The 115,934-nt window shown below is 40.5% G+C and overlaps 6 protein-coding genes across 11 annotated transcripts; 2 read left to right on the forward strand and 4 right to left on the reverse strand.

Annotated features, from left to right (window-relative positions):
• The first annotated feature begins 6,549 nt into the window (after window positions 1-6,549).
• LOC311503440 (polyhomeotic homolog 3) lies at window positions 6,550-24,959 on the forward strand. The gene is made up of 11 exons (XM_084566155.1): window positions 6,550-7,239; window positions 9,662-10,304; window positions 13,037-13,189; window positions 15,156-15,363; window positions 18,586-19,698; window positions 19,986-20,326; window positions 20,491-20,656; window positions 21,373-21,484; window positions 21,758-21,878; window positions 23,090-23,393; window positions 24,507-24,959. The coding sequence occupies exons 2-11, from the start codon at window positions 9,681-9,683 to the stop codon at window positions 24,659-24,661; spliced, it is 3,297 nt and encodes a 1,098-aa protein (XP_084422281.1). The 5' UTR covers window positions 6,550-7,239; window positions 9,662-9,680; the 3' UTR covers window positions 24,662-24,959.
• A 398-nt stretch (window positions 24,960-25,357) lies between these two features.
• On the forward strand, window positions 25,358-30,931 carry cldn11b (claudin 11b). The gene is made up of 3 exons (XM_084565649.1): window positions 25,358-26,310; window positions 26,901-27,065; window positions 28,628-30,931. Exons 1-3 carry the CDS (start codon window positions 26,085-26,087, stop codon window positions 28,885-28,887), a joined length of 651 nt encoding a protein of 216 aa, XP_084421775.1. The 5' UTR covers window positions 25,358-26,084; the 3' UTR covers window positions 28,888-30,931.
• An 823-nt stretch (window positions 30,932-31,754) lies between these two features.
• On the reverse strand, window positions 31,755-39,629 carry slc7a14b (solute carrier family 7 member 14b). The gene is made up of 7 exons (XM_084565953.1): window positions 39,309-39,629; window positions 36,902-37,138; window positions 36,580-36,797; window positions 36,276-36,422; window positions 34,505-34,713; window positions 33,634-34,418; window positions 31,755-32,436 (listed from the first exon to the last, which is right to left on the reverse strand). The coding sequence occupies exons 1-7, from the start codon at window positions 39,604-39,606 to the stop codon at window positions 32,042-32,044; spliced, it is 2,289 nt and encodes a 762-aa protein (XP_084422079.1). The 5' UTR covers window positions 39,607-39,629; the 3' UTR covers window positions 31,755-32,041.
• Window positions 39,630-43,287: 3,658 nt separating this feature from the next.
• rpl22l1 (ribosomal protein L22-like 1) lies at window positions 43,288-45,042 on the reverse strand. Its single transcript, XM_084566448.1, has 4 exons — window positions 44,998-45,042; window positions 43,952-44,065; window positions 43,662-43,783; window positions 43,288-43,497 (listed from the first exon to the last, which is right to left on the reverse strand). The coding sequence occupies exons 1-4, from the start codon at window positions 45,004-45,006 to the stop codon at window positions 43,353-43,355; spliced, it is 390 nt and encodes a 129-aa protein (XP_084422574.1). The 5' UTR covers window positions 45,007-45,042; the 3' UTR covers window positions 43,288-43,352.
• Window positions 45,043-46,767: 1,725 nt separating this feature from the next.
• On the reverse strand, window positions 46,768-52,483 carry eif5a (eukaryotic translation initiation factor 5A). The gene is made up of 5 exons (XM_084566021.1): window positions 52,465-52,483; window positions 50,852-51,039; window positions 50,019-50,123; window positions 48,119-48,250; window positions 46,768-47,918 (listed from the first exon to the last, which is right to left on the reverse strand). Exons 2-5 carry the CDS (start codon window positions 51,017-51,019, stop codon window positions 47,853-47,855), a joined length of 471 nt encoding a protein of 156 aa, XP_084422147.1. The 5' UTR covers window positions 51,020-51,039; window positions 52,465-52,483; the 3' UTR covers window positions 46,768-47,852.
• A 932-nt stretch (window positions 52,484-53,415) lies between these two features.
• Window positions 53,416-114,145, reverse strand: tnikb (TRAF2 and NCK interacting kinase b). 6 transcript variants are annotated; one of them, XM_084565628.1, is made up of 31 exons: window positions 113,551-114,145; window positions 108,884-108,949; window positions 93,650-93,706; window positions 93,436-93,561; window positions 93,065-93,175; window positions 92,819-92,909; window positions 92,533-92,663; window positions 90,283-90,337; window positions 89,976-90,054; window positions 89,490-89,665; window positions 89,295-89,361; window positions 88,635-88,833; window positions 87,805-87,921; window positions 86,500-86,586; window positions 82,225-82,422; window positions 80,832-81,119; window positions 78,046-78,210; window positions 76,253-76,359; window positions 76,009-76,124; window positions 75,646-75,737; window positions 69,134-69,315; window positions 68,249-68,360; window positions 66,085-66,196; window positions 65,328-65,504; window positions 65,093-65,236; window positions 64,043-64,177; window positions 63,671-63,771; window positions 62,600-62,749; window positions 61,904-62,063; window positions 59,451-59,590; window positions 53,416-58,103 (listed from the first exon to the last, which is right to left on the reverse strand). In XM_084565628.1, exons 1-31 carry the CDS (start codon window positions 113,656-113,658, stop codon window positions 58,020-58,022), a joined length of 3,933 nt encoding a protein of 1,310 aa, XP_084421754.1. In that variant the 5' UTR covers window positions 113,659-114,145; the 3' UTR covers window positions 53,416-58,019. The 6 variants fall into 6 exon arrangements, with proteins under 6 accessions (XP_084421754.1, XP_084421751.1, XP_084421752.1 ...); XM_084565625.1 differs by lacking the exon at window positions 86,500-86,586 and having other exon boundaries at window positions 66,085-66,199; window positions 78,046-78,162; XM_084565624.1 differs by lacking the exon at window positions 86,500-86,586 and having other exon boundaries at window positions 53,417-58,103.
• Between the last annotated feature and the right edge of the window lie 1,789 nt (window positions 114,146-115,934).

The following is a 115,934-nucleotide window of genomic DNA, read 5'->3' on the forward strand; positions in this document are numbered from 1 at the left end:
CTTCATCTGAAATGACAAACAAGCAAAGGCCAAGGTTAATCTTTTTTTTTCCTCTATAATTATGAATGATGCACACGTGCTGAGTTGTTGGTTCAAAGAAAACGTTTTTGTCAAGATAAACATGTAATTTATATTCTTTTATTCTTTTTGTTTCAGTATCCATGACAGAACCTGACTGTTTTATAACAGTGCCAGCTATTTCACATGGTAAAGTCATGAAATATTAACTAATGAACAAATGTCAACTAGAATTTGTCAGACCGGCTTCTGTTTCCTCTTGGCTTGCATCATTTCCTGCTGCTGCCTCAAGCGTACTTCCTCCAGACTCAAACAGCCACCTGTTAGCACACAAACACACACAGTCAGAGAAATAACAGCAGTAAACAGTATACTCAACTGTATGTTTCCTTGGCAGGTTTGTGTGTGTCTCACCAACACTGCTGGGGTTAATGGATACATAAGCCATTGCTCTGCTTAGTCGAAGCTCCTCTAAAGCGGCGAGCTCCGCCTCTGCCTCTGCTCAGCCAATCAGAATATCACATATTAATTAAGAAGAACAATCACTGAAATCCAACCAACTTAAGGCATTTTCAGACCTTACATTAATATCCATTCTGCGCAATCCAATCACAACTGACTGGCGTAAAAATAAGATGTGAACACACCCAAGACACATTGAGCACGTACACTTCCTGACCAAAACAAAGAGGCCACCAAAACAAAAAAGGTTACACACTCTAATATTTCATTGGACCGCCGTTATCTTTGATTACAGCACTGGCTGTGGCATTGTTTCAATAAGCTTCTGCAGTGTCACAAGATCTATTTCCATCTAGCGTTGCATTCATTTTTCATCAAGATCTTGTATTGATGATGGGAGGGTCTGACCACTGCGTATAGCCTTCTCCAACACATCTCAAAGATTCTCAATGGGATTAAGGTATGGAATCTGTGGTGGGCAACCCATGTGTGAAAATTATGTCTCATGCTCCCAAAACTACTCTTTCACAATTAGAGCCTGATGAATCCTGGCATTGTCATCTTGAAATATACCTGTGCCATCAGGAAAGAAAAAATCCATTGGTGGAATAACCTGGTCATTCAGTATTCAGGTAGTCAGTATATTCTTTGGGCACATAATGTTGCTGAACCTAGCCCTCAGGCTTGTACAGTAGCCACTAGGCATGATGGGTGCTGGATCAGGGTAAATCTGGACTCATCAGACCACATGACCTTCTTCCATTGCTCCAGAGTCCAATATTTATACTCCCTATCAAATTTAAGCCTTTTTTTCCTGCTTCTCGCAGGGCTCTAAATGAGTAATACAAGGGTGGAGATCAATAAATAATAGTTTTCAATGAGAGAAAGGCTTTAGTTTTACTTTTAGATTTTTAGATTACTCCAAAATTTGTATAATCTCCCCTAAGTCATGACGCACACACAACGAACAGCTGTTTATGGTCCGATCCAACAGCAGGTAGCGATCCATTAGAGACAGCAGCTTTTACATATAAAGAAACTTAGAGCAGATCTCAAGTGCTGGCTAAGGACCTGGTGTAAACACAGGTACATAAACCTGGCCACATGGATGTTAATGCGAGGTTTGAACAGGGCCAAAGACAACACTGACGAGCATGAAGACTCACTTCTCTGGATCTCTCTTCTTTTCTTGGGATTTGGTGGAATGACGGTGAAAGCTTTGTGACTGAAAGAGACAGTGGCATATATTTATTTTTAATACACACAGGACTGAAAAATATCTGTCAACAAACAACAAATGCTGCAATGCTCAAAAACGATAATATAGTTTAGTTTACAGGTTGTTACACATTCGGTGAAGATCCCTCCTGGTATCACTGGGACTTAGATGGATGCAGTATTGTTGTGCAGCAGTTGAGTATTTTTAGTACAATTTGATTAACATCAGTCTCACTGATTGATTTTGCAGATATAAAAATGTCAAAATTTTGTGTCACTCAACAGTGATGAAGATGAGAAGATTGTATGTTAAAGAGCCCAGACTTGATCTTATTGCCCTCACAGCTGTGTAGCAGTTTCTGACTGAATCTGGAAATCTGGGGTCGAGAGCTTGATGAGTTATGACCAGGTTCAGTTTCATTTGAGGAGGACGGGTTTGCATCTACAGATCTCTCCTTTATTCCTGCTTTTATTCCAGTAGAAGTCAATGAGCAGATGACGTTTTGTGCAGCATGGGACGGTGTCTTGTCCTGCAAAATTATTATTTTATTCCAGAATTTATTTTTATGATGGTCAGTGAAACTCCACACATTTGTGGAGAAGATTTTACAGGGCAAAACAAACCCACAGAATCAAGGAACATCACATCTCTCAACATTTTCCAGTCACTGTATAATTAGACATCATGTTTTAGTCTGGAGTAGTGGCCAGAAAAGTAGTGTTATATGTTTTCCTGTTTATTTTACTATTTGAATGTACTTTTTAGGCTTTCACATGCCTCAAGCTTCCTGGAGATTGAAACGAGGAGAGGCAGATAAAGAAAAGGCGTCAACAGGGGCCTGACATGCAGCATCATGCACAGATGTGATGCCGTGTCATAAAAGTACTCCTGGAGCTGAGGGGCATGAAACCTCTCTGAAAATAAACATTTAAAACAATAGACATCTTTGTTAAACAAAAAAATGAAACGTGATCAAATAAAAAGTTACTGGTGTGGTTGTAGTGTGCAGGTTTGCAGCAGTTCACCTGCAGGTCTGGAATCCCAGTGGGTGGTTAAACATGTGCGGATTAACCCGCTGGAACAGATGGCTACTTCAGGACTATACTCGTCTTTTACTGCAAGTAGCACCTGATTGCTTTCACCTCCAAATAGTCAAAAACATACACACGTGCACAGAAATAAATGTGAATCAGTGGGGTCACTCTTCATTGCTAAAATAAAATGCTATGATAAAAACCATGATTGTGAGACGGGATGTTTTTGGCATCCCGAGGAACAATCTGCTAATAAATATATTTTTTTAAATTATGAAATTTAAATTTCCAGAACCATTTTGATGTTGTGTATCAAGACACAAAGGAGCAGAAAATGCAAACTCACGCTGTGCATCCAAACTTTGCTCTGGTTCCCAATGTTCCCAAAGATTGCAGATATACCAGGCTCAGTGCCTCATTAGGAATAAAGAAAGCTTGTGTTTATTGTTTTCCGTGTAAAGGCATTTAAAGGTAATTCCAAACTAGCTGATACCAGCAGTCAGGTTAGTTTAACAATATTAAAATGAGGAAACAGAATGTTTTACTAGTAACTCTTCAGCACAGAGACCTGTTCTAAGACTATATTAAACACTGATGGTTTCAGTACTTGTCAGAGGCTTGTCAGAGGTTTACCTTACGCAAACATGTTTCTGTGTACAGATAGTTGGTTTAGTCTTTCCCCACAGCAAAAACAGACTTCATTTAAATTACGATTTTCTTTGGCATTTTCTGTAAAATATCCACCAAAACCTATAGTTTTCCTCTCAGGACTTCAGTGAGGTCCATCTGATCTGTCTCACCTCTGATTTGCAAACTTTCCCTCAGCTCTGACGCCCCCCTGCTCCCTCTGACAGGTGGTCATCTCTCGGCATTTTGGTGGGACAGCGGCATGTTTCACGGAGGTGGTGGTTTGGGGCCAGTTCTCGGCAGGTTTTGAGGCGGCGCATGTGGAGCGGGCTCTCCTCTCACAGCTCGTTTTGGAGGCTGATCCCTGCACCCTAGTGTTGGTGGTGTTGGTGGTCCTCTCACACCTGCCCCTCGGACAGCTTGACGCGCGGCTTTTACGCACAGCTGGCACTCTGAGTTCACTTTCTGCGCCGTTGGCCGCTCTTGTCTTTGCCGGCTGGAGGGATTTCCTCGTTGACTCTGCTGGTTTAGGTTTGACAACTTTAGTTGCAGGCATTTTAACTTCAAGAAGATGCTTCTATTTCCGGTCTCGATTTAAGGAAGAGAACTGTCATTTTCTGTTCTGAATGAAAAGGAAACATATAAACAGTCTGTTGCTATGGAGTTTGCGTCCAAGCAAGTCCACATTCAAGACAAACAGACTCTCGGAACACTTCTAGTTCAGACTTTCAAAATAAAAGCATTCATTGTTGACATAAGACATAAGACATGTTTATTAATCCCACATATGGGAAATTACCTTGTCACAGGAATTTGGCAACAAATATATACAAAAACAATAACGACTTCGACTTCGACAGGAGAATTTACCAAAACAAAAACAAACAAAAGAAAAACAAACACAAATACTAATTTGAAAAATATATACAAAAAATAACAACACTTTGAAAAATATATAGAGAAATATAAAGACATTCTGTATATACAGTGTGGTGGTGGAAAAAAACTTTACAAATAAATAATTGCTAAAAACTTTAAAAACTATAAGATGGTGAGGTAGTGGATTGTGCAAAATAAGGCAGTGCAAAAAAAGCAGATTTATTTGTGCAAAATGACGGTTATTATTGACTATTGGCTGGTGTTGTACAGCCTGATGGCAGCTGGAATGAAGGACCCGCGGTAGTGTTCTTTCTTGCAGCGTGGATGCAGCAGTCTGCTGCTGAAGGAGCTGCTTAGGTCTCCTACAGTCTGATGCAGTGGGTGAGAGGGGTTGTCCATGATTGATGTCAGCTTGTCTAACATCCTCCTTTCACCCCCCTCCTTGATGGAGTCCAGAGAGCAGTCCAGGACAGAGCGAGCCCGTCCGACCAGCTTTGAGTAAATGTTCTGTACATTAGTTTTAATTTTCTTTTTTTCAAGGGTATTTAAGGGCCAAGATTTAAGATTTTCAGGTTAAATTTCACAATAAACATAAGACTTCGTGAAGGAAGTTACTCCCAGTCAGCTTCTGTACCTTTTCGTGTATAATTTTATTTAATTTTATCAACCGCTGCAAGTTCGCATTTTATTTTGAAGGACCCCACCCTTGTTTCCGGTGTAATGTATGCAGTTTGATGCAGCTGCAGATTACAGTAAGTGACGCAGCAGAGTGTCTCTTGTCAGTGGATGTTCGAGGCGCACAACCAGCCTGTCCAATGACGAGGCTCATCCGATTACTGACACGCGAATCTAACATAGGTCACATGACCACATCCTGTTAGATTACAGAACACGGAATAAGATGCAAACACAAACAACTTGTATATACCGGCCCGGAGGATGGAAACAATATGACCAGTTCTGAAAAAGTGAGACCAAGATAACCGTATTAAGTGAAAAAATAGTAATAATATTTCTACAGAATGGTGAGAGTGGGACATTCACAAAACCGTTTTAATTGTTTAGAGAATAGAAAAAGAGCTTTTTAGCTAAATGTTGTGTATCTGAGATGCCAGGAAGCTGCAAATAACTCAAGAATATTGTTGGTCGTTCCAAAAGTTGTTCCATAGACAATGTTGTTTCATCATTACTTTATCTACACTGCAGAATCTAAAAAAGCATGCAAACTCATTAATCACTAATCCAGATTCACATAATTATATTGCATGCCAACATTTGTTTTCCTTAAATATTTACTATCACTTAAAACACAACAGATTAGGAGTGAAAAATAAACCAGCGGGATATTACAATTAAATACATAGATGGCTCCAAAATCAATACAGTGGAGAGAGGTACAACCACTCTATAATGGTGTAAGGTCATCTTCTTTAAGTAGCCATGGGAGGTCCGGCTCCTTTCAAAGACTCTGTTCTTTTGGCTCAGTTCCCTGAGAAGAGCTGCCCCTTAATGGGAGAAATACCAGATGCATCACCTTGGACACATCTTAGTCCATATTCTAATTTGCTGACTTTGTATTTTTGGTGCAATTCTTGCTGTTTTTCTTCTGTAACTGCACATGTAGCTTTTGAATTTAACAAGTACAAGTTTGCCTATGGAAACACGTGTTCAAAGGGACTCTCATTGCAAGTGATACTGGTCACCCTTAGGCTATAAAACAAAACTAATCCATCAACAGGTCTGCATGTCCCAAGATGAAAATGATGGTAGATGATACCAAAAATGATTATCCTACTGTAAGAAGACGTCACAGAGTTTACCACATGGTGCAAAGCATTTGTAAAACTCAAGAGCAAAAAGACCAGATTAGACTTTCGGGTTTGAATAGGAACACCTGTGTGTGGGGTCCATCTGAAAATCACTTTACTAGGCTCTGTAAACAACCAGCTACTACCCTGTAGTTGGAGAAATCTGTTTTGAACTTGTTTTCTTTCCCTTCCTTTGAACTTGTTTTTTGGCGATAAAGCAAAGAAAACCGTCTTCTTTGGTGATGCCCATGGGTTCCAAACTTCAGGCAGTCATTGTCGGCAAAGGATTCTGGAGCGGGTAATAAAAATGAACATTTTATTTATAGTTATTTTATTTTGCTTAATTACTTTTGAGCCCCTGAAAGTAGACAACTGTGTATAAAAATGTTGCCACTTCCCTTTGAAAAATAATATCAATTTACATTTATAAGCATTTTTAGTAGGAAAACCTTAAAAAAACATTAAAATATCTTATCAAGTTTAAGTAATAATTTGTGAACTGAATATAACACCTGCATTTTTAAGTTAGTCAGGCGTTAACAGTGCGCATGGCGCAGCCTGTCTGTGCATCCGAGTCTCTGCGGTCCTCCTGAGCTCTGAGTGGTGCTGTCTCGCCTCTGTCGCTGTGCAAGAACTGACTTCCATTGCACTTCTCCGCCAGCGGAATAACCAGGCCCCTAGCAGCCGCTACACGGTGGCCCCTAGCCGGGCTGATTCCCGCCACAGACCCGGCAGGTGAGACGGTGGTGGCACACTAGAAAACAAACGGGCTACATAACCCCTCTGGATGCAGGATTTACGGACTGCTGCGCAGGAAAAAGCCCTGGATGTGGTGAAATCCTAAACAAAGTGCGACACATACACACACTCACAAGCCCATGCATATCATAAACGGGCCTGTGTTGCATTGCAACTTTACGTTTTTGCCTGTGTGCCGCGGCTAAAGGCGGATAATCACAGGTGAGGCTGGTGAAATTATTGTCTGGGGAAGAGTGACGCGCTCTTCACAGCAGCCCTTGCGCTGTCAGACGAGGAAGTGAGGCTTCATACACGCCCATTTCAGCCTGTCGACCCTGCTAAAAAAGCCCAGGACCGATCATCAGATAACACTGCAACACTCTTTACAAACATGCGCTCAATTTCGGATGGACGACTCCCGGAATAACCTGCAGGACGAAACCGATTTCAGCAGGTAGGTGACCTGAACGCTTTACGCTTAACGTGGACATGACAGTTTCCCAAAATGTTATTATCGTGAGACTTCTCCACTGTGAAGGCCTGTCTCCATCTTTTTTTTTTCTTCAGTTTGATAGTCACATGTGTGATCTCTGGCCTAACTGTCACCGACGTGCAATATGACTCATTCCTATCATTAAATGAAAGTCAGGCTGAGGCGGTCATTTGCAGGCTGCGGGCCAGATGTCAGCATCTACCCGCTGTACGTGGAGTGGCACCTGCTTGCGGGGTGATGTGGCGTTAATTTAGCCGAGTCCAGGCTGCGGCTCGAACACACATCTAAACTAGAAATCCTGTTTTGATGAGATCTCGGACCAGATTTGCACCGATCTCCACATGTCTGGAGCCGAACTGTTGAGGGAACTTAGAACGGAGTAATCCTCATTTTGCAGATAGATGCTAGGCTGCACAATGCTCCTCAGTGTATTACAACTGCATACAATCCTCACATGTTTATTCTCGATTGGAATTAATCAATGCCCAAAACAGTGCACTTAATTAAATATTTAAATAATATTTGTGGCAAAAGTAGAATATTCCCAGATTCTCAAATGCAAATTGTGTGGTCTTCTTCATCTTGTCTGGTAGTAAACTCAGTTTTTATATTGCTGGTTTGATGAAACAATGAATTCAGGGACTTATGATGCACATTTTGTAATATTTATTGACATTTTATGAGCTAAATCAAACCACAATTGTGAAATACTGTAAGAGTCCAATAGAATATCTGAATAAAAATATTTGTAATCCTTCTCTACAATTTAGATAAAGTTATTTGCAGATATGCTGATAAAGTCATGGGTACTAAAAAGCAGTCAACTTCACTACACTTTGATCCATAAAGTGTTCTCTTCTCTCTTTTCTGTCTCTACCCGGCTGGCCTTAGGCAGATGGGTCCCTCCATATGAGCTGGGTTCTGCTCAAGGTTTCTTCCTGTTAAAAGAGAGTTTTTCCTTGCCACCGTCGCCTTCTGGCTTGCTCTGGGGGTTGTAAAGTTTCTTAAGACGATTTGTATTTTTACTGACGCTATATAAATAAAATTGAATTGAACTGTTTCATACTGATCCTTGTAGAAAGAAGTTTTTTCTGGAGAACCTCTTGGTGCCTCACTGGGGCCCCTGTGGATCCACAAATGCCTGTAAAACAAAATCACATAACATGTTTGCTGTAATTACCCTCATGCATGCTTGAGAGTAAGAATTCTTGTAGTTGTAATATGAAAATGGGGGGGGGGGGTTTACGATGTTAAGCCTGTAAGTGGCTCATAAGAGTGGCCTGGGTCGTTAGGGTACCACTAATTGGGAAAAACAGGACACCATCCCAGGTTAATTTGAACAAATTCCTCTCAGAACAGGTGAGCATTTGCATCATTAAGAGACTCTAGTAGTGTGTTTCAGGTGGACACCAGCGTCAGATGCTCCCCAATAGTCATGTAGAACTGAAGAAGCCACTTAATTAATGGTGAAACGTCTTTGAAGAAAAGTTGTCCATAGTTTTAGCTTTGTTTTTTAGATATCTGATGACAGAGAATCTTCACAGACACACTATTTTATTATGTCTTCAGATTTATTCTTTTTGTCTTTTGGTGGTCATGATACAAAGTCCTCGAATAATCAAACAAAAATGAAAATGTTAATAGAACTTTTATTATCAGTTCATCAAATGTTCAGCTAGTTTCATGTCAGTTGAGCAGAAACTACTTACAAAGTCATTTCTATAAATGTACTGTAATAACTGTCCGAATAGTTTTATTAATTTATTTTTATTATAAATAGTACCAGACTGTGCATAAAATTAGTTAGCCGACATGTTACAGTTCACGATAAAATTAGTTGTTTGCATGAAACAAAAGAAAATGCTACATGCCTTGTGTCTTTTCAACCAGATAAAAGTCCACAACAGAAATATTGCATATTATAGTGCGTTAACACCAGTACTGAGAGAACGACAAGCTACAACACATTTTCAGTAGAAGCTGGTTATGTGAAGTAACAAGCTGACGTCTGACTCTAACATGAAAGTTGGACTTGCTTTAACCTTTTTGCCGCTTCACTGACATGGTGACACTTCAACCAATCATATGCGTTTGCACTCGTTTTATATATATATACAGTCAGTACAGACTCAGTGACCAAGTTGTAGCTTTTGTTGCTCATGTTTAATGGTGCCTTCTAACACCATTCAACATGAGATTCACTGAGCTGATGTACGTTGATTGTCTTGGTGAAATTAGATTAGCCTTACGTGTCCTTCTGTTGCCTGTTTTTAATGATGTTAATATAATCTTGGAGTACAGTTCCTTTGGGAGAGCTTTTTTCTGAATCATTCATCCTCTCATAAGTTTTGCATTGGACATAACTCAGTCTTGTTTGTTTCAGTGTGCTCCAGTCTTGAAGGATGGACAGGGAGCTCGTTCGTCAGAGCCAGTCAGAACATGGGGAGGCTACCAATGGAACCAGCCCTCAGGCCAGCGCCACAAACACTGACCCCTCCACCCCTACGACCCCCAACCCCCCTCGGCTCACCCCTAACCCTATGCTCCTGGACTCCCCAGCACCCACACTAACTCCTACCACCTCCTCTCCTCCTCCTCCTCTCACCCCTGCTCCCTCCGTCTCAGCAACCCATGGGCCGAAAGTGGTGGCGGCGGCCGGTACTCCGTCTCCTCACGTCCTCGTCCCTGCTCCGCCTAAACTCACCACCACCGCAACCCCAGCCCTCCGCACGTACTCTCGCCCGATCCTTCCCTCCCCGTCGGGCACCTCCAAAACATCTCCTACCGTGCAAACCTCCTCTTCTCTTCTCCCTTCTTCCTCTTCCTTTTCTTCCTCTACCGTTGTAGCCAACACATCTTCGCCTCTACTCTCTTCTTCCCCATCTTCTTCTGCAACGCACAGCAACACCACCATGTCAACCAAGACCTCCACCAGCCTCACCAACGGGAACACCAGACCTGTATCCACACCGACCTCCACACCAATCACACCCTTTCACACACCAGCCAGTCCACCTGGCAGACAGGTAACACACACACACAAATACTCATACACTGTTCTTTACAAATCCACATGTCACTTTCAAGGATGAGTTTGACACAAGAACATTAATATCACATTCGTGTCTGGAAACAGTTGCCCTGGATTTAGGCTTTCAGGCTACTTACAAGGTTTACTGCCTTACTAGTGAAGATTGTTGTTGTTGTATGCAGCTAAGAGGAAGACCTATAGTGGTTTCTGGGGGATGAAAAAAGCATTTTCCCTGCAATATTCTTACTTACAGCAGACATTTTCAGAAAAAGATATAGAGATATTTGGAAAGAATCATTATTATTATACTTGCAGGTAAATGCCTACTAGTATGTGGCTGTTCATACTACAGTATATGACATCTGTAATAGCGAAGCTGGAATGCAGACAGTGCTTTTCATTATGCCTCTGCATGTCCTATATTAAGGTACCCGGTTGTTAGCTAGCTAATCGTTAGCCTCAATCGTTAGTTTTGAGATTAAAAACAACTCACCATTGCACTAAAATGTACTTGTCGTCTGATTCAGAAAAAGAGGAGTGAGTAATCCAAATATCGCAATGAGGTATGTAATGTTAGTTGATAGACAAAAGGACACACCAGTTCCTGTTAAATGCTGCACATGAGCTTGTATCTCGAGCTGGCTTACACCTTACAGCCCTCCGTAGTTACTGCTGTCTAGGTCAGTGTTTGCAGCTGACTGCTTGAGGTTACAGTTTCCTCTCCATTTGCTTTCATGTGAGTACGTTTCACATCCTCAGACTACTAGCTTTGTTTATTTTCTGAATAAACATACTGTATAGCAAACCACGACACATATATTTGCATACAATCTGAGATGTACGGGACTCACTGCGTTCATTGTAATCTCTACTGAACAGATCAATACTATGTAAATCAAGAGTTGTATCCTCGGGACTATCCATTGTACTGTAAATGTTTTTTTTATATGTTGTTTAATTTCATATTTTCTTTACTATTTTAACATTGTTATGTCATTAAATGAGTACTCCATGGAAGTCTTTTACATTTAAAACCCTGAAATCGCTTTCAGTTACAATGGTGACCAAGATTTATGGTTGAAAATGAAATCAGTTTTGAACAGACCCATAATCAAGATCTCTGCTATTCACCCCTATGACAGTGTCACAAATAAATGGTTCATAACTCAACTGAAGCGTAGGGACTAGCAATAACAAGGCAGAGATCTAATGCATTAAGCACTCTTTAAGGCACCCACATTTTGTGATCTGACCCTCTGCCCTTTTAGTTTGAACTCAGAAAGCAAGGCAGCAGAACAAAACCTCCTTGAGATGAAATGGGTAAAGAAAATGTTCAGCCTCAAAGTCCTGACAGATGCTTCTCTCGACAGGAACAAAGTTATATTTTCAATGTGAACTGGGTTCCCGCCGGGTTATGTCCAGTCTCTGTTAGCACTTGTTGGCCAAGCACACAGCTGATACAGAGAGCCTTCCTCCTCCCCAACAAAGACTGAGCATGCTGAATAGTTTGCAGCATAAACACAGCTTATTTTTTGTTTGCATGTTCTCCCTGTGTCTGCGTGGGTTCTCTCCGGGTACTCCAGCTTCCTCCCACTGTCCAAAGACATGCTGGTTAGGTTAATTGGTGATTCTAAATTGGCCGTAGGTGTGCATGTGAGTGTGAATGGTTGGTGGTCTCTGTGTTAGCCCTGTGATAGACTGGAGACCTGTCCAGGGTGTACCCCGCCCCTCACCCGATGACGGCTGGGATAGGCTCCAGCAGACCTTGCAACCCTTAACAGGAATAAGCGGTTACAGAAGAGGAATGAATGAATGAATGTATTGTACCGCCATTATTTTGGACTACTAAATTATTTATAAAAATAAACAATATATTTGCCCACTGGCCGGAAGCTGAGAACCACAGACAGAATAGAGAAATTACTGACTAGTGATGTTTTGGTCTTTTTATGATTTTTGTTGGCAAATAAAAGAAAAACAACATCAAAACACCACGTCATAAAGTTCTTGTACTGTCAGTTGGATTGACGATAGTTATGACATGCATTTACATGAAGCCCTTTAAAGTACATTTAGAACAAATTAAAAAGTGCAATTAATTTGTGATTAATTGTGCAATTTGACAATTGTGTAATTAAACGACAGGCTTAATTGTAACACGCTTCTTCCCTCAGTGGCCAGTGGGAATGGTTGTAGCTACTACAATTCTAAGGTTCTCTAGCTGAAGTTTGATAATTACTACTCATCTAATCAACAGAATCTGTCAAATAAGCAAACATTCACTGGATTTAGTGTCTTGCTCTTTTGTTGTGTGTTCTGAAAGTAAACTGATTCTTCTAAATACATTTATCAAAATTGTCGTTGATCCTGTATGTATTTCCATAGATGAGCCATTCTTCAAGAACTACAGGAGAATTTACTGGTTTTCTTTTTTTGTCTGATATAATAGCAGTCCAGATATTTGGACCAAAATGATTCGTCAGTGTTTTAAGAAATATATAATAAATTAATTCTAAAAATTTGACATTGAATTACACATTTAGCTGCAGAGGAACCAGTTGTGGAACCACGACTGTTTGATTCCATTAAAGTTATGAGTTATTCATTTTCTTTGTTTGCTCTTTTAGTTTTACATACACAGGCAACTGTCTTTTTAAGAAATTTTAATAAAGAGAAAAAAAATGCAAAAAGCTGCTTCTTAATTCCTGTCTGTCTTCTTTGTTCCAGGTATCTCAGGCTCATCCCATGGGCACACCTGGTCTTGTGCGAGCCAATCAGAGCCCCTCCCCCATCAGGCAGAGGGTATCCCAGCAGACATTGCTCCTAGGGAAAGGTCTCAAAGGGTCTGGCCAAGACCAGGTGCTGCTTAGAGCTCAGATGGTAAACATAGATACACACTAACCCACATTTACATAGATTTCCACATGTAATACGTTTCCCGTCCGGCAATGCAGCGAGCAGCGAGTGCAGCTGCAGAGGAGATGACCAGTATTAAAATGAGCCAGTTGAACCATACTATGTTCAGTTAGCCAGTAAATACAGAGGCAATGAAACCATAAAAATTCTAAACACACTGAACACATATGACTTATACAAAATAAAAGTACTGAGAATATATATATAAAAAAGAAGAAAATACACTTTGTTCTTAATATAAATATGCAAAAGTGCTTCAGGAAACTGGATAAAAAAAATTAAGGATAAATATGATTTGTTTTTAATAAACTAAAGCTTAATTTAATGTTTGTGTAAAGGGTAAAATCACAGTTTAATTGTGTGTTGCATTATTGATGTACTTTGTAAAGCAGGTGGCATTTTTTTGGAAAAAAAAATCAGTGAAGAAATGACTAAATATGTAAAAGGTTTTATGTTTTAAATCATATTTTAATCATTTTAAACATCATCATCAGAAAACAGTGGACTTCACTTGAGAAGAATATGAAGTCACACCATCCATTTAAACTTTTGCTGGCTTTAGTTATCGTTTAACAGTCTTAAAATAAATTTGACTCTCTGAAAAGTAAATGCAAAGATGTCTGAATAATGCAAATGTCAAAATAGAGGAAAAGAAAGTTGTTTTCATGACAACAGCAGATCAGACTAGATCTACAGGCATGTACATTCACTTTCTCGGCCTGAATCTCTCCTCTGTTTATATCCTCCTCTTCTTTCCTGTTTCTCCTTGTCTGCCTGCAGCTGATTCTTACGTCTGCTATGCGACCTGCCCTGTCAGCCTCTTCCTCTTCCTCCTCTTCCTCCTCTCCTCCTTCCTCTAACCCTGCTTCCACTCAGGTGAGCTGCTGAGCAAATACAACTTTTTATGTCTGCATGCAGATTTCCCTGCCTCTGCTTAGGTACTGCATAGCTTAGGAGTTTTACACTGCACACATGATGCTTTTATTGCTTCATCTGTGTGACAACTAATGTCTCAAGATGTAACATCTGCACTGCGTACGACTATGTACCATCTAAAACCCTGTTGCTGTAGAGCGATAACTTGCTAACTAGTTTCAGCTGCTGCCTTTAGCTGGAAAGACAGACCAACGTCCCCGCCTTCAGAATTTTTGTGGCAGAAAGTTGGTCTGGAGTCCCTCCGTTGGGAGCCGGTTATGCAGTGCAGAGATCTGCTGGGCCAGTCAAATCGTTTGGGCGGGCTTTCTGTGGTGATGGACGGAAGAATAACAGCAACGTAGTTATACATCTCACCTGAGTTCAAATTTGTTTTCAACTAAATGGCTGCCATTGGAGAAATGGGCTGTTCAGTTACCATCATGTATGTTTTAAAAGGTCTGACAGCAAAATAACTGTAAAGGGTCAACAATTAACAGTGATTAAGGCTAAACAACAGACACACTTTAATTTAATCCAGTTTAACAGTACAGCAAACTACACCATCCTAAATGATCATCCAGTTTAATTACCACCTTCCTGATGCTGTTTCAACATCAACTGAATCTTAGAACATTCATGAAGGAGGATTTAGTGTAGGACATTAGAATGCATTTGTATTCACCAGTAGGCCCATACCTAATGTTTTGGCAAGTGATTGTATATTGCTGCTATTAAAAAAATAAATAAATTGCATAATGAAACATTTGCCACTGAATTTTGCTGGTAGTGTAGTTTAATACTCATGAGTAAATCTACTTTTCTTTATTCTTACTGCAGTCTCTCACACATTGCTTCATCAAACTGTACCTGTACTGCCTAGTAACAGTTGCTAAGCTATGATTGGTCAATCATTAACTGGGGGAGTGGTTTAGTAAACACCTCCTTAAAGAGAAATGTTTGAGTTAACATCTCTAACTTAACATCTCCCTCTCTCTGCCTCCCTTCTCCTGTCCAGCTCCAAAGTCTCACCTTAAGGCCACCTCCCCCCGGGGCCCTCACCATCCCCCCTTCCCTCCGTCTCAAGCCCCCCTCCTCAGCACCGCCTCCCCTCTCTCGCCCTCATGGCACTCTCTTCCCCCCTCTGAGGCCACGGCCGCAGCCCACCACCACGGCAACAGAGAGCCCGACCACACCAAGCCGCCACCTCTCCGTCCCTCCTCCAAGTAGGTCCCTGAAGGATCTCTGACACTGTGGGAATCTCAGCAACAATTAGTTTAATTGGTGTTTAAATGTGGACAAGGTGGGGTGTAGGTTTGATTTTAGAAATGGGTTTTGGTATTAGATAGCAATTGACACATTGTGATAAAGTTGTTATTTTATAAATGAGATATGATGCTTTATTTGTAATTTACTGAAAAATAATCTTTACTGTTTTATCTCAATTAGGAGAATATAAGAGAACTGTTGTAGTAATAGAGTAATAGAGTGTAATAATATTTGGCAACTCTTAATTTTACTGTCTCATATTCTGGAAATTATAAGTTTAGCTGTCTTGCCTTTAGCTATAAGATATTTCCAAGTCTTACACAATGTGCTTCTAATTAGAAGGAAAACGGAGAATGTGTTAATTACTACAACTTTTAACTTTTTTAAACTCAAGCTAATGGAAAGCTTTTTTTGTTGCTCCATTTTTCAGCTACATCACATCACACATCCTCTTAGAAATAAGTTCAGAGTCTGATGATCAAAAAAGGAGAAACAACTTCCACAATTACATCTTCAGACCATCATTGTCTCTTAAACAGAATTCACTGATCACTGCAAAAATAAAATAATCCTTTAGTGTTAAACAGAATCATCCATATTAGCTTCTTTACCAGTCGTTGGAGAATCAGATTAGTAGAATTTGATCACGTGAATAGCAGAATATTTTAGAGTTTTAGTTTTCTTTTACACACAGTGTAAACAGTGTAAAAGTTCTTTTCCAACTGTTTACTTCTCTGAAGTAAATAAAAAATAAAAAAAGAGAAAGCCTCTGAAGGGCAAGGAGAATGAAGCAACAAGCATGAAATGAATGATTTAGAGAAAGCAGCCTCAGGTGTGTCTGTGTTGGTCTCAGAGCAGCGTCCGCTGGGGGTTTAATCATCTCAGCTCTCACATGAGCTTTGTTCAGATGCAAAAGACTTTACTTAAAAACCGAGGTCTGTGAGGATATGGTGGCTTTTCTGTGGTTTTATAGCATAATATATAAACGTAATATCTGTGTTTTGGACATAAATAGATAAATGATAGAATGATTAACTGAATAACCTTAAAATGAATGGAAATAAAAATGATTATAAGCTCAGAACCAGTTCTACTAAGTAGGCACAGGACCAATACATCTAAATAGCTTTATACACCAATCAGCCACAACATTAAAACCACTGTGAAGTAGAAGTAAATAACACTAACCATCTTGTGACAATTCAATGTTCTGCTGAGAAACCTTTGGACCTGGCATTCATGTGGATGTTACTTAGACATGTAGTACCCACCTAGACCAGACCAGGCACCCCCACCCCATAGCAATGACACTCCTTGATGGCAGCAGCCATCCCCAGCAGGATGCAGCCTGACACAGGCACATACACAAAAACGGTTTAGGAACAACTCAAAAACGGTGCAAGGTATTGACCTGGCTTCCAATTTTACTAGATCCAAACTGATCAAGCATCTATGGGATGATTCACAGAGGCCCCTCCCCTCAACCCAAAGGACCCAAAGGCCCCCACTAACATTCATGCCCACGTCAATTCTCTGATGAGTCAGAACTGTTCTGGCAGTAAAAGGGAAACCTACACAATATTAGAAAGGTGTTCATAATGTTATGCCTGATCATTGTATTTGTCTGTTGTTTTGACAACAACTAAATGTATTTACCATAGGTATAATATGACATAGGGAATTTAGGGAAAGTACAAGAACTTTAGAGTCTGATGTTGTTGTTTTTTATTGCTAACAAAAAATCATAAAAACACCAAAACATCACTAGTCAGTAGTTTCTCTGTTCTGACAGGAAGAAATTGTGGTTTTGTCAGGGGCCATTTTCGGACAAATCCACATTTGAGGTTGTAAGTATAAGTGAACAGGTGTCTTTCAATGACAACAGTGGAGCGCAGACGTGCTTTGTAGTACATATAGTCAATGCTAGCTTTAGTCTGTCTGTTTTTAGTTGGTTGTTAGAAAATCTGTAGTAACAAGTGTTATAGTAAAGCTTTACAGATGTATTGTATGCCAAATTTTAGCTCATCATAGATGTATCCAAATGTGGCTCAGTGAATAATTAACAACTTGAAGTCAACGCTGAAGCGCTAAAAGCTGCAGTTCCTATAATGTCCACTAGAGGCTAGATCCGAAAGCCAATCAATTCCCATAGACCTCCATGTTAAGAACTTAACAGCAGAAATAAACAGGTTTGGTCTAAGAGCTAATTTCTCTATTCATCATGACAATTGTACAAACAGAATGTTTATAGAATTCACCTGTTTAAGGAATTAAGGGCGTGGCTGCTTCGAGTGGCGGGTATCTGTCCTCATAGGTTTCTAGTCGTCTTTAGCCTCAGCTCCACTCATGCACCACTTTTTGACCACTGCTGAATTAGCAAGGAGTTAGATGGAGTCAGGAATTGCCAAGATGATGATAGCTGGTGACGCCACAATAAGCTTCAAAACCAGACTAGGACTTCTATTACATTATTATTTTTTTTTTTTTTTTATGGTTTAAAGGCTGGAGTCTCTCCATTGGGAACTGATTATGCGCCCCCAATCAAATCATTTGGGTGGGCTTTATGCAATGATGGACAGAAGAGTAAGAGTAAGAGTGATGTAGTCATTTGAGCGCCACAAAGTTGAATTTGTTTAAAACAAATGCTTGCCGTCTGAGAAATGAGCTGTTTAGAGTCCACTGTAACGTTTGTTGTGAAAGATATTAACAGCAAAATCGCTTTAAAGGATGAACAGTTTGTACTTTGTTGCTCCGATTGGTTGTGGAACTATCCAATTACATGCAAAGCTATTTTTTCTTAGTATCGGTTGAAACACAAATCCAAGTGGAGTGTTACCAGACTAATATACTGATAAGATTTCAGTCTGGCTACTCCAGGCTACTTTCAAAACTGCTCTTTAGGAAGCTATGTGTGAGGTCTCGTCCATTCTTTTATACTGTCAAGCGACTGTTATTCTCTAAAACGTGAAACATCTCAGTACATATCTTACTCATGAGTCTTTAAAAAAAAATGTAAGGCAATCTGGTCAAAGATTTTCTCAGTGTCATTTAAAAAAAGTAAAAAACAATCAGCAGGACCTAACGGATTAACTCATGGGATTTAAATCAGCAGCCAAAACACTTCTGTTTAAATTCAGTGTTTCTGTTCTTGTTAATGTTTTCATCCTCTACTCTCACAGCTCTCTACTCTCCAGTCCGAGCCGTCCCTCTGAGACCCAGACTTCTTTCTCCTAATGGTCACAGAGCGGCCTCACCTCGACAAGCCTCCACCCTACAGCCGATTGCTGGGGCACCCACGAGTCAGGCTTCTCCAGTCAGCAGGCCGCTGGGTCCATCCTCTCCTCCCAATCTCCCTCTGGGTGGACTAAAGAGCTGTCCGTTAACCCAAACTATGCTCGGTTCCAGCCAGTCCCAGCACAGCCCGCTATCCATCGCCAACGCCTTGTCAACAACGACGCATTTTGAGCGCTCGCCGTCTGCAGCCAGACAGCTCCAGATCATTGCCCTCTCTTCGGGTCGACAGCCACAGTCGAGCACATACACTTCGGTGCCTCCAGCTGTGGAGTCACCAGAGCGATCCAGCCAGTCAAAGAGGACTTTGAGCAGCGAAGACGCACTTCCTCTTCCTCTAAACCCCTCTCTGCCAAAAGCCACCTCTCCCCTGCCCTCGCCTCCATCTCTCCTGGGTTCAGCCTCTCCTCCCAGTCAAACCGTCCCTCAAACACAAACTCTGACCCAGAAAGCAGGGGCGAAGGAGAGCGAAGAGCAGAAAGAGAGGGGCCGAGTGGTAAGACAAGGAATCAGAGATGAAGGGAGCATCGGAAAAGAGCTACGGGCGGAGAAAGATGACCAAAGAGGGAAAGTGAAGGAGGAGAAGCCGACTGAAAAGGAAATCTGTCCAAAGGAAAAGGAAGTTGGAACAGGAAGAGAGGAAGAACAAATGGAAGTGATAGAGGAAGGCCAAGTTGACAGAGAGACGAGAGAAATGGAGGAGGAAGAGGAAGGAGAGACGCCAGTGAAGCAATCGGAGAACCCAGTCAGCCACATTCTCCATCAGCACCAGAACACAGATCTTATCCAAGCAGCTGATACTATTAAAGACTCCAGCGGGGAATTGAAATCCATCCCCAGCTTCATTTCAGCTCCACTTCCACTTCGGGCTCCGGTCCCATTCCCGGTCCCAGAGGCCTCCATCCATAGTCAGAAGCTGCTAGAGCCTCATCGAGACCTGCAGCCCGTCAGCCAGGAGGACTTCTGTGAGAACATGTCGACCCAATCTGACAATCAGTCAGGTACCCTGGACTACACAACACAATGCTGCCTGGAGCCTCACATTTTTCATTTGTGTTTATTGTTCCTTAACATTTTTATAGTGATATCCTACTTCCCAGTCTGACACTGATCTGAGATGTAGTGAAATCCATCAGTGTGAACTTTTCATGCCAAAGTAACCTCAGAATTTAGTATACATGTTGTAAACTTTATTTAAAATAATAGTTACAGCTATTTAATTGTAACAAAAGATCAAACACGTATTTCTTTTAACAGCTGATTTGTGTCATTTCTCCTGTCTCTTCAGCGCTTTCCAGTCTCTCCTCCCAGTCTCCCCCGTCCTCACCATTCATGACACCCTCAGCAGAAAACCCTCCTTCCCTCCCCGTGGTTCAGACCGCCCACCCGACTGACCTCAGCCTTCCGCAACACGAGTTGGAAAAAGACGAGAAGATGGTCAGCGAGTCGCAGCACCTGGCTGTGACGGAACACAAGACCGAGACCCTCGGTCAATCGGGAGATGAGTCAGAGAGCTTCGGCCAATCGTTGAGCAACCCCTGGGAGCCCAAGGCATGGCCTGAGGGACGACAGGTTCTAACTCACCTGGTGGAGGGATTTGTCATCCAGGAGGGCCTCCAACCTTTTCCTGTACGGGCACACACAGACCAAAGCTAGATAAGCATAATGAGTTATGGGTCAGAAGAGATTATCTTACTTCACTTAGATGTTGTGTTACCAATGAACAGCTTTCTCATTCTCTTAATGTAGCCTTGTATTGTTGCCGTGTATTTATGCACCACTTTGTCATCCAGGTGAACCGCTCATCCCTATTGGTTCCAGAGCAGGTGACCAAACCACAGGAGGTGAATGGGACCAATGGGAGAGCGCCGTTGCCAGTGACTGACACAATAAAACAAACCGAGCACTCCACGGATTCAGACGAAGACGAGGGAGGAGACACAGACGACACGGGGACCAGTAAGAATTCAAGTTTCTAATCTTTTTTTCTTTGAGTGAGTTTTCTTTTCAGTTATGGTCAGTCATTTGACATTTATGACGTTCAGTGGTGCATTCAAGGGCTGTCCAAGTAGCCAAACAATCACTAATAGATTTAAATAAAAAAATCTTGACATTTTTGCAGTTTTAGAACTAGTTGTGTGGTTTATGTTATGAGAAAACAATATGCAGTGACAAACAAAATTATTACAATGATTGTATTATCTATTAATTGTTTTCTCTAATTATTCACCTGATGTTCTGACAATAAAATGTCAAAAAAAACATGCACATTTGAATTTAGTCAACAGTCTAACCAAAGAACCAAAGATATGCAAATATTTTTTCTAAATTTGAAATGGCCAACCAACGACTGAATATTGAATATTGTTACATTGTCTCTTCAACACAAGACACAAACACGAGTTTCATTTAAACATATCAAGAGGAACTGAGACATTGTTTATTTACTGAGTACTTATGTATATAGGACAGGGAACCCTTTATTGTAACAGTGTTGTGGATCTGGTTAATACGAGCATGGATAAATGTAATAAGGGAAAGGAAACCACTTCTTATCCAGGACCTTGCAGCTCCACTTAATGTGTTTTCAGATAAACAGCGGAGATCGTGTGCAGCTTTACCTGTTCTCAGGTGTAACCTGGTTGAGTATGAATGTGTTTTTGTCACATGTACAGGGTCTGGCCACCGGGACCGAACAGTGCTGCACTGCCAGTTCTGTGGGAAGCGAGGCCACGCGCACAACTTCATGCGTTCCAAGCGCTTCTGCTCCACTTCCTGTGCACGCGGGTGAGACCTGATTTCACTGGCTTGAAAACAAAAGAAAATGGAGGAAGAGGGCAGCTGCGATGCCATGTGACCTTCAGACAGTGTTTTCGTGTGTTGCTGTTGCAGCAGCAGCGCTGACAGGATGTGGTGTATGTGGCCTGTGTACGCACACACAGGTGTCACATGCAGATATGTGTGTGAATCAAAGCAGCAGAACAAGGAAATACCGCTACATCTCTCACTGCATCTCCCTCTCTTTACCCTTCTCCTGCCTCTCTGGGTTTTCTCTGTCAGGTTTAACGTTCGTCTGACGAAGCGTCTGCGGGCTCTGAGCGCAGGCAGCCGATCAGAGAGGCCTCGTCCAGCCCTGAACCGGGCAGAGTCAGTCCCTGGGAAACCTCTGCTCCTGAGGCTGGTAGGGACACTTAAATAACCCCCACTTCAAAACCAGCAGCAATCCAAGTTTTCAGAGTTTAGAAGGAGGAGTAGAATATGGACAATTTCAGCATTTAATATCCCACTTCAGTAAAAGCACAACAGTGTCAGTTACAAGTAGTTAAAGCAATACATTAGCATTGTGGTTTACAGTTTAGTTTTCTAAACAAGCATCTGGCCCGTAAAAATGTGATAAATTTGCAAGATGATTAATTGGAAACAACTTTTTTTTTTGAAAAATACTGGCTAAATCCACCTTTCTGGTCCTCAGATAGAAATCATACGAGAAATTAGGGGAAATTTTTCCTTGGTGGTACAGGTTTGGTACAGGTGGTACATACACTCTGCACCTGGGAGGAAGTAACTCTTCCTACCAGCAGGTGGCAGTAGTCTGTATTCATCATTCAAAAGGAGAAACAGGAAGACCTATTATTAAATGAGAAGCTAGGAAGAGCTGCTATTTTCTTTTTCAATTTGTATTCAGTATTTAGTTTATGTTGAACCCCTTGACAGAAAATATACCTGAATGATTGATTGAACAAAGGAAATGTTCAAAATAGCTGACTGAATCTGCTCGCCACAGTGTGTCTCTGAGTCATCTCAGTGGAGACAGATTTAATCTGTGGTGAAAACAAGCTAAACCCATTCACTCAAGGATTTAAGTCCTTTTTCCATTTTATGCTATTTCATATCTCTACTCGACCACATTTCAGAGGACTGAGAACATTTTAATTGCTTTTTAATTCCACTACATTAAAATGGCAGCTCAGTTTCAGGTTAAGATTTTACATAAAACACACAAGACAATCTTATAAATGAACACATTGTCTTGTTGGAGATCTTATCGTGCTTTAGATGTCACATTTCCCCTCTAATCCGCTCATATGGTTTCATTTCAATAACTGTTTAAACAGAAGCAACAATTAGAGAAAAGTGTGATCAGTGATTTCAACTCTATTTTTCATTTTCCGTGACCTCAAGTTTGGGAACATCTGAATAGCAGCTGCCAGTATAGCAGCTACAATAGTAAAATACTGCTTATTCATTGATGTGTCAGTGATAACAATTTGATTTGACATATCTGTCACAGTATGTTTTTGTTCTTGACTATTATAAAGCAAACATTTCAGGAAGTTTCAGAATAGCAAAGGATGAACTGACCTGCCAACTTCACTTCTTGTCTCCCTCTAGCCCCGAGACCTCTGGAGTGCTGGTCGGCGTGAAAAGGAGGGAAAGGAGAAGGTGGTGGCGGCAGCAGAAGAGGAGGAGGAGGAAGAGGGGGACCTGGGGAGAGGTGGGGAGGAGGAAGACGACAATGGTGGAGAGGAGGATCCTGCTGTTGCCATGGCAGCCAGAATGGAGCGTCGAGCGGCACGGAGGGCGCGGAGGGCGTCTGCGCCTGCTGTGACCACCTCCACACCCACCACCACGTTCAAGCCCGCCCCCTCCCACTGGAGTGTGGAGGAAGTGACCGCCTTCATACACACACTGCCAGGTGAGCAGATATTAAATGAACGCCCCACATGTGGAGCTCCTCCTGGGACGCCTCTCTCTTCGGATTAAACTGTCACTCTGATTTGCAGCTCTTAATCGGCAGCAGATGATGAATGGCTTCTCTCTCTCCCTCATCCAATTAAACGTTTCGCAAAATGAACCGCAGGGTGAGGTAACGTGAATACTCTCAACTGCCAACTGTCAATCTCAGTGAGATCACCATGAAGCATCTGGAAACACATCACACGTCAAGCCTGAATCTAATCTGTGAATAGCTATATGTGATCTGGCACCTTTGCAATCATTCTAATATAACAGTCCTGTACTAAATCTTTTTCTTCGTGAAGGTTCTGGTATTCAGATTTAGTTTTAAATAACAGAGCACAGTTCATTCAACTGTGTTTTCAGTCTGAAGACTGTGGTTTCCTAGGCTGGTGTTACCAGACTCCGTTCTTATCAGAATATGAGTCTGGTAACATTTGGTTTCAATATGGGGTGTGTATCAACTGATACAAAGACAGAAAAACATCCGTATCAATTGGATAGTCCTCCAACCAATCAAAACCTTTCAGCTGTAAACTAATTCAACTCCACAGCACTCAGATGATGTGTTGATTGGCCCAGCAGATCTGTGCTAGAGCATAATCAGTTCCTGACAGAGGGTGTTTATGAGTATGCATTTTGTGTTGTTGTGGAACATCGGTTTCTTTCCAAGTACTGTTCCAATTCAAAGTACCATCTGACCTAGTATATTTTTCAACATCAACTGAACATTAGAACAGTCATGAAGGACGATTTAATGCAGGACTGTTATACTAGAATACTGAGTGTGACTCTACTGTGAACATTGTTGAGGTGTTTTTTGTGAGGCTTCTTAATTCAATCATTTGTGTGCTATTTTATTTTTGTACCAGATCGAGATCGCTGCTCATCTATTAATAATCATCAATAATCTTTTTTAGATACAGATAACATATGTAATTTCTTTTATGATTAGTCCTGTTTTATTTCTAATAAATCAACTAACCAATGAATTTAATCTTAGTAAATAGTGTTGCTGAAAGACCAAAAAGGAGAGATGTTTTTTTACACTCCCTGCATTGTTGTGCTTCAGGCTGCAGTGATGTGGCGGAGGCCTTCCGGCTGCAGGAGATCGACGGTCAGGCTCTGCTTCTGCTGACCGAGGACCATCTGATGACCAGCATGAACATCAAACTGGGACCTGCTCTCAAGATCTGCGCTCACATCAATGCACTGAAAAACCAATGAGAGTTCAAAAAAGAAAAACAGACAGAAAGAAATAAAGAAAAGGTCGGGGTTAATTGTGGAAGGAATAAAGGCAATAAAGACAAACCAGAAATCAGTGCAAGACAAAAGCTTACACCAAGGATGACAGAACAAAGTCACAAAAAGAGATTCAATTTATAGTTTATGAGATTATAAATCGAGGTGTGGCCTTAGTAGACGGTAACAGGGGAGGTGTGCTGAAGCACCAATATGCCAGAGTCCATTCGAAATGTCATCATTTTTGGACACTCGGGACTGTAGCAGGAGATGCGCGCGTGGACGGGCAGGGCGGGTGGGTGGGAGCGATTTTTGTAACTTTGTGAATATTTTACATGCCGCTGGAGAGTGTACATTTGAAGCTATTTCATGAAGGATTTCGAACATTTAATATATGAAATTTGTCTATTTAGTTTTTTTAGAACGTGACGTCAATGACAAATCTATCCAGTAGCTTAACATAACCAGTGTGTGTGAAAGAAAAAAACCCCAATAACAATACGTAGACTTTGTAAGTGATTAATGAAAGCTTAATGTTTTATATCACTATATTCTGGACAAAAACCTGTCTGTGGATTAAAAAACAAAAAGTCACTATCAGGGTAGAGGCTGGTGTCTTTAATTGTTACATTTTTATGGTATCCTGCTTGAAATTATTTAATAAATGAATAATTAATCAAAAGGATTGAATTATCTTGTTTGAAGTCAAATGTCAAAATGTTGGGAGCACCAGCAGAGGGCCACAGTGAGGCAGGCGAGTGATGTATGAAGAAAAAATCTGTATTTTATAAACCAAAGATGCACCAAAGTTCCTTCCTGATACTTTCAGAAATGCAAAGCTGATGTAAATCCGGGCAGGCCTCTGCCAAATACTCCGGGTCCCTCTGTATCTGCTGCTCATATGATGGATTCAGGTTTTTGTTTTTCTGTCTGAGGCCGTCTCATCTCTCATATTTGGTTTAGGTTAGGGCCTCACATGTGTTCCGATTGGCTTTGGATGGAGGGGTATGTTTTGTTCACCACACCCTGCGATAAATCTTGTTCTAGGCATTTTTTCTGCGAATCAATCTGGAGCACACCAACGGAACAGCAAAACTGCTTTTCATTTTCGGATTTTAAAAAACTTTACTCTAAAAGTTGCATTTCTATAGTTATTTCTGCATCTGTTTTTCGTTATATTACGCTACTCAGCAATTTATTTTATTTACTAGGCAGAGAAGAAAAGACGCATATTTATCAGCTTCTCTGTTTTGAAACTTTTCAAGACGTCTTGTGTTTAAGTATTACCTTTTAAACTAGGAATTCCCTTATAATTTCTGTAGTCACAAAGTGCGCCTTCCCGAAGTTGTTTTTTTTTTTTTTTTTTTTTTTTTTTTTTGGAACGCGTAAAAACGCACGGCGACTCTCCATGGCGCACATGTGCAGGCAGATTGCAGGCAGTGTGGCGAGCTGCGCGGGCTGGGTCGGAGTCATCGTAGCTACAGCCACCAACGACTGGGTCCGGACCTGCGACTACACAGTGGCTACCTGCGTCCGTATGGACGAGCTGGGGTCCCGGGGCCTCTGGGCGGAGTGCGTCATCTCCCCGGCGCTTTACCACTGTGTGGCCCTCAACCAGATCCTCACGCTGCCCGGTGAGAGAAACGGAAGGATGAGTTGAAGATATGTTTGTCTGTGAAGGTTTTCAGTCATAGCATATTTTTGGGGGATATTCGTAGACTGTTTGGATGTTCTAAATCTAGCGTTTCTGTTCAAATGGCTGTTCAAAATGGAAACCTTTTTTAGAAGTTATTTTTGACCCTTTTAAGCGATAGTGTGCTAATTGCGTTGTCTGTGTGTGGTCATGTTTTATTATTAAGCTGTGAGGTTTTTCGTGGAAGACTTGGATAAGAGTTAGGGAATGCATTAGGTAAATTGTAGGTCCTCCAAAGACCCACAAAAATAGCTTTAAATGTATAGTGTGACCCATACCAAATAACCCACATAGAATTTCAATCCAAACCTTTTACCACTCATCCCAGTGGCTTCTTCTGAAGATGAAACATCTTCAACAAAAAGTCTGTTCTGTTTTACTTAGCTTTGTTTTTATAGATCCACCATGGCCTGGATGACAGAGAACCTTCACAGACCTTTCATGAAATATATTCTGGTGTTGTCTTTTGGACCAGGCAACACATTAATGTGCAATTCTCTCTCTCTCTCTCTCTCTCTCTCTCTCTCAAAGCCTACGTCCAAACGTCTCGTGCTTTGATGATCTGCGCATGCCTGATGGGTCTTCCCGCGATGCTGCTTGTCCTCACTTCGATGCCCTGCGTCCGGCTGCAGAACGATATCTCGACCATCAAGCAGCGCCGCGCCCGGGTGGGAGGCGTCCTCTTCATCCTTATGGGTAAGGGTTCATGTCAGAGGGCATCACATTGGTTATAGATTAAAGTTATGTTAGAGCCCCAAGGAAATAAATGGGAGTCAAAGTCCTCATACTAAAATGTACCGCTTTACTTCATGGGGATTCCCGATGTGCCCCAAAAAGAAAGGTATCCCTACAATGTTCTGTGTAAAGAAAAATGCCCCCATTACATCGCCCACAGCTGTTTTCATCACTTTAGAGGGTATTGCACCAACTTTTTATTTTCTAGAGACACCTTGAACCTTAACCAAGTCTTCCTGTTTAAAAGTATTATTTTGCATTCTTGAAAGGTTGTTGCCCCTGAAGACCATACTCCTGCAGCAGCAGCAATTTTCTAATGAATCGTTTAGTGATGGTTAGATAACAGTGCATGTAGGCTTTTATGGAACCATATCAAGGCTTACTAACCCATCAGTAAATGCAGTGACAGGGTCAGCATGCTGTTTCCTGGTAGTAATTTAACTGAAAACAAAGAAATGCACCTGGTATAAATATATAAATGCAAGGATGCACGTTTTACAGTGATGCTTTACTCAAAATGAAAAAGAAGCAATGTCACTGAAAATTGAAACAGACAAAATAGTCCATTGCATAAAAGTAGAAAATACATTACCATTAGACGAGCTGCAGTCTGCTACAGGAGCTAAAGAATTTGCGCAAACCCTTAGTCGTCCTTTGAACCGAAGAATCTAATCGGATAAAAAGCAAAATGTCTTTATGAAAACTTCTTTAAAGACGAAGTCCAGTTGACTTTGTCATCTTGGTATGTTTTTTGGCTATACCATGACCTGTATTACTGAGAATCTGCACAAACATATTGTTCTTTAATGGTGATGATGATGATAATGATGACAAAGAAAACAGTGACATGCTTCAGGCCCTCTTGTGGTGCCTACTCTGAATAAATACCACTAGAATCTCTTCAACCCCTTCTTGAAGTTGAATCACAAAAACCCAGTACAATAATATATATTTATTAATATTCAAAACATTTAACATAAAGAGTAGTAACTGGTAGATGATGCAGTTCAAGATGTCGATAGTTATATAAATGTAATTAGGAATATGCTTTTAGCTGCAGTACCACAGTTGGCCACGTCGATAGGTGGGCGCTTTTCAGCTCTGTTGGAGGCTCCTTTATCTACAAACAAAAATTTGGAGCATTATAATGATTTCTACAAATGTTACAATGTGGCATGTTTTTTTTTTTTTACATGGACCAGCTAGAAAAATGTGTGTGTTTTGGAGGTGAGTTGTAAATGAAGTTTTCAGGTTATACCTTTAGTTTTAGAAAAGGATGGTCTCAGGATTTACAGTACTTTCCCAGCGGCTGCAGCAGGGATGTTGGATGGAAGGTGGGGGTCAGGGTCTGGCAGCTTCATCCTGACCAGGTTCATCTGTCAGACTGTCCTGCTTCCTGTGGCATGAGACCGGTAGTTCCTTTCCATAGCCTCAGGGTCAGGCAGCCTGATTAGTTACACCAAACACAAGCTCATGTGAAGAAGACTTTAGACAAAATGGAATGCTTTTTTTCTGTTTAACAGCTTTGTGTGGCATCATATCGACTGTGTGGTTCCCCATCGGTGCTCATAAAGAGGAAGGCTTGATGTCTTTTGGCTTCTCACTGTACGCCGGCTGGGTCGGCTCTGGTCTCTGCCTCCTGGGCGGCTCAGTGATCTTGTGTTGCCAGGGTACGGACCCTGGCATCCCGAGCAGGGAGAACAGCTTCTACTATTCCAGACAGAGGGGCACGGCCATGCCACTGGACCCTCCTGCCAACCATGCCAAGAGTGCAAACGTGTGAAGGACTGCCTCTCTGTCTTTAATTGAATCTGTTCATTTTTATTTCAGCACATGCATTGATTGTGAAGTTAGTGATTTTTTTAGCCCGCTTCAGCTGCAGTTTTACACTTTTCTCAGACAGATAGCAATGTTTGCCAAGAGTGAAGATTTTCTCTCTCTTTTTTTTGGCTCTCTGCCTGTTAACTGTCCATGACCTCAACTGTACATGACTCAAGTTAGGAGGATTGGCTCAGATCAGCAGCATCTATAGATTCAACAGTGTTTTGTCGCCTGTACTGAATGTGTTGACAAGTCATTTTATTTGAATGATTACTATTGTTTGAAATGCATGAACACATTTCTATATATAAAATACACAAGGTCTGCTTAAGCTTATTTTTAATCCCCAAAAAATGTTGTTTTACCAATAACCGCAGTTTACAGCTCAGCATAATTAATATCAATTATCTGTGTGCCTGTATTGATGTCTGTCCACTGCTACATATAATAAAAGCTTTAAAATCTTCCTTCTTTTTTTTGCTGGAAAATGAGTTTCAGGTTCAATTATTTCACTCAAAAGGAGACATTTATTTCTCAAACAAACATCCATTCTCATTTACACACATCAACACTGCAGACACTAAATAAATACCATTCATCCAAACAAAAGCATAAAATAAAGACTGTAGAGAAAGCCCAAACAAAACCCAAAGGAAAAGCAAAATCGTGTGCCATTCACTGTCCACTGTCTCCAGTAGAAATGAGATGTAGGAGAACAGTCACAGGAAGCAGAGAGGAAGCCGCTGAAAAACATGTTTGCTTAGTCTGCAAAATAAAATTCAAGCAGTGGCAGCTGTGTCACAGTTGTGTTCTAGAGACTAATCAAGTGAAAGCTTAAAGTAAGGGATTGTGTTTTACAAGAAAGAGATTTCCCCACCTACAATTTTTTTAGTGTCAGAAAGCCTCTCAGTTTGGAGCTGATTATGCTCCAGCAAAAAACTGCTAGGCCAATCAGATCGTTTGGGTGGGCTTGATGTGGTGATAGAGAGAAGAGTAACAGTGACATAGTCATACACGTCATCTGAGCACCATGGAGCTAAATTAGTTTACAACAAAATGGCTGCCGTCGGAGAAGCGAGCTGTTTACAGTCTGCTATTGTGTCTGTTGTAAAAGATATTGACAGTCCAATAGAGTAAGGGTAACTTTAAAGGATGAACAAGCAATGAAGGCATTTGTCAAGAATGTTATAATCCCCTAAGGTCCCATAATGAAATCCAAAATGAGGGCTACCAGATTTAAATTCTGATAAAAACTGAGTCTAGATACTCCAGGACAGAAACAACAACATGAAATGTTCCCTGGAGACCCCATAGTGTGATGAAGCTGCTGGGACACACTAGTTATTCAAAGTTTTATGACTTTTGGAGTTGCTGATATTTGCTGCCTATCATTGGTGTTGGACCTAATTTTTTATTTTTTTTAACGCCTTGATCACGTGATTCCTTTTCTTTCTTTTTTATTGTTTGTCAGTTCAAATAATATGATAAAACACACAGTTCATTCGCAGATTGACGGCATTAGTATTCTTCTATATCTACTTATACAAAAGTAAGTCATGGAGTTCCTCAGGCTTCTGTGTTATAACCAATACTCTTCACATTGTACATGCTTCCCTTAGGCAATGTTATTAGGAAACACGGCATAAACGTCCATTGCCGTACAGCACCCAGCTATATTTATCCATGAAATCAGATGAAACGAATCAGCTGGTTAATCTCCAAGCATGCCTTAAAGACATAAAGGCTTGGATGACCTGTAATTTCCTACTCTTAAACTCAGACAAAACAGAAGTCATTGTATTTGGCCCTAAACATCTCAGAGACTCATTATCTAATCACTAAGTTTCTCTGGATGACATTACCTTGGCCTCCAGTACTACTATGAGAAACCTCTGTGTTATATTTGACGAGGATATGTCCTTTAATTCGCACATAAAGCAAGTGACCAGGACTGCCTTCTTTCACCTGCGTAATATCGTTAAAATTAGGAACATCCTGTCTCAGAGTGATGCTGAAAAACTAGTTTGTGTCCTACAGGCTGGATTACTGTAATTCATTACTGTCTGTCTGTCCAAATAGCTCTTTAAAAAGCCTCCAATTGATTCAAAATGCCGCAGCAAGAGCACTGACAGGAATTAGCAAGAGAGATAATTTTACTCCAGTTTTAGCTTCTCTTCATTGGCTCCCTTTAAAGTCTAGAATAGAATTTAAAATCCTCCTACTTACATACACGGCCCTTAAAGGCCTAGCTCCATCATATCTCATTGTTATATCCTCACTGTACCATATCATCCAAACACATCTCTTCGATGTCAAAGTGCAGGCCTACTTGTGGTTCCTAGAATTTTAAAAGTAGAATGGGAGAGCCTTCAGCTATTCGGCTCCTCTCCTGTGGAACCAGCTCCCAGTTTGGTTTTGGGAGGCAGACAACCTCTCAACTTTTATGGTTGGGCTAAAGACTTTCCTTTTTGATAATGCTTATAGTTAGGGCTGGACTGAACCATCTCTTAGTTATGCTGCTATAGGCCTAGGCAGCTGGGAGACAATGCACCAAGCACAATTCTCTAATTTCTTATCTATTACTACTCATGCAATTCTGTGGTACTATTTGTATAACATAACTAACTGCTGCGTGTCCCTATCTTCAGGCCCGGTTTTAGATCGGATTTTGTTCTTGAGACATCTTGAGACTTGTTATTGATGCTATATAAATAAAACTGAATTGAACTGAATAGTAATATTTAATAATTTATTCATGATTTTTGGGGGTCCCCTGGAAACATTTCTATTTCTGTATTTGTTAGTGTTGTAGTGTGCATATCATAACGAAGGTCATGCCCCTTTGATACGAAGCAATTGTCCCCTTACAGTGGGAATGTCAGAATTATAAATGAGTTTTCAGACAAATATGCAACCTATAGGTTTCTGTCACTGTCAGGTTGTTGGTATGTGGGTGCTGGGGGGAAGTACCAAACCTCCTTCTGCTATTATCCAATTCCACTTTTCACAAAATCCTCCATGCTGAGCAGACCACGGGATGTGTTCACTGTTATATAAGTTGTATTCAGGATTCAGGATTAATTCAGTTTTTGAGAGCTGCAAAACATTAAACCTATTCAGTCTTCATCTTCATCATCAAAGCCATAATTGGTCTTTCCTCTGGACCTACTGCCTCTGCTAAAATACTGGGTTCCTGCTCCAGACTGATATCCATTCTGGTCACCATCATCCTCGTACTGGCTTTGCTGCTGTTCTCCGTCTTGGTCCTCGTACTGGTCCTGCAGTTGGTTCTGGTTTTGCTGCTGCTGCTGGTGTCCCCTCTCCTCTGGTGCAGACCAACCCTGGTAGGGTCTCTCGTCCTGTTCCTGGGGGTAGAGGTCATCATCGGGGGAGAAGGTGTCATCCAGGTGGTCATTGTACCCCTGGTAGGAGCTGGCGTGGGCCTGCTGCTCTCGGGCATTCAGCTCCAGCGTGCTGTGCCACACTCCATAAAATCCGTAGATCAGCAGACCTGAGAACGGACACACACTGATAAAAGACTGCCCAGAGAGCTATCAGCCTTCATGAGTTTCAGATGAAGGAAAACATCTGCCAACCAGCTGCAGATATAAGTCCAACCAGGGCTCTAACATAAAGTTTGTCAGTCTGTGGTTTGTTTCAAGGGAAACCTGGTGACTCAAACTAAATTGACTCACTATATTACAAACTAAATATAAACCTGGTACAAAAAAAGCTACTGAAACCATGTGTAAAAACCAGATGTGCATTTAAAGGATTGACTCATAAAATGTTTTTTCTTTTCTCTTTTTTCAGAAAACTACAATAAATCATGACTAATACTGATATTATAACCATTTCCACATATGATTTTAGTTTTTATCATATCTGATTAGGCAATAATGGCAATTTAATTACCACAATTTTCAATGTTTTAGAACAAATATTCATTGTATTTGGAACATTTCAAACATTTCTGTTATTTTGGTTTTATTTTCCCCATGCAGGACTTTTTTCATTATGTTTTTATTTTGCCTTGTGGAGGGAAAAGCATTTCTGTCCTGGCTCAGGCAAAGAAAGACGTATTTTTAAGTTTAAAAATATTAATCAGATTAGACTGAGATTAATTAAATTTGAAAAGTGTGCAATGTATATGTGCATCGTGAAATGTATTACAGTAACGACTGAAGTAAATTACAATATACTGCTGTATCATATTTGATCTACAACTTTCATCACAATTTTACTACAAACATAAGTATTAAGCAATTGTAGATTGCTTAAATAAAGTGAATATTTATACTGAAATATCAGTAACAACGTATGACATTCTTAAATATCCCTCTCAAAATTAGCACAGCAGGGGGCAGTTTTTTGGGAAGTATTGGTTCTGTGGGTCGTGCATAGGTCTCAGAAACTTGGTGTTGGCATTACAGGTTTAACAATGGGTTAAAAATGAACTTACTGTTGAAAAGTGATGTTAAAATGCAGGCTGACACAGTGAAAATGCCTACTGGTGCTAAATAAATAAAGGTTACATTGAATAAACTCCTTAATTAGTGACCATGGTATAATAGTTATAAAGCACTCTGAGATGTTACAATATAGAAAAAGAACTCCTCCTTGGTGATCCATTATTTTTATATCAAGATATTTTTTAGTAATGCGGCATTTCAAACTATAATCGATAAACATGATGGTGTGAACTCACCTATGAGGCACCAGATGGTGAACCTGGCCCAGGTGAGTGGAGACAATTTAAGCATGAGGTAGCTGTTGACCAGTATGGCTGCTGCAGGGACAAATGGTACACATGGTGCCATGTAGGGCAGGCTGCGTGTGCTCTCTGGCTGTTGTATTATCATAATCAAAAGCTTCACCATGGACCCCACCATAAGAGTAGCCATCAGGCCTGAAAACACCGCCCCGGCTCCTGTGCCCTGCTCCACGCCAAATATGACTGTAGACCAGAGGAGGAAGGACATGAGGAAGAGGAGGAGGGTGCATCTGGTCACTATGCGGCCAGTGGCAGGGGTGGGCCGTGCTGACGCATTAGGCATTCCCAACCTCAGCCGCAGGGTGTAGTAATGACCTCCCAGAAGCCTTTTCAGCAGTGAGGCGTCGCCTATGTGGAAATCAGAGTCATCCCCCTCTCCCTCCATCCTGCCAGCATGGTAAGAAGATGACCCATCAGTGTCTGAGCCTCCGATCAGGATCTGGTCATCTTTGGTGGGGATATCTCCACTGTCCTGATGCTTCAGGCTGTCCAAGTCCCCCTCACTGTTAAAATGGTGTGTGTCGGTCTGTTCGTCAGGCTGGTAGCGTAGTAAGAGCACACACACACTGACCAGGGTATAAGCCAGCAGCGTGCCAATGGACATCATTTCTATTAGGTCCCTGAGGCTCACCAGCAGAGCCAGGATACCTGCCAGGCACCCAGACACCAAACACGCCACTGCCGGAGTGTGTGTGAGTGCAGACACGTGTGACAGGAACCTTCAAATACAGATGCAAAAATTAAGAATGATCACTTGCTAAAAGTCCTTGCTGTGTGTGTGTTTGTGTGCCTCAGGCCTCCTCACCTGAACAGCAGTCCATCCTGGGCCATGGCATAGATGATCCTGGGCATCGGAAAGAGGGATCCCAGCAGAGAAACAGTAAGTCCGGCTATAGAGCCAACAGCCACAGTGTACTTCCCCCACGTGAAGCCATGCACGGCGAACATCTCCATGAGAGGAGCCGAGCCATCGATCAGGTTGTAGGGAACCATGAGAGTCAGGATTATGCTCACCTGCAGAGAGGAAAGATGTGGAGGGACTATTATTGTTTAGCAGTTTCCATGCTCCTGGACTCAAAGGCAACACCGACCACTTAAAAGTAGGAAAACGCTTGAGTCTTATCTCCTTCTATGCACAAATTCACAGGTGCTACATATCTGCTCCTATTTGTTATGTTTTGATGCATTTTGTAAAGCATTAAATAATAATGTGGCTGAGGGTCAAGCTACACTGCCTGGCCAAAAAAAAGTCGCCACCTGGATTTAACTAAGCAAATAGGTATGGGCCTCCTATTGGATAATTACTGCATGGGTGATTATCTTTCAGCTGGCAACAAGTTATTTTACCCCAACAGATGCAATGAGTAGCTTCTCATCTCTTAAACAATCATGTCTAAAGACACATCCCGTGGTCGTGGAAAAGATGGTAGTCTGTTTGAGAAGAGTCAAATCAGTGGCATGCATCAAGCAGAGAAAACATCTAAGGAGATTGTAGAAACTACTAAAATTGTGTTAAGAACTGTCCAACACATTATTAAAAACTGGAAGGATAGTGGGGAACCATCGTCTTTGAAGAAGAAATGTGGCCGGAAAAAATCCTGATTGATCGTGATCGGAGATCACTTAAACGTTTGGTGAAATCAAATCAAAGAAAAACAACAGTAGAACTCAGGGCTATGTTTAATAGTGAAAGTAAGAGCATTTCCACATATACAGTGTGAAAGGAACTCAAGGGATTGGGACTGAACAGCTGTGTAGCCTTAAGAAAACCACTAATCAGTGAGGCTAACTGGAAAAAAAAGGCTTCACTTTGCTAGTGAGCATAAAGATTGGACTCTGGAGCAATGGAAGAAGGTCATGTGGTCTGATGTGTCCAGATTTACCCTGTTCCAGAGTGATGGGGGCATCAGGATAAGAAGAGAGGCAGATGAAGTGATGCACCCATCATGCCTAGTGTCTACTGTACAAGCCTGTGGGTGCAGTGCTATGATCTGGGGTTGCTGCAGTTGGTCAGGTCTAGAGTGTGTGACCTTTTTTTTTTTTTTTTGGTGGCAACTTTCTTTTTGGCCAGGAAGTGTATATTTGAAGCTCTGTGAGGTGAATAGGTTGACAGGAAAGCCTCCCTAGGTTATGCAGTTAGCAAAAGGGACATCCCAGACAGCTAATTTCTGTGTTCCCTTCCACTCAGAATGAAACAAACGTTTTACCTTTGTGTCCCTGCATTTCTTCAACTGAGGAGAAGAGTGCAAAGTTAACATGACCCTTAAAACAGCTACTGGCTCAGTAGGTAGAGCGGGTTGTCCACGAACCAGAGGGTTAGGGGTTTGATGGTATGTGACATGCCCAAGCAATACTCAAGTCCTTGTGTGAGTGAATCGGCATATGCGTCTGTGACTGCAAAGCACATTGAGTACCAATAGGTAGAAAAGTGCTATATAAAAACAAGGCCACTTACTATTTACCATTTATTCCATATCTGCTGGAAAATATATGTTCAGCAGAATAAGCATTTTTCTGTTTAGGTAAAAGGCTTAACTTTGCTTTGAATAAAAGCATAAACATACACATGTACTGACCGATACGTAGGCAGTGAGGCAGGTGACCAGTGAGGCAGTGATGGCGTAAGGGATGGAGGTTTTGGGGTTTTTCGCCTCCTCTCCTGTCGTTGCGATAATGTCGAAGCCTATGAAGGCGTAGAAACAAGTCGCTGCACCTTGCATCACCTGAACATGAACAACAAGTTACTGAAGATTTACAATATATTTGAGATTATCTAATGCTTTTTTGCACATGGACCTAAGGAACTGTTGTCACCCTCTTATTATTTCATATCAGTTTGAAGATTTGAACAAGTGACTGTTGAGTATTATAATATCTCACCCCTGACCAGCCGTATGGCAGGAATTTGCCACCACCCCAGTTGCTGGCAGAGAGGAAGAAGAGTCCGGCAATAATCATGAAGATCCAAACGACCAGGTTGACGACGTTCAGGATGTTGTTGAAGCCCACAGAGTTTCGCACACCAAGGGCGATAATCACCGTGACCAGAAGGGCAATGAACAGGGCCAGCAGGTCGGGGTACGTGTCCTCACCTTTACCTGAGACAAACAGAGACACAGCAGTTCAAAGACATACCAACTCTGAAGCCAGAAATCATTTCATGTAAACATTTCAGAACTTTGAGTGAAGAAGATGGTCTGACCGAGTCCTCTGAGCGTGCCCAGGTGTGTTATCATGTAGTTACTGATGCTGTGATTGGCCAGAGAGTCGAACATGCTGCTGAGAGCTGAAGCCCCGGCTGCAGTGCCGATCAGGTATTCCAGGATCAGGTTCCAACCGATGAAAAACGCCACGAACTCCCCAACTGTCACATAACTGTAAGTGTAGGCCGAGCCCGTTGTTTTGGGGACGCGGACACCAAACTCAGCATAACACACCCCTACAAGGAAAACACACACACACATTAATTATATTTCCAGAAGTATTTGCTCATCTGCCTTTACACGCATATGAACTTAAGTGACATCCCATTCTTAATCCATAGGGTTTAATATGACGTCGGCCCACCCTTTGCAGTTATAACAGCTTCAACTCTTCTGGGAAGGCTTTCCACAAGGTTAAGGAGTGTGTTTATGGGAATTTTTGACCATTCTTCCAGAAGTGCATTTGTGAGGTCAGACACTGATGTTGGACGAGAAGGCCTGGCTCGCAGTCTGCTCTGTTTCATCCCCAAGGTGTCGGGTTGAGGTCAGGACTCTGTGCAGGCCAGTCTTCCACACCAAACTTGCTCATCCATGTCTTTATGGACCTTGCTTTGTGCACTGGTGGGCAGTCATGTTGGAACAGGAAGGGGCCATCTCTAAACTCTGCCCACAAAGTTGGGAGCATGGAATTGTCCAAAACCTCTTGATATGCTGAAGCTTTCAGAGTTCCTTCCACTGGAACTATGGGGCCAAGCCCAGCTCCTGAAAAACAACCCCACACCATAATCCCCCCTGCACCAAACTTGGCACAGTACAATCAGACAAGTACCGTTCTCCTGGCAACTGCCAAACCCAGATTCGCCCATCAAGTTGCCTGATGGTGAAGCGTGATTCGTCACTCCAGAGGACGTGTCTCCACTGCTCTAGAGTCCAGTAACGGTGTGATTTACACCACTGCATCCAACGCTTTGCATTGCACTTGGTGATGTATGTCTTGGATGCAGCTGCTTGGCCATGGAAACCCATTACTTGAAGCTCTCTACACACTGTTCTTGAGCTAATCTGAAGGCCACATGAAGTTTGGAGGTCTGTAGCCATTGACTCTGCAGAAAGTTGGCGACCTCTGTGCACTATGCACCTCAACATCCGCTGACCCCGCTCTGTCATTTAACGTGGCCTGCCACTTCATGGCTGAGTTGCTGTCGTTCCCAATCACTTCCACTTTGTTATAATCCCATAAAAGTGATTGGAACACATGAATTCAATTATTTGGATGGGTGAGCGAATACTTTTGGCAATATAGTGTATACATGTACTGTATAGTCACTGTAAAATGTGGCCATGATTGTGTAGCTGGATATGAAACTTTTCATAAGGTGCATTTTGATTTGCTTTGGAAAAAATGAGTGAGGGGACTTGTAGTCAAACCTCAAGTTTTGGGTATTTTCATGCTTTCAGAGGCATTCAGGGGTGGTTGATAAAGTCTGAGATGTGGACATCAAATGTGCTAGTAAGATGCTATAGAGTAAGAATGTACAATATATAAAATGTTGTAAAGAAAGAGAAGGAAGACTCCAAAAAGTCTGATGTTTCTTCATCCATCCACCTACCCCGACCATCATCCTTGTATTCTTGTGAAGTCCTCCTTTGTTTTTGTGACTGTGTCCATGAATATGCATATGGTTTTGAGGTATTTATGGACACATTTAATGGTGAACGTAACTAAGAGTTAGTAAAGGCATTTTCTATCAGAGTCAGTAAAGCCATAATGCTTTTATTCATGCTGCCTTTATCAGAAGGCTGCAGCATATTTTTGATCATGTCAGAGAAAGAACATACTGTAAGTACAGTATTTGAGTAAACGTGCTTTCCTTGTGTTGGCAAATAAATAAATAAGTAAATAAAACCTTTCCTCTGGGACTGCGTGAAAGGGAATGAATCCTCTGGAAGAAGCGAGTAAGTATACCTTCTATATTTGTTGAAGCGGTTAATGATGTCTCATATGATAACTACAGGTCATTAAATTTAGAAAACATATACAGTATGGGGCTGCTGTTTTTTTTTAATATTATTGTAAAGCCCTTTATTGAATTATGTCATCTATAACTACAGTTTTAATTATTAACAAACAGGTATTCTAAGCTTTTACCTGATCGGTAAAGCATTACTAACTTATTTATTGACACTTAGTGAAGCCTTTCATTCAAGTTAATGTGTTAATGGTGAGTGAATCACAAAATAACATTACACTCAATCATGAAATGAAGGGACACAAGAAAGAGAAAGAGAAAAATAATTGTGCTATCTAGGTGTGATAGAGTAAGGATCAACAATATAAAAAATGCTTTAAAGGAAGCATGGAAAGTTAATGAGTGCATTACTTGAGTTACTCTCTTGAGCTCTTACCTGACAATATGGATGCAACTGCTGCAATAATGAACGACAGGATTACTCCTGGCCCAGCCATCGCCTTCGCAACCAAGCCAGCAACCACGTACATGCCCGTGCCGACGCAGCTGCCCACCCCGAGTGACACCAGGTCCACGGTGGTCAGCACCTTAGCCAGCCCAACTGTAGACCCCTCTGCCAGCTCGGTGAGGTCGGAGTTGTGAACCATGGACCCCACGGGTTTGGTCCGCAGGAGGCGGGAGTACATGTTATACCAGGTGTCGCCGAGAGACAACCGACCCAGCCACGCCGCCATCACTACACCTGAATATGACCTGCTATATGTCCTTTCTGCTGCCACTGCCTCTATAATTTCTTCATCATGCGCCTCCTATAGAACCTGCCTTCTCAGGTTTGTCCCATGAAACTGAAATCCACACAGCAAGCCAAGACTGTGGAAAAAGGAGGAACAAAAATTAGGATACGTTACTGAAGTACTTCTGTCTGAATGATAGGGTAGACGGCTCTCTGATGTGACATGTAAAAGGCCCTCTGCCCTCCTAGAGACTCCCAGACACTGTTTGTAATCATTTTAAGTCTCTTAGTGGCAATTTTCTATCACTTAGTGTCTTTCTTAGGTCATTTGGTGTCTATTTCACTGTATGTTATGTCTGTTTGCAGTGATTTTTATGATCTTGCATTTTGTAGATGTTTCTTCTGTTGCATCTCTTTAAGGCTGTTTTAAGAGTCTCTGACCCAGGAGCCTAAGTTGTTTGGAGCCCCTGAGTCAGAGCTCGTTCAGTGATGTATGCCATCTGCTGTTCTCCTCACTCACTAGAGCAAGACTCCCTCTTTGAAAGTTTAATGAAGCCCAAGGATCCACTTTCACCATGGAAAAGTTCGACCATGGAAGCTAACTGAATCTTTTACCTGAATCTTTAACCTGTTACTTCACACACAACAGTCAATGTCAACAGTCAACATGTGTATTGAGAACAACTCCTGACCAACATCATCAGATTGAAATTAAGAGATTGAAGACATTTGTGGCCTTCACAAACAAAAGAAACATCCCAAATGCAGTTCAAAGATGCCTGAGTACACAGGTAATACACTCACTTGTTCCCTGTCTCCAGGCAGAGGTTGAAGCCTTAGTTTGTCCTCTGCAAAACTGCAGGAGATGGTGTTGAGAGGGGACGGCAGCATTAAATCATTCAGACCTGCTAGTATGTGACTGAGCTGATAAAATATTCAACACCTGAGAGAGAGCAGGGGAGTGTCCATGCAGCATGATTCATTCAGAGGTGTGTTTGAGCTGATGTTTGTTTCTGTTTGGGTGCATGGCTGGGAAATGACCAGGTGTGTGTTGGTGTGTCTAACATTATCTTAGAAACCTGCAGAAGGTTGAGCCCAGTTTTTAAGCTGGCATTGGTTTAATAAAAGCAAAGACACACACAATAGCTACAAAGAGACTAAAAACAATTGCACTTAATTGCAAAAAGCTACAAAACAAATACAAATGACTACAAAGTGTCGTAAAACAACTTCAACAAACTACAAAGACATACAAAACAATTATACCTAACTAAAGGATAAACCAAATCATTACAAACCACTACAAAGAGACACAAAACAACTACAGATAACTACAAAAAGACTCAAAACAACTAAAACTAACTACAGAGACAAAAGCAACTACACCTACCTAGACAACTACAATGAGATGTAAAATAACTAGAGACATAAACAAGGACAACAATGAGTTGAAAAGATATTTAGAAACACAAAATGTCACAAATTAGACAGATCAACAACTGTCCAACATTCTATGGGGAACATTTCTATCTGTCCATCATGTTCCAGCCTTTACTTACGTGTTGGCACTGATGATGGAGTCATCCACCTGTCAATCCAATATTTCAAATCTAACAGGGAATCCAAAGTTTCTGCAGCTGCGGTATGAGCCACAAAGACTGGCCACCCTGTATAGGTTAGTATCTGCATGTATGTGATGTATTGTTATTGTAACCTGGTGGTAATCTAATATACAGAGTCGGATTACAGTGTTACGTGCAGACACAGTTACATGACAGTCTAAAATAGGACACCCCAATACTATCCTCTTTGAAGGTTTGAGTGTGTTAACTTCACTGTCATTCAGTTTGCAGAACTGGACCAGTATATTTTGCATTATTTATGTATTCATGAGGCTTCTGGAAACTTTTTCCATTAGATTCAGGGATTCTGTCAACTGTCTGGCACCCACTGAACCAAAGAGTATTTTATTTGAGTAAATCCTACGATTTGGAGATATTGTTCTTATCTGATGGCTTTCGTTATAAGTTATTTACTCTTCTTTTGTTAATGCAATTGTATGAGCTCCATTTGTAATAAAACCCAGTAACTGAATTCTCGCATAAAGATGTGAGACGCCAACAGCTGCTGCTGACTGCAGAGCATCTTGAAGGTGGACGCATTCCTGAGGCTGCGAGCTTTATACACAACAGATGACAGAACGGGAGTGAATCCAGAGGTACTGACAGAAAGAGCAGAAGCACAGCAAAACATCAATTTTCTGTTTAAGGGAAAGAATAATTATTTCATTGGCAGTTTGAAGGAGTTCATACAGAAGCAAAGACCTGGAGGTGGTGGACAATGACCTGGTCCTACCAGTCCAAACCTGCATAAGGGGAAAAATATTTTTTTGCTGTTGTGTGTAGTTTGCTGTTCTCTTCTCTCTTTTCTGTCTCTACCAGGCTGGCCTTAGGCAGATGGGTCCCTCCATATGAGCTGGGTTCTGCTCAAGGTTTCTTCCTGTTAAAAGGGAGTTTTTCCTTGCCACCGTTGCCTTCAGGCTTGCTCTGGGGGTTTCAGGCCGGGTTTTTGTAAAGCGTCTTGAGACGATTTGTATTGTTATTGACGCTATATAAATAAAATTGAAATTGAATTGAAACACAGAAAAATGTGGACCAATGTGCAGTCCTACAGTAAAACATTATTCCCTCATCAATTTTTGTTTTTTTTCACTTGGAAAATTACAACTCCCACAATGCTTTGTTTCTGTTTAATTTTCTCCAGTGAGAGAGAGCAGGCCCCTGAGCAAAGATTCTTCAGTCTTTTATGGGGGACACAAGATGAACACAAACTATATGGCTGCTCATCTCTCTGTTGTCCTTTTTTATTTGAGCAATAATTCTGTGTCCCTGGACACATTTTGCATCTCTTTTGTGGTCATTTTAATGTGTTTACCTTGTTTTACGTGCATCTGCAGTTTTTCCCCATCTTCATTCATTTCATTTGGGGCTTCAACTCATTTTGTGTACGTAGTCAGCTGTCTATCAGTATCATTTTATTAGACTGATGCTGTTTATTGAGTGTGTTGATTTGCTGCACCACCTGGTGGACGTTTAGTGAACGGCTTTAAAAGCTGCAGGAAAATGGATTAAACACCTACAGGTTTAAGAGGTACACAATTTCTACAAAAAACTAAGCAGTAGAACTTCCATATAGGAACAATCTCCTTTGAACCTTTGAAATGGACTTCATTAGTTTTAGTTAAGCGTACTTAATAAACAGGCAAGTCGGGGTAAGCAGCAGCTGGGTAAATTATCCAATCAAACACCTTGAGGAGCACATAATGGATTTAAGCAATTATTTCTCTAAATGGATAAATTAACTTTACTATTTTCTAAGAGTTTAAGCCCCCCCATCTGCTTCTGCAGTTAAAATTTTAGAACTTTATTTCAAAATTTTAGGATCAGTTTTTGTGGTCTTATTTCAGTTTCTCAGGTATCTACTGCTCACTTACCAGTGCATTAGAACACAAGCATTTAGAAAGCATTCTAGTATAACAGTCCTCCATTAAACTGAAACTAGAGCTGTATGTATACACTATATGAAGTACCACAATATTGCTGTGCAGACATTGCACTTCCTCTCTTTCTATGCATTATATATTTTTCCCTGTACCGAACAACAAAAACCCAAGACAAACAAGATCTTTGTCAAGATTTATTTGTCTGCTGTCACACACACACAGCTGTGGTGCTCTGATGCGGATCTTTACTCGTCTGCCTCCGATTCCTCATCGTCCTGACTGATCTGGAAGTACCGCAGCTCGTACGTCTCCTTGTCGGATGCCACCACTCGCAGCCAGTCACGGAGGTTGTTCTTTTTCAGGTATTTCTTTGTCAAATACTTCAGATACCTGGTGGGGGAGCAGGTGGGTGTTTTTGAATTTGTAATGCACCAAAGGAAAATGCATGATTCTTAGTGAACAGTTGTACCCACAGAATTAACAGAGTTTAGTTTCAAGTGTAGGCTACATCCTTGCAAACGTTTGTCAAGTGAAAGACCCGAATCTCTCCTCACCTTTTGGAGAACTGCTTCTCAGACGTGACGTTGATCTTGTTCTTCATGCGGCCAACCTGGACAATGTTACCCAGATTCCCCGTCTTTCCGTTGACCTTGATCCTTTCTTTTAGGAAGGTTTCCTATCGGAAAGAGCATAGTAATGCACTAGGGAAGAGAACCCTAGTAAATGGGGAGCTAGGGAAGGGCACCCTAGTCCGGAAACAGGGTCAGCTACTTAAAAGAGCGCTAAATTAACCCTTTAAGGTAAATACAATTACAGCTAAGTGTTGTCTACACCAAAGACTTACAAAGTTGGCCGAGTCCAGGATCCCGTCCTCCACGGGGTGAGTCAGGTCCAGAGTGAACTTCCATGCAGCTCCTTTTTTAGATTTCTTGCCAACTGCTGATCTCTTCTGTTTGATCTGTCATGGAAATCAGTATGCATTAATCTCTTATTTAAACATATTTGTTTTTATGTTTACATGGCCCCTTATAATTAAACTTTATTTTATCTCACAGTAAATTTAAGAGCGCTCTTTGAAAGAACCGCCAGCTTCTGTCTCGTTATCCAATTCCTTCTCCTCTGTACTCCCTTGGTATTCCACTAGCTCTTCAGTATTATGCAAAACATTTTAGTTTACAGAAACTTCCAGCAGATTAATCTGAAATAAAAATTAGACATTAAATAAAATATATCCTATCCTGTATTCCAGTAAAGCTCACTTATCTCATAGATCTTAAAAACACATTTGTCCATTTAATATAACGTTTTTGAAATTATATCTGTAAAACCTGTACTAAATAGTCGATTATTGTCTTGACAATTTAAATTATGAACGTTTAACAATAAGGAAATCATTTCCAGAGAAATTAACCAGAACGTAAATTTATAAAATCTTTCATAAGTAAAACTCATTAACAACTACTAAGGCCAAGTATACACTGTCGATTACAGTGAGATGTTCATTTATCTCCTAATATTACGTAAATAATTTGCTGCCAACAGAAGGTTAGTTCATGTAAGTTTGGCCGAATTGTTTAATGGATTCTAAACTACACAGACTGTAAAACATAAACCAAGTACAACGCAGAGCGGGACAAAACCTTCATATGTCATTTAACACATTATTTCTATGGAGTCCAGTCTCCCAATGAATGGAACACGTGTCAGAAGCCGACTACAAGCTAATGCTAACACTGCTTGCTTCGAAGTCACATCCCTTAAAAAAGCACTACAGGGTTTGAGTTCTAAGTCTACTGATAATACGTTACTTTTATTTTAAGATACAATTAAGTCAATAACAAAAGATTTAGTTTAAACTGAGTAATTTCTGAATTACCGGGACGGACTTACCGGCGCCATCTTGACAGTTCAGAGAGGAAAGAGAGAACCGGACGTGACGCAGTTGTGAAGTTTGCGCGCCTCCTGGAACGCCCATGCCTATCTATGGTCACCTCAGCCTATCGCTGAAGTAAACGCAAGAATACTTAAAACGTCTCGAGCCAACGACTTGTGTGCACCCTGGTGGCACTATAAGACTCATAGTTATTTCTTCTGGACTTGTTTTAAGTGCTCAACATGCGACACCAAGAGTTACAATAATATTTCACAACTATTGAGGCTAAAAACAAATTATTTCAGAGTTGTAATTCTGCTTGTTGTCACCTTGTTGAAGCAGAAGCTGTCTGTGTGGGATAATACAAGTCTAAAGGTCAACTGCAGCTCAAACACACCCTGATAATAAACCTGCTGAGCCTGGCCAATCATTGACAACCCTTCACACACACGCGTGCACACACACACACAAACAGAAAGAGAGGCCTGGGCCTCATCTGTAGCTGCATTTGTATTAACACAAAGAGGAAATGAAATCCCTCATGATGAGTCAGAGAAACCTAAACTGGTCTGGTGGGTATGGAGAGACAGAAAAAACATGCATCCTTTAATTTATTCCCTTCTTTGAGGTTCATTGTGTGGCTCATGAGTGCAGATATGCAGGCGGGTGCATGATTCATCTTCACAGTGCAGATTGAGGCAGGGCGTGTCTACTCTTGCCACAATTTAAAATGAAGCAACAAGCACTGAAAGAAAATACACTGCCTGGTCAAAAAAAAAAAGTCACCACCTGGATTAAACTAAGCAAATAGGTACAAGCCTCCTATTGGATAATTTCTGCATGGGCGATAATATTTCAGCTGGAAACAAAATTATTTAACCCTAATTGCTTCTCATTTCTTAAACAACCATGTCGAAAGACACATCCCGTGGTCGTTGAAAAGATGTTACGTCTGTTTGAGAAGCGTCAAATCATTGGCATGCATCAAGCAGAGAAAATATCTAAGGAGATTGAAAAACTACTAAAATTAGGTTAACTGCCCAATGTTTTATTACAAACCGGAAGGACAGTGGGCAACCATCGTCATCTAGGAAGAAATGTGGTCGGAAAAATCACTTAAACGTTTGGTGAAATCAAATGGAAGAAAAACAACAGAACTCAAGGCTATGTTTAATAACCCACCTGGATTCTCAATTTAGTTACAAACGGTCCCTTTAATTCTGATTAATAAATTAAAACCAGTAGTTTTTTTCTCTAATAAAAGGGTATATGAAGTTGGTTGCAGCATATTCATTCACATTTGACAAGTTTTGTATCTATATACATTTATTAAGTGACAACTACTTTGGACATACAATAATGCAACTAGGGTGGCAGTGATGTGGTGGTTAGCATTGATGCCTAACAGCAAGATGGCTCTGGGTTGGAATTCATTGGCCAACTGGGGCTTTTCTGTGTGGGGTTTGCACATTCTCCCTGTGTCTGCAAGGGTTCTCTCCAGGTACTCCGGCTTCCTCCCACTGTCCAAAGACATGCTGGTTAGATTAATTGGTGATTCTAAATTGGCCGTAGGTTTCAGAGGGATGAAAACAACTTGCAAATAAGGTTAAACACCAGCTGCTTAAAGTTAATCATGTCTTAAAATGTATAAACCTTACTTTAGATTTGAGCAACCAAAAATAGAGAATTTAAATACCTCTGCAAGAACTGAGGTGCTGCTTTATAACTGACCACCTTATGTGACAACCTGTAATTCATGTACTTTAGAGACAGAAAACCAGACATAATTTGCAGTTTTTGTCCATTTGTTTCATCGTTTTATTTTGCCATCTCCAGTCAGGTGACAAAGGCCTCGAGTGAACAAAAAAGTTTGCAACTCTACCACCCTCCCCAACCTGATCGAGTCCCTCAAAAGAAAACGCACACCTCACTGCAAGCCGCCTCCCACATTTTGGAGGCCCACACCGCTACACACTCATGCCTCTTAAAACGAAATAGAACACTCCTTTTGTATTGGGGGATGGCCAGGGCAGCGGGGACGAGCCCGACTGCCCCGGTGGACGAGGGGTGTGAGTGAAGACCCTCACGCCCCTCGAACTTCTACACAGACAAGAGACTGGCATCACGAGGGTAAATCACTGAAGTTTCTGTTTTTGAGGGGGAGGAGGGAGGAAAAAAAAATAAAAAATCTCTTTTCTTGGTTTTAGAGCTTTTACATGCTGGGGTGGACCTCAAGTGCTTTTAAGTGCTAGCCACCACCAATCCCAGGGATTAGGAGAAACAACCTTGTCGAACCTCAATCCACGCAGGAACCAGAGCAAGGACCATGCTGGAAAGCGTTATGGCTGCTAGGGACGACCTAAACCAGAATTCTGTATATACAGGGGCAACCCTCCCTACCCAACATTTTAACAACTCAAAACTGCCCCCCGCCCCTTCCCTCTAAAAGGCTTTAGACTCGCTATATTCATTCTAAAGAATATAAAAAAATAATCATACAAAAGCTGAATCCCGTTGTTATTTAAACATTCAGGAATGTGAGTGGCAAAACCAACACTTTAAAGGCAAAAATAAGCAGGAATGAGCAACTGATCATTATTTTTGAAGTTGTTTTATATAAAGTAGATTGTTACCAAACAAAACCTCAGTGATCAGGCAGAGGACCACGCAGCAAGCTGCAATGGAACATTCCCAACAGCAATGGAAAAGAGAAACGAAAGGGGAGAGAAAAAATAAAAGATCAATGATGAGAAATCACAACAGAATGATTGAGGTTGTCTGTGAAGGCCGACACTTTGGTGACAGAACCAATGAGAATGCAAGAGACTGGTTGTGGGTGGTGCTTGTTGCCCGGGCAGCAAAGTCTGTCTCCCTATTTGCTGGCCAAGACCTTGGTAGCGACAGCACATTCCTCCCCCATGGCACTGATCACGGTGACCTGCAGAGAGCACACAACGTGTTCGAGTCAATCATCTGAAACTTAAAACATACAGCCTGTACCCCTCATATTCCCTGTGAAACTTTCTCCTATGACTCAACACTCTGAATATTTCCTACTTACAGTGACGACCTGAATTTATGATCAATAGATCAAGGTGGAATCAAGAATTTCTGGCGTAATAATGGTGCTGCACTTACCATGAATTCATCGCCAGCTTCAAACTTTGCCTCGATTTCTTTCCCGATTTCATTTTCAGGGACACGCAGGTCCTCTCTGATGTCGCCATTGTCGCTCATCAAGGACATGTAGCTCTCATTGATGTTAACCAACTGGGGAAGAGACAAGAGAACTCGTCAGTGATGACTCTTGACATCAAAAGGCACACAATCTGTGAAGCTTCCGAGACACGGGTTATGGTTTATCCAAAAAACTAATCTGAAACAAAAGCACCGGGACTCTTGGGGTGTCTTGAATACATTTCATCCAAGTTCTGTGGGCACAGATGCTCCTACAAAGATGAAACATCTTGAAGAAAACCCAAAGTGTTTATAAATGTGCCCTTTGTTTCAGGTCACCACATTGTTATTTGCCAAAATCATATTCCAGGTGTCCTAGTTTTTATAAATCATAGCATCAACTTTTACAGCTTTATGAAAAGGAATATACTTGTATTTCCATCCTTCTGGGTCACCTCTTGAGGTAACGAAGAAGTGTGTTGGCAGTCAAGCATCCACTATCACCTCTTAAGTATCTCTTTACAGCTTATGCATATTCAGCCTCCTACCCCTTCAACCTTCTATTAGTTATTTTTTTTAAAACCAACTACAGTTTTAGTATTAGTAGTAATAGTTGGTTATCTACTTTCCCTGTTGTAACACCTTAATTTCCCTACAAGGATAAATAAAGTCCTATCTTATAAAACTATTATCAAACTTTTTTTGGTAGATCTTTTTAGATCACACAGTATATGCAGGGGAGAAGTAGTACTGGATTTTCCTCAATCTGTCGTAAAATAGAAGTTTAACTTCTACACAGTTTTTTGTCTGAACAATAACAAAGAAAAATCTAAATTCCTACAGAAGCTCTAAAGCTGGCTATTAGAGTACTATTGATATACACTGATCTGGCATAACATTACGTCCCCCTGCCTAATATTATATAGGTCGAGTGCCTCAAACAGTTGTGACTCATCAGAAAGGACATGGGCCTGAGGGTGTCCTGTGGTATCTGGCAACAGATACCACAGGACTGTCAGGCTACATCGTTCTGGGTTGGCGGCTGCCATCAAGGAGCGTCATTGCTATGGTAATCGTTATTTACTTCTCCTGTCAGTGGTTTTAATGTTGTGGCTGATCAGTGTAAAGCCTCATTTGTTTGCAGCTTAAATATCAGTGGACTCCAAATACAATAGATACAGGCAGAATTTGGAAATTTTGGTACAAAAACAGGTAAATTAAGCAGATTAAGACATTTTAACCAACGCTGATTTGTTGTACTCGGCACATCAATGTTCATTATTTAGTATCGTCTAGATTGGATAGGTTCTCACCCCCAAGAATCAGGAACCCTCATTTTTCATGGCATTTTATGATTTGTGGTTTTAAAGGACAGGAAACAGGTGTAAAATGCCAATTCAAATGAGTACTTGCAGTCTCTGTCAGAAGGACACAGACCTCAGACATCCTTGAAAAGGTAAATATACCTATAGAATATTTATTTGAGTTGTCCCACAACATGTTACCTCAAACAAACACAAATTGCCAAATGTAACTCCATCTTTGTGGATGCTCAACGTCGATGCAGATGCACCAATTAGCTAAAAACAAATGATAACGGTGTATCCTCAAAACAAAATACTCATTAGATTTAGCTGAAAAGACTGTCTTGCGATACAAAAGACTGATTCTTTTAACAGTAAAAGATTAAACATGGATAACTTTACCAAGAAAAGCTAGAATGCGTTTAAACTTTAAGAAGAAATTAAATTAGTGTTATAGCACAGACGACCACAGTAACAAGTCCCTTCTAAGTGCATCCTTTGACTGTAGTGACACTCCTGTGATAGAAAGTTCCAGAAATGTTTGAATCGTATCATACCTGATAGTCTATCCTCTTGATGGAGGGAACATCCATGTTGTGGGTGGATGGGCACATATCTTCATACTTCTTGTTGGTGAAGATGTCAATACCAACAAGGTTAACCTATGGGACAAATGTTAATATGGTTTTAAGTAAAACTGTTAATTCAATTGTTTCCCCTCCACATTTAACTTCAATTGCATTCTGAAATGGGATGTATGTAAAAAGATTGATAAAAATTTGTTAACTGACTTTTATTCAAAGATTTTTATTGACAATGCTCTCAATGGAACATACAGAAGAATCAAAAAAGTGTCTCTCACCATAAAATTAACATTAGATATAAAATGACAAAAGAATATAAAAACAACTTATGTACACAGTGGCTGCAGTATAATAGCTTGTTGAATGTACTCACAGCAGTGCAAATGTACAATAAGGTGCAGGACAGATTAAATTCAATATTTAAGAAGGAATCAAATATTAAACTGGTGAAAAGGATTCCCCTGGACAAGGAAGCAGATGTGGTGGAATTCCTATAAAACACTACAGAATTGTACTAACTTATTGTGTTTTTAAACAAAATAAGAGATGATAGTTTTCAAAATGCACTAAAATGCCCATTTACAATGACCAAGTGGAGGACAAAGTACTTGTGGGAGGACAGTAGCGTTTAAAGAACTCCGCATTACCAAAATACAATAGTTCAGATCAGACTGGTTCAAAAACTGAGACCCACAAGTCCTGAACTGAGCCACAGGTTTCATCTGACACTTTCCGAACTCCCAACTTCAGAGTGGTTTTTGTTTTGATTTTGGTTCCACAAAACTTGCTTTAAAGGATAACTTTACCTTGGCATGCCCGTGCTTGCCGGTCTTGGAGGTGGACATCTCCACAATCTTGCAGGGACGTCCCTTCAACACCACATAGCCGTTCTTACGCAGAGCAGAGCACTGCATGGGGTAGGTGGCGGAGGCGCCAGACTCGCCAGTCGTGAAGTCAAGATCGGGATCTGCCATCGTGCTTTCGGTCAGGGGCGCTGCAGGGGACATTCACAGATCAATTATCGTGCTACCATACACTGGGGATTGTTAATTAGCTGCAAGCTGATGCAGCCAAGACAAAATTTGGACAAGAATGTAAAGTAAGGAAATGCTTTAAATTGTTATTTTTAGTTATTTTGTAGGCATCCTTTAATTTGACTTTATGAATAACCCTTCTGTGTTTATATGAAAGATGCCATGATTAAAACGTAGACAGACGTAATTATCACATTTATTAGAAAATAGTGGAATAGTGGTACAGTGGAACCACACAAGAAACTAATGGGATTTATACCCAGTACACCACAAACATCCACATCTTTTTTTAGTTAAGATTCAGGGCCCATCCGTAAATTTAAATATATTTCTACTTTTTCCATATATTTTTTTTTTTTTTTTTTTTTAACTCTAGTGAGTTAATTTATTGGTCCTCGTCCTGGCTTTGCTTGGTTCCGTTGCAGCCTTTCTATGGCCCCAGTGCGGCGGTGCTACTTTTACGTTGATATCGCGAGACTTCGATTAAGGAAATGTGCAAGGAAATGTCCTCATCATCCGTCCGGCAAATTAATTTAAGTTTCTTCTAAATGACATACGATACATCTGTGATATGGGAAACTTTATCATGAAAGAACGAACAACTACACCGGCTCAGCACGCGAATGGACGGCTGCGCCACTTACTAATCCTACCGCTGCAGTATTATTTATGTGAGCGAACATTACCTTTAGCATAAATAATTGTAACCAACATTTGGCAAATTGATACTTAAAAAAAAAACGTCGGCAACACACTGGAGATAAATTAAAATTCATCCTCGTAGATTAGGAAGGGAATTTCAACACATTAGTGCAAACTCCACAATAGCTGGCCTGGAGTTTACAAGTGCAACAGCGCCCGATAACGGTACAAAGCCAACAACGGTTTTACCGACAATAGGAAATGAATTTATTTCATTTACAATTATTAGGGCGAGCTTATGTTGCAGCAAGGTTTGAATGTGGCCAACATGAGCTGCTGCTGCTTCAACAACAGCGAGGACCGTTATCCTGTCTGTGAGAGCAGGGGCGATGCTAGCCATGCTAGCCGTCCATTCAGCTCAGTCCAAATAAAAGCACAGATTGACGCTCCGTCGACAGCGGCTGGTTGAATTGACGTTTAATTTGATTCAGTTGGGAAGGATTGGGTCTTCGGGAGACACACACGGTTGATTTTGGTTGTAGGTTGAAATAAGCGCAAACACGCGCAGAGAATGACAAGCGACTTCCACCGACCGCGCCGCCGAAGGCCGCATGTCCCTTTGAGTCAGTCTGGTAATGCTAGATAGAACATGGACACCCACACCCTGCCACCGACTACACCAACGGAGAAATAAAATAACTACTCCCGCGGCTGCCCAAACCACTACGTAACTACTTTAGTACCCAGGAGTCCGTTATCGGTTCACTTTCAGCCCGTTAAAGTCCTCCGTTTATCCCCCCCAAGGCACAAACACGCGCCATGCCACACTTACCTTCCAAGAAAAAGAGGACCGAAAGTGCGCAGGCGCGGCCAACTTTACTGCAGCATCCGTAGAGGAAGAGGGGCGGGGGAGGGGGGCGGGCGTTTATGCTTTCCGGTGGCAGCCTGGCAAAAAGGGATGCCAGGTATGAGGCAAACATGGCAACCTGGCAGCTCACTGATTCCCTCATGTGGGCAGCGGAGAGCCGAACCGCAGCATTAGGTTCCATTAAGCCAGGATCACAGTATCAATACAAACAGTTATATGTTTTAATTAAACCGGACTGAATTAAACACTAAAGTGTATCTATTATTTAGCCCAGCCCACTAACTAAAATGTCAGAATAATAGGAACATGTGTTGATTCAGTTGTTCTACAAACCACAGCCTCCTCAATGAAAACACAGCTGAGTCAACAGCTCTCTGTTATTAGAAACTAATGCTGAATACCAGAACCTTCATGAAGACAAGAAAACGTTTCATCCTGGTCTTCAGTTCTAAATGTCTGGTGGGGAATTTAGTTTTTTAATTGTAACAGTCTGGGGGGTGTCCACCTGAAACTTACTTGATTAAGGGCTGTTAAACCCAATAATCACCTGAAATCGAGTCTGGGAGCGTTCATAACGTGTGTTCATAAAATACTGAACAACAGCAAAAGAAGACCACATGTGTTTTATGTCCTATGTACAGTTAGAGTGAAGAATGAAAGTTGTTTAGTGAACTTTGAAAATATGCTGATAAAACTGCATTCAAAAAAGAAAAACACAAATGTGAATATACCAAGTTGGAATGGTAGCATTCAATATACTTCAGTGAACTGATTATTCATTTCTTTATGTAATAATAATTCTCAGAACATGACGGTACAGTATTTAGTCCTGTGCACCTGACTGAAGCCTTTCTGTGTGGAGAGTGCATGTTCTCCCTGTAGCTTTGGATTTCTTCAGGTGCTCTGGTTACTGCCCAGAGTCCAAAGACATGCATGTTAGAGTAATAGCTGCAACCTGCAGGCTCAGTTATCCCCAGAATAGTCTCGTCAGAAGAGTCTGGTAACACTCCATTTGAATTTAATTATTTAATATTTCATTGTTTCAGCCAGTACAGAGAAAATGAAGAATAACAACATCTGCATTCAAACAAAAAGGAGCAGGAAGTGGAGCTGAATTTGTTTCCAACAAAATGGCTGCCATCGGAGAAGAGAGATATTTAGATTCCACAGCTGAGTCTGTTGTAAAAGGTATTGTCAGCGAAAAAAATTAACAATGATTAAGGTATTTCTTGTCAGGTATACATCATACAATTTGTTGCTCTGATTGTCTGTTGAGAAACAATACTTCTGCATGCAATAGAATAGTCCAACATTGGTTGAAATATGTCCAAGCTTGGTGTAATTACTCAGTTCTTCTGAAAGTCATGAGTCTGGTAACATTTAGATCAGACCAATACATTTACGTGCCATAATTGCACTAATATAACAGTCCTGCATTAAATCTTGTCTTCATGAAGGTTCTGCTTTTCAGCATTAGTTTCTAATAATTGAGAGAGCTGTTGTTTCAAATGTGTTTTCATTTTGGAGGCTGTGGTTTGTAGTACTATTTAATTTTATTGTGTTGTGACAACACATGTTCCTATTATTTTGATTTAGCACCAGATTTTGACATTTTAGTCAGTGGGCTAGGCTAAATAACAGAAACACTTTACTGTTTAATTCAACACAGTTTAACAGCACTGCAAACTACATCCTCCAAAATGATCATTCAGTTCAATTGTTACCTTGATGCTGTTTCAACATCAACTGAACATTAGAACATTCATGAAGCAGAATTTTGTGAAGGACTGTTAAAATACATTTACTAGTGTACCTAATAAACTGGCAAGTGAGTGTATAATTCTTGTTTGAGTAAACATCCTGTTGTTAGCATGTAGCTCAAATTATTGCTGTAATAACAACTAAAATTATTACAAAAATTGATTATTTATTGACAGATACATTTACAAAATCAGATATATAGAAAGAAAAAGTACTTTGTTTTGTCAAGTGAAAATCTCCTGTACATGTTAAAAAGTTTGCAGGAACTTATTCTTCAGATACACTTATTTTTGTTAACATGTTTGTTAACAGTTGTTAACTGTATAGAAGTTTTTGGTTTCTCTATGTCACGGTGCAGGTGAACCTTGTTGTAAAAACCAGGTGTGAAGAAAGAGAGCAGAGCAGGTTTTGTTGCTGTACAGGGAGAGGACATTTATTGTAGAATTCCGAACATCACAGATGTGTGTCACCAGACTGAGGTTTCTTTGACTGATTCCAGTGATTCAGACGGGGTGAAAACATACACTCACATGCATGTCACACACCTGTGCAGACACCTGTTCATCCACACACTCGAACACACAAAGGCTGGCAGCCATACATACGTTCACAGTCTTGATACGTACAAAAATCGAAATACAAATACAAATAATACCACAATAAAAACATTGTATTTCTTTTAGAAATTCTTATAGCTATGTTCTCTATTCTGTAGAAAGACAACTAAGCTTTAATAAGTGAACATTATTTTTGTCTTTCTCTAAATGATTAGTAAGATATCATCATAACGAAAATTCTTACAGTATATATATCTTTTAATCTATGGTTCCCCAAACTCACGCTGCCTCCTGACCTTTATTCACAGGGTGTTGATCAGCGCTAACATCCTGCACATGTAAAAGGCTTCAGCTGGCCTTAAAGCGGCATCACTTACATCCATCGCATTCTTTAAGATCAGCGAACAATAAAGAAATATCTAGTAAAAGACAAAGCAGTTTCCTCCCACAAACACCAGCGTTTACAGTCAAAGAAGTGACACTCCTGCTCTCTCTCCTTATAAGCTGCTCTCAGTGTGAGCATCAAAATAAAAGAACTTGGATGGTAAATGTTTCATTCTCCAGTGTTCAGTCTTGATCAGCTAAGCCAGCTCAGTGTTGTGAGAGATTCTCACCCTCCAAAAGCGTATTGCCTCAAAAGTACCATTCAAAACAATTGACAACAGGTAAAACATGTATGTCCCCATGCAAAATGCACTACAAAATAAACTACTGAGAAAAGGTGTTAAACCAAGCCTCTGAGTTAATCCTTGCTTACCTAGTTGCTCAGAAAAACTCCAATCTGACAGAAACTACAGAACAGACAGATTTACAGAGGTATGACCCAGAATAAAAGCAAGACTGTTATATTTTTCTCCCCTGCTTTGCAAGTCTGTCCTTTACATCAAAGTGAGTATTTACACAAGTGCAGCACACACGGAACAGCGTGGACAATAAAAAAAAAATTTAAAAAAAGGTGGTGAGAACAAAGAGCAGCTAAAGTAAAAATGTCCAGAATTCGCTAATTACTCTACAGCCAAGTCCTTCTTGTGAAAAACGATGTGGAGATTTTGTTAGTGTGTTGCTGTTGCAGCAATAGTACAATATCTACATCCTTCCTTCCCCCGCCAGAAACATGCCAGGATAATGCAGCCATCAAAGTCGACTGTGAAGCATCTGCATGCGTAAAATTTCCCGTTTTCCTTGTCCCTGACTCTCCCAGTGGGAAGAGACAGAAGGTGTTTCGACAGCAGCAGCACTCGAAATGAGTATTCACACTGTAAGCAACATCGTCATTGAGTCACAGCTGCTCCACCCAGATCCCGCAGATACTAGACTGTTCAAGGTCAATGCATTTTTGCTGATACGTTTTTGCTTTAAGAAGGAAATGTGCAAAGAAGCCATCCTTAAGTTTTTGCTACAAGACATCAGTCTAGAAAACATCTACTCAGAATCAGTCTACTATTCATCAGGAGTCATTAATTACATATAGACCTTTTCCACACTAAGCCAGGTTATTTTGAAATTGTCGTTTCCACATTTGTGTTTTCGTCAGAAGAAGATAAAGTATCTTCTGAAGGGCTTTTTCAGTTTTAATTGATTTGATTTAATTGGTTATGATCTGAGTCAAACAGAGTGCAAAAAAACAAAGAGTGCAAACTGATGCACGTTATCATTTCATGTCATCCGGCTGCAGAGTTTTCACTTCTTGAAAATTAAATCCCAACAAAAATTCTGTGGGGGACTTTCAGATTTGCCCTGTTCGGGATTAAAGCAAAGATCTTTTGGTCCAATAAGATCGGGTGAGCTTTATGCGCTTGAATTTGTTTACAACAAAATGTCAGGAAGCCAAACATTTCAATTCCGCTATTGAGTCTGTAGGAAACGATATTGATAGTTAACAACAATAAAGAAATTTATCGAGAAGTATACATCACGTAATTTGTTGTCACTGTATCAGTCAGACACAGAGTCTGGTAACAAGCCATCTGATGTAGAGATAAAAATACCTCTGCATACAACTGGATAGTCCTTCAATCAATCAGTCATGTAGTTGTATGTCACTGTTACTCTTCTGTCCATCACCACATAAAGCCCCCCTAAATGATTTGATTGCCCCGACAGATCTTTGCTGGAGCATAATCAGTTCCCAACAGGGAGACTCCAGACCAACTTTCCACCACAAAAAGGAATGGGGGTAGGAAAGTTGGTTTTGCTTTCAGGCTAAACACGCCCCATAATAAAATCCAAATGGTGGTCCTAAATGTGTATTCCCATTGGTCGCATTGTAGCACCACTCACATTGAGATTTCATTAAGTGTTTAAGTGGATGTGTTTGATCTCTTGCAGGAAATAAAATTAAATTTCTGGACTGACAGACTTCATCAGGTTTCTCTCATCGATTGTCAATTTTCATGTGGCACAGTCTGAAGTCAGCGTTTACAGAAACTTATTTTCAAATCAAGCAGGCTTGGTGTGGATGTTCTGTGGAATGATTCAGATTCAGTTTAATCAGACCACAGTAAAATTAGTCTTACTGGCTTTGCGAGGTGAATCTAAGCACTTCTGCACCTATTGCTGCTACCTTAATAACCAGTCCACTATACTCACTACAACAACAGACCACAGTATAAGATAAACACCTGCATCACCGCCAGCAGCCTACCAAAATACTCGCAATGTGAACAGCCTGTAAGAAATTCATTGATGTGCTACAAAATAACTTCTCCAAAGCTCCCCACTGAGTCAAACAGGGAGGTCAAAGGCTTCTCGGCATGTCCTTTAAAGTCTCCAGATTAACCATCAGCCCAGTCGAACAGTGCACAAGGAAGGAGAAGGCATCGTCTGCTGACAGTAGTATGTGGAATCACTTGGCTCAGCAGGCAGTGACGCCATTCACTGGGCCTGGAGCGCCCCCTACAGGTGGAGGTATTGATGTGGGGGTCACGCTCCTGTGGTCCAGATGCAAATCACTTGTTCAGCAGCTTGTTGTTTCCTCCACAAACACACACACACACACACACACACACACACACAAACACACACTCTGTCCTCTCGTCATCCCTCCCTCCTGTTGGTGGCCAATGTTCAGGGTGAAGAAGAGTAGGGTAGTGGGTCGAAGGAGATCAAAGTGTTACCAGTTCATCATGGAGCTTCTGTTGAGAGTCATGAAGAAGACTTGGCTGCTGCCTCCAGAACGCACCGAAGCAAAGAAAACCTGCAGGAAAAGGACAACATCAGCCTCAAATGTGTTTCGGGTTTATTCCAGTAGACATGACTCTATTTACACTGACTACAATTTACTGAAAATTAACTAATGAAAAACAGACATTGCTTTTATACTGTGGTTCAACAGAATAATTAAAAAAAAAACTGGCCTTGACAAAAATGATGGTACCCTTAACATAACATTTTTTAGCACAACTGCTTGAGGCAATCACTGTAATCAAGTGACTTTTTGTAACTCTGAATGAGACTTCTGGACATGTTGACAGGTATTTTAGCCCACTCCTTGTGCAAACTGCTTCAGCTGTCTCAGGTTTGAAGGGTGCCTTCTCCAGACTGCATGTTTCAGCTCCATCCACAGATGTTAAATAGGATTTAGATCAGGGCTCATAGAAGGAAACTTCATAATATTCCAATGCCTATGCCTTGATAGTCTTGAGATTTCATTGCAGCCTACACAGACTCAACCCCCTCAAATTATTTCCAATCTTTTCTAGGGGTACCATCATTTTTGTCCGGACCAGTTTCATTAGTTTGTTTTTTAAAAAGATTCTGTTGAACCACAATTCAAAATCTATGTCTTGATTTTCAGTAAATTTTCATTCATTATTACTTTTGTCAGTTTCAAGGTATTTCAGTGACCATCATGAGTTTTTCTTTCTTTAATGGAAGGTACCAACAATTTTGTCCACGTGTGTAGCTACAAAAAAACTGCAAAACTGTGCAAACACTGTTGCTTTCAGTCTGTATATCTGGGCCTTTTCCTTTTGTGTTCTGCTATCATTAATAATAATGTCTCATGCTGCGATTTGGAACTGACTTGATGTTGGGCGGCACAGTGGTGTGGTGGTTAGCACTGATGGCTCACAGCAAGAAGGTTCTGTGTTTGAATCCATCGGCCGACTGGGCCTTTCTGTGTGGAGTTTGCATGTTCTCCCTGTGTCTGCATGGGTTCTGTCCAGGTACTCCGCTTCCTCCCACCGTCCAAAGACATGCTCATTAGGTTAATTGGTGATTCTGAATTGGCCGTAGGTGTGAGTGTGAATGGTTGTCTGTCTCTCTGTGTTAGCCCTGTGATAGACTGGAGACCTGTCCAGGGTGTACCCTGCCTCTCGCCCAATAGACTCCAGCCCCCCGCGACCCTCCAGAGGACAAGCAGTTACAGAAAATGAATGAATAAATGACTTGATGCTGGAAAAACAAAACAGTAGGAAAGAGTTGATGTGTGTCAACGTCAAGATGTACAGGGGGAAAACTGATGCATGTTGTCATATGTAGTTTGTGTTGTCTTCCTTCAAGGGAAATATAGAAGCTGTGTGTGTGCAGGGGTCAGACTCACTTTGTCATTTCTCTCCGACAAGAACTTCAGTCGCTGAGCTCGCTTGTGCATGAAAACTCCATCGAGGTGTCCCGTCTCCACGGAGCGGATCTCAATGGCCTTCTCTCCCCAGCCCATGATCTGGTTAGAGTGGATGTAGGCTGCAAGGACAGGAGAGGGTACACACGTGCGCACACACACACACATGCACACACACGCACACGCGTGCACACACGCAGGCACACACACACACACACACACACACACACACACACACACACACACAGAGAGAGAGGGGGATTGGACAGGAGAAGGCTCAGCACCAGTCTCACACCCAAGCCAATCACACCTGAGGCCTCCTCCGCCTCACCTCAGAGAGATTATTGCAGCAGTTTCTGACTGATTTAAACAATCAGTGTTGGGGAAGATAATGGCAACGGGTAATGCAGTGAGACAGGTTTCCAATTATGGATTGATTTCATTTGAATGATTTATTTGAGCTGACACTGGGGTCTGCACCTGGCCAACTTTCCTGTAGCTACTTCACAGGGGAAAACTTTTCGACCGCAGGAAAAGCGCCATTGTCACCAAGCGGCTTCTTAATACAGAAACTACAATTTTAACAGGACAACAAGTCAGCCCATCAGAGAGCAGAGAGGCTGCAATCTTTTGGATTAAAGTTAGAACAGAAAGTGGTCTAGCTTACTTTTAAGAGAAGCATCGTTGTGAAGCTTGATTGATGCTTGCAATGATCCAGACACAGACACATGATATACATTGTTTTGAGGTGTACGTGAAGAGCACATTACTTAAACTTCACTCAAATATATGGCATAAACTGACTGGTTGAAAATAGTTTTTAGGCAGATGATGACTTCACAGTCATTGGAGTTTTGGTTTCAAGTTGCTTCGTATGCTTTCCCAACAATGGTTTTATATTTTTTAAGAACTGATCCCACCTCCCGAGGACAGGGATCGACCAGCAGCTCATCAACAGTGTGTGGAGAATAAAATGTATCATGTAGGTTATTTAATGTTTTGCCTGGTAGATGGGAGCTGGGGGGGCTGAGGTCAGGCTTGGCTGTGAGAAACTCTGGTCTAACAGTAAAATACACACAAACATGTCAACAAGAGATGATGTCCACACGTAAAACGTAACATATACAGGACAGAGACACCAAAGTCAGCCAAACACACACACATTTAATCAATCTGGACGGAGAACACTCATATCTGAGAATAAAAGAGTAAAGGCTGAATGCAAATACAAAGAAGGTTTGACTGACTCGGATCATAAGATCCAAGAGCCATCCTTGATGTGCCCAGCTCAGATCCATTGTATCCTCTCTCCTCTTGATGCAGTTTGACTGTGAGTAATGATAAATAATGCATTAAATTAGATGTACTGCACTTGCTATCATCTCATGCAGAACTTTTGTGTCACGGCACTGAATCTCAAAACAAACACTGCTTTGTTTCAGCTACTTTAGTAACTGAAAGACAGGACAAGAGGACAGAAGTCAACACTGCAGACAAACAACACGAGTCCAAAAATACACACAAAAGTAAAGAGACGTTAAAGGTTTCAGTCGGCCTGAGGTTAGAGATAATGCTCTGTTGGACGTGTAGTTATTAAGTCATGCAGCAGATGGATGTTTAACACTTAAACTTAAAGAGATACACTGGATTTTTTGGGATGCTGTAGCTTTGTTCAACTTACCTGTTAAGTGATGAGAACACCGATGTTAAGATTCTCACAGACTGTGACAGTGTTTGTTTTATAACTAAACTTTGCAGCAACCTCCTTTGCTGAAACATTAAGCTAACACAGAAGTGGCAAAATTGCAGTTCCACTGATGTCCACTAGAGGCTGAGTAAATCACTGGAGTAAACCTCATATAGACCTCCATGTTAAAAAGTTTACAGCAGATATAAACATGTTTACATGTTTACATAAACATGATACAAGAAACATTTTGGTCTCTATAGCTCATTTCTCTACTTATGGGTGAGAATTTTTACAGAAATCACTTGTTTAAATTATAACAAGGTTTAAAGTTATGCAGACTTCAAAACTGTTATGCAATAATGTGCCAGAAATTAGGGATTTTAATCTGAATTTGTTATGAGTAATATTATTTTTGGAAAGATACTACTTTTTTGGAAGTTGCATTAGTGGTGTTACTCAAAAGAAATGGAAGTGATGGAGGTGCAGTTGTTCTCATCACTTTACCACATAACATTGATATACCCAATCTCCCAAAAAACCTGTTGTATTCTTTTAAGATGCTCATGAGACAGGCGAGACTACACTCGTGGCTTCTTGTTTGAAGGTGTAGCTTAAAGCGAAAGGCAGGAAGAGGTAGGAGTGTTGCTTTGAACGGAGAAGGGGTAGATAAATGGTGAAGGTGAAAGATGATCTGCTGAGACCGCTTATAGAAGTCAGAGGTCAAGGAGCTGACTGGTTGACGTACCGACGGAGGTGGGCATCTCGCCCCACTGCAGCACCACGTCTTTGGTGATGCGTCCGTAGGTGTTGACGTAGACGCCCTCATCCTCATAGCACAGCAGCATCTCCATACCGTCCGTCTTGGGCAGAACCACGATGGCGTGTGGGGTCACCTGACCCTGAATCTGCCAGGACGACACACGGGTAGGGGTTGGAGGGGATGGGGGTAGGGGGTTAGGAGCTGCTGGACCCCTCCCTCCCTCCTTAACCTCCCTTTCCCCACCCTGAGATAGAAGAAACTGCTGCAACAATAGAGTCTCCCATTGCTTGGTCACGTAATCGCCATGGAAACAGACATGAGCGCAGCATGATTCATGACTGCCAAAAGCAATGTGAGGCAGTTGCTGTGGTTACTGTCTTCTTACTCCATCCATCTCTGGCTGTAACCAGACTGGGGTTAGAGGAGGACACTCATCACTCATTCCTTCAACTCATTCTCAAAGTTACTTACCCAGACCTCAATCAGCATTCTTTCGTAAACGTACCCATTCATTCATTCATTCATTCATCTCTTCATTTGTTCACAAATTCATTCTAACTCTTTCAGCGGTCCTTTTTTGGACCCTCGTTCATTTACTCAAAAAGTAATTTGTCATTCATTCACTCACAAACTGACACATTTATTAGGTGCATTCCAACACCTCTGCACACACAGCCTTACATGTGAGGGGATGTAGATGTCGTAGGGGTTGCCAGAGTCCACATCAATGACGTGGAAGCCAGCACTGGAGCCATAGATGACCTTTAACCTCTGGCCTTCCTCCACAGTCAGGTCGACCAGCAGCGGGCGATGCTGCAGGTCGGTGAAAGACTGGCAGACAGAGAGGAAAATGGCTCATTAAAGAGCATGGATGGATTTAGGACACAGCAAGTGTCATGATATCAAAGAACTATCAGTAACAAAAAATGTGACATCCTCTCATGTCTCCTGTGCTCGGCCCAAATAATTGCACTTGAACACACCACAAAGACAACAACAACCAGCTGGTATGTTCGGCATGTGGGATGAAATAACTCTTCATACCAACAGGTGGCAGTAGTCATCATTCAAAAGGGGAAACAGGAAGAGATACTATTAGCTAGAAGTCTAGGAGGCCAGAAAAAATACCATTAGCTTGGGAGGCTAAAAGGCCAGAAAGCCAAGAAACCAGCTTCAACTTCTGCATCCACAAAATTTACTGTGAAATTCTATATGTCCGGTAAAGATCTGTTGGGCCAATCAAATCATTTGGACAGGGATTACGAGGTGACGGACAGGAAACTATTACTTACTGCAGAAAACACTAACTGTTGCTTCTGCTACAGTTAGTGTTTTCTGCAGTAAGTGGAGTCATCAGCGTTTTGAGACATTTTTAACACTAGAATCAAATCATTAGAAGAAATTGTATGTCAGAACAACTTTCTTGAGTGATTCTGCTAAACCTCTGAATATCTTCCATTAAATACTTATTTTTAAATAACTATTTATCCATAATACAGCAGAATAAAACACATTTGAACTACTTCCTCATTAACAGATGATATTAAAAGCCAGTAAGTTCAAATCCACATCATCCATTTGACTGAAGGCACTGATTCTTAAATGGGTTTCTCTAAATATCAGAGATTTTCTCTGAAACAGATCTTGTATCTCAGATAGGTTGTGTCACGGACAAATAAAGCATAAATAGCTCAGAAAAATACTCAAATACATAGCAACATTTTTCTAAAACCTGAAGCACATTTCGATTACCTTAAAAGCCATGAACTTGTGGTAAGGTTTAGGCGCCCAGGCATAGATTTCAACCGAGTTCTTCAGAGCAATCACCAAGAATTTAATCCTCTCATACTTCACTGCAGGCAAAGTAAAAACAAGGTAGACATTAGGCCAAAATCATAAGATCATATTGGCCACAAAGCGCGGTAACAGTTGTTCAAAACAAACCCTGGACTTTTTGTAATGTTTTAATTCACTGAAAACAGATTTAAAGGAAATCAAAGATTAAAACCAACTGATTTACACCTGCCTACACCCAAACTTTAACAACTGTTTGTCTTGAAATTTAAAGCTTAATCATCTTTTTTTTCTCCATCAAATTGCAGATATGTTCATATCCTCTCGTACCAACTTTGTAGTGAACACATCCCTCCAGGTCTCCAACTGTAATCCAACCCTGTTTCTTCTCCACTTCAGGGTCATTGTGTAATATCCTGTTCCTCAGCCAGGACAGGTAGTAAACACGCAGCTTGTTCTTCTTCCCTGATTTGGGAAACAGTACAATAGAAAAAGTGTTTAAATGTTTATTTTCCAGGACTGTCCCAGACGGATAACATCTGGGTAATTAAGGATTCTACATTGTTTTCAGGTTTTACATTTGAGAAAAATCTCTTAAAATGTGACTCAATAATAAAATGAATTGTCAAATAAGCCACAAAAAACATCTCTCACATTTAAAATATTGTTGTGTTTCCTACTTGTATATCTTGGGGAAGCAAGTGAATATTTAAAGGCAACAAGGAAAACAATAGCTAAAATTGGAGCTAAACAAAGGCAAAGAAGAAATGTTTGCAGAAAAATTCTGCTGGTTTTAACACACCCCTGGATTTAAAGCCAAACATGTCTTCATTTTGTAAAACCCGAAACTGAAAATTATCTGAAAATGTACTAAATGATGACTTTGATCAATGAAGCCATTTTCTATGAGGGTTTGAGGGTCATTGCAAAATCCCCCATCCCTGCAGCACCCCCTGGTGTATGGGTGCTGGTGCTTACAATTTATATGGATGTGAAGCAAGTTGTTAAATCACCAGAATTATAGTCTGCATCATGGATATACTGAAAATCTGAAAATGAAATCGCAATCATGTGAAAATACAAGCTTATATCAGAACTTGTAAAAGTGTTTCGCCACTTGTAAAAGTAAATTTGTTTCGGGACTTGTAAATGTGTTATGGCAATGTCATTTTGTTTTATGATATGTAAAAATGTTTTCTAAAATGGAAATTTGTCTCAAGCTTTGTAAAAGTGTTTCACATTTTGTAATGTTGGTTTGCACTTCTCGGCCACCATAGTTCTGTGATGTTAACAACTTCAAATTTATGCAGCATTAAACAGAGGAATGTAACATGAAGCTGAAACAGCTGCAGCAGAAAGAGGCTAAAGAATTATACTGACCTGAGATGGTGACCAGGACGTTGAGTCCTTCCAGGACGTCCATCTGCTGAAAGCGCCGTCGATTAATCAAGTTGTAAACTTTGCCTTGACCGCTTCGGTCCAGCAGCATCAGGCCATTCTCTGTACCCACTAGCAGGTTCACTCCTACACACACAACCACATCTGTTTCTACCACCTGTGTAACTCAACATGTGTTGTATTACTGCAAAGTTGTTGTTGGTGTTGATGGTCTCACCCCAGAGAGCGGCACAGAGGATCTCAGAGTTGAAGCGTTTCTTGTATTTACGGATCTCAGGTGTGTCGCTGTGTGGTCTGATGTTGGTCGGGTTGACATTGACCACTGAAATCTTCCTGGCCTCGTTGAGCCTCGCCTGCTCCTGCTCCTGCTTCAGCAGCTCATCAGCAAATAGCGCTGCAACAAAACAAATAACATGACATTGAGACGTGATCTGCTGGTATTCATTACAATGCTCACAGTGTATATGCATTGTTTTATTTAAAATGGATGACCTAATTTTTAACTGTGGTACTTGAAGGTATTCCAACCACTAGATTTGTTCTTTATCTTAAAAATTACATTACAGATTACATTAATGTCATCAATATAAAACACTATAAAATGAACAGTGAGAACTTCATGAGCAAGTATTTTCTTTAAATTCATAATAACTAACATATATGAAATACTGAAAAGTTGACACTATAAAACAGTAGAGACTGAAACCTAGAATTAAGTACTTTGTTCTGATCTATGTGCACAATGCTTCAATTCAACTTGTATAATCATTATTATTACTTGCAGTTCCTTATCAGGTTGTGAATGTGAGTTTTTTTTTTTCCCAGAATGTCCTTTAGTAATTCTAGAAAAAAAAAATCTGGGAAATTAACATGATTTTGTTATTTTTTTCCTAATTTGATACTCTTTGGATTCATCTTGTGAGCCCTTTGGGGGTCTGGAACATCGTGCAGAACTCAAAGAAGAAGTAAAGTACCCGAGGCAGAGTTTGTATCGTCGTCATCGTCAGTTGGTGAAGTCCCGTACACCCTCGGATCAACAAACGGAGTGAAGGAAGCCTTGGAGCCTCCGCCACCTCCCATCCCATACTGCTGATCACAGAGATTATGGTCAGACAAATGTTTGCTGAGAATAGCTTGGGGGAAGCTAGATGAAACAGGTATGGAAATACAGGAAACACAGGTTGTGTGGAGTGAGGAGGTTTTGGCCTTTAAAGCTCTTTGAACTTAAAATGGTTCTCATTATTTGTTTCCATTATTTTATCAGCTACCTGTATCATGTGCTTGGGATCAGGGTGGAGGATACTTTGTGGATCAGAGGCTGAAAAAACCAAGCAAGGGAGGGAGAAACAGAGGGATCACTGGAGCCAGAGTGGGAATCTAAATAGGACAGGGCAGGAAACTAATAAAGCCACATGTCAGTTTTTACGGTCATATTGCTAAGACGTAAAAGGGAAAGTAGAGACTGACAGCTGACATGAACATTTTTTTTATAAACTGTTTTAGTTTCACATTGACTAAATAAGCACTTGAAAGGTATTACTTCCTCCATGATTTAAAGTTTGCAGAAAAAAAAACGGATTGTGCCCCCCAAAAAAACACAATTGTTTGAGATGATTTTTACTCATATTAATGTATTAATATTGTATGTATTAATACACAGAGCGTGATTAATAATTTGTCCATTAGCTGCAATAACTGCATCACTTCAGCATTAAAAGTTTACTGTCTGGTGGCTGCTGGTAATTTCCCACCCTGATAAAGGACTAATCAGATAGGTTGTGATGGGGTGAGCAGGTGACAGGGTGAGCAGGGAGAGCGAGGGGGAGCAGGGTGAGTGGTGTGACAGTGTTCCAGGATCAAGTGCGGGGGAGTTGTTTTTTTTTTGGGGGGGGGGTGGGGGGGGGGGCGATTAGAGGGGCATTATTTTGGGGCTGCTCCACCTACTTGGACCCCAGAGGCATCGCCTGGGGAGACCAGGGGGGAGGTGCTTTGCTGCACCAAATCGGGGAGATTGGCGTTGCCAGGGAACAGATTAGTGTTACCGGGGAAACCGTTGCTTGCGGTAGAGCTCCGCCTCCGTTCCCCATGTTTCTGGAAAAAGAGAGAGAGGGGCGGGCTACTGTGCAGGGAAGCTGTGATTGACAGGTCAAGTGATGGAGGGAAGCTGAAGCCTGCTGGGGGCAGATCGCGTTTGTTTCCATGTTTGTGGTAATCTTTTTTAAAGGGGTAGGTGGGTGGTAGGGTGGGCACTGAAAAAAAGCACTCCCTCATGTGTGCTTCTCAAAATGTTTAGCACACATACCATATACTAGATACATACACATCTGTGCTGCTGTTACCTTTTACATTTAAGTCTGACTGTGTACTGCTACTCATTATTTGGCTTAAAATAACAAATATAACACAAGATAGGATTCGACACCCCAAGGTACAGTAAGATTAAACAAGACACCATAAGAGAAAATAATATATCATAAGACATGATAAGATACAATACAATAAGATAAAATCCACAATAAGATAATATGCACTAAAATGAAATACAATATGATACAATAAGACGTATGATAAGACAATACGTTGAGATAAGATACAATAAGGTAAGATAAGATACGTTACGACGCGACGCGATAAGATACAACATGATAACACATGATAAGACACGTGTCTGTACACAATGCATATAAACTAGTGGACTAAATAATCTACAGGATAACCAGTAATGAAAATAATTATTAGCTGCAGCCCTAAATGTATGCTAGTGTGATTACTGATCAATTTTCCAGTAAATACATAATCAGTTATAGGTCAATCACTGACTCTAGGTCAGTCGAAATGTCCAGGACCTTAAACCAGTCACACTGTATTTGTTACATTTGTAATTATTAATAAAAAGTGACTATTAATTGAGATCCACATCATTTCTGATCACATGATCAAACCTTAGCTGTGGTATTAAAGGTTATTTTGGATAACATCTCAAATATATGTCCACGTACACAAAGGGTCACAAACACAGAGACCATAACAAAACCTGTGAACAGCCGGCCATGCAAGGGTGATGAGTGTTGGGTTTTGTGAAGTCAGCGGGGCTTCAGTACACATGTCAAAGATCAAAGGTTAAAACTTGACACCCACCTCACGCATCATAAGGGTGCTGTCCTGGGAGCTGTTTCCATACGAGTCACCATGGGTGTCATTATGACCTCCCATCATGCCAAAGGCCTCGGTACCTTGACTTGCTGCCGGCCTGAACAAAAGAAATCAACATTTACAATCATTATATTAACTTGTACTGCTCAACTTTGGTCAGTTTGGTTTCAGGTTAGTGGCTCAAATGAAATTCCTCCATGGGCTCAGCTTTAGAGCTAGGATGAGGAGTTCAAACATCTGGAGGCAGTCAGACCAGATCTGCTGCTCTTTCCCTTCAAAGGTTGAGGTGGTTTGGTCACCTGCTTCCTGGACACCTTCCTTTGGAAGTTTGTGGGGCATGACTAGCTGGGAGTAGACCACAGGGTAGACCCAGAATTTACTAGAGGGATAATGTATCCCATCTGGATGTGTAATTTGTTGCTAGAGAGAAAGAGACGTCTGGTATTTCTTACTCTTCCTATTATAGCCACTGCAACTTAAAGTCAGATAAGGGAATGAAAATGGACACCTTGGTCCACTTTGGTCTCTTTAACACCAATATTAATGATATAATATATTTTGCTGCATCATAAGTTTCATCAAACTGGTTTCATGAACATCTCTTTAGCCTCCCTTGAATCCAACTCAGTATCTTTAAAGAGATTAGCAGCACAAATGTGTATTTGACAAATCTGCTGAGATGATCTCTATGTATGAGAGAGAAAATTCTTAACCCAGCATTGGTATGCTCTTCCTAATAAACTGCTTGCTGACTGTGTATGACTGAAATCACAAATTACTTTTTGATTCATTTTATTAGTCGTCCATTATGAAAGTTATTCAGTTTTAAGGCAGAAATTATCAATGACTTTAGCAGTAAAAGGGACTCACATAATGCGTGGTATATCGCTGACAGCCACAGTCCCATCATTAGCCCCGCCCTCTCCCTCCTCATCCTCGCTGCTGTGAGACTCTTCGCTGGACGATGAGTAGTCCGTCACTTTGACAGGCGGGCGGCTGGTTTCCTCACCCTGACGCAGCTCCCGTAGCTCTTTGGCAAGAGCCGTCAGATCCTGGAGGATGAGGAATTACACGTCAACTAAATAATTCTGCTATTTCGCCATGAGTTACGTGGAAAGAGAGACCTCTACAGACTAAAACTGCAAGTTCTCTTTGTCATGACCTGGCTCGTAAACCATGACAAAAAAATGGGGAGACACAGTCTAAATACTGGTTCTGCAGGGTTTGTGTTCTTAAATATCCAACCAGTATCTTTAATATCAGTCTGGCGGAAAAGCTTAAAAATTAAATTTATCACACTGCATATGAATTATGTTCTTAAACACATAAAATAGCTCAGATAGCTGTTTAAGAATGTCTGCAGAGGAGGCATCACTACAAGTGTGAAAATTGGCATTTCATTACGTTTCAGATTGATACTGTGCAACACAAAGTTTTTAATTAGCAGAGTAAAGAGTTGATAATGAAAAAGTCATTTGCTGTTGAAATTTTATTTGACACTGACTGAAACTCATGAAATAACATAACAGAAGCTGCATTTAGAGTTTTCAAGATTTGTGACTGAACACTTGGAGCTGGTTAAAGCTACAAAGTAAGAAAAATCTACTTTTAATGGATGCAAGAATCACAAAAATCTGAATATTTCAAGTTGGCCAAGAAATCTCCTGACTTTTAAATAAAGTCTTTGTAAATAGGATATATTCAGTATTTGTACACTGATGCTTTTATTGGTTTCAGAAAGAGTAAAATGAAGGAATTATTATAAAATACATACAGGAAAATATAATAAAGTCGGTGGCCTCACATGACCTGAAACTGAAGGGGCCTTTTACACATGCTTGCCAGTTCATTGGGTACACAGTCTATATGCACACTAGTCAAAACTTTCTATTCTAACAGTCGTGCACAAAATTTTGTCTTCATGAAGGTTCTGTTATTCAGCATTAGTTTCAAATAATCGAGAGCCCTGCTGATTAACTTTTCTGATGCTGTTTCAACATTAATTGAACAGTCATGAAGGAGGATTTAGTGCAGGACTCCTATAATAGAATATATAGAAATATAATATATATAATATTAGAATATCCTATATTCACTAGTATAGTGAGTCCTAAATATACAGTAGTTTCTTCTCTGATACCTGCTGAAATCCTGACCTGCACCAGGACAACAAAAATTCCATCCTCCAAAATGATCATCTAGTTGAATTACCACCTTTCTGATGCTGTTTGTACATCAAGTGAACATGAGAACATTCATGGAGGATAACTGATGGATGACGTCAACTACCGGAGATCTACCGGAGATTCACATTACTGATTCAGTGAGCGGGAGGATAATGCAGGGATAGGAGGAAAACTAGAGATGCCACCATGCCTCAGAGCAAGAAGATCAGAGGTTAAAGTTCAAGAGTCATGTTACATCTTACAGTTACTAAATATATGTTAACACCTCATCTGGTTTTGCATCTGTCCTGCTGCCAGCAGATTTGATGATTGGAGCTGCTTTCAGATGTCTTAATGAAAGAAATTCAACAACCACATTTATCTTTTTTACTTCATTTAAACTGATGAATTTATCATCATTACATATTGTGTTAAACTGTATGTGTACTTTTTTAACAATGACTGGTTTAAAGTGTAAATGTGGAAGACATAAAACTAGAACATAAAATTAAATTGAAATCAATTATAATCAAATCAAATCAAATAACAATAAAAAAATCAAATATATTTTTCAAATTTGTATTGTGTCTTTTTGGTAACTCTTTTTTTAACCATGTCGAAGTCATCATTGTCTTCTGCATATATATTTGCCAAATTCCGTGCTACTGCGACAAGGAAATTTCCCATACGTGGGATTAATAAACATGTCTTATCTTATCTTAAAATAAAATAAATTCCTGAAAATAACTTACTAGAAAATTTGTAAAAAGAACATCAAGGGATTAAATGAAATGAAAAAATACAATTAATTATAATAGCTATTTCACTAGATATGCAATAACAAACTAGATGATCACAAGCGAGCATAAAGGGGTCCATGCCGTGGTGAAGTCGTCACGATGCAGAGGCACAAGCGGGTCGGACACGGCCTGAAAGGAGGCATGTAGTTGTTGTAGCTCTCCCTACAGCCTGAATTTCACGAAACTTGGCATGATTGTACGCAAGCATATTATAATAACGGTTGCTAAGTTTCATAAGGATTGGGTGAATACTCCCAGAAAGTTATAGGCCTTAAAGACATATAAAATGTTTCTGTGTCAATTGTAGCACCCCCTGTAGACGTAATGTCAAACAACTTGATGGGCGTCTGCACAATATGTTACAGATTGTGTATGGCAAATTTCATGAAGTTAGCTATTGCAGTTTTTGAGATATTGAAATGTTGCTTTTGTAGCGCCCACTAGAGACCAAGGGTCACAAAAGTTGGGGTGCTTGTACAGAATCATATTATTGTCAGTGACGTGAAGTTTAATTAAATTTGGGTATATAGTTCACAGAATATTACCTTTGGAGTTATACTGTGCCACACCGTAAAAATTAATTAGCCATTAACTTGCATTAATGATTACATTAACTGTAATCAATACCCTGCTAAAGTTCTTTTGAAAACTTTTCATTGTCGCAACAAAATCAATAGGGATCCTGCAATGTTGTTGCATGGACCCCTAATAATAACTAGATGATCGCAAGCGATCATAAAGGGGTCCATGCTGTAGTGAAGTCGTCCACGAGCGGGACGCAGAGGTATAAGTGGGTCAGACACGGCCTGAAAGGAGGCAACGTGTCTGCGGAGGAATCCTTCGGCTGACAAGTCAATGAGAGTCAGGCAGGTCGGAAGCAACTTAATTTGGCGGGATTGAATGCGGTCTTCCACAGATTCCATTGCCTCAGTCTACCACTAGAGGGAGTCATAGGGTAAAGCAGATCGGAAAAGACCTGACAGGAGGTCAAGTGTCACCAGTAACACCACCTATAGACCGTATTGCACGAAACTTGGTGGGATCGTAAGGAGTCATCCACAGATTATTATTGTAAAATTTTGAGCAGTTGACTGTGGTGGTTTGTTATATATAAACATGTAGTGGTTGTAGCGCCCCCTAAAGCCCATATTTCACGAAACTTGCCATGATTGTACAGCTGCTCTTGACCTCGGTTGCTAAGTTTCATAAGGATTGGGTGAATATTTCAAAAGTTATAGGCCTTAAAGTCATATGAAATGTTTCCGTGTCACCTGTAGCGCCCCCTGTAGAAAGTAATGTCACGCAACTTGATGGGTGTCTACACAATATTTTACAGATTGTGTATGCCAAATTTCATGAAGTTAGCTATTGCAGTTTTTGAGAAACTAGGCGTGGCCTAGTCCATTAGAACCATGGCTATATAAGGAATCAGAGGGAGAAAGAATTTTGTTTCCAAGGCACACAGTTCTCGAGATATGAGGCAAAATGTAAATTGGCTTATTATAGTGGCACCTACTTGTAGGCATGTTTGTATTGACACCTTGGCAAAGTGAAATGCTAGGACTTCTACCAAGTTACCAGGATTGATGCTTTTCGCCTTTGCAGTTTGTACTGGGCAGACACTTTTAGCTAAGCAGAAAAATAAGGCGAAGAATAATAATAAAAATCGCAACAAAATCAATCGCAACAAAATCAACAGGGATCCTGCAACTTTGTTACATGGACCCCTTAATATGAAACAATAAAATAATGCAATATAACACAATGCAAGAGAAAAGAAAAAGAGAAAATAAATAATCAAAAAAGCAATACAATTAGCATGAGAAATATTTAATAATAATACTAATAGAACTATTAGTATAATACTAATAGCAATACAAATATGAAATAAAAATAAGTATTTTGGCATGAATCAAGTATCCTGTTTCATTTGTGACGTTTTTAAGAGGTCAAGCAGCTGTAAAACTACGGTTTAGTTAATAAATACATGCATGGGTTCCCTAAACCAACATGGTCGCCACACGGATGCATAGCAGATTGCCAGCCACCAATAAGGTTTATATATATATATATATATATATATATATATATATATATATATATATATATATATATATATATATATATATATATATATATATATATTGTGGTTAAGTGGTGGGAGGTGACAAAAAGGTGTGGTACTGTGTTGAGAGAGGTGAGAGGAATGGGAGAAAGGGAGAAAGGGGAGTTAGGGTGGTATCTTACCAGATCCTCCTGATGAGAGAGAGAAACAATAAAACGGAAGAAGAAACAGTGTGACTATGGAAATGAAACATGATGTCTGAAGTTTTCAATGAGCAACAACAACAAAGTCTACAATCTAATTAGAGGCAGAGAGAAAAGAGTAGTGAATGAGCGGAGTGGGTTTTCACATGTTCTTTAGGTTTTTTGTCTACATGAAGCATCAAGTTTGTAAAGACCGGTTCAACATGTGGGTCCAGCCTGAAACACTTGCCGAGTTGAAATTCACTTTTAAAGTAACATTGTTTAATGTGTTGACAAAAATGAATGAAGAAGTAAATAAAGTGAGATCAGTTTTGAAATCCAGAAACAGAATCAAAGTTTTGGGGTGTTTTGGAAAAGCAAAGATTTGTTTGGGACAAGAGAACTTCTTGAGAAAGTCAGAACATTTTAGAAATGAAAGATCTCTTTAAAAACTGACCATTCATGAAAGATGAGAATATCTCTGTCAATTGAGGACATTTGTGAATGACAAGAACATTATCCAAAAATTTTTGGAAATCAGTGATATTTTGTAAAAGCAAAGTAAACTGAAAGGCTCTTGAAAGAGTAAGCGATTTGGAAAGGGAAGAAGAGTTTTGGAAAATAAAAACATCTGAAAATTTAGGACATTTTTGAATATGAAAGAGCTATAAAGGATATTTTTGGAAAAATTAAGACTAAGAAAAAGAGAAACATTTCAGTTTTAGGGCAGCAAATATTTTTTGTAATATAAAAACTTGAAATTTGAATATTTTGGGAAAAGCAGGAGCTTTTCTAAACATTTGTAAATTGATGACATTTTTGAACAACATTTTACAAAAATTAACTATACTTTTGGAGAATACTGAAAGTCAGCAGATTTGAAAAGTGAAGACAAATGTGAAAAGTGGGCATTTTTTGAAAAAGAGAAAAGGTTTGTAAACATTTTTGGAAAAACATTTTAACAAAAAATATTGTTTGGACAATGTGGGGCATTCTCATAAAATGAAACATTTTTGGAAACTAAGGAAGAAAATACATTTACAAAAGTTTCGGGACATTTTTATAAATTGACACCTTGAAAATCAGGATATTTTTAGACAAATATATTGCTGCCCATAAAGTTGGAATAAAATATTTTTTACCTCTTCTCATGAAATGATTGACAATGACTGACAATGTGATTTATTCTTGATCGATGAAGTTTATATCCTCTCAACACTTCACTGACTTCCAAACATATAAATTCATTCATCTTCTGTACCCGCTTATTCCTGTTAAGGGTTGCGGGGGTCTGCTGGAGCCTATCCCAGCTGTCATCGGGCGAGAGGCGGGGGTACACCCTGGACAGGTCGCCAGTCCATCCAAACATATAAATGATTTGTATAAAGAGAAAAAAAGAGGAATGCGTCTGAAAATAAAATTATTCCAACTTTATGAGCAACGGTATATAAAGTTAAAAGATGATGGGTGTTTCACAATCACTTTATGATGCTTTATGATTCGTTTATGGGAGGAACTGCAACAAAACAATTTTCGATTAATATTCTGATTCAATGCACTAAAAATTAATTTACAGTATATGTTTAGAAAAAAGAATACAGGAAAAACACCATAATGATTTTAAGGCAGACTAGTTCAAAAAGATGACACGTTTTTGGAATGACACATTTTTTATTTAACCAAGTTTCCTGTATGTGCATTTATAACAACTAAGCTGCTGATATAAAATTCATCTAGTTGTGGTTTTTCTTTGATGTGCATTGACTTCATGACAAGGTTTTCTTTTTATTTTATACACTGGAAAGTTAACTTGACCTTCAATTTTATACTGACAAACTGATTTACATCTGATGTCTGACCACATACTGACAAAACCATCAGAGCAAACAGGAGTGAGTTCACAGGAGAACGACAGAGAAAGATGGTGTGAGAAAAAAAGAGGGATGAAGAAGGAGAAACGTCACTAACCTCGTCTACAGCTTTCTTATAGCTCTGAAGGATGATGGAAGGAGGGATGGAGGACAGGATGAGAGAAGAGAGAGGAAGAACCAGCAGCATCGTGGTTAGTTTAAAGAGAGAAGTGTGTGTGTTTTGTTTATTTAATGTACAGGAGTTTGTGGGATTGACACACAGGTGGATGCAGGTTACGGTGTACAATATGTAAACTCACTGCGGGCCTGCTGGGTCGGGTCATCTCCCTGCTGTCGTCTTTGGTGTCATGGGAAGAAAGTGTTGAGCCTTCAGTCTTAGTGGCTGAGTTGCCTAAACACACGAAGAGGACCTTTTTAGATATTTTTTGGGAAAGTGATTTATTTTTTTTTGGAAATCCTGGACAATTGAGGAAAAGTGATAACATCTGCCTCTTGATTATTTGCTTTATGAGGACCATTTTGAGCTCTTGATCTTGTGACTAAGGACATTATTTTTAGACAGTGAGGACTTTGTTTGTAATCTTATCTCTGAGAAGGCCCTCTAATGCCAGGGTTCGGAAGAGAGTCAGATTTAGGGGTCAGGGGTCAAAGTGTGCATTCACCTCGCTCATTGGAGCCTCCCTGGGAGCTGGGCGTGCTGGAGCTGGAGGAGCTGCCGCTGCTTGTCCTCTTCAGGGGCGTCTCCATAGAAATGTCGGTCCTCCGCAGGTCGGGGTTGCTACAACAACACAAACACAGCGGAGTCTCAATCATGTAGTCGAAATCCTTCTCAACCCACCCGCGTTTCCACAGCTCAACCCCAGAGCCATGTCGCACCTGTGCTTGTGCGTCTGTGTGTGAGCATACCTGGCCCGAATGAGGTGAGCTCCAGCCCGAGGACCTAGGCCAGGCCCATTTCCGGGAGAGTTCTTCCGGACCAAAGCTGGAGAGATGGAGGTCGTCCTCTGAGGAACCTTAAAACACACAACACCACCATCGAGCAGATTTAAACATCTCTCCAACACCAAAAACTGATGTTAATAGACTTTAATTTAACATCCGACCTTCAGCAGTCTCATCCCAACTGTCCAGCTTTAAGTATCTGTGTTTACACTTGACAATAAAATGTGTTTCCACATGCGTCACCAGCCAGCGATCAGATCTCAGTTTCTCTGTATGTTAATTAACACCAACATATTTTGGGGCGCAGTAAAACATTATAACATCTGCTGTGTCTAGTTGATGTCAACCTACCGCTGGATCGGAATGACAAACAGATGTTAGTTTTGTGTGCATCATGACTGTCGGAGATGATATATATTTAGGAACAAGTTGTGAAGTCTTTCTCAATGAAATCACATGAAATCACAAACGCTAAATTATTATTTATTTATTGATTTCCGTTCTGATGTTAGTTATTTTTGAGACAAAGCTCAAATTACAACTGACCCCTGAAAACTTTCATATGCACCATAATATTACTGTTGTGCTGTTTGAAGCAGTGGCAGAAAAAATCTCTGGTAATCAAGGGAAATGAAGACACTGGTGACCACTGAGGAAATTCATGACTTAACTAGTGGCTCAGTATCTGATTATAATAGTAATTATAATGCAATAATTAACCACATGCAGATACGGTTTTTAATGACGGAATCACACACAGCTTACTCACATTAAATAATTCTTTGTTCAGATGTATTTATTGTTTAGTTATTTAAAAGCTTCAAGGACAGAATATTTTAAAGGCTCTCATTGTGTGTTCACACCTGTATTTAAAGCTGGCCACTTGGGATTGGACTGCCTCAGAAAGTTTAGGTTGTGTGACAAGATTTGTGTTCAGTATGAAAGCAGCAAAAAACATTCATCGGGTATCATTCAGTTGTAACTTTAATACTTTGAACACTTTCAACAAAGAACACTGTAGGCTAAAATGCAGAAGTCTTTCTAAAATGTCTTTATAGTTGTTTTGTATTAGCATTAATACAATGCGATGACAGCACACCTTCAACTCTGAAATAACAAACAGAAACCAGACAGAAAGTAAAAACCATACTAAAATCCCAGAAACAGAATTTTGAAAAAAAAAGCAAAAAGTGGCACACACACACACACACTCGGACAAAAACACACTGATGGTGACATGCAGAGACCTTAGGGGGCATGTCGTCATCCTGCCGCAACCAGGAGCTGCGGTCCAGCTTGTCAAGGGGGGGCGCCAGGCGGGACAGGGGTGGGGGAGGAGGGGTGTCGGAGGTGGGGTCGGAGTTCTGCCGGGGCATGGGAGGCCGGGAGGGGGACGGCGACGCCGAGGAAGAGGACACGCCGTGGGGGTCGTACAGAGACTGGGAGCCTGACAAGCCGTGACTCTTCACTTGCACCAGGTGGGCCATCTGAACACACACAAATACGCGCGCACACACACACACAAGCAGGAAACGGGCAAGGACGAGGAGGAAGAGCAGGATCAGGATTTGGGTTTCCCACATGTGATCAGGTTACAAGTCGAGAGGAAATTATGCAGAAAGAGTGATTAGGAGGGAGGAATGAGGTGAGAAAGAAGCTAACCTTACAGTAAACCTCAGACCAAAGAAATCAAGTGTGATCAAACTTTGAGACATTTAACACACTCACACACACTCATAAAGACGTAGGGTACACACCTGTGGTTCGATGGAGCGGTGCATGGGTGGAGTCCGGGCCTGCTGGATGCCTCCACTGCTGAAGGACTCGGAGCGAGGTGGCAGCGACGGGTCTGAGATCCGGTTGGAGACTTTATGCTGCAATGCAGGAGAAGTCTGTCTGTTCATCTTATAATGCTCCTCCACCTGACACACACATCAGACCACAGTCACTCCACATGCAATTACACATGTGAAATGTTTATGTAGTTCAAACTGCTGTGACCTCATGTTGTAAAAGTTTTTTTAATGACATCCAGAAACTATATTTTAAAAATGTGTAAGACAGAATTAATTCCTGCTGTAGAGGTTAATAGTAGCTGTTATTCTACAGCTCGTCTTGCAGTCATCCTCAGCCTCTACGCTGATGATATACATTTGTATGTTCATGTATCTCATGTATAAATAAATAAAGAATTATTTCAGTAAGTTTAACTTGAGATTTGTTTTGTACTATCAGTATGAACAGTAAATGGAAAAGATATTTCATGTTGAGTACAGTTAAACACACATTTTTGCTATATTTAAAGATTCTGGTTATAAAATATGTTCTTCCCAAGTAAAGAAAATAGAGCTGAAATTATTTATATTTAATTAATTCATTTATACCAAATTTGTTATTTGTAGTTCTTTTAAACTGTTAACCTACTAAAATGTAAATGATAAAACTTCCTTAATTGTACATTTCTTGGGAATGGTACCAAACATGAGGTTGATATTTGAAAGATTTTGAAGTTGCACTATTTTCAGCGACCCCTAAACGCTTCTAATTTCACATATTTATTTGTACAGTAGTAAGGCACAAAAAAGTTTAATAAAAAATGTGTTGAGTTTTAAGTGCCAGAAAACTGAACTGAATTCATAGTTGAGTGATTTGCAAACATCATTGAGTTGTAAACGAGTTAGTTGAATCTAAACTTTGATCATCTGTTTTTAGAGATGAATACTGTTTGTGTGATGGAAATATTTGTTCCTCTGAAGCTTTGAAGGAAATCCTGGGAGGTTGAGATGAGGATAGACCTATCGGATCAGAGTGTGTTTCTGTGTGCAGTGTCTGGAGGGAACAAGACTGATATAGCTACAGCTGCCCTACATCGACCCACCAGCTGCCACCAAGGGGGAGGCCTGGAGAGCTGCCCTAAATGTGTGTATATGCATGGGAGGGGTGTTCACATGTGAGTGGTGCTTTAAGGTGGCCCTGATTTATGGTTTTGAGGTCAGATTTGGAGCATTGACCTGCATTTTCTGCGCTCATGCCATCTTCAGAAAAACACACCCTTGTGTTACAACTTGACTCACACTGGAGACATGTGGCGGTTGTTAAACCCAGCAAAAGGTTAAACGCTCCCGATCAGGATTAAGTGTGTGAAGGCAAATAAAACCAACAATACAGACAAACCAAAAGCTTTAACAACGTGGAATAAAGTGAAATAGGGTGAATATGAAGCCTGAAAGAGGAAATCCTTTGTTTGTTGTTAAGGTTACAGCCTGGTAGAGATAAAACCACAACACAACATGCAAAATAAGAGCTGCCCTCAACCTGTTTGGAAGAAATCCAGGTACACAAATACCTCTTGGTAAATATCCACATATTCACCAGAAATTATATTATAGCATGCACAGAATAAGTGTGAACATAAAACCAGCAGACTTGAGAGCCACTGAAGAGAAAGGTCAACCTTCAGCATCCAGATAGTGTCTGTCGTCTGAAAAATGGAAATTCACTTAGAAATAAGATGTGAGGGAGAAAGGTGCAGGTTAAAAACAAGATGCAAGGTAGTTAATTTCCCATATTGCCTTAAATGATGCAGGCCCCTTTATCGTTTATTTAATATTGTAGAATCTCAAATGATTCGACTATAAAAAAAGGAGCTTTGCGGAGTTTTTAACTAATAGAAGTGCTGTTGAGCAATACTTTTATGTGTAGGTTTCCAGTCTTCAAATTAATAAACTTTCCAAATGTTCTAACATAGAAGAAATATGAATCCACTCAACTGTACTATTAGCACAGGATCAGTATTACCTGGGAAAGCCATGTGATTTAGAAATTACCACCTACGTCTGTGTTTCATGTGGCTAATTCGTACGGGATAAATAAACTCAAATTTACTGACATTATCCATGGTTATGACGTCTCTCCTACTCGCTGCTTCCACTCCACTACATGTCAGGTTTAATATTATACCTTTTATAGCTATACATTTTTTTTAACAGCTTTAGTTACTTTACAGATACTGAAAGTACATTTTTAAAAATAAAATATGCTGATAAGAGACTATATTGACAACATGTTTACTTTGTACCTGATTTGCACAGGATTAGGATCACAGTCAACCTCTGCAGTTATTAGACATTACTAGAGGTCCCCAGGTAAAACTCGTACCATGCGAATAGGGCTAATTTAGACAACATTTTTAAAGAATATCTCCTCTTACATTAACTTCTTTGTTACGAAGAAAATGTCAGTAAAGTCCTTTAAATTTTGATGATTATTCTGGTTTCTCTGTATTTTATTACAAAAGTGTGAAGTTATCCAGTAGTGTTATACCAGAAATGAGAGTTAGCTTTGGACTTGCAGTGAAAGAGGCGGAAAGCACCGCAGAGTCTCCATGACAAGTGGTGAAATGAAGACCTCAACACTCATGCTGCAGATCACAGTTAAAGGATGTGAGTTCACCTGGTTAAAGGAACAAAAGTGTTAATAGGGGAAGAGTTAATGTGGCAGCCTGAACAGACTGCAGGAAGCAACTTTTCATCCTCCAACTGACCCGGCGCCCTGGGCTGCGGCCCCTGGAGTCGGGGTTCCTGATTGGGCTCTGGTGTCGCATCACTGGCTGACATGAGTCAGGGTCAGGAACGCAGGTGATGCGGATTCGAGGCACATGAGGGCGATCTCTAGAGGGACTGACGTGGGCAGGGTAAGAAGGGGGGCGGGGGCGAGGTTTGTAACCAGGGAGCAAAAGAAGGTTGTCGAGGTTGATATCTCGGGTCTCCTTGAAGGAGTGGTATTTCTTGGGAGGAATGCGAGGTGAGTTGCTCTGCGCGCGACGCATCACCTAGAGAGGAAGGTGAGGGTTTAAAAGAAAGGAGGTGAAATACATGGATGACTCAACTCAAATTAAAAGCACAGGTAAATATCAAAGCATTTAAAAGTTTTAAATGTTCCCTTTTGGAATGAAACTTTTCACTTGATGAAAGAAGAATTAAACAGCATGTAGATTGTTGTTTCACCTGGAAAAAAATAATCACAAAATGGTAATTTCAAGGTTCATTATCAACTCTTCTGCAGGTACAGCTTAGATGTTACCTGGAGAATAAAAACACTCCACAAACACAACTTAAACCAACACTGCTAACCCCCAGAGAGCCTCGCTGGCCTCTGACACAGACTCATGTTTTGAATGGAAATATCTGTGTAACTGCAAGCCACTCAGTGGGTGTATTCTTGTTCTTGATCTCAGATGGTCAATGCCATCCAAAACACAGCAGCAGAGTTTAACAGACAACATGTTCTGGTGAGTGTTGAGACATTAATTTCAGCAGTATCAAAGTCTGCAGTCATTTCCAAGACATTTCCTGCAACATTATGTAGCTGCAGCACAACAAAATCCTGAATGTTCTACTCAGATACATAAAGTGGTGAGTTTCAACCGTGAGCAGGGAGAAAATCTCGGGATTTAAATGCACTTAAAGTGTGGTATGGAAACTTGCAAACTGAGTGAATTAATAATGCATTTTGCAGTGAAACAGAAAGCGTTATGTGTCCATGTGTCTGACTTTAACAATGAAAAATACCTGCATATTTAGAAAATGTATTTTTTTAATGAGATGTGCTTTAAGTGTTTTCATTTAGATCTTATTCCATTTAGAACAATTTAGTAATTGTTCTGACTTTTGTATTGATACTCTTTTTCAATAGGTACTGTTTATTGGCCAGATCCAATTCTTATCAGAATATGAGTCTGGTAACACTTAATTTGGATTTTATCATTCAACAGATACCAAGAAAAAAAAACTGTGCAACAACTGGATAGTACTTTTGCACACACACCCACAGCACCATGCATCCCTGAAGAATGAGACCAACAAATAACAAGAAATCTAAAAAAACACATGTAGTAAAGTGTAAAACAAAAAGTTGGTGTCTGTATCACAGGTTACCTCTTTGGCCCAGGCGGGCTTGTCGTTGCTGCTGGGCGCCTGGTCTTTGTAGTGGTACAGCTGCTTCTTGTCCTGGGGTGGTCGAGGTGGCTCCTGCTGCTGCTGCTGTAAAGATACCAGGTACGCTCGCTCCTGCTGCAGCTGTCTCTGCAGCCGCTCTGCCTGACGCTGCTCCTCAATCTGCTTCCTCTTGTACTCCTGAACATCAACACAGAGCAGAGAGACAACAGGTGAACAAAACTTTAAATGTGCAGATAAAAACAATATTAATGCGCTCTAGGAAAAATACTACAGCTGAAAGATTTTGAAAGATGAAAGTTTTTTTTTCTGGTATAGTTTCATGCAGAAATATGTAATCTATGTTAGGCTAAAACTATTTAAACCATCATTGGTGACTAAATTAGAGTGATTAAAAGCAGTGTGAACACCTTTTCAAGCATTTCTTAATTTATTTAAAAAATGTTCAGAGCTATATAATGTCAATGCAGGGTTTCCAGACAGGATGTAACATTAAGTTTTATTGTATTATTTTTATTTTTACCAAAATGTTTTCAGAGATTAATCCTCTTTTCATCCAGAGGGACAAAATTTGCCAAAAGCCATCAACTGACCGTCAACATGTTTCTCACACTGTCTCGTCAGTTAAGAGGTCTGGTATTTATCTGAACCGTGTGTGAAAGCCTGAAGCAGTCTGCGTGTGTTTGCGTGTGCTTGCGTGTGTGTCCAGTATTGTTTCTGCTGAGGTGCGGGACCATTTTGTCTTTATCCCCACTTGAAATTCAAGATAGAATATATGTCAGAATAAGAAAATAAATATATAAGGCAATATAAAGTGTTGGCACCCCTCAGAATGTTCTACATTCCTGCATATCTGGTCTATCAGTGATGACAAGCTGTCCTGGCCCAGATCCAGGAAAACTGACCCAATCAAGGGCATTACCACCTGCATGTTTCATGGAGGGATGAGCTCCTGATGCTGGAATGCAGTGTTGTTTAGTCTCCAAACTTGAACCTCTCATTTATTTATTAGCATCCATCCACAAAACACTTTCCCAATAGTCTTCTGGCTTGTCCATGTGATATTGTTAAATATCATTGCAGATGGGCAGAAATGTTCTTTTTGGAAAGCAGTGTCCTTACCACTCTGCCCAGTACACCATGGTTATTCAGTGTTCATGATGGCAGATTCATGAACATTAACATTAGCCAATGAGAGAGAGAGGCCTTTTGTTACCCTGGGTTCCTTTATGACCTCTCTGATTAATATGCCTCTTGCTTTTGGAGAGAACTTTGTTGGTCGACCACTTCTTTGGAGGGTAACAGTCTTAAATCTCCTCCATTTCATCACAAACTGTCTGACCTTGGATTTGTGGTTTATAAACTCTTTAGAGATGGTTCTGTAACCTCTCCAGCCTGATGAGCAACAACAACTATTTTTCTGAGCTCCTCAGAAAGCTCCTTTTTCCATGTCATCATACACTTCCACAAACATGCATTGTGAAGATCAGACTGAGGCAAATCCCAGAAATCCCAGATTTTTTGTAATCCTAAAGATGTACTTACTTTTGAACCTAACAGATATGTAATACTGGCTCATTTTCCGTAATAAACAAACCAAAAATGATAATATTTCACCAAACAGCCACAACATCAAAACCACCAACCAGTAAACTGAATAACATTGGTGATCTATGATGCAATGTTCTTCTGGGAAACCTGTGTGATGCCAATTATGTGAATGTTACTTTGATAGGTATCACTACCCGAACATTGTTGCAGAACAAACACACCCCTGTGACAATGGCAAGGGGGCAAGGAGGTGTCCTTGCATCCAGGTGTCATGATGTTTTCCAGATAAGTGGTGCAACTGACCATCCATGTAATATTAAAGAAAACACGATTCATCAGACCAGACCACCTTCTTCCATGTCAGGGGTCAGTACCTCACTAGTCTGCAGCTACTCAGCCCCATTCAAAATAAACTCTGATCCACTGTGTGTTCTGACTGATTTCTTTTAGAACCAGCATAAACTTTGAGTAGTTCAAGCTACAGTAGCTTGTCTGTTGGATCCAACCGCATGGGCCTTCTCTCCCCACGTCCGTCACAGAGGCTTGGTTGTCCATGACCCTGTCTGTGGTTCTTTTCCTTCCTTGGACCACTGTTGACAGGTACTGACCTCTGGAGACCAGGAACACCTCAAAAGATCGGCATTTCAAGAGATACTCTGACCCAGTCATCCAATCATCACAATCTGGTCCTTGTCAAAGTCACACAAATCCCTCCACTTGCCCATTTTTAATACTTCTAACATCAGCTTTGAGAACAAAATGTTCACCTGGTGTCTAATATATGTAATCTACTGACAGGACCCATGATAACCAGATAATCAGTATTCACTTCATCTGTCAGTGTTCATAATGTTATGGCTGATTGTGTATAAGGTGATAAAGGAATATATAAGGCAGTATAAGGAAATAGCCTACAGTATATAGACAAAAATGGTAAAAATATAGAAAAATATTGAATTATAAAGACTAGGATAAAGGTTACAATTAGATAATGATTATGGCAAAGGAAGTATGTGAATAGAAGGTCATTTTAAAGATAGAAACTGATGGATAAAACTGATGCCTCTCAAAAAGGATGACGCTGTCATTAAGAACAATGAAGGTGGATAAAATGTCATTTAAGAGCAAGCAGCCATCGACCGACACGCCTGCTGCTGTATGTGCCGCTTATTTGACGTTTGGTTTTTTTCTAGTGAAAAGAAAAAAAACAAGCAGCGCTGGTGTGTGCGTCTGTCTTGGCTCAGTATTGATTGGGTACTGACTGCCAGCACCTCACAATCTCTCTGGCTTATCAACAAGTGGATTGGCATGAAACAGGAGGTTGCCACATCCAGGTGACCAAGACATTACCATGGTTACCACAACCAGTGTTGTGCATGAATGCGTTTTTGTGAACTGTGAACTGAACGCATAATTTTTTCCAACTGCGAACGTAGACGTGAGTTTCGCTCAATCAGGAGGGAGATAAGAACGTTCACCTCAGTTCAGGAAAAGTTTTATGTCAGCTGTTAGCTGACGTGCAATTTACAGCATACACCATGGCTGGTGCAGCTGAAAGAGAAGTCGCCTCCAGCAACACAGAGGCAACTGATCCAGACAAACAGTTGAGTTATTTCCTAGTATATACAGTCAACGGTTATTCAAAAAAGCAGTACAGATCCTGGTGGAAAAAAATATGACGGAATGGGGATGGATGGGCTGGTCAGTCAGAGATTCTGTTCAACAAAAATGGCTTGAAGGTGCTTATTTAAAAGAAAAAAATTTAAATCAGAAAAAATGAAAACAAACTGTTTTAGAGTCTATGAACTTGGTTCAAAATTAAAAAATGTGAACTATGAACTTGAATTAGTTCACTTCTATCTGTGTGAACTGGACTTTGAACTAGTTCTTCTTTAGTGTGAACTTGCACAACACTGTCATGGAAACATTTTCATTGTTCATATATGGAAGTCATCCAGATTATAATGTTGACATTTTGACACAAGTCTGGAGTTTTTGATTTAAAGTAAATCCAAATCTGTCATCATAGCAATGACTCTTTAAGCCCATTGATAAGTTAGCTGGTACAAAGACATTTCAGGGGCAATTACTGACAAAAAGGTTTGTTATTCTTAGGTTAATAATGAAACTGTGTCGTTATAATAGAAGTTTCAGGTGATAATGTGCAGGCCACCGTAAATAAACATGGTTAAATAAACTATAAAATTAGCCGAGAGCTTAAGAAATTACTAATTCAAATTTAGTGACATACTGTGAGATGGTTTTGAGAGATGTGAAGTTTCATTTTCACTATACTTCTGTGGTTAACACTTGAAGCTGTCTTGCATGTCCACTGGGGAAAACCTCACATATCATCCACCAATATCAGTCAAAGTCTAACCATATTATTGGTAATCTCTGAAGTCTAACAGTGTGGAAACAGTAAAAACATTGTGGAGCTCAGAGTACAACAAAATGACCCCAAAAAGAGAGTAGGAACACACATCAAATGAGACGCATGTTCAGGAATTTACTGCTTCACTGCACACTGGGAGGACAGCCTCCCACGTTTAAAATGAATCACAAGATCATCTTTGCGGGTAATACTTCTCAATAAGGTGCACAAAAATATGAGAGATGAGTCCTTAGACTGGTGTCAAAGAACCACAAAAGCTGAATGATAATAGCCTGCACCATTTATTCGTCTGTGTTTGTGTGTTGTGTTACCAGCAGTAATGCCTGCTCCTGCAGAAGCTGCTGCTGCAGGATCTCCAGCTGCCTCTGCTCCTCCTCCAGCTGTCTACGGATATACTCCTAACCAATCAGTGTCCAGGCCAGCATCAGATGCAGCCGATCAGAGAGCCACCAGGCGGCAGAGAAGCAAATCAGAGCCCAGGCAACCAGTGACATCAGCAGAGCAGGAAATAAAAGAGGAGGGCAGACAAAAGTGGAGATTTATTGAAGAGGCGTGAAAGCAGGAATTTAGTCAGAAATAAATGAGGACAGACAAAATGAGATGAACGGCAGGGGGTCGCAATTAGTTGAAAAGAAAGACATTCTTATTATTGAGATGGTGACGTTAAAGATCAGATTGAAATCAGCAGTGCAAGAGGCAGAAATTTAAGGAAGTGTAACCATTTTTTTGTCTCCTTCCCTTGTTGTGTAATATTGGTTATGTAGTGTGAATGTATCAGACAACAACAGCAGTATTTGAGATTAGCCCTGCAACGACTCGTCGACATAATCGGTGACGTTTGAGAAAAGACTTGAGAGCAGATGTTAATCGCTAGCATGGCAGCCCTGCTTTCCAGTACATTCACAAGTCGTAAGCACAGATTGTTTCTGCACATATAAACATTTAAACCTAAACAACATATATTTCAAACAACGTTAAGCTAAATGAGTGGAATCAACTGACTGGGGTCTTTCTATGAGAAGTTTCCATGTTCTCCCTGTGTCAACTGTGTTCCCCCTCACATATACATGCATGTTAAATTAATGTGAGTATGAATGGTGACCCTCTACATGATAATACAGATGCATTCTCTATTACAATGAAAACAAGTCATTTAAGTTAAATCATACTCAGTGTATGCAAATTGATCATAGTAAATCTATCTTTTCTAATTAATAAAACTGAACTTTTGTTGAATAGTATCGTTTGGTAAATCTTCATTTATTGAAATTGTGTTCAAATGCGTATATTTTAGTAGTCAACCAAATGATTAACTACTCCACTCTTTCTACTAGAGTAATCGATAGAATTACACCACAAAATAAGTTGCTGCGAGAAATAAATGCTGTTTTGCACATAATTAAAATATCTTCCAAAAGTCACTGTTTCATGTATAAATTGAGGCAGTTGAAAACTCTCTGAACATTTTCTTTGGACTTCATTTTCTTTCTTTTGTGCTCTCGAGTATCCATGGTTTTCTGATGTTTATGTGATAAGTTATTAAGCATCAAGTAGGTAGACGTAGGCAACAGACGGACAATGAACACATCACTCTACCTCATCAGGTGTTTTCTTACCTGCTCTCGCTCTGCGTGCCTTCTCTCCTCCTCCCGGCGGAGCTGCTCCATCTCTTCATATCTCCTCCTCTGATCTCGCTCCTTCTGCTTCCTTAGCTCTCGCTCCCGATGCTGTTGCTGTAGGCGAAAACGGTTTTACACAACAATGTCTCAGCTGTGTGTGTGTGTGCGTGTGTGTTTCCCTGGCATTTGGATGGGCTGAGGTGCTAACAACACAGGTGTGGTGGATTTTCATGGGGCAGACTGAGATGTTTTTTTACAGGTTAAAACAGCAGCAAGTCTAAATCAGGGACACAGTCATTCTTATTTATCACTGTGCTTCCGGACTGCAGATGAAGTTTATATAGACAAACTCAACTAATATGCATCTATGTATTGTTTACTTGGGCGGCACAGTGGCGAGGTGGTTAGCACTGATGCCTCACAGCAAGAAGGTCACCGGTTTGAATCCATGGGCCGGCTGGCCTTTCTGTGTGGAGTTTGCATGTTCTCCCTGTGTCTGCGTGGGTTCTCTCAGGGTACTCCGGCTTCCTCCCACCATCCAAAGACATGCTCATTAGGTTCATTGGTGATTCTAAATTGGCCGTAGGTGTGCGTGTGAGTGTGAATGGTTGTCTGTCTCTGTGTGTGGCCCTGCGATGGACTGGCGACCTGTCCAGGGTGTACCCCTGCCTCTCGCCCGATGACAGCTGGGATAGGCTCCAGCAGACCCCCGCGACCCTTAACAGGACTAAACGGGTATAGAAAATGGATGGATGGATGGTATTGTTTACTTATTGAGTAACTGTATGTTTTAATGCATTTTATATCATTAAAAGACTTTACACTACCTCCTCCAACCGCCGCCTCTGTTCTTTCTGCTCCTCAATGCGTTTCTGCCTCTCGGCCAGTAGTTGTCGCTTGTGTTCCTCGTTCTGCTGCTGCTCCAGCTGCTGGCGCCGGATCAGCTCCGACCGCTCCTTATTGGCCAGTTGGAGACGCAGGAAGTCCCGTCTCAGAGTGGACTCACCGGGAATGTTGATTATGGAGCTGAAGGATTAAATCAGCAGTTTTCATGGTTATTGTTGTAATAAGTTGTAACTTAAAAATTTAAACTGAGTAGTGCTAGCAGTGTAAAGGGCAGTATCTGTACTAGTAATCCAGTGGCAATAGCACAGCAGTCACAATAAGTAATGGAAACAGAGGAAGTAACCACAGTAGCAGCTAAAGTCGTACTACCAAGGTAGCAATACCAGTAGCAGCAGCAGTAGTAGTAGCAGGAGAAGCAATAAAATCCTAGTTTTGCTCAGTAAATATGGAAATGTAGTGGTGCAAGGACTGTAGTATCATTAGGAGTACTACAAAAATGCTCTGGCAGTACCACTAGCAGCAAAAATAGGAGGAAAGTAGCATTGGTAGCACTGCACCAGCAGAAGCATTAGAATCACTAGTCACAGCAGTACTGTAGCAGTAGTAGTAACAGTAAGTACTATCAATAGTAGTAATCCTACCTGGGCTCTCCGATGTCCCTCTCTTCATCCTCTTCCTCACTCCCACTGTACTCATATTCTGTTTCATCTGAAGGAAAGCAAACACAGATTTCAGGTCAGGTCAGTGTTTACATGTGTTGAAACAGCTGAGCCTTCAGGCATCTGTCTGCAACCGTTTGCAGCTGTGAGATAAACCAGAGATGGGTGCATCCTCACCCCTTTCCCCCCTCCTCTTCTTGGTGCGGTCAATGTGGTCCTTCAGCTGGATGCGGACCTGCCGCTCGTTGGGAAGGTCTCTGATGAAAGGGTGCTTGAGGAGCTGCTCAGTGCTCGGCCTCTGGCTGTGACTCTTCACCAGACAGCTCTCTATGAACGACTGAAACTTCTTTGACCTGGCAACACAAGTGGTGGTGGAAGATATCCTTTGCTTTGAGTACTACTAGCACATGTTAAGTTTTCAGAAATTTAAGTTAAAAGTTAAAGTACATTAGTATCACAACCAATATCTACTTATTATGCAAAATGAAAGCGCTCATTGTTAAGAATGGCTCATTTTGAAAATAGGTTTAATTTAGGAGCTCCCAATTTCCCATAGATGAGTTTTTTATACTGTATAAACAACCATTGGTTGTTGCTGCAGGTTATGCTCGTTATTGTTGACATTTATCCACTTGTGTTTCAGTGTGACAATATGTGACTCACCACTTTTTAGACTTAAGTCTCGGGGCAGGATTTCTGGGAATGAGGAAGAGGGCTCTCATTGGATGCATGTCACACAAAGCTGTGGAAAGGAAAGGAAAGGACAGGACAGGAAAGGACAGGAAAGGAAAGGACAGGAAAGGAAAGGAAAGGAAAGGAAAGGAAAGGAAAAGAAAAGAAAGAAAGAAAGAAGTAATGGGGCAGCAGACAAGTGGCGGAAGGAAGGAGGAAGAGGTAGAAAAGAAATAAATTTCTTACATGTTTAACTTAGACAAACTGTGTCAGCTGATAACTGTGTAATCACACTTACGTGGGGCTCCCTCTGCCATCTCTATGGCTGTGATACCAAGCGACCACAGATCACTCTACAGAGAGAGAAACAGAAAATGTTCACATGCTCAGAACGTGTTACCAACTCAACACTTCTTGCTTTTAGAGGAATGGACCACTGGTCAGCGTACTTGTTAAGAGATAAAAACACAGACAGAAAAATTGTCCATCTGCCACTCCTATTATAAATGTTTGGCTTCTTACCAACAGTGTATTAATATTATTAGTATGCGTTTCTGGTTTTAGCTGCATGTTTTAGCCAACAAGCTTCCATGTTCATGGTGGAAGATGAATTGAGGTTTTCTTGACAGGTAAAGCCCTAGAGGGATGGAGTTAATGGTGTAGGCACTCATCCTCCTCCAGCTCGCCACGGGGTTGATCCTGTCCCCATTACTGCACATCCTTCATCCAGTAATAAGTTCAGATTCATGGTTTTCAGTCGTCGTTTCTGTGAGGACATTTCTCATTTTCGTTTGTGCAGTTGTATAGAAATAATCAAAGATTACATGTCTCCAAAAAATAACAAATATAATTCCGAGCTGCTTTGTTAAAGGTCAGCTTGTGCTATTTGTTCACAGCTACAAGCAGTTTGACAGGAATTGATGAGAAACTGAACCATGGGAGCTCTACACTGGTAATTTAGGAAAACACAGAAAGAACTGCATTTAAAATGCATTTTTAAGTGCAGTTTTCTTTGCATGATGTGTCACACGTGAATTGTTAGACTGACTCTGCTATGTACATAGCACATTGTCAATTCAAACATATTCTAAATGATATCCTTCAAGTATTGTTTCAATTATCAGAAATGTCATACTATGTGGAAAAGCTGAATTGTCCAGGGTTCAGCTTAAATACTCTAATATCAGGAAAAGGTTTGCAGTACTAGTACTAGACCCAGATTGGCTGACGCCCAAGATTTCCTGCTCAGGAGGCTCGACCAGTTCAAATACTCCACATCTCAACAGCCAGAAAAGATCGTGATTTTGACTGTGATGAGCTACCTGAACTGTTCTTTGTGTGACATTTCACAAAATCTGTGGTTGTTGAGTGTGTTCGTCACAGATGATGGTGTTGCTGTGAGTGTATAGTTTAAATAATACTAAGAAGCAGTAAGAAGAAGCGGCCATTTCCTTTCAAACCCGTTTTCTCCTGTTTTTTGTTAGATTTACAAAAAATTTTCTTTTTGTTTGTTTTATTTGCATTTAGGATTTAGTTAGATGTTTTAAGAACCAGATAGCTGGGTTTTTGTTTGTTGTTTTGGCCTTAGCTCACCCTGAAGGCGAGCTTCATTTTTTTTTGTATATAGCACTGTATAGGTCACTTGTCACTGTTTGTATGTGTCATGGTGTTATTAAAAAGGGTCACTTTTGCTGCATTACGTTCCTTGTCCATTTTGTTATGTTACTTCCTTGAACCCCTGGACCAGGGCATAATATCCCTCCAGAAGTGTCTGAAGGCAACAACATTTATGGATTAAACATTACCTAAGTGACTGGGTGTGACATGTGCCCCTACAGTGGCTAAAACTCTCAGCATCATGCATCCAGTTTGGATTACATGAAGTGACAGAAGAAACTGAAACAGAATCCACAGAAGAACTGTGCAACTTCTACAAGATTTCGAAACCTGTCCAAATTCAAACAGAAGACTTGTGGTAAATTATCCAATATGAACCAAAAGTGAAAAGTCCAGGCTAAATCAAACTAGACCAGAATTAAGTCAGATCAAACCCAAAGCAATTCTAAAATCAGTCAAAAACTAGCCATAAATCCAATATGAAACTAGTATACAATCTCACAAAAACATTCTGACACAACACTAAAAACAGTCCAAAACATTGTGAGTCAATATCGTGAATCAAGTCTGGGATTACGCCTGGGATTAAGACACAAAAGTAACTGTGACAGCCTAAATCCACAGAGGAATTTTGACAAGTAATCCTATTTGCACTAAAACACCAAACTGAATCCATAACCAGTTCAAAGCAAAGTCTGACACCAGTCTAAAATTAGCCCAAAACCAAATCTGAAACTGATCTAAAATCTGTCAAACACAAAACTGGTGAAATGTACAGAGCAGAACCGGCGCCGATTTCGAAAAGGCACAAAAAGTTGATTTGGTTAAGGGTAACACATGATACATATCTTTGAAACGTTCTCACGTTACTTTAAGTGAAACTTTAGCTCAGTTCTGTAAAGTGCTGAAGGCGGTGATGCAGATTGCCTACCTTGAAGTCGTATGTGGCATCAGGATTCTCGTCACAGGCGATGACCTCTGGGGCCATCCAGTATGGAGTACCAATGAACGTGTTCCTCCGTCCAACTGTACGGTCAAGCTGAGCACTCACACCAAAGTCCACTATACAGACATACAAAATGCAAAGAATATTAATGTTTATAGTGTAATGCTATTAATCTGAGTGACAAATCTGAACATTTGATCATGGACAAATTGGTCATGTGGCTTTTTAACTGATTGATGATGTAACTGTGTGAGTGTGGATGCCTTCTCACCTAATTTAACCTCAGCATTCTCTGTCAGCAGCACATTCTGGCCTTTGATATCTCTATGAATGACCTTGTGTTGGTGGAGATGGGTCAGACCCTGGAGAAAGACAGAAAACAAGTCATGAAGGCCAAATCATACAATACTCCTCTGGCAACCTATTGGTGTTTTATTGTCTAATATCTACTCTTTTGGAACGACAGACGGCTGCTATCCAGATGAAACTGAACTGGTGTTTTAGTTTTGGTTCTCACCCTCAGGATCTCTCTGCAGACGTAAGCGATCCACTCTTCCTTCAGAGAGTTCCCTTTGGTGTTTTTGATCAGATCTGTCACCGAGCCGGCACCACAGAACTCCATCACCAGCTAGCATGCACACACAAACCATACTGTACATATTAACAGGCACTGTTTATGCACTGTTTTGGAAAATAACAACATTATATCTCTTATCTAATCTATGGATCTAATCTGTCAGAGAAATGTTTTCTTTATGAATCAGTCGCTGAAAATGTGCCCTTCCATTCAGGCATTATCGGTTTTGAAATACAAAAATAGATATAATCTTTGTTACTCAGATAGTTTAAAAAAGAAAATCTGATCTGTATACTCAAAAACACTCATACCCATAGCTGGTCATCCATTCCTGGAGGGTTTTTCTTGATGAAGGCTCCATAATAAGTTGCAATATTCCTATGGTGGCTGTACTTCTTCAACATGTTGATCTCGGCTTTAATCTCCTCTTCCTCATCCTGTAACACAGACAGGCGCAGCAAATTGCTATTACACAAATTCTGAGTGTTACAAAGAAACGGAATAAAAAGGATGTACGTGACTTACTCCTGTGACATCCATGACCTTGATGGCAGCAAGTTGGCCTGTTTTGACATGGCGACCCTGAAAAACAAAGAGAAAGGAACGTTCAAACAAACGAGTCACTGATTTGGATCATTAATACACTTTGTCACAATCACTTAATCTGTATGTCATAACGCACATCTGAACATCAAAGGAAGACATTGTTTTGACAAAAAATTCTAATTTGTTTATTTATTTGAGAACCATTGGAACCCAGCTTCCATTAAAGGATGTAGGAATGTCCCAATACAGATACTAGTACTGGCATTAGGTTGGATGCTGCACTTATTTATCCTACTTGTGAAACACCTCTGTTACAAAAAAAAAAAAAAAAACATACCAATGTTCAACACTGTGCTTCTGGGGCCACAATATGAAGATCTTAATGGAATATTAGTGTTTATCCATACCAAGTGCACAACTTTTGACTTGCGCACTTAGTAGTTCGGACTTGACAACTTTGATTCTAAAGTATGGTCTCTGGAGGATGCGAGGACGAAGTACTGTTCTGGAAATGGAACAGCAGTGTACTTGAAATGGATTCTGGGATACCAAGCTGTACCAAGCCCCCACAAGTTACCTCCCAACGCATCATTAAAAAAAGAAGTAAAAATAAAAAAAATAAAAGAGGTAAAAATAAATAAGGTATGACTGATGACATTTCTCAAGAACACAAGTGCAGACAAGATAGCTTGCAGATAAACTCCCAGTGACTTCTGGCTCAGCAAATTGGCAATTCCTTTGCCATCGTCAATTTCACGCTTGCTCGAGGGGTTTTCAGGACGGGTTTCAGACCGGGTTTTGTAAAGAGACAATTTGTATTGTTATTGACACTATATAAATAAAACTAAATTGAACTGAATTGAATTTAGTGGGACAGCTGGGATAGGCTCCAGCAGACCCCTGCGACCCTTAACAGGAATAAGTGGGTACAGAAGATGAATGAATGAATGAATGAATGAATTTAGTGGCAGTCTGACAAGAAATAGCCAAATGGAAATAGAACTAAGCTGGATTCCGCACCCCTGTTTGAGGGAGAGTAGATCGGTTTCCATGGACTGTACACAGATATTTATTTTTTTACCATGGAAATATCGCAGATGGTCTTAATAAAAGACACACATTTTTTGTTATACACTGCATGCACACTTATTAGGCAAGTGAGTATTTTGGCCATATCGTCATTTTTATGTATACTTTCCAACTCTGAACTTCCAACTCCTAGGTGATGTGCATTTGCATTTGGGTGTGTAATAAGGAGATCAACACCCTATACCAGGTGTGCACAATTATTAGGCAGCTTCTTTTCCTCAGGCAAACTGGGCCAGAAAAGAGATCTAACAGACTCTGAAAAGTTAAAAACTAGCCAGTAAAGGCCTTAAAGATGAAAGAATAATGACATGGCCCCCTTCTTCACCTGACCTAAACCCTATTGAGAACTTGTGAGCCCTTCTTAAACGTGAGATGTACAGTGAAGGAAAACAGTACATCTCTCTGAACAGTGTCTGGGAGGCTGTGGTTGCTACTGAACAAAAAGTTGATGGTCAAGTGATCAAGAAACTGACAGACTCTTGAGTTGGAAGACTTTTGAGAGTTATTGAAAAGAAGGTTGGCTAAATTGGTCACTGATTTATTTTTTGAAATGTCAGAAATGTTTATTTGTAAAGTTTGAGTTGTTTGTTCATTATTCTGACTTCAAAAGATAAAAGTAAAGAAGTGAGACAGGAATATTTGTGTTTTTCTTTGACTTGCGTAATAATAGTTGCACACTAATAGTTACCTAATAATTGTGCACACACAGATATTCTCGTACAAAAGTCAAAACCTCACTTTCACTTCCTTAAATATTCAGGTTTGAGGTTTATTAACATTTTGGATTGATCGAGAGCACTGTTGGTGTTAAATAATAAAACTAATCCTCAAAAGTGCAACTTGCCTAATAATGTATGTGTTCTTATCTATTCTTGTGTTCTTGTGAAACGTTATTAGTCACTACCCAAGTACTGTTCCAATTCAAGGTACCTGTTTCACCAATGATGTATTGACAGGTAATTTGTGTGGACTTGGTACAGCCAGGCATCCCAGAATGTTCCAATTCCATAATGACAGTGCTAAATCCTCACATCCTCCAGACTCTTCAGAGTCAAGCCCCTCTTAATAATATGATTTCTTTGCTTACTGGAAAAGGTGACTTTTTCTTTTCGAATTCAAAAGAAAAATGTTTTGATCATCTGAACTTTAGTAAGGACCACTTAAGAAATTTACTGTACAGCGGTGGAACTGTGGAGAACAGAACTGCGTTACTGACAAACTGATTTCCTTGCCACCCTCTGCTGAACACAAGGGATCACAAGTTTAATTCGCACACCACATCTGTCTGTCTCCGGCTTCACATCAATTGCACTGCTTGTTTCCATATGAACCTATCTTTACGTTTAAAATCAAGTTGAACGCTTGTCCATTCTTCTTAGTTTTACCCCAAATGTTATTGTATTGTTGTTTTATTTATTCATTGCATTTAATTCATCCTCTTTTTAGCATTCCTCAGGATCCTTAGGAGACTGTTTTCTGTTGTAATAACCTGCTTCCAGGTCTGTGAATCACGACCCACATCTTCTGTACTCCCTGCTGGAAAAACAGCTGAACCAAGAGCTCTGTGGGCAGGATTAAGAATGGAGATAACATCCTCTCGGTTCAGCAATGAAAACATGGACAATAACTATGCAGGTTGTCCACTTGGAGAAATAGCAACCCCATGTTCAGGGTACATAACACTTTTTCGTTTAAATAGATGGTCACTGTATCACAATGGGTGATTATAAAGTCATACATTACAGTAACTTGGCCGAGACTACTTGCTATGATAACAATCACAGCTTGCTGTCTTTCAAGACTTCAGAAAACAAGAATGCAAACAAACATTGTTGTCTAAAATATTGCATGTGTGTTGCTAGAAAGAAAATGGTTCATGAGTTGTCCATCCTTTTGCCTGTCGTGGCTTTGCGAGTTCACATCTTTTCACAAGATATGGGTATTGGACATGGTTTTAACTGCACAGAACACCAAATTTGGGAATAAATTATACTAAAGCCACAAAAATAAACTCCAGTAGGCTGACAGAAGAACAGTCTTCTTTTTTTCTCTAATATGAGTTGGAGATAGTCCCTCTCTATCTCCACTTGTTCATGGTGTTCAGAGGTAGCCACATGATGTTTGGGCCTTTTGTTATACTGATAAAAAACAGTAGATGTTCATCTGTGATGATGCTGGCCATCAACGGCCAAGCATCATTTAATTCATCCCATTTAATAGCATGCAAGGCATCAGTTGGTTGTACTTTCTCTGGGGGCCTAGGGCCACCACTTTTCCAGACCACATATCTGGGACCGGAGGACATTTTGAGTCTGATTGGCTTTTCTGATTGGCTGTTATAGAGATATTAACCACATCAAATCTGACTACCATCGCCAAAATATACAAAAATAAAATTTTCTCCATGTGCTCTAGTTAATTTCCTAACAAGCACATTAGGTCAATTGGTGATTACGTCTGACTGGTATCGGCTCTTTTCCCTCAATAATACAAAGTGTTAAGTTATTATTTATTTACGGATTTCTGCCCTGACGTATTTTCAATCTACAACTGTACTTAAAGCTGGCCACTTTCGATAGGACTGCCCAGGGTGGATATTAATGCAAAATCTGAACGAGGCCCAGGGCAGCTGGGGAAATTCAAGACAAAATTATTTCCTGCATCCCTGCAGTAGAACTAAAATCACACACAGAGTCTATTTCCTCCTCCAAACTCTGGAGTCAGTATCACAGCAGCTGTTAAAGCGAGAAAGTGAAAATCCATGCACCTCACCACACACACAAATGCACCATTTCCTCATGGTAGCCTAGCAACAGTCCTGGCAGTGAGTGCAAACGAATGAGGGGTTAGACAAGTGAAAGTGATGGCAATGTGTCTATGTGTGTGTGTGTGGATGTGTGCGTGTTGGGAGGCCATGATATTTCACACACTGGGTCACTTGCACATGTGATGCTCAGATTCACACATACACACACTCTGTCTCGGTTACTCAGCGTTGCATCAGACACCGAATGTATCTGACAGTCCGAAATCACCTCAGAGTACAGAAAGTCTCTTGTTCTTGTTTTCACATCTCAATGTCTGTCTCCCTTTTTGTGCCTCTCATCTTTTGTTTCCTGTTTTGTATCACGGACTCCTTCATTTTCTTCCAGTGTTGTCAGATAATTAAGTTCGATAAGTAAATATAACTGTAAATGTAACACAAACAATAACGATAAATGTAAATCATTTTAGTTTTGAAATGTAACGAGTGAAATGATTTGTCAACATGCTGATCTTTGTTGTATACTAACAATGTCATCATCAGCCGATAATGATCCATTACGGCTTGTACAGAAAGTGGTTTTGAATGTACTCTTGAAATACAATAGTCGCTTTATAGAATGTGGCATCACTGACCCTTACTGTTTCTCTCTTCACTGGCAGAAGAGGATTAAGTGGAAGACAGTTTGGAGACAAAACTGACTGCTGAGTCAATCTAACACTTGATTTCTGCTCACTCAAATAACATGTCACAACGCACTCCGCATTTTTAGCTTTGCATCAGTCATCCAAGGCATGGTATATAAAAGCAAGCTTAAACAACCGGAAACAAGGGCAAGTGGACCTGTAGGGTTTCTTGAAGATTTTTTTATCCAAGTAGCTTCAGTTCTAAAAGACTGTTAAGGAGAAGGGGTTTAAATATGAAAATTTTTGGGAGTTGCTCATCAGAAACTTGCATGAGTGGTGTCTGTGACCATATTTACCTGTAGATGGAGGAAACTGTTCTGATGATCTTGATATGAAGAAAACGGACAGATCAAAACAGTTTCCTCTTTTAGAACTGAAGAAGCTACTTGGATGGTAAATGGTAAATGGCCTTGCTTTTATATAGCGCTTTTCTACCTATTGGTACTCAAAGCGCTTTACAGTCACAGACACATCTACCCATTCGCTCACACAAGCACACACCAGTGCCACGCACTGGGAGCAACTGGGGGTTCAGTGTCTTGCTCAAGGACACTTGCTCGGCATGTGGCACATTCCGGGGATCGAACCGCTAACCCTCTGGTTCGTGGACAACCCGCTCTACCTACTGAGCCACAGCCGCCCAAAACCTCTTCAAGAAAAACTGCAAGTCCAGTTGCCCTGGTTTCAGCAGTTTGTTTTTTTTAGATATATATACACAATTACTGTTCAAACTCTGCTGCTCCCTCCTGTTATTGAAAAGGGCAAATAAACAGACAGAATGAATACTTTTCTTGCTATCCTCAATTAATTACATGCCTAGCAGTTGGAGAACAAATTGCATTTTAATTACCTTGATACTAGACTTGCGGCAGAGTTAAAAATGTTTTGAACAGCAACAGCTTGAGTAAACTTGTTTTGCTGCAGCAAAAAAGCTCTATAAATCAATTCTTATTACAATATGAGTCTGGTGGCATGGGCAAAGGGGATGTATTTCAAACCATACAGAGAAAAAAACAGCTTTGTATGCAATTCGATAGTCCTCCAACCAATCAGAGCCATTTAGTTAAAACACATTTAACTCCACAGCGCTCAGATTACGTATATGCTTACATCGCTGTTACTTATTCTTCTGTCTTCTGTCAATCACTACATAAAGCCCACCCAAATGATTTGAGCAGATCTTTGCAGTAACATAATCAGATCCTAAAGAAGCGACACTGTCACCAACCCGAATGTATCGTTCAGTTCAGGTAGTTCAGCTGGTACTCAGCAAGTAGAATGACTCCTGCTGACTCTCCGCACACAAAATAAATGTTTGTTTCTTTTTAGACCAGCTGTAAGAGTAATTGTGTTGGACTATATAACTACACTGCTCAAAAAAATTAAAGGAACACTTTGAAAACACATCAGATCTCAATGGGGAAAAAAATCTTCCTGGATATCTATACTGATATGAAGCTTTGAGCTCAAATGAGTTTGAAACAAAAGGATGCCACATCATTTGATTTAAATGAAAATTATCAACCTAGAGAGGGCAAAATTCAAAGTGAAAAAATTATGCGGCAGGCTTGTCTATTTTGCTGAAATTTCACTGCAGATGGTGTTTCATTCAACTGGTGTCCTGGGGTATCTCCTACATAATGACCCAGTGGTGTCCCATTGGATTAAGGTGAGGTGTGTGTGGGGGCCAGTCAATGGTATCAGTAGAACAGGTCTATACCTTGTTCTTTTATTAAAATAACTAAACATCCTGTTATTTATCTTAATTATACGACACATGTTTACACTTCACCTCTACTCTCTGTATCACGCATGGCTCCAATGCGCGGACACACAGATTTGTGCGCGCATCCACAGTTGAGCACACTCCCACTAGTGGACAAAGTGCCCGTTGGAAAATATGTGCATCAACCCCCTGAAAAACAGACAAACATCAAGCCCTCAGGCCACCCTCATGAAGTCTGTTCCCAGGAAGTTTCTGTAAAATCAGAAAGGCCATGTACTGTATATTACCATTGCGTTGCCGCTAAGGTGTTGCCTCAAGCGCTTAATGACATTGTTGGTGACATAATCCAATGAAACGTTAACTGGTGAAACAAACGATTGTGATTGGTACAATTAAAAAAGCGGAGACCAGCTCAACTTTGATATGCAGCAGTCTCGCCCATCAGGGAGCGTGCCAGTTATCAGCTTGACGGTTCATATCCTTGGCTTCCACTGAAAATGTAATGTAGCTTGTTGCTCTATCGCTGCTAGAGTGAATGTAGCATCACAATGATATAGCCTGGAGCTAAACAATGATGCCATTCTGCTTTGTTGCTTATTTCCAGTGGCCACTACAACAAAAAGACCATCAATATAAAACCGTAACTTTAAGTGCAATGAGTCTTGCACATGCCAGTATGCTTACAAATGATTCCATATTCTGCTCCAATGGGTTTCGTATTATGCCTGTACCTAATAAAAGGATCCCATAAAAGGATCTAAATCAATGGGTCTATGCAAATTCAGACAAATATTTCTCTAACAATCTGACATCCTCTGAAAGCTCCAGAACATTTGACCTACTGAGAGTGGGGTGAGTCTACAACTTGAAATATTTGCTGATGTACTGTAAGTGTAAAACTATTGACAGGATGCTTCCGACTACAAACACTAAGTCTGTCTTTAATGTAGGTTTTCGAATTTGTCAAACTTTTTTAAAAAAGACAATTTTCATATCCAGTTTTACTTAATAGACTCATGTTTGGCCAATATGCCAGCTTCATTCTGGGAGCCTGGTGTTACTACCAATCACAATAGTCCAGGAAGGCACACTTGAGAAGCTGAAACATAATCACAGACATCATTGCATGTAGGTCCATTTCCGTTGTCAGGGAGCTGACGTTTGTCAACTGTGTCACAAAAAAAACAACTCTGATCTTGCAGATTAGATACCAAACAATGCCATAGTAAAACTGACAACACAAACATATCATCTTCAGTAAGTTAATAAAGAAGCCATGTTACACATTTTGTATTAGTCAGTGTGCAGCTAAAGTCACTGATGGGACTTTGTCAGACACTAAAATGTGGCGCAAGTACAGATATTTACAGTTTTCACGGCTTTCAAGGCAAATCTTCAATCCATGTTCCAGATTTGAGGGGATTCTTGGTTTTACTCAGCAAAATTATAATCAAGATAAGACAGTAAACCTTTTTCTTGGACCTCAGGTCAAGTGTGTGAATTGCTGCTATGACTACACAACAAATGGCAGCGATCCACCACAATGAAGCAATAACAGGCGAGGCAGATAAAAGTGGGCAAGATGAGAGGAACAGATAGTATCTGAGAGGGGCTCTTTGTTTTGCTATCTCTCTTCCCCCAACACGACGGCCGGCCAGACAATCTCCCAAAGGTGACACAGAGCTCCCAATGTGTCTTTGTGTGTGAGAGAGAGAGATTATGGTCAAAGCAGGAGGGAATGAGGAAGCTGCATTCAAACAGCACTTGAATCCACATATATGCAGTGAGCAAGAGATAAAGATAGTGACAGAGCAAGAACGGAGGGAGGTGGCAGGTGAGGAGGAGGAGGAGGAGGAGGAGCATGGCTGGAGATAGAAAAGGGCAGAATATCCTTTTGAGGCAGCCTGAGGCGTAAAAACACACCTCAGGTCCTGCGTTCAGACAAGCCTCACATTCCTAACTTAAACACAAGCCTCAACACATTAAGATAGAAACACAGTTACAGACAAAAATCCATCCTGTATTCTTAGATCAAATCCACTGGAAAAATATTTTGTTTTGTGAGAGAAATGCAAACCATCACCAGATTTGGCATTCAAAGAATGCCAAATAGGGCAACCAAAAAAATACATTTCATTTGAAGGCAAGCAGCGTGTGCATTACAAGGCTGAACACTTTTCTGCATATAATGTTGAACATTAAATGTTAGTGTGTTTTTAAAAAAACTGTTTCCAGCATAGAGCTCTACAGAAGAAACTTGGGTTTATTAAAAGGAACTCCCAGTGTTTCCAGGATTTTTTGTTAAAACTAGTTCCCTTTCACAGGTAAAATATCATCCCAATTTCCATGCGTGTGCTTGTGTTGACATTTAAATGTCATCATTTATGTTTCTCTGCAAATTAATGATAAATAATGCTATGTAATACAGCCTGAGATTTGAGCTGACTGTGTTATGTACCGGTTTCAGTAGTAACGACTCGCTTTAATGCCAAGTACTGACACCTCAGTGTTCCCAGGAAGTTTTTGCTAAATGCACCTTTTTTCAAAGGAAATGTGTTGGGGCCATTCAATTCAATTCAATTCAATTTTATTTATATAGCGTCAATAACAATACAAATCGTCTCAAGACGCTTTACAAAAACCCGGCCTGAAACCCCCAGAGCAAGCCTGAAGGCAACGGTGGCAAGGAAAAACTCCCTTTTAACAGGAAGAAACCTCGAGCAGAACCCAGCTCATATGGAGGGACCCATCTGCCTAAGGCCAGCCGGGTACAGACAGAAGAAAGAGAGAAGAGAACAGCAAAGCCATGCCTCACCAATGCTACTCCAGTAATAGACAGGAACATAATATTTTTTTTAGCTGCAGCAGTTTAATGCAGTCTGAAAGCCAGCCCAGCTAACCCCACCCCCAATATATGCTTGTGGATGAAAGTTTGTCTTTAGCCTCTCCATTGGGAACTGATTATGCACTCCGAGAGTCGTGGAGTTGAATTAATTCACAACTAAATGGCCCTGACTGGTTGGAGGACTGATCCAATTGAGGCAGAGTTATTTTTTTCTCTGTATCGGGTGAAACACGTCTCATAATGAAATCTAAGTGCAGTGTTACCGGACTCATATTCTGATTAGAATTGAGTCTGGTGACTCCAATTTAGTGATTTTCAAGAACGAAAGCCTTTATACACTTAAAATTAACCAGTTTGTATAAGGTGTTATCGGGTCTGAAGAGTTTCTTTCTGTTCAGACCAACCGCACTCAACATGGGGGTGCTACCACAGACAGACCAAGCCGTGATTCAAATGGTAATAATGGGGTACATTTCAGACAGTGTCTCATGGAAGACATTCACAGAGTTGCATTCAGTTTGTTGCGACTCACAGGAGACAAATGTTTGTCTGTTTCAGGAAGTTGATTGAGCAAAGTTAAGTTGCTTAGTCACCATCTGAGACCACAGAGCACAACAGCATTCAACAGAATGGACGAAAACCGAAGAAATAGCTGCAGGTGACTGTTTTTACTTCCCTCGATAAAACACATATAATATGTTCCAACATAAGTTCCATACAAACACTGACAAATAACCAACACTGCTTTGATCATTGTCTCCATCCTCAGTTGTAGTATAAAACAATTTTACCAAGCTTACGGTGTTCAGTATTGCGTTAGTAAGAGCGGAGGAAGGCACCACAAGTTTAATATATACTAGAACTGGAAACTTGAAACCATGCACTCTAAAATTGACTTTTTTAGAGAAATAGTCCAGTAGTTAGCAACAACGAAGGTTTGCATATTTATAGATTGTGGATTTTTTAATGAGGGAGCATGAGTAGATGTACTCTTTTTTAATATATAAATTAAAAATTTGGAGGGGGGGTTAAACTCCAGTTGGATGAACATGCCTACCGGGACCACATTGTTAAAAAACATTTTCATTTTAATATTACTTAACTCCATTTTAAATAAAGGATTTTACAGAATAGAACAGGATAAAATTGAAAACATGATAATACAGTGCCTGGCCAAAAACAAAGTCGCCACCAAAAAGGTCATTGGACTGCCTTTAGCTTTGATTGCAGCACTCATTCTCTGTGGCATCGTATCGATAAGCTTCTGCAACGATGAATCCTGCCATTGTCATCTTGGAATATGCCCATGTCATCAGGGAAGAAAAAATCCATTGATGGAATACCCTGGTCATTCAGTATATTCAGGTAGTCAGCTGACCTCATTCTTTGGACACATAATGTTGCTGAACCTAGACCTGACCAACTGCAGCAACCCCAGATCATAGCACTACCCCCACAGGCTTGTACAGTGGACTCATCAGAACATATGACCTTCTTCCATTGCTCCAGAGTCCAATCTTTATGCTCCCTAGCAAAGTGAAGCCTTTTTTTCTGGTTAGCCTCACTGATCAGTGGTTTTCTTAAGGCTACACAGCTGTTCAGTCACAATCCCTTGAGTTCCCTTCACATTGTACGTGCGGAAATGCTCTTACTTTCACTATTAAACATAGCCCTGAGTTCTACTGTTGTTTTTCTTTGATTTGATTTCAGTAAACGTTTAAGCTATCGCCAATCACCATTAATCAGGATTTTTTTCCAACCACATTTCTTCCTCAGAGACAATGGTTCCCCACTATCCTTCCAGTTTTTAATAATGCGTTGGACAGTTCTTAACCCAATTTTAGTAGTTTCTACAATCTCCTTAGATGTTTTCTCTGTTTGATGCATGCCAATGATTTGACTCTCCTCAAACAGAACATCTTTTCCATGACCACATGTCTTTAGACATGGTTGTTTAAGAAATGAGAAGCTACGTATTGCATCAGTTGCGGTTAAATAACTTGTTGTCAGCTAAAAGATAATTAGCCATGCAGTAATTATCCAATACGAGGCTCGTACCTATTTGGTTAGTTAAATCCAGGTGCCGACTTTTTTTGGCCAGGCAGTGTAAATGTATGTAGTGTGGCAATTAAATTAATTACAATTTATGCCCTCCTATTTAATGTTGTAATTTGCCTTATATACTGAAATAACATTTGCAAACCAAAAGGTAAACGAGTATCCTATACTCAGTATTAAATAATAAAACGATCAGATCAGAGGCAAAAAAAACTTGATCTGGACAGCCCTAGTATTTATGCTGGCTGATAGGGACAGGAAACAAACAGCAACCCATCTGGGTTCACCAAACGCTTTAGGACCGCTATCAGCAAGGTGAATTTGGTAGTAGGAACCATAGTTGTGGACGATGTTTCCTTCAGATAAACCTTTTGGGAACTTTATGTTTGCATTTTGAACTATTAGTCTGTCATGACAATAACAGTCACATAACAAGCAGCACATGAAGCAAAGCACTCCATAGCCCTATCAGCGGACTTAATGGTGTCAGTAAATAGCTTGGTAGTAGCAAGATGTGAGTTCAGCTGCATTGATTTTAATGATCAATGATCATAGAGAAAGCAATCAGGGTGGTTAAAGTACAAAACAAATCGCTGATCTAATATTTTGGACAATTTGGAGCAGCTGTAAACCATCAGCTGTATCTGGCAACAATGGTCTCAATCACTACAACTTCACTGAATTTGTGACTGCCACATCTCTGCTCGTTGCTCAATGTGTGTACGACGTTTTAAAATCAAGGAGTTGGTTTACTTTGAGTTAGTTAAGTGTTTTTTTATTATTTTGTCTAAAATGCTCATTTGTCTGGTTAGTTTACTTCCACTGTACCTGCAACTAAGCTTCAGTAGGAATGAGACAGTGTTTTATTGGCTCCCTATTCATACATAAAAAAAAAAAAATCAACCATGTAAAGTGCAGGCTTTAGTATAAAATGTTTCAGGAAGTAACTACTCTAACTAATCAGATTCAGGGCTGGTGAACAAAATGCTGTGACATCAGAACCTCTGACAGGCAGAAATTTACCATCTCCAGACCTGCTTTTAAAGAACAGAGACTTTGCTTCTGGGGTAAATCAAACACTTCCGTTTACATTGTGTGTTTGCAGCTGATTCAGAATAAAAGCCCTCCAGCTGCCAGGATTCTGATGAAGAGGAGACATGAATGAGGGCGGAGGCATTGCTTAAGGGTTTCTAACTGAATGTGAGCTTGACGGTCCTGTTCTAAATGCTTCAAACGCTAGAACCAGTTTATAGTTGAGTATAGAAGCAGCTGCACGTCTCCGTTTCATTCTATACCTTAAGATAGCTTTTTTAAATGCCCTAATATGTGAATCTCTTTATCGCATCACAATATTTGCATGGTACAAGGGACTATGTCTACACGTGAATCATCTTTTAACCCGTTGAATGAATTACAACTACTTCTTATTGTGTTATAAATTAAATCAGTGCAGTGAGACGAAATGGAAGAGAAACATTCGGATAGACAAAGCTTGCATGAGCCTCTCTGTGCTTCAGTCAATATGTCAGATTGAATAAACTCCACTTTGTGGACGCTGATCAATCAAATCCAGTAAAAACTAAATCTCCCTCGTGTCCTGTGCTTTTAAATGTAACATAAGCTGAAACAAGCATGATTACAAAAGGTCACACAGGCCGCAGCTAAATAGCTGCTGTAAAATTAAAACATACCTTTCATGCTTTAATGGTCTTCAAGTATTAGCGCCATTAAAAGTGTTTCTTCCTCGTTGCTCATTCACTGTCTGTAACTGTGTAAAGATTTCTAAAACTGGGAGCCGGAAGGTGTCGGCAGACCTACAGGTTGAAAATTATTTGAAAGCTGTTAAGAAATGCTAGCAGGGAGGCTAACTGAAAAAGACCTGACCTTTTTTATTTAGGGTTTCGCTCATATATTCACAGGAAAATACTGGTGCTCCTACAGCTTCTTTGTATTTTCCTTGAGAGCAGCAGTCATTTTTCCAACGTTTGCAGGAAGGAATGTTGAATTTCTGTGCTACTTATAGGAGGAATGGAGGAGCACAATATTAATTAATTCTAATTAATTTCTAGCATAGCCTAGAGAGCCTTCTGCTGAAAGCTCAGCACTGTAATGTGCAATCTTTTAAAGGGTATATTTCTAGTATATGATGTTTTCCACATTACCACAGCATGTTTGCATATGCTTTGCATGAACTCCACTCCCATCAGTCTACAGGGTGCAGACATGTTTTGTTTCACATCCTTTCAAAAGGTGTGTTCTGTTTCTCCAGAGATATTTTATGCAACAACTTCCAATGGCTTTTAGGTACAAAATGTCATCTGACTAAACAAATAATACTGATAAAAACCCAGATTGAACCAAAATGTAAATCTGCAATAAGTGGTCTGTCTCCAGATACAAAAAAACAATAGAACCATCATGAACTCTTATGGTATAAACAGCATGCAGCACGTTTGATTCAACACAAACGTGCCCTACGGAAGACAAACACAATATTATTGTCGCAGCTGTGTACACACTCTTATTAAAAAGTATGGATCAGCTTCTGCTGTGGTGTTGGTATCTTAAATTCGTTTACACTGTTTTGTTTGTGAGGTGCAGATATAAAAAGGGGGCAGAGGGCAACTATAACGCAGCGGCATACAGCCGTGGCCAAAAGTTTTAAGAATGACACAGATATTCATTTTTGCAATGGTTACCTGCAAGGAAACACGTGCAGTCATCATTGCTGTGCACAAAAATGATGATAATATCTTATTTATTCGTTTCCTTTTATTTCAGATCTTGAGTGCTGGCTGGGGTGCATGTGGAGACGCATTTTAATGGCAAGTTCGACCACAGGTACTTAAAGCTGGAAACAATTCCTGCAACATCATGCAAATAAAAGACGACCAAATGCTGAATTTCCTACTCAAATACATACTGAGGGGAGTTTCAGTACAGCAGTCAGCAGGGAAGATGGAAATGGACTGTGCACTGCAACGGAAGACATTATGTGTCCGTGAGTTAAACTTTAACAGAGTTTTCAGATTTTGTAATGACAAGAGGAGATGTGCTTTCAGACATTTTTAGTTTATATTTCTTTACTGTTAGATAGGTAGATGTGTAAAGTAAGATTTTAATTGTGTGACCAGCTGTTTTTAATGTGCATATGACAATAAACATCTTGAAAAAAAAAACTGTGCATCAATTAGCTACAACCAATCAGAGCCATTTAGTTGTGAACAAATTCAACTCCACGTTGCTTAGATGACATGTAGGACTACATCACTGTTACTCTTTTTTGTAGATCTTTGCAGGAGCATAATCAGTTCCCAACGGAGAGACTCCAGATTACTTTTCCATCTTCTGCCTTCCAGGCAAATGTATAGAATCATTTAGTCATGTTTCAATCTGCGTTTCCCTGTTGGGCGCTATAACAAACCTGGAGAATATCCAGTATCTTTTGGAAAGTGTATGTTATGTGTAGATTTACCCACAATCCTTTGTAAAAGCACATAATTCACTTGGTTCCATAAATCAGTTCCACAAAGTAGGCATTGCCTTGTTGAAACATTAGATCAATACATCCAGCAGACAGAACGAGCGTATTAAAGCTCTGTGTGCATCAGCAGATGTGTGAGGGTGTTAATTGCCTTTCAGAACGAAAACAACACGTACATAAACACACACTTTCTCTCTGCTTTTACAGCCTGCGTGGGCGTCACAGAAAGTCATTACTAACTTCATTTTTGTTCAAAAATTAGGTTCAAAGTCTTTCGTTAGAGTTCGTGTTGAAGGCAAAGGACACATTATTAATCCCTGAAATCACTGTAATTAATTAACTAATTTTCTGTAACCGCTTGTTCTCTGGGGTGGGGCGGAGGAATTGGTTTCACAGCTGCCCTGAATCAAAATCAAACTTAAACACGTCTACTGTCTGGAAGTTCTGTACACTGCATAACTGGTCGAGCCTAGGCCTTCCTGTAAAATAACTCCCCTATAAAATATAGGCATTTGTGGGTACAACACAGTAAATGTTAGCTGTTTCGGTATGTTTTCTTACCTTGTAGACCTGCCCATAGGTGCCATTTCCAACTAGTTCGACCAGCTCAAAGATACCAGCTGGGTCCTAAGATAGAGAGAAGTAGAGTAGAGTGAGGAGGAAAGGGGAGAAAGGACAAAAGTACAAAATTATTTAGGAGAACACTCTGACTTAACTGACCTGGACACAAAATGGATAAAGGAATTTGACCTTCAAACATACAGTCAGTAAAAGGTTGACTGAGCACTGCATACCTGAGGTATTACCTTGTAAAAAGCCTCCCTGTCTAACCACACTGTTATTATGCCTTCAGTACTTACCCTATGAGTTACTCAGACACAAACAGTCAAAGGAACTACCATAAAGCTAAAATGAGCAACAACATGCTGTTTTGTTATGACCACAATCATTAGTTTTTTTCATTTTGCCCTAAAATTTGTAATGTATTTATTTATTTATTGTTTGGGAGGCACTAGGCAAAAATCCAACTGCAATAAGGGCACTTAAGCTAGCCTTTATGGCTAGGTGGTAGCCTTAAAGCTAACACAGTCACTTTTATCTGCCATCTAAAATGTAAAAACTCAGTTAAATTTTAACTGAAGGCACTAAATTCATTCATTCATCGTCTGTACCCGCTTCTTCCTGCTAAGGAATAAGGGGGTCTGCTGGAGCCTATCTCAGCTGTCATTGGGCGAGAGGCAGGGGTACACCCTGGACAGGTCGCCAGTCCATCGCAGGGCCAGCAGAGAGACAGACAACCATTCACACTCACATGCACACCTACGGCCAATTTAGAATCACCAATGAACCTAACCAGCATGTCTCTGGACGGTGGGAGGAAGCTGGAGTACCCGGAGAGAACCCACGCAGACACAGGGAGAACATGCAAACTCCACACAGAAAGGCCAGCCGGCCCAGTCGGCCCATGGATTCGAACCCTTCTCGCTGTGAGGCATCAGCGCTAACCACCTCGCCACTGTGCCGCCCCAAGACACTAATTTGCTGAATCTTAAATCATAATGGAAACAAGTACCACAAGATAAATTAGTGCTGCTAATAGCTAACTAGCCTATCTTAGCAGTGTGGCAGTGTGCAACCTTTGACTGGAAAATTCACATAATTGGTTGTCATTAAACTGTTTTATTTTCATTTACATATATTATAATAAACAATGTATACAATGTTGTATTTAAACATATATATTTAAAAATGTTAAGATTTATTAAGACAGCTTGTCAAAGCAGTATCTAAACATTACCAAAAATATGTGCTACAGAAATGTATAATATTTAAAAAAGAAATGTAAAAAACATTCAAAGAACTTAAAACCCAAACTGCAGTTAGTCTTTGCTAAATATAAAATTGTCTTTTTATCCTTGTTCGAGAAATCTGAAAATATACCTGCTGTGCATCTAAATAATTTCTTTTTTTTTCACATAAATAACAACACAAGTAGCTAAATCTTACATTAATGTGGAATACAATTATTAAAATTTATTTCAAGATATTTTGTTGCGTTGTAGCTGCACAGAAGTGTGCAGTGTGATCCTTCACAACTATCCGGTAAACCGTTCAAAATGCAGTGTATAACCACTGACAATGACAGAGGAAATCCCAGTACAATTACCAAAGGCCAGCAGGTAAAGTCACACATAGCTAAAACACACACACTCAAGATAATCGTATCTTCAGGCTGATTAAAATGTAGTGAACCACACAAAACACAGATGTAGATGTTTGAGCATACCTGCGTGTGTTTGTATTAGTGTATATGTATGTGTGTGTCACCTTGCTGTCAGCCACAGCACAGCGTTGGGCCTATTGCAGTGGAACCTCCTGAAGGGGATTAGCTTCAAAAGCAGTGTTCCTTCTCACTCAAGGTCAAACAGAAGCATATCTAATCCTAGAGGACAGAGCCTCACACACACAGACACACGCACAGGCATGCACACACACCTGTACCAACTTTCAGATCACACATGTAAGGAAAAGGCCAGGTGACAATATGTATGACAAATTGAACTGAAGAGATGCTCAAATATTTGCAACTTGCTAACTGCTATGTGTAAATTGCAAATATTTAAGAAAAGTCATCCGTTGTTTCGCAAAAATAATTTCCTTGCTATAAATCTACTCAGGTCAGTGTACTTAACTTCTTCACACTGTAACCTATTGTTCCTGAATGCTACACATGTACTTCAGAATGAACAGTAAATGATGCATGAAAAGCTAAACACTCAAAAATTTGAGAAATTGAAGCTGTGAATACAATGTTCACTGCCTGATGAATAATGGACTTCAAGCATAGATGATTAATAATAACCATGTATACTGGGCTCAGGACCAGGGGCCCAAGGAGTCACCTGTAAAATGTCAAAGACACCCACCTGTCAGAGACACAAAACAGTCACATAAAGACGTAATATGAGTACAACAAAATGCAAAATAACCACGAAGAAACAGAACATGACCACTGTTAAAAGCACAGTGACCAAAAAGACAAATACAATCAACTACAGTGACAAAGAGACACAAATCAACCACAGAAACACAGCATGACCTCAAGGAAACACAAAATGAAAACAAGAGACACAAAACAACTACAAACAGATGCCTAACTACCAGACACCAAGGTAACACAAATAACTGCAGAGACCCAAAACAACCACAGAGATACAGAGACTCAAACTCAATCACAAAGAGATACAACACAACTACAAACAACCTAAAAGACTCAAAGCAACCACAGAGACATGCAAACCAAGTACAAGTGCACCACAAGCTAACACAAAGTGACCACAACAAGATTTAAAATGAACTCTAACAAAGAGATACATGAAGTTATGAAACTTAAAATAACCGCAAGTAGACACAAGGTGGTCATGAATGGATCCACAACAACCAGAGAGTAAAATGGCCACAAAGGATCCTAAAAAGACAGGAAAAGGGCGGGGGGGGACCTTTTCTGTTGGTTCCCAGAGGCCCGTTACATCTTAATCTGTCCTACAAGTATTGAACAAGCTTAGTCAATATACAGTATGTTTACTAAATGATGGGCTGATGTGCTTTTGATTGTCTCTTCCTTCAACTTTCAGTAACAGTTTCATGACTAATAATCTGTCTGTCCTGATTCTTCTATAGATGTTGCCATATTAGAATAGCAGGTAAAGAGAGACCTTTAAAACCAACTCCTCTTCTCACTGAATTAATCGAATTTTGAAAATGATTTGATGTAACAAAGCATACCAAGGTCACGTCCTTATCCGAGACTCTTACAGCCTTTTAGCACTGACCCTGACCAGAGTTATTAGAGAAATTTGACCTGAGACATCTTGGAGTCAGCATGGAGAACAACGACTCCGGGTGAGAGGAGAGGAGCGGAACATCAAACTACATAAGGAGTTGGTTACAAGAGATCAATCATTAGGGGTGTGATGCTCTGCTACAATAGGAAGTGTGTGTTGAGTGCGAAAGTGCGGGTGCTTGCAACAGGCTTTGCGTCACACTCAAATGTTTCCCCGCAGCTCTCTCCTCTCATCTCCGTCCTGGGTGACCTAATTTCCAGGCGTTGTGGCACTGAGGGAGACAGCGAGGATAATCATTTTTACAAGAACATTAGCATCTCATTCAGTCTTCCCTCACACCTTTCTAACTTTATTTGTCACTCCAGTGTTGGTGTGTGTGTGTTTGTCTCTTTAACATGCACACAGACATGCAGTCCCACCCGGTCAATCATGCCCAGACTTGATGTTCCTCTGCAGGTACAACTGTGTTGCGTAAGGTAAAAAAGTAAGGAAGAAAATCACGCACATACACAAACACACACACAAACATATTCATATTCATCATGGAGACCTAGAACTGGTTGTCTGCTAAGTGAATGTATCATCATGACTGTCTGACTGTCTCTCTCACACACACACACACACACACACACACACACACATTCCTGCACTGTCTCATCCTGTATCTCGCTGCCTCTCATCCTTGCGTGCACGCGCACCAACCCCACAAACAGCCTCTGCGATGCAACGCTGCTGTCGCCACAACATCACGAAATGGCGGAACTCGCTCCTGTTGCGGTTATCAACGCTATTATTCATGGTGTGTTTGCAAGTCAGTGTGTGCACGTGCGCGTGCATCGGAAGCCACTGTAATATGTGTGCGCGCGTGCGGCGAGACACAGTGAGCAGCTCAACATCTGCCCCACATAGTAGACAGGGCAGCCTCTATTACGCCGTGTAGTGCACGCGCGTGTCTGTTGTGCACGCGCGCAGCAGCAGCAGGGCCTCATTACATCACGTCCCAGTTGTTAAGAAAAAGCATCCACAACAAACAACAACAGAAGTGGGAAGCCACATGAATCCCACTCTGATATTCGACTTGATTTCCTCATCATTGGCCGCCGTGCACGAGCACTACACCCCCTTACGCATCCACACGCGCATAGGCTTATTGTAGGATAAATGCACGCGCAGACACCACAGGTCGGCTGCAAAAGAAGAGGAAAGCGCACGAGGACGCATCCAGGGAGGCGCTTGGATAGGATGGAGAAGGGAGGAATAAAAAGGGAAAGTGTGGTGGGGGGGGGGGGCAGGTGTTCAGCTTCACGTGCACGCGCTCACGTAGACCGAGACACCTCATCCACGCACGCACACACACACACACACACACAGGGAGACATTTACCCGTAGTGCAGACAGGTCTATCTCGTCCAGACTCCGCGCAGGGGAGTCGCTCGCCATGGTTCTCTCGGTAGACACGGGACACAAGATGGAAGCTTCCTCAACGACCATCGACCGAGAAGGTGCAGAGCGGCGGGGATGAACACACACTCCTCTAAAATAAACAAATCCCCCCACCCACCCCAGAAATATCCCCAAATCCTTGTGCAGGCGACGGTTCTGTTTTTTCCCGAAAGGTGAAACGAGCGCTCCAGGAGGGGGAAAAGACGGAGGAGGAGGAGGAGGAGCGCAGCAGGGAGGCGATGTGCGCGGAGCTCCAGGTGCTACATACTGCTCGGTGCCTTAGATCCGGTGCTACATGTCTCCACCTCGACCTCCGATGTGGACACTGGAGGAGATGTGTAGGGGTGACACGGGCGCGCAAAGACGCACGAAAAGAACGGCAGGAGGGGACAGCGGCCGAGGCAAACGAGAGCGAACACACTCCGTCGGTCAGTCCGTCTGTATCGCGGAACAGCAGCGCGCTTCCCGGGAGTGGCCTGTGAGGAGGCTGCGCTACAGACAGTGACGCCCACAATGTCACACACAACACACACCTTCAGTGTGACGGTAAAAATAGGCAGATACAAACAGCTGTCCATCTTATTAAAACTAAAACTGAGCGGTAATCAATACTGCCACCAAGATGTAGCCTAACTGTCAGCCGGGGGCGAGCGTCATGCCCTTTTTTGTTCCACGTGCCAAAAGGTCTTTTATAAAAACCCACATGGGACACTTCCAAACCTATTAATGTCACATCAAGGGGACATATTAGAGGAGACGTTGGTGTCCTCTGCTCAGTCTGGCCCCAGTCTGTACCTCTCATGCCTACTATTTGATTTCCCTAAAAATAAAAAAATAAAAACCTCAAAGACTCTAGGAACCATCTAGAGGACAAATGTTCTAGCTGTTGCACAACAAAGATATAGGCCTACATCTACAGGAAATGTGTGTCTCAAAGTAGTTGTATGGCATTTTCCTCTCATTTTCTGTCTCTTTGTGGTCATTTCAGATGTCACTGCAAGTGTTTTGTGTCTCTTTGTGGATGTCTCACACTTCTTTGGAGTTGTTTTGTGTTCCTTTCTAGTTAGATGGCATGTTTTGTTAGTCTTTTGTCATAGTGCGTCTCTTTGTGGTTTGTGGATTTGTGTCCCTTTGGAAACATTTCGAGTCCACTTGTGTCTCTTAGTTTTTGTTTTGTGTATCCTTGTCATTTCATTTCACAACTTTGTGGTTGTTTTGCATATATGTTGCTCATATTTTGAGTCTTTTATAGCCATGTTCTTTGTCCTTGTGGTCGTTTTTTTTTTGTCATTTTATGGTTGCTTTATATCTTTGTGTAGTGATTTTGTGTCTCTTTGTGGTTGTTTCACATGTCTTTGTGTCTGTTTTGTGTCTCACAGTTTTCTTTTCATATATGTTAGTATTCATTTTGTGTTTTCCTTGCGGTTGTTTGGGATCTCTTTTGAGTCATTTTGCATCTTCATGTGGTTGTTTTGTATATTTTGTGTGTACCTTGCGTGTCGCCGTGGTCAATTTGGGTGTCTTTGCTGCCATTTTGACAGCTTGCATCTTTTTGTGGTTGTTTTGTGTCTCACTGTAGTGATTTCACATGTGTTAGTGGTCACTTTGTGTCTCTGTGATTGTATGGGATCACTTTTGTAGTTCCTCTGCATTTCTTTGCATCTGTTCTTTTGTCTCTTTGTGGTAGCTTTGTTTCTTTATGTGGTCATTTTGTGTGTATTTTACTTGTCGTTCAATTGGTCAGTTTGACACATTTTGAGTCACCTTGTGTCCCTTTGTTGTCATTTCACACAACATTCTGGTTGTTTTTCATCTTTTGCATATATTTTGATTATTTTATTGTCATTTTGTGTCTATTTGACATTGCTTTGTGTCTCTTTGAGTTTGTTTAGTACCTCTGTGATCAATTCATACATCTATGCATCTCTATGAGATCTTGTTGTTGTCATTTTGTGCCTCTGTATGGTAATTTCACAAATATATGTGGTTGTTTCAAATCTAAGTAGTCATTTTGTGATGCTTTTTGGTCCCTTTGTATCTCTTTGCGGTAATTTCACAAATCTTTGTGATCATTTCCCACATATTTACTTTAATCTCATATCTAAGTAGTAATTTTGTTTGCCTTTGTGTTCCTTTCATGTGGCTTTGCTGTCGTTTTGTCTCTTTGTGGTTGTTTTGTGATAATTTTGTATCTCTTTGTGGTCATTTCACAAATATTTGTGGTAATTTCCTGCATTTTTGCATTCATTTCATGTTTTGGTAGGCTCTGAGGTTGTTTCATTTTGTGTCTTTTTGTTATCATTTCATATAACTTTGATGTTTGT

The sequence above is a fragment of the Chelon labrosus genome, assembly GCF_963514085.1.
Source record: "Chelon labrosus genome assembly, chromosome: 18".
NCBI lineage: Eukaryota > Metazoa > Chordata > Actinopteri > Mugiliformes > Mugilidae > Chelon > Chelon labrosus.

Coding starts and splice junctions, on each gene's coding strand:
- rpl22l1 (XM_084566448.1), bottom strand. Junction 43,784..43,951: donor TCCTGGACTCGGCCAACTTT/GTAAGTCTTTGG, acceptor TCTTTCCGATAG/GAAACCTTCCTAAAAGAAAG. Junction 43,498..43,661: donor GAGAAGCAGTTCTCCAAAAG/GTGAGGAGAGAT, acceptor CTCCCCCACCAG/GTATCTGAAGTATTTGACAA.
- eif5a (XM_084566021.1), bottom strand. CDS start 51,019: ATGGCAGATCCCGATCTTGACTTCACGACTGGCGAGTCTGGCGCCTCC. Junction 50,124..50,851: donor GCAAGCACGGGCATGCCAAG/GTAAAGTTATCC, acceptor TTTGTCCCATAG/GTTAACCTTGTTGGTATTGA. Junction 47,919..48,118: donor AAGCTGGCGATGAATTCATG/GTAAGTGCAGCA, acceptor TGCTCTCTGCAG/GTCACCGTGATCAGTGCCAT.
- cldn11b (XM_084565649.1), top strand. CDS start 26,085: ATGGCGCACATGTGCAGGCAGATTGCAGGCAGTGTGGCGAGCTGCGCG. Junction 26,311..26,900: donor CCAGATCCTCACGCTGCCCG/GTGAGAGAAACG, acceptor TCTCTCTCAAAG/CCTACGTCCAAACGTCTCGT. Junction 27,066..28,627: donor CGTCCTCTTCATCCTTATGG/GTAAGGGTTCAT, acceptor TCTGTTTAACAG/CTTTGTGTGGCATCATATCG.
- tnikb (XM_084565628.1), bottom strand. CDS start 113,658: ATGGTCGTTGAGGAAGCTTCCATCTTGTGTCCCGTGTCTACCGAGAGA. Junction 89,666..89,975: donor AGACTTAAGTCTAAAAAGTG/GTGAGTCACATA, acceptor TTGTGTTGCCAG/GTCAAAGAAGTTTCAGTCGT. Junction 62,064..62,599: donor ACATCTACATCCCCTCACAT/GTAAGGCTGTGT, acceptor TCGTCCTGGCAG/ATTCAGGGTCAGGTGACCCC.
- slc7a14b (XM_084565953.1), bottom strand. CDS start 39,606: ATGGCGGCGTGGCTGGGTCGGTTGTCTCTCGGCGACACCTGGTATAAC. Junction 36,423..36,579: donor TGCCATACGGCTGGTCAGGG/GTGAGATATTAT, acceptor GTTCATGTTCAG/GTGATGCAAGGTGCAGCGAC. Junction 34,419..34,504: donor CAGGATGGACTGCTGTTCAG/GTGAGGAGGCCT, acceptor CTGTATTTGAAG/GTTCCTGTCACACGTGTCTG.
- LOC311503440 (XM_084566155.1), top strand. CDS start 9,681: ATGGACAGGGAGCTCGTTCGTCAGAGCCAGTCAGAACATGGGGAGGCT. Junction 19,699..19,985: donor CCAATCTGACAATCAGTCAG/GTACCCTGGACT, acceptor CTGTCTCTTCAG/CGCTTTCCAGTCTCTCCTCC. Junction 20,657..21,372: donor CACAGACGACACGGGGACCA/GTAAGAATTCAA, acceptor TCACATGTACAG/GGTCTGGCCACCGGGACCGA.